The following is a 126,914-nucleotide window of genomic DNA, read 5'->3' as shown; positions in this document are numbered from 1 at the left end:
CGGTGGACAGCTGAAGCAGAGTCTGCATTCAGGGAACTCAAGTGCCGCTTCACCTCTGCCCCCGTCCTCATTCAGCCGGATCCAGAACTCCAGTTTGTGGTTGAGGTGTATGCATCTGACATCGGGGTAGGTGCTGTATTATCCCAACGTTCATCTCATGATGACAAGCTACACCCCTGTGCTTTCTTTTCCCGTAAGCTCTCCTCCACAGAAAGAAACTATGATGTCGGCAACCGGGAACTCCTAGCAGTCCTGCTGGCACTGGAAGAGTGGCGTCATTGGTTGGAGGGCTCCAAACTTCCATTCATAGTTTGGACAGACCATAAGAACCTGTCATACATCCAGACGGCCAAGCGCTTGAACTCTCGCCAAGCCAGGTGGGCCTTGTTTTTTGGAAGGTTTGATTTCACACTCACTTACCATCCTGGTTCTAAGAACACCAAGCCTGACGCACTCTCCCGCCAGTTTTCTGCTAACAGTCCCAGTTCAGATCCAGATCCCATCGTGCCACCCACCTGCATCGTTGCCAGTGTCTCCTGGGAGATAGAGTCCCGTGTTCGCCAAGCCCAGCAAGATCAGCCTGACCCACGGGATGATCCTGGAGGGACCTTGTTTGTTCCAGATTCAGTTCGTTCAGACGTTCTTCAGTGGGGCCACACTACTCACCTCACTTGCCACCCTGGTGTTAACCGGACCCTTGCCTTCCTGCGCCGACGGTTCTGGTGGGTCACCATGGAGAGGGATGTTCGGGAGTTTGTCTCTGCCTGCTCAGTCTGTGCCAGGAACAAGGCCTCCTCAAGACCCCTGTCTGGGCTGCTGAATCCCCTACCCATTCCAAGTCGCCCGTGGTCACACATCGGCCTGGACTTTGTAACTGGTCTCCCTGTGTCTAATGGTAACTCAGTCATTTTAACTATTATTGATAGATTCTCTAAAATTGCTCACTTCATTCCTCTCCCTAAGCTCCCTACAGCCAAGGAGACTGCAGACCTGTTAGTGTCCCATGTGTTCCGTCTGCATGGAATCCCCATGGACATTGTTTCTGACAGAGGCCCCCAATTCACATCCCAGGTATGGAAGTCATTCTGTTCTGCTCTTGGTGTTAATGTCAGTCTGTCATCTGGATATCACCCCCAGTCCAACGGCCAGACCGAGCGGGCTAACCAGGAGATGGAGACAGCTCTCCGCTGCATAACTTCCACCCATCCCAGCTCCTGGAGTGAAGAGTTGCCATGGGTTGAGTATGCCCATAACACCCTCACAAATGCTTCGTCAGGTTTATCACCCTTTGAATGTGCCTTTGGTTACCAACCCCCCCTGTTCCCAGACCAGGAGGTAGACCTTGCAGTTCCCTCTGTACAGGCCCACCTAAGACGTTGTCGCCGCACCTGGAAGAAGGCCCATATGGCCCTGCTTCATGCCTCTACTAGAGCCCAGTCCCAGGCCAATCGCCGTCGGGTCCCAGCCCCAACCTACACCCCGGGTCAAAAGGTATGGCTCTCTTCAAGAGATCTACCATTAAAAGTGACGTCTAAGAAACTGCCACCCCGTTACATTGGCCCCTTTGAAATAGATCTGGTTGTGAATCCCACTGCTGTTCGCCTGAAACTCCCTGCCTCTCTCGGTCCACCCTACCTTCCATGTGTCCCAAATAAAGCCTGTCCACTCTAGTCCCCTGTCTCCTCCTGCAGCCGCTCCTCCACCCCCCCGTCTCATTGATGGCCATCCTGCTTACACCGTCCGGCGCCTTTTGGACGTGCGTCGTCGGGGTCGTGGCTGGCAGTATCTGGTGGACTGGGAGGGCTATGGGCCTGAGGAGCGCTGCTGGGTGCCCCGGTGTCTCATTCTGGACCGTGCCCTCATCAGAGAATTCTACACCCTGCATCCGGACAAGCCTGGTCGGGCGCCAGGTGGCGCCCGTAGAGGGGGGGGTACTGTTACATCTGCCCCCATGCCCTCCACTTCTCCCTATTTGGCTGATCAGAAACTGGTGTGTGAGGGCCAGTTTGTCTCCAGCCACACCAGCTGGACCTGTTTTGCCATTAGCCTAGTCTCTTTATAAGCTCAGCTTTGATCCTCAGTCTTTGTCAGATCCTTGTTGTAACCTGTGCTTTTTGTCTGCAGTTTCCATGCGTGGACCTTGCCCAGCCTTGCCAGCCCAGCCAGCTTATTCTGCGGCCCCCTGTTTTGGCCTGTTCCTTTGTTTATAGTTTTTGCTTTTCTGTTTTTGCCTGGCTGGTGATTAAACTTGTTTTTTGAAGCAATACTGCTTGTTGAAGTCTGCATTTGGGTTCACATTTGACTGTTAAACCTATCAGAAGCAACTTAGATAAATCAGATGTTGGGAATGTCTTTCTGCCCTGTCTGCACAAGGAGTCCTGTGGATCTAGACCAGAATCTGATTTCTAAGCCTGGACTGGGCTTTGACTCCTAAGAGTTTATATAAATACAGAAGGCTGTACAACAGGGGTGTCAAACTCGTGCCATGGAGGGCCGAGAGGCTGCAGGTTTTCATTCCAACCAGCAACTCCTCCAGGTGATTTCACTGATCACCCTACCTCCAAACAGAGAGGCGGGACTAATCAGTGAAATCACCTGGTGGAGTTGTTGGTTGGAATGAAAACCTGCAGCCTCTCGGCCCTCCATGGCACAAGTTTGACACCCCTGCTGTACAATATTCCTCTGACAAGGCAATACACGGCCTCTAACCTAAAAAGGTGTTGAGATATTTGAGGTGAACACAGCTAATGACTAATGTACTTCAGAGTTTGGAAATCAGCACCTTTTGGCATAATCTTAAATATCTTTTTTCATGAAACTCATAGGTCACAAGTACTTCAGGGCAGAGGTTTCCAATCAAGTGCTGTGGGGTGTAATGAGTATGCAGATTTTTGTTCCAACCAAAGACTGCTAAATGAAGTCACCAGGTGCAGCTTTTGGTTGGAATGAAAACATGCTCACTGTTGGCCCTGTGTGGCACATAGGTACTTGACTCTTGACTGTCTACCACCATGTGACTTGGGGCCCAATAAAACACTGTAATTAACAACGACAAGTTTACTGTGTCACTATCCGTGGTCCTGAAACACTGGCTCCCCTGGTATTGGGTGCTTAATGAGAATTTTGCAGACTTCACTGCATCCCCGTCCCCCCAAGGACTTTCAGCGGAGATGAGAAGTTCCAAGAATAACTGAGATATTATCCAAATGAATAATTAGATTTTTTGGATGCACAACAAATAGCCTAATTGCACTGTGCTTTCCATGGATCCACTGAATTTGAATTAAAAGCCTCCATGCTATTTCTACAGATCAATAGGGAAAAAAATCATTGGACATAGATGAAAGATGCAGACATTTGGTGGGTGCTCTTGGAGACATCATCAGGTTGAGTGAGCATGTAGAGAGTGAAATGATCCTCAACATAAAGTGAAGAATGTTACGTCCATTTTAGCACATGTATAGTATGCAGCCTCACATTTACATACTTTAGTAGTTCAGATTTTGTTTTTACATTAAATATTTTCAATGATAAATTGATGTTATATGTATGGTTCTATGTCATTTTAATCAGCACTCAGCTTTCATTCTAAAATTATGGGCTACTTTGAATCTATGTTTTCAGCATCTGCAAATCACATTCATGTATGCAATAACATTTACTTTGTGATAGGCTGTTAATATGATGCTGATGATGATAAAACTGAATTAAAATGTTTTGTATTATTCCACAATGAACAATCATTTTGATGTATGTGTGTGCATGTGCGCAAGTATTTCTTTTGAAAATATTTGAAATAATTATTAAGTTGACGTCCCATTTTGTTTATATGTCACATGTGGAAAATGCTGTGTTGAAATGAAACTAACAAACAAATAAAACAATTAAATTAAAATAGAGTAGTTGCTTTTGTAGAATAATGAAGTAGCCTTTATTTTGTAGGGGAAACATAAGCACTATTACATTACACATAGTGTTGCATGGCTGCGGAGTTAGATGAAAGGCTAAGTCAGTGTTCAGTTTTACTTTGAGTTGCAGATAGACTAGAGAAGTTCTATAGAAATGCAGTTAATTTTACCATTTATTGTTAATATGCTATGAAAATCAAAAAGTCCCTGTAAAGACCTGCCTCAGCCTTTCAGTAGTGTAATGTTTGGATGATGATAAATCAGCTAAATAATCTCTGTGGTGGATCTTCATCAGTAGACCCACCCAGGATGAGATCAGAGGAGCAGTTTCACATTCAGAACACGAGGTGCTGTAAAGGCGTAACGCTCATGACTTTGCCTTCAGCCGTGTCCCCTGATCCCTGGTACAATGTCATCATGCTACAGGACATACTCCTACATACTTAGAGCTGGATACAACAAGAAAACTACTGTAGTGCCAGTTTCTCAAATATTCTCATTCTCCCCTATCTACAATTTTCATTCATGGTGAATGATGCGTGTAACATTACTATAGGTGTTGAAAAAGTTTATCAGTGTTGCACAAAGTAATCTATGATATCCTATCAGGACTCTCTGTCATGTATGCTCTTATCTTTTGAAAATCAAATTGGCTTTTTGCCTAAATTCAGCTGACAACATATTGCTGTACATACACCAACATAATTTGCAGTGCCTGATAAGTATTGTGAGACATGCTGCTTGTGTGTCACTCTGCTAAAACTCAGCAGTGTTTACTGTATGTTTAATATAAACAGGTTTAGTGGGTTTCTGTCCTCTCAGTCTCTACACAGAGACTTTTTTTTTATTTGGCTGGTAGGCATAACTACTCAAGCTCACAGTGATAATTAAACAAACATTCACAGGACATAAAAGGGAATGTGGAAAGTTCCTTGGCAAAAGTGAGAGAAGAGCCACAGTTAATGAACTGTACTGCAGCTAAATGGTCCATGTTTTGCACTTTTGCCAGATATTAGTGACAGATAGGAGGCTGGAATGGTGCTTAGTTTCCACTGTTAAAGAATATGGGCTTGGGTGGTATTGGAATTAGTATAGGAAAAAGAGAGAGATCCAAGGCAATGCACATTCCAAAAATCCTTAAAAAAAGCTGTTATTGTACTTACAGTCATAACTGACAGGTTGTCAGGTCAAGGAGATTATCTGTATCACTGGCACTATAATAACATTGTTGTAGTAGCTGTCCATCACGGCACAGCTGTAAAGTCCCAGGAAGTGGTGAATTTGTTGAGTTGAGTTGACATAGTTGGATGTGTATACTAAGTTTCATGTCAATCAGAATTAAACTGTAGCAGTTATGGCTTCTCAAAGTCGATCTGTATTTTTTGTTATTACAGCATCAGCCTTTGGACAATGTAGCTGAAATTTGATGTGTGGGTTCCACAGAGCCTTTGAAAAGTTGTTAAATAAATATAGACATTTCCTAAGGGACTGTGTGAATGTAGTTTGAGGAACAAATAATGTTATACGATAGTTCATGACAACATGAAGCAATCACAGCCAAAGTTAATATGATGATTGTGCCTTATACATATAAGATTTAATAGCATCTTGTCACCAGTACTAGGTACCAACCAGTTTTTTTTTAATATCAAGATGTGACATTTTTGGAGTGCCTGAACATTGGGGGGGACTTGTACCTCTCAATGTATATGGGTGTTTGGGCCTTGCTATTATAACACTCTGCTTCTAATCCCCCACATGGCATCAGTTAACCAACCATGGTGCTGAGGTGAATAACACAAATAGAGTTCTCCCATTCTCCATATACATCCATGAGTTCTCAAAGTCACTGGTACAGCAAAGTGAGCTGAAGATGTAACAGCTCCATGGACCCAAATCTGATTGTGACTCTGATCCGTCTTACATTTTTCATGATATCAATTTCAAACCATCCTTAGGTTTTCTATCTTCATGAAATGTGGCTGAATGTGAACCCCCGGCCGCTGTGGTAAGGACTCAGCCTTGATATGTGGTATGCACTCTACCAGGTGAGCCAGCAGGGCACTCCCCTCATTTAGATCATTGAGGAAGACATCTAAGTTTTGTGTGTGTGAGCATGCTCAGGAGCAGGGCCGCCCCTCCCTACACGCAGAACACGCAGCTGCGTAGGGCCTTACAATCCATGGGGGGCCTCATTTTGCCCGCAGTACACGCACGATGCCCACGAGGCTAGAGCACCAAGTCAGCCCAAGCCGGGAGGAGAGAAAAAAGAGACCTGTAATCTGACACCCCACAGCATGTGTAGCTGCAATGATTGACAGCAATCTGCATCTGACCAATCAGTGGTCAGATGCACCGACACTGCTGCAGGTGAGGAGAGAGATGGCTTCTAAGAGGCATTTTGAATCTGGAGCAACTAAGAGGAAAAAAAATCAAAACAAAAGAAAGAGTGGGTATGTTGTTGAAATAAATGTAAAACTTTGTGGCGCCGCATAAACCCCTTAGCTGCTACTCATAATGAGATAGAAGAGAGACTACTGTAAGTCTCTGTCTAAAATGTGGCCTGGAGATGACATTTTCCAGCAGCCCTCTTACCATTTCTTGAATGTCTTGTTAATGCATTTGTCTGCATATACATTCACCTCTGTGAAAAAGGACTGATAAATTGACCAGTTGGTGGTTGTATATTAGCCAAATAAAATGCCGCTCAGGGCCCCAATTTGGCCAGGGGCAGCCCTGCTCAGGAGGGAATCTGTTGGGTTGTTGGGTCATGAGATAACTTCTGTTGTGATTTGACGCTATATATATATATAAAGATTGATTGACTGAGATTGATTGAGTGTGTGTGTGCGCGTGTGTGTGTGTGTGTGTATGTGTGTGTGCGCGCGCGCACGTATGTGCGTGTGTGGCTAGGTATTGAAATAGGATGTAGTCACACATACTGGATGGGCCTTACAGCTGTACTGCAGTCAAATTCCCACTTGAAGGCAGTATTTGGCAATTTAACAGTGCATTGGCAATGTTATGGGCAACTACATGATGGGGGGACTTTTCTAGAAAGCTTGTGTGAGCACAAATGCACACTACCAGAAACCATGTGTCATTACATCATGTAATGAGGCAAAGCAGCTGAAAAGCTTTGAACAAAATGAATGGCAAGACACATTATCATAATACTCGGACACGATGTATGATTTTTCCATTATATGATTTACAAGAGTCTCCATTGTTCTCAGTTGTTCTCAGTGGTGCCATTAATTTGAAATATTCAACATGTGGCTAGCAGGTTTTTATATGATTTCTTTAAAGGCATTGCATCCTGGAATCACTGAAGAATGCAAAAAAGTAAACTTTATTGGTGGAACAGTCACTGAACAAAAATGGAATTATAAACACTCAAAGTACACATAAATTGATTGTTCACTGGATTCATAATTGTATGTTCAACAATGTAAATTCAGTGATGGCATAGTGTATACAATATACTGTTTAACATGCACATTCCTGCTCACTTTATTCAACATTATATTTGTCAGTGATTCACCAATATTTCACATCTCCCTAAACCAAATTAAATATAAAATATAAAGGGCTGAATACAGAGACAGATTATACCCTGTTCATCTTTGGGTGTCAGATATTTGTCACTGTATTCATAATCCCATGACTCAGAGACTTAAGAATTCATGTATATGATATTTTCAAGTCATAGCTTGAAGCAGCCGAAGAAAAAAAGTTGGAAAAAATTTTGAAAAAAAAAAAAAAATGAAAAAAGCTCAGCTTTTCCCTCTAGCACTCTTATGGCAGAATCATAATACAATATTTAGGTCTTACTGAAGTAAGCTATAAGCAAATGGATGCAAATAGTCCTTACTGAAGCTTTTGGCCCCAAGTAAAGTACATAGGTGGTTTGAAATAGTACCTGACTGTATCCGACTGTATCCGATTCTAACCTTGACACAACCTATTTGAGTTAATAAATATTCACCGTACACATCACTTCTGAAGTTTGAATATTACTAATCTTGCAGTGCTGTCACATGAATCAGGTGGTGAGACAGCAACTAATTTCCAACCTGCTCTGCAAAAGGTTCAAGGAATATTACAGTAACTGAAGCACTTGAGCTGACCTAGATCCTTGGGTATGTTTAATGAACCCAGTTGTATTACAGTTTTAATAACTGAAAATAGACAGAATTAAATCATTTATACATCAGAAGATAGAATCTGTGAATTATAGTGATTTTTGTACCTGAATGTGAACAGTCACAAAGAAAAAAAAAATTAGTCACTGAGACTAATTTATCACTTCAGGGTGGCAAAGAAAGGCAAAGGATTGGGAACAGATGTAGGCTAACAAAGTCCTGCCATTGATAGCACCATCCTAAGACTTTGCTTTATTATCCAGTACTCGGTACGGTGTTTACTTTGTAGAGGAAGATGTGTTAGATGAAGCATATGGTAGGGAGACGCCAAGACACATAAAAGCAACTGAGCCTGAACGGTGAAGTAGGGAAGTCAGGATATTCCCTGTGGACATTTGGTGCAGTGGATTTGTAGCCACAACTAGTCTAAAGTTTATTCAAGGAGTCGGGGTTATATTGGGTCGTGAAGACTGTTTCAGAGGCAGTATAAAAGATTGGACAGTGAAATAAAAGAGAAAAGTTGTGGCTCAAAGAATAAAAGTCCATCTCATTGCTGAGACAGGAACTTTAATTTATTGGATGATGATATAGCATGATGTGGTATGGTTGTGCAGTTGTGCTTCTGCAGAGGAACTATGCCACTTTTTGGCATATTGTAGCCAGTTTACCACACTGTATATATACTGTACATTATGATCAAATTATGCCATACTTATATATTTACTCAATTTCCTTTTGTCAAGGAAAATCAAATGCTGAGGTGATACACATCTCTGGCTAACGTTTTTGCTTGTGCTTAATGTTGTTTTGAATTTAGTTCATAATATAGTCTTTTTCTCAGGGACCATTTTCAGGTGTAGACGCATGTTCTATTGCGTAAATGCTTCTGCATGGAAAGCATTTCCAATTTCTGCAGAGTTCAATGTTTCACACTGGCACGGTCAGCTGATCTTTTATCCAGTGATGATGATGTACATCTGTGAACTGCAACACTGTTAATCTGGCAATGTGGCCACTGTGTACATTTTTCTTAGTTGTATTATCTTAAGTGTCTGTTTTGTTGTAAATATTTGTTGTATTACCTTGTATGTATAATCTAGATCATATTCTGTGCCTCAGCAATAACCAAATGACGCCATGGGGTCCATTAAAGTTTACTGTAATCTAAATATAATGGAATGATTATTAGTTCAATGTGGTTTTGAAAAACTTGATGAGGTTGCTTGATGCAAGAGGGGTTAGCCATCTTATTAATCACTAAACTTTGGCACAGCGTGGTTTCTGAGCTGCTGAGTAGCCTGTCTCATTCAGAATCACTTTGCCCTGAAAGAACTATAAATATGCTCGCTATGTTTTAAACATTTTCGCACTTTTGTAAGTAAGACATGAATCCAGACCCTACAATCACAGTTTTTGGGGGATCCTCTGATGAGGTAACACTTTTATCTGGCTCAGGCAGATGCTGTAGCTTTCTCATTGCCTCTGGCTCAGTGCCAAATTCTTGTAAAATGGAAATCAGGCAAGTCACCGTCACTCTCTCAGTGGGTGGTATAAGATATAATGGCACATCTCAGTCTTGAGAAATGTCTACCTGTGATTCAGCAAAGACTTTTTTTAAGCATGGTAGTCTTTTCTCTTCTAATTTGAGCACAGATCTCTTTCTTAAAATGTGTACTGAAAATTACAATAAAAATATCTGAATAATAAAACTAAAAATGTTCATATTTTTTCGCTGATAACTTTGTGCAGAGCTGTGACATGAAAGCCTATAGAACATACAGTCATACAGCACTCTACGTTTTCATGGCCTGAATGTAAAACTAAAAGGATTTCACATCCAGATCAATGGTGAATTGCAAGAAATAGTTCAACCTATTCTCTAAAATATATTATTAACCAAGCAGGATTTTTTTCCCTTCTGTTTCTACAACTTCTGCCTGATCTTGTGAGGCAAGATCAAGTGAAGCACATGATATTTTTCAGCCATATTTAATTCTTCAATGAATCTTACATCAGTTTTGTTCAGTGTATCTTTTCAGTTTCCATTCGGTGTATCCAGTGTGTATATATTTTCTGCATGTATAGAATACAGGGGGAATTCTATGTGTAGCCACTTTAATGAGGATGATAGTTCTTTGGCGAGGGCTGTTGAGATGAGAGATGAGAGTCTCACTGGTGGTAATGGTATAGTAGTGTTATTAACGAGTACCATGTCCCAGAGGAAAAATGTTGGTTGGGGTTGCCAGGGTGGGCAAAGTCAGAATTAATCCTCATGCCCTTTACTTCACCCTGGTGTCAGGCAGCTCCTGGATGGATGGCAGCTGACAGCCAGTGGCATGCTCAGCAGTGCAGGCAACATGCTGGAGCTTGTATCTTGAACAGGAGGGGGTGAAGTTGTACCAGATTGTTCTGCAGACATGAAGCCATACTTTCAATCACTGTTTCAGTGAAAATACTGTTCTTTGGCCCGCTGGGCTCATTTGATCAGGCAGGAATTATTCATATCCCATTTGTGAGTCCTGGAGGCAGGCAGGTTCCTCATTTCCCGAGCTGCAGGTGGTTAGTGGTATGAGAGGTGGGTCTTTTCTGTATTGTACATGGACTCACTGTTATTGATGATGAGGTGATGAGTCAGAGGAGCTGTCCCATTAGCTTATTGTTGTTAAATACATTTTTAATGTGGATATTATTGTGTGAGACAATGCACGGTTGTTGTAAGCCTACGCACAGGTGCTTTTCTAGTGTAAGTGTTGGGTAAGTGAGTACAGGTCAGTGCTGAAAGCCAGTATGGAGGGTACAGGCTATAGGAAACCAGAATTTACTACACAATTTCTACAGTTGTTTTGAGTCTAATTAATTGAAATATTTGTAACAGGAGGTGTTCACTAGATCATTTCAATAACTTTCGCTCATCTACTCCCTTTTTTCAAAACCAAGCTAGAATTCTAAAAAAATCAGGAACACTGGTGAGCTGTAATGGCACCTGCTATAGCTGTATGTTGAAAATTCAGGGATGTTGTTAACAGTTGACCTGAAAGTAACACAGTGCTGTTGTTGGGGGAAGAGCACTTTGAATACTCAGGAAGATGACAGGCAGGTTGTCAGAGCAGCTGCTGTTGCCTCTGAGGTAACAGGCCAATGTCATGGCCGGTCAGAGGATCAGCAGCCTCTCTCCAGTGAAGGACAGCATGAAATATTCAAACTGCTGAAACTGCATTTTTTTCCACTGCTGTTTAAATGAGAAGCTGCCCATCACCCCCACAAATTGCTCAAACGGCCGGGACTCACTGGCAGCTAATTAGCAGAGCTACAGTAGATGGTGGGGTGATTAATGGGAATGGGATGTTAATGAACACTGAACGCAAGCCCGCATTTCCAAAGACTAAGACTGAATGATTGCTCTAAGACACCTGACGTTAGTTTCCAATCATGACTTAAAATTGTTTGGTTTAGAGTCAGGAAAATAATCATGTTTTAAAATATGGTCTGGAGGTACTGTAATTAAGGTCACACCACAGTGGTCTGCATTTGCCAGTTTTACACCAGAAAATGAGAAAATAATTTACTCTCCAGAGAAGCAATGTTCAAACTGTAATCTCAGTATTTACCACTGTGTTGGTAACTACCTGGAAATGAGTACCAGCTATTTAGAATGCAGGGGCACAGTGGTGGGTGCAAATATCATTTGTGAAAATAATCAAATTACCCATGACCTTAAATATTCTACATTTCAAAATGTGTTACCATTATTTTTTTAATCACAAAAGAAGTGTTTATATGGGCAAAAAGATATTAACCCTCCTTTTGTAATTGGGGTCATTTTGACCAAATTCAATGTTTATCATCTCTAAATACATCATTAATATCACTGTTTTGCTTCATATTTCATGACTTTTTCTAATTTAATGCGTAAAACTGTGTAAACATGAAATTAACATGATGTTATGGACACATTTTGTACCCATCAGTGTTTCAGTGGATTCTATTTTCAAAGGATTTCTATTTATCCTTATTTGAATAAGGTGTCTGTGTGGGGAGGTTATGTTTTATTTAAAGGGCTATTTAGGTGGTCAGCAAGAAACATGAAGTGCCTGACTCATAAACTTGGGTAACATTTTTTTTATTAGAATAATTTTCTGGAGGTTGAAATTGCTGGGGTCAAACTGACCCCAAGGGTAATAAAAAAAAATGTTAGTAAATTTGAATATAACAGCAGGGTTAAGCCTATGAGGACCTGTTCGTATCGGGAAAACTCATTTTTGAATAAACAAACAAACAAACAACCAAACATCAAACTATTATGAGGTGTATTGGAAATCTGAGGTCACAATTTGTCAAGCAGAGTTCTAGTACACTGAAACTGCATCCAGTTACCACTGGAACTGCACTGGGATTCTACCGCTGGAATCTGTCTGGTTCCATTCTGCTGCAACATGTGTGCACACAAAATGTGACACATTTAAAATACTCTATGAAGTGTTTTTTTGATAAACATTAATGCTCATAAGCAGGGGCGGACTGGGACAAAAAAACGGCCCGGGCATTTTGGACCAGACCGGCCCACCACATTCGATCACGCACACCTTTCCGGTCTTTTTGCTCTCTTAAATGTGTATACCAACTGTACAACTCTTTAAAGCCATAATGCCATGTAATTAGTTAGCTGTCATCAGCAGTGTTGGGAACGTTACTTTGAAAAAGTAATTAATTATAGTTACTAGTTACTTCTACTAAAAAGTAACTGAGTTACATCGTTGTCAAAGTAATTAATTACCAGGAAAATCAACTATTACGTTATTTTTTAAAAAATTGTTCAAATATGTCAAATTACTTGGCTGCCCCAGTCATACTGGCCTATAGTACTATAGTGGAACAATAAAATACAATAAATGAATTGGAATTTAACTTTTTTATTTTATTGAACAGGCCACAACTGGCCAACGCCTTTTTGGCATCTACTTCAGATTAGTAAGTACAGGTGCCTATCAGCATGAATGGAGAATGAGCCCAGACTGCACATAGGAAGGTCTTGGTGACAAAGTATACCACACAAATCCTTGTTTAAATCTGAATCTGATTCGATTGGTATATATATCTACCCATAAAGTTAGAACAAGGCATTAAAAAAGGCAAAAAAAAAAAAAAAAAGGCAAAATAATAATAACAATAATAATAATGATAATAATAATTTAGCACCTGGGTTACAAAACAAATTCACAAAGAGTACAGAAATGAAAATTACAGAAACCCTAAATGCCACTGTGTGTGTCATCTAGCCAATTACAGGCAGAATAATAAGAATCACTTCACTGTCATGGTTAACAACAAAGTGAGGTAATAAAGTAAAAGTGCACTCTTGTCTTGGGGAATTGAACCCCTGAACTCCAGCATGGCAGACGGAGACACTATCTGCTCTGCGATCGGGGATTATGTCTGTTTTGCAGAGTTTGGGCTCACATTTTTGGGCTCACACTGGTCCGATCGGTTTGAAAATTGACAGCCGCTTTTTTTCTCTCGCAGTTTCTCTGCACCACCTTTGCGTTTTCTCTCCATCTCAGTAGATCCTATGAGATAACGTTTGACCCACGTTGCACTCCACACTGGCGCACCGAGCCAAAGGCTCGTGATATGATTGGGCCAGCCCCGTGTCAGTGAAGAAAAATAACCTATGGGCCGCAGAGCAGCGTGTCTCAAGGCCCGGTGGTTAGTAAACAAACTCTTGCAATGACTTTATTTGCCAAAATCATTATGCAGGCGGGACCAAACTACGCAAAAGGGGTTGTTTAGCAATGTGATTGGGCCAGCCCAGTGTCAATCGGGCCGCTGATCTACTGGTTGTATGGGCAGGTCAGCTATTTAAATAATAATTAAAAAAAAAAAAAAAAAAAAGTGTCGGGGGACTGTCGGCCCACGTAGCACATCGGCCCACTGAGCAAATGCCCGGTGTGCCCGATGGCCAGTCCACCCATGCTCATAAGCAAAAATCAGCCAAAGATAGACGTGTAAATACTGAGCACATAAACATATGATGTATGACAAATGACAATGTAAATAACGTCCAATGGTGCTGTACTGCTATATGATAAAAGTGCACTATGCAGAGTTTGCCAGGGTCGACCCTTTAGACTCAACAGACAAAAAAAGCAAGCAAAAGAAATAAGCATGATGACTGAGTCTACATGGCTCTCACCACAATTCACTGATAGATTAGATGCTTATTCCACATTCCAAGATTAAAGTTATGAATGTATGAGGAAAAAACTCACAAATTTATGAAAAAACAGAAAAACTCAAGTCACAGCAATGTCTCTTCGAAATCTGGATGCTTGTGATTATATTGTGATTCTCGGCTAAAATCACTATTTTTTCTCATAAACTTTAATCCCAGAATGAGTTTTTTTCTTGTAAATTTACAAATTTAATCTATACCCCTCCCACAACCTCTCTGGCTATGTAATTGTTTTTTTCTCCTTACAATGGCCCTAATACACTGTCACATATAGAACTCAATGGTATGTGTTTGAAATTAATCCATATTTACTCAAAAAAATCACAATGAGTAAAATGATAGCTGGGAGGTAGATACAATTATATATGTACAATTGTCACCACAAAAGCATTGTCACTGTACTGTCCTTTGAACAAATATGTCCTATAGCGTAATGACATTGTGATGTCATTAGGAATGTACTGCTGAGGGGAAAGTCATGATGTTGGTTAGAGAGCTCAGATATCCCTTAAACAGAGGACCATGTGTCATCTGTTCTTCAAGTGTAATTGGCTCCTATTAGCCACTGAGGTTTGGTGGTGTGTGATGACTCTTGGCCCCATGTGCTCTTACAGTGCTGTCCAGTTTCAGCTTGTGGTGGATGAGGTCTGCACTGCAGGTAGTAGTAGACTCTGGATGGAGTATTCCTTTGGCCTCTGCTTCCCTGGTGTTTCTCTGTAGTCTGGTGGCCAGTGCTGTCAACCTTTATGTAGCTGAGTCCACATATACACACATATATATATATGGTCTTCAGTCAGCCTGACTGAAGACCATCCTTGGCACTGTGCTGAGGCAGAAACTTGTTGTGATAAACTTGTCATAGGCAAGTATTGCAAGTGCATAAAATCTGAATAACACAGAAGCATAGGAGAAAAACATTTATACCCAATGAAAATTGAATGGCACAATGTTATCTTTAATAAGAAATGCCTTCATGCCTTCATGCTGGGTATAGTGCAGGTGTTTTAGGATCAAATCAATCACTCCATGGTTGGCAACAGACACAAAATTAGAGCGTGTAAATGGTGGTTATAGGCAGTTGCCTTGATCAGATGAAGTACATGTTGATGAAGCGTAGCATTTCAAATCTAATAAGCATGGGGGACGCATGAGAAATGAGCCATTAACAACAAACCTGAAAAAAGACATAGCTGAACTCCACAGCCTGTGTCCGACCCACCGTGAGTAAAATCTATTAAAGAAACAACACAATTTTGAGTGGAAACACAAAGCTGGAAAACTGTTTCAAAGAATGCACAGCAGCCCATGTTTTTCTTGGTTTCACTTTGAAAACTCTTTTCCACCCCCTGGTTTCCAAAATGGCGGAAGTAGTTTCTGCCGTAGCACTACTACTGTGCTTATGCATCATTGAAAACATTTTTTCAGCTTTGTATTGCTGCTCAAAATCATGTTGTTTTCTGGTCTATTTCTTCTTCTTTCATTTTGAAACAGTGCACTCCTGGTGAAGCTATAAGTTAATGGACCAAACTTGGCACATGTATTACACTTACACTCACATTGGGGAGTAAATACCACTATATTGGTAAGAATCTGAACTATCAGATTAAATGTAAAGAGGAGAGAAAGCAGCTTAAATGTCATAGTGATGCTTTTCTATGTTCTATGAACATCTTACATATAACAGGCCACAGGACTTTCTAGATGAGTACTGAGACAAAAATTTCAACAGTTAAAGCATCTTAATGGAAAGTGAATTTTGCTCACCTTTTGCTATGTTTAGAACTAAGTTGTTCTCTGAGTGTGATTTAATATGATTCCATCTCCAAGCATCCAAAGATGCCCACCTGCATCTATAGCCAATTTCCACTGAAGCATGCAGGTTTCTAATCCAGGCTTCTAATTAAGATAAATAAATATTTGGATAGTACATGATTCAAATTCATGGCAGAAACTGGCAGAATTAGTCTCTGTTAAGTGTGCACCCAAGGCGTCTAATAATTCTGTCAAATAATGATGAAGTGATTGTTGGAACATCTTCTACTTGTCCTTGACAGTACAGCACAGCTTGGAAAAGACTCAAATTCCTCTCATTAAGTGAGGCATTTAGGGCCATGGACAGCAACTCAGAACCTGCTGTGAAGTGTTGGTGAAGGTGTCATTATAAGCTGGTGGACAACTTTGAGATGCAGAGAGGCAGGCATACGCAGTCAGTCTTAGCAAGGCCTGCACCACCTGTGATTTCTGAGCTCTGAGAGAATCACATTTTGTCATATTATGGGGCCTCGGTTTCATGATGAGCATTAGTGTAACCTAGCCTTTTCAGTCTACCCCTCCCACCCCACCACCTTGGTATAGAAAGGATGTTTATGATTCTTGTCATTCCAATTTAGCTTATCCAAAATAAGCACCTGTGCTCTCACTGCAAAAACCTGATTGAAATTAGCGTGTGAAATTGGAGGAATTAATGTTTGACCTCCAGTCAGAGGCAAGGGTCAGTATTCTCTCTCTCTCTCTCGCTCGCTCTCTCTCTCGCTCTCTCTCTCTCTCTCTCTCTCTCAACACACACACACACACACACACACACACACACACTTCTCATTAGCTCATTGCATCCATCTTTCACTGTCTCTCCTTAGGATTTGACTTATAAGTCAGCAAGCTTAATTAGAGTGTAAATCTGAGACACCTGAGCAGCTTGTTAGGAAAGAGTTTCTTCACCTGGTCAAAGGCCGATCGACCAGCCACTTGTGTTCATCCACAGTTCTGAATAAATCAAATCCATGTCAGGGGTTGCAGTTGTTCTCTCGGGAACCAGACTTGATCCATGTCGAGACCCACATGACTTTAGTGATTAGAGGGCAGTTGAAGGTTCACAGTGTCAGACTTAAACACATTGGTTCCCAAGGTTCATCAGTAGGACCATACATGATGGAAATATTGATTGACTTGATTGTTGCATTCAAGCTTGGTAGCAGGAACATCACAGATATTGATACAAAGCAATTATTCCATCGTGCCTGAAATGTATATAACAGTGACACTTTCACAAGACTCTGTAGAAGTTTAAAAAATGTTTTTTTGTAAACTTTGGATGCATAAAGTCACTGAACAGCATAATACAGGGCTGTGCCTAATGCATAATAATCCCTGCGGGTGCATTTATGATCAAACAGGGCGTGGGGACAGCAGACAAAAGGATTCTCCCCTGGTTCTTTGACACTTGGGAGCCTTTCTAATCAGCGGCCTTTGTGATGTCATCACCAGGGGATGCTTGTTAATAACCTTGCAACAAACAAACATTTACTGTTTGAACTTCAGCCTAATTAATCTCATCTGCCTCTATTAAGAAGCCCTGTGCTCTGACACCTAAAACTGGAGGGAAATGGGCCAGAGTGCTGACTGATAATAATGAGCCATTAGCACTGCTCTTGAGAAGCTTCCATTAAATTCAAAGCGAACCTCCTCACTGTTAAATAATGAACTTCCTCTCAAACATAAAAAATGTGTGGGAAAAGCCTGTAGTCTTGGCCCATATACACCACTAAATGTCCAACACTGACCCCCTTTTTTCACACCACTGGTTACCATTTCTGAAATAATTAGTCCCTTTTCTGTGATTAGAGAGAGAAACAAGTATCAATAAATGTACAGCATTTTTATAGTGCTTTTCTAGTCTACCAACCACTCAAAGTGCTTTACAATGTTTACCTCATATTTACCCATTCGCACACAGATGGCAGAGGCTACCATGCAATATGCCAAGCTGTGCATCAGGCACTGTTAGGGGTTCAGTGTCTTGCTTAAAGACACTTCAGCACACTCTCTGGAGGAGCTGGGGATCAAACTAGAAACCCTCTGATTATCAGACAACTGTTCTACTTCCTGAGTCATGCCGCCTCACTGTAGAGCTCGTGACACCAGTAGTGCATAGCGTTTAATAGTAATAAGGCTGATCATAACAGAGTGATCCTAACTTTACCAGTCATGATCAGTCTGCAGGTAGTGTCTCCTTTTCAGAAGACTTCGGACCCAAATCAGTACTTTGTTACCTCTCAACAAAAGCAAGAATTTTCACAGTGACTCTGTTGGCATTCACTCATGCCTTTGTTGAAATTCTGAATGCTGGGACAATTAAAGGGAGTGTTAATTTAAAATGAAATCTTTTAAACTGAAAGAGGGTCTTTAAGAAACAGGAAAAACATTAAGTAAGAGAGAAAGATGACATTAAGGGTAAAGGGGAGGGACATCTTTTAGCACTTAAGAGTTCTTAGTGGCTTCACTACACATGGAGACTGATGACAATGCATGCCTCCAGGTAATCATATCACAAAATCATTGATTCATGGGCCATGATGCTATGTATTGCCAAACATTAGGCACTAACAAAGAAAGGAGCACTTGATACTGAAACTGTTCCCACTGATAGAAATGGGTAACTCCGCAGCTATCTAGATGAAGCATTTATAAAAAAAAAAACAAATAAATAAATAAAAAAGTTGCCTACAGTTAAGTTTCTCTGATAAAACTACATTTTGTAACATCAGCAGCAATGTTGCGAAAAACTCTAAAACAATATTTTGAAGTCATGATATATTATACTTTGACTGTACAGTCAGGCTGTGGCCTGCTAGACATGCATATAGAGAAGAAGACGATGAGTCAGAGCTTTGCATAAGGCAAGGACATTTGGTGCCTGGACTAAAGAACACTAATGAATCTTTTCTCTGTCTCTCCTTTCTTTATCTTCTTTTTTTCTTTCTTCCTTTTTGCTGGGCTCAGCTTAAACCCCGTCCCTACGTCCTTAGAAAGTCACTCAACTGGATAAAGTCATTTACCTGGATGAAGCAGAGGGGGGTGAGAAAGAGAGAGGTGTGAGGGGATGTAGGGCAGAAAAGAGGTCTTTGAGAAATATTTGTGAGGAGGAAGAAGCAAAATGAAAGAGGAACAAGGAAATGTATTAGAAAAGGCAAATAAGCAACATGTAGCTGGGGGACTGGAGATGAAGTTTGAAATACATGAAAAAAGACAATGAATGAATTCTTATCAGTACATGACCAACACCAAGTATGTGTAGCCTATATCTTAGGAAGAAATGAGTTTTGGGCAGATTACTCTTTTTTTCCAAGCAGGGTTTTTCCAAGCAAGACATACAGTCCAAACTCACCATAATCACGACTCAAGATTAAATCAGTCAGCTCTAAAAGAACACAAAAGGTTTAAATGGGAAATGTGCATTCATCCTGTTTTCATCTCCCTTCTTGTGTAAAGTGATACACAATATCACCGGTGTCTTTTTGACACAATTTCTTGATATTTTCTTTAGAACACACACACACACACACATGCACGCGCGAGTGCACACGTACACACACATAAGATCCATATCACTGACAGGCTTTGAGATGCTTTTCGGCTAGCACAGTGTCTACAGTGGCCCATTATATACAGTACATTACTGCTCATCGCAACCTTTTATGGCCATTATCACACATTGTTATCCACTTATTACCATAATTGTAATGGTGTTCGCATCTTAAGCCATTTTTACAATCCAGTCCTGACATCTTAGTTTTTATTCTTACTTGCCTCTTGTGATTACTGTAGGCCTTTCCCCTCCCTCACACATCAGCTGCATACATGCACTATGTGTGTATGTGTTCATTTGTATGTTTGTGTCTTTGCATTAGATATCTTCGCTCCATATCTCTCCAAACCTCTGGGGAAAAAAAGCAATGGAACATTGTTGAAAATGAATACTTAAGAATCCCTCCTGAACATACATTAAATGTTCATCATATACAAATGTCAGGGTGAATCATCAAACATACTGTGATGCTTGAACACTGCTGTCCCGCTGATTAATCCTGTTTGCCCATCCTCTATATACAACATGGCAGTGTACAGTCACCTGACATAAGAAGTGACATTGTTTCACATTTTGTTCATCAATGTTATGTAAAGGCAGCTGTTAAACTGCTGACATAATGAAATACTGAAAAAGGCACACACTGCTATTCTTTTCTTATACAACCAAATATCTACCTATCTATCTATCTATCTATCTATCTAACTAACCTATGTCTTTATGTATGTATAAATTAATTGATAAATTTGCAGGTTATTTGTTTTGTTTTGTTTGTTTGTTTGCTTGTTGTGTTGACAGCTCTGCGATTACATTATAGTAAATGGTAACATGTTAAATTACCAGAGCAGATGCTTTGAAATTCCCATGCATCTGTGCACATTATTTCTTTCAGTCTGCAGACTGCCCTCTGGGTTTTCATATCTGATCTCCCCTCATGGTTGGAATGGAAGCAATGTCTTTGGTGCTAATCATCCAAATACATTCAGACTTCTCTAAGCAACTGCAATTAAAATCCAGATGTCACACGAATACCGACGTGTTGAATGACCCACTGAATTGTCATTACCACTTTGATTGCTCCATTTTAACACGATTTGCAGTAAAGTGAAAAAGAGGTGACATCACACTGATTCCAGCTGTTTGCTGTTGCCATGTTTACTCCTGCCACTTGCTTTCATGAATCCATGATCTCTCACCAGAGATGTTGCAGTAAATTAAAAGGTGGGTAAACTATGACCTCCAGTCGGTGATCATTATAATGCAAACATTCACCAATGTAGACAAACATAAATTGTATTTTCCATAGGACTCTGTCCTCTTTTAACCTAACGTGCATCAATGTGACTCTGTGATAGCCTAGACCTATTTACTATGATTTAGATCAGAAAGATTTATGTCACCCCAGAGAGGTGACTGAGCTGTATTCTGCACATAAAAAAGTGGGTAATTTGAGTTTAGATGGGTTTACCCTTCAACGCCTCCCTGCCCTTCACTCTCCCTCCTCCTCTTTGCTCTTTGCAGCTCTGCCTGTTTGACCTTGGCTCCAAAATTCCTGTGATCATTATGTAGACCTTTAATTAAGAGGGTCGATGGGCTCTGGGCCATAGAGAGATGCCGACTTCATAGGTCGATCACCATTCTCTATGGCTTATTAGACACAGTTTTGATGAGATTAGTACTTCCATGCTGTGCTGCCATAATCTCCGAGCAGTCCTCTGCCACCCTAAGAGTCACCAGTGCCCTTTCTTTTCTTTTCTTTTCTTTTTTCTTTTCTCTTCTCTCTTCTTTTTTCTTTGATACATTGATACTGACCATATTGAGACCATATGCATTGGCAAGGTGATGGCATAACATTTTATAAAATAGTTGAGAACTTAACTTCATTCTCGACGTGCTGTAGCCTATACCTGAAAATGACACTGTTTCCCAGAATGCCAGACACTACAACCAGCCCACAGGATTTTAAGGAGCAGAGGAGCAACAGACTACAGACCAGTCTATTCATACCTGCCTCCAACATTTAAGTTGATGTTAATTTTATTTAAAAAAAAAAAAAAAAAAAGCAGAAAATTCACATTTACTTGCTTAAATAGCTCACAGGCTACTACATGAAGTCAACATTTCCTGACAGTGATGAAAAAAGGTATGACAGAAAGAACACTGCTAACTCGCCGTTTTCGTTTGACCTTTATTGTTCTTTTGCATTGTTTTCTATGCCTACAACAATTACATGCATGGTTAGATTAGGCCTATTCCTTTTCTGCCTCTTTCCGATCCACCTAGCTGATGTCAAATGGCAAGCAAATAGACTCACAAGATAAAGATTATTTTCAGAGGTCGGAGGCTATCGATAACCAGACAAGCTTGGCTGCTTGTCCCTTCAGTTTGATGAAATATGACAGTTCAGAGACACAGGCTTGCACAAACATGGCACTCCAGTGAACATGTCGGCCTCCCTGCCTCATCTTAAGATCTCTCTCTCTATCTGTCTCACTCGCTCACTCACTCACTCATTCACTCACTCACTCACTGTAATATGAACTCCTTCAACAGATTTTTTTTTAAAGAAATGCTCTTTAGATGTACACCTTGTTCTCTCCCCAGGGTTTTCTCAATGATGTTGCTTGTTTTGGACTGCAGTTTTCAACTCTCTGCCACACATTATCTCATTTCTGCATTTCACATCAGAAATGTCATATGTCCTTTATCTTCTACAGTCATTTGCTGGATTTGGTAAATGATACTAAACTAGGTGGGCAGGCCGATATATTATTGCGATCAAAATGCATGAAAAGCATTTGTCTTGTGAGAAGATATTTACATACAATAGCCTACAATACGTTATGAAATACTTGAAATATTCATCTGGCAATCAGGTGAATACTGAAATACTAATAAAGTCAGCTTTCTGTCTTTGGCTCTATGCATATCCCACCATGGGAGGGTTACCAGCTGCAGTTCATAGGCCAACTGACATACTGAACAGAATGAAAACTGTTAAAAAATAAATATTGGTTGATGATGGTGATGGCCAGGGACTCTGCTAGGAATTCTGCCTAGCCTTCCTGACATTATGACAGTAGTTTTCCAGCTTGCCATCCCAACTGGAAAAAAAAAAAACAAACAAACAAACAAAACAAAAAAAAAAAACTTTTACTGTACTTCTGCTTTTCCTCCCACTGTATAAGGACTGCTGGCTTCAGTGACTTAAACAGCCACGTTGGCCAGTCTCGGGTCTGAGTCCTGCTCGTAGCGGTAGTGATAGACCTCCATCTGGTCTCGGCATGCCTCTCGGATGTTGTTTAGCCACCTTTTGATGCCCTCCCGATTGAGATAAAGCACCATTAGAAACACCACCCCGATCAGAGCTAACACTATGCCGAGGAACACGTAGGAAACCGCCTCAAGGTTCTCATTCATACAATCCACGTCCTCGCCTCGGAGCTTCTCCAAAGGGAACCCTCTCTTGGCCTCCGGTTCGCTGCACAGGAGACGCCCTGCATCCGGGCACTGGGACGAGTTCTTCAGCCAGTAGTAAAACGCCTCCAGATCACAATTGCACCGAAACGGGTTCATGTATAAGTAAACGCGTATGCGCCTTTGCTGGTACAAACTGGACACGTTTTCTCTCCCGATGGTTTCTATAGAGTTATTTATCAGCACTAAAGTGTGAAGATTGTAGATGTCTAATCTTATCAGTGGTATCGACTTGAGCTGATTCCCTGCCAGCTCAAGTATGTGAAGGTTGCGCAAACTTTGGGTGCCGAGCGCACTTGAAAGTTGCACAGCGGCTGTAGACATCAGCGAGTTGTTCATGTAAAGAGAGCGCAGCTCCAGTAAACCGTGGAAAGCCCTCGCTGAGATAGACACCAGTCGATTGTGGCTCAGATCCAGCAAATGCAAACGGGGGAGTCCCACGAACGCATACGGTTCAATAGCTTGTATCCCGTTATAGGACAGCGAGAGAGTCGTCATTTCCAACTCCGTGCCGTTGGTCGTGAACGCACCCCTCTGTAAAGTTGAGATGTTGTTTCCCCTGAGTATCAAGGTGGACGTCCACTCTGGTATGCCTGCTGGTACCTCGGTATCCTCCCCATCACGGCAAGTTACTGTTCCCGAGTCTCTGGCACAGATGCAGGATGATGGGCACGCATCATCCGCTGTGACAGGCGAAAACAACAAACACACCACCGCTGTAAAATATAAGCACCACTGATTCCAAAGAGCAAAAAGACACTTTGAATTGTCGGCACTGTGAAATATCCACATCTTCCCCCTGATTTCAGTTTCAAAGCAAGTATATGTCGGTGTGTCTTCCGATCACAATCCTCCGAGGCATATAAAGTCGAATGAGTCCGGCGTCGGTCACTTTAGATTGACGGCCAGAATAGAAAAGCTATTTTTATTCCTCCTCATCGTGGACCTCTGTGTGTCTGTCTGGTGAAAAGTGAATTTGTCTTCACAGTATCTTCGCATGGGATCGTTGGAGGGGAGCCGATTGTGGCTGTGTGGAGAGCTGCTGATCCGCGCTCCCTTGGTGGTATTTTTGACGCCTGTCACGGGAGGGAGGGAGAGAGGGAGGGAGAGAGAGAGAGAGAGAGAGAGAGAGAGAGAGAGAGAGAAAGAGGGGTGGGGGGCACACACGGTTATACTAATAGATGTTTATGTAGGCCCACTCGTTTGCTTTTTTTTTTTTTTTTTTTTTTTTTTTTAACTATTTTTATCCAACTGGATTTAGACGCTCTGACAAAATTGCTTTTAACATTCATTTCAGTCAGCGTGTTGAATTGCACTGTGTGAACTGAGAGAAAGAGGCAAAAAGCCACAGAGAGCGAGAGAGTGAGGAGAGGAATTCAACAGCTGAGCGACAGCTATATCCTTACACACCAATTCTTATGAATGAAAAGCACAAATAGCCATTTCCCTTCATGTTCCAGCTTCAGAGATAGAACAGCAAAATGTAATTTCAAAGGTTGAGGAGAGTGGAGACTCTGGCCGAACATTTTAATTTGATGTAGAGTTAGATTAGGTTGTTTAAGTGCCCTAAGGGTCTAGCTTTTTGTGCTGCCACTTGACTTTGATACAAGGAGCCAACATTCTGCGGCAAACTGTATTCATTTTTAATTTAGTTTTGGGTCTGGAGGGCGAAACCCATAGGCTACTTTGAATAAATTTTAATTTTCACGTGGGGTGAGGGTTTGCCTGTACGCTTGGCTAAATTGGTAGATCACGATTCACGAGGCTGAAACATTCATCTTATCCCTTGCAGATGGAGAAACCTAAATGATTGTTCCTTTAACCTTAGTTAAAAGTGTTCACTGTTGTGTGAAATTTAATTACTTACATGAGACCCACTGTCTTCATGAGCAATGTCCCGAGTTTTCACGGTAAAAGAGCACAATTTATCAGGACTAGATGCAACAAGGGGAATTTACCGCCCGGAGAGGCAGGCGTTTCCTTTCCAAATCATGCTTCGATTATTGCAGCATGGATTTACGGCATCTTTTGTTTGTTGCAAATCAGCTGCTGTAATTACATTGGGCAGTGGAGCCTGTTTAATGGGCCTTGGTAGGAGCTCTCAGATTGATCCCCTCTCCAGAGAGAGTAAACTCGCTTTCGGAGAGTTGGTCATGCATCTCCACGTCTCCAGTATGGAGTTGGCAAACAAATCAGTGAGCTTGTATAAATAAGCCAGTTCGAGCTCAGCGACTTGCCTCGGCGGGTGGTGTACGTCGATGGGACCGGTCTGTCCCTGTCTCCATATTTGTTGCCCTCCCGAGATTTAAAAGGTACAAGACAGGCGCAATTTCCAAGAAATAAAGTCTGGGCATAATGAAAGTGATGTGGATTGCATTTCAGTTAAGCAAGCAGGTCGGTGCCTTATCTGTCTATCTATCTATCTATCTATCTATCTATCTATCTATCTATCTATCTATCTATCTATCTATCTATCTATGTGTTTGTTTCGTCTCAAAGGTGTTGTTAGGTAGGAAGGTGGAGGGCCATGGTATGGTGTTACAATCACAATAACTTAAAAGTGCCATAAGTCTTTTACTTAAAGTTGATAATAAATAAACAAATGCTGAAACATATTTCATCCGGCAAGCAATATAGCTGTTGAGCCGTACCGACGCAAAGTGGGTGCTCAGCGACACATAAGCTGCTTACCTATAGGCTTTAGGCCAATGAAAGGTGATTTTCGGTCATATGTGCCTTCACTCGGTATTTTGGATTTGAGCTCGGCACAGCCAGTAGGAACTGATGAGCTATCCATTTTTATGAAATTGTTAAAAGTGCTGAGATTGTTAGAGACTGGCTTAGCTACAAAATAGAGCAGAGCCAGAGGGGGCGAGCGATTCAGCACCACGGACAGCGCCGAGACAGAGGCGCACTGTGCACTCTGCTATGCCAGACCTGCTGCTGATAGCGCTTTACCTTGAGGAGGAAAGAAAGAAAGAAAGAAAGAAAGAGAAAGGAAGGGAGGAAGAAGGAACCCCTCAGAAGGAAAGCCCACCCCCTCTCCTTCCTCTGTGTTTGTGTGATAAACACCTACATGCACTCTTTGAGCGTGTGTGTACTTAGGGGTAATACCTGATACTGATAGTGAAAGATAGCTATTCCCTATAGTGCTACTGTTACTCAGTTCCTGACCCACATGCTTTGAATGTGTCTGTGTGTTTGTATGCGCTTGTGTGCATGTGTGTGTTCATCAAGATTGTTAACTAGGTTAAAATGAAATAAAAAAAAGAAAAAAAGAAAGAACTTTAAAGTGCAGGGGGAAAAAAAAACTAAGGGAAAACTGAGACCCAGAGCTAATAAAAGGAATTAAAGGTTCATTGTCGATTTTAGTTCAGGGGTAAAAGATAAAATGATTGAGGAGAATGGGACAGAGAAATTTAAAAATGAATTATATCCAACCAGACGGGTGTAATGATTGGATTATATTCTACTGTGATCAATAAAATAAAGGAATGAATTAATAAACAAACAAACAAATAAACAAACAAACAAATAGAAATTTACTGTTCTTTTAGCATGTACTGCATGTAGGTTTTAAAATTTGGTCTTAAACATCAAATTAATCAAACATAAACTAATAACAGTACATATAACATAAAAGTGTATTAATAATGCTGTGCCTAAAATACAGTCACACAGTCACACACACACAAACACACACACACACACATACACACAGTGCTGGGGATCTGTGTGTCTTGTGGCTAAACTGTTTTTGTCACCACAGGCATGGAAGATAACACAAAACATAGGACTGTTTGCATGTGTGTGGGAGGGGTGTGAGTTTAGGGTGTTTTTGTATGCACAAATTTGTTTGTGTGACAAAATGCACACGGTGGTGACAGATAGTCACATGTAAACTGGATAAAAACAACTCATTCAGTTCAAGTGTGGACATACTGTAGCACCCACGCCAGCACGCGTGTGCACACACACACACACACACACACACACTGCTTGTATAGCTTATCTGCTGTGACGCCTCTTGTAGTTTGAGAGTAAATCGAGATGTTTTTATGTATATGTCACCCAAACTGATAACACAGCACACTCACAAAACTCGGGATGCTAGCTCACTTCAGCTGTCCCGGACAATGTTAGTGTTATTGTGCAGTGGGTCAGTTGGGTATTAGTCAGTAGCAGAAAGAGAGAGTCAAGGTTCTATATATCCATTGTCCAATTGCAAATCAGTAAATTTAAGATGCTAATTTAAAGCCATAGTTGCAAAATTGCTTTTACCTGTCTTGAAATAAATACTGCCTAATAGTATCCTTCCTGGCAAGTGTGAGCCCATTCTTTTTAATAGACATTTGATACAAGGATAACATACTGACTGGTCTGAGCTCAGTGGCCCATGTACAAACCAAGGGCAAACCAATCCATTTGGTATTTACTTAATTGGGGCAGCTGCACAGCAACAATACGCTCTCATTACTCAGTGACACCCAGACTCAGTCACAGAGGGTGCAAACAAAAGGACTGTTTTCTTTTTCACTCTTCCTGTCTCTCTCTCTCTCTCTCTCTCTCTCTCTCTCTCTCTCTCTCTGTGTGTGTGTGTGTGTGTGTGTGTGTGTGTGTGAGTGTGTGTGTTTACTGAGTGACTGAGAGGATCCATGTAAACAAAGACCAGCAGAGCAAGGCCTCTGTGTCCTGATGAAGAGGGCAGGTAATCAGAAAAGCAAAATGTGTTTCCCCTTTCACATCTACTGGCCCATGATGAACTTTTCTTTCAACTGCAGAGGAAAGAATAAATATTCAGCCTTTAAATCATGCTATTCTTCAAACAGGATGGGGTAATTCCATGTTTCCAGTGCTAATTAATGTGCTTCCTGAATTTTCTTGAATCAGATGTCATTGTCTCAACACTAGTGGGCTCATCTGCTATATTTTCCCTTATTTCAACATATTTACACTTAGCTTTAGCAATATTCGTGGAGCAAGTGCAAAAATATCAGAAAGTAGTGGGATTATCTCATCCTACGGGATTTTTTTCCCGCTTGTTTAAAGAAAAACAAAATGTTAAGATTTCAATATGAGACTAAACGAGTTGATGGATCTGTTTTTGCTGTGTAGTGAAAAATTTTTAGTTTTGTCAAACATGCTAGCCTCTTGTTTATTAAAACCTTTTGCTATTGCTATTATGTTTTTCAATTTGTTGGATCTGGCACTAAAAAGAGGGATCAGGTTGTATCAAGAAGGATTATAGGATCCATGGGTGGCATTCAAAGCAGCCAAAATTTGATACTTCTATAATTTAAAGCTCTAACTCTTCAGTGTATATCTCATATTATGCCCATACACCTCCATATAACTCTAACACAGCACTGTCAGGGCAACCAAGAATCACACTCCTAGATCTCATAGAGGTTCACTGTCATGCCCAAGGGCACTCTGCCTGGAACGGATGGATTCTGGCTGCGCTGCGTATCTAAAGACAGATGAGGGCAGAGGAAGGGAGAGAGAGAGAGAGAGAGAGAGAGAGAGACAGAGAGACAGAGAGACAGAGAGAGACAGAGACAGAGAGACAGAGAATGATGGAGAGCGGCCTTGCTGCTGGTCCTCCTGATAAGCACAAAGGGCCAAATTAACATCAGGTTGTTTTCCCCGGTAAGTCATGAGGGATTGTGTTTCTTCCTTCAAACGCACAAGGACATCTGCTCAGCCCCCCTCCCAGGACCCCTGTGCCTGTTCCATGGGTGTCTGCTCTATCTGCCCGTCCAGTGGGCTGAATTAGGGGTGGCTGCTATTCACAGCTTGTTGCTGGGATATTGTTATGGTACCCTCCTCGTGGCCTTCAGTTTGACACTGAACCTTGTAATTGATTTACTCAACATTGCCCATCCTCATCGTCTGAGTACACTGGGTGTGTGTGTGTGTGTGTGTGTGTGTGTGTGTGTGAGAGAGAGAGAGAGAGAGAGAGAGAGAGAGAGAGCGTGCACACAGGTGGGTGAGTGGCCAGTTACCCATTACTTTGGCAGTGGATTTTTCCTCCTATCCTCATGTGTTTTGTTATTGCTGAGAGCTGTTGTGCACATGTGTTTATTGGCAGCGGTTTTTGTGTGTGTGTGTGATTACAATGTACAATGTAATTTTTCGCTCACTGTAAAATCCTGGAAGCCATGGTATTGCAGTCCCATCTCTTATTTCAGTTTCATTTTCACTGCCTCGTCACTGCTGCCAGAAATGCGTCTCCTTTTGTCACTCATTACCCTTGTTTTAACAGCCAGCCTGGTCTTTCCTTCATCTCTCCCACCAGCTGCCACATGGCTGATACACACGGGACTGAGTCACAATCTAATACTATGACCCAAGAAACACACACACCCACAGACGTACACAAACTCACACACCTGCACACAAAGACTGTAGACACAACAGCCTCCAATGGCACAGTTAGTGTAGGTAGGAGGGAGGTTAGATTTCCCAGTATGACTCAACACAACCAGCACATCAGAGGCATTTTCAGCACCTTGGACAACGCACTGGCACTTTATTTTTTAATACAGCAATCATGTCTAGAGCAAAGGCGCTAGACAAATACTGTAGCCCAGAAATCATGCAGTATCTACTCGATATTGACAGAACTTGCACTTTAAGATAGAGTGTGTGTCATGGTGTTAGACTGACCTACAGTGCTGCACATTTTCATTTTTAGCACTGATGCCTCTTAAAGTGAATGCAGCAGTTAGAATTTCAAAGACTCTTTATCCAACCACATCCCTCTCAGTGGATACGTTTTGGCTGTTGTGGGGATGAAAACAATGATGTTTACTGTTGCCATATTGTGCAAATCAGTTTTTTTTTCTCCTTGCACTTCCATATGTAAATGTATTGTGATTGTGTCTAACAGTGGATGAATTGTGAGAACTGAAATCTCTGCTACAGTTTCCTTTTTTAAAAAGTCATGTCATTCCACAAGCTCAGGGCTGACAATCTGCATTTATCTGACCCAAGGTGAATAATCACTCTCACTCTCATTTTCTGTCTTTTCTTCTCAGAGCTGAAAGCCAGATCCCTTGGTGAGTCAGCCAATCATAGCGGTGGTTCATTTGCATGAAAAAAAAAAAAAAAAAAAAAAAAAAAAAACACCCACAGAAAACAGTCTGTTTTTAAAATGGACACATAATGGGAGGCTGGAACACACAGTACACAAACTGGATTTAGGATTTTTTGGCAGCTGCACCTTCACAAACATTTTTAACAACCAAGAAACTGTGTTAAATTGCTGAAAAGGAGAAATATAATAAAATGTGGGGCCTTTAAATTACAGGCGGGTCTCTGGCACTTTTTGGCCAAACAGCCATGTCACTCCCACAAACCTCCTGTCTCACATCTCTCTTGGATCCTGTCCCTTTTCCTACCACTGGTCAAAGTTGTTGCAAGACATAGATATCAGGTTGAGTAATAAAAATTAAATTTTCGTTCCTTTTCCATAGAGACCCAGAGGCATAAATCTGTCACTATGACAGAGATGTGAAGAGCACACAGACACAAATACACTCACACACACTGCTGTCCCATTAGAGGATGCCAGGGGACTTACTGTGCTACACAGGGGTGCTCATGGGTAAAAGCAGCTCCATCTGAATCATTCCCTCATCTTTCTCCGTTCGCTGTGTGCATGCCAGTTTGTGTGTGTGTGTGTGTGTGTGTGTGTGTTAGTCTGTGTCCATTACTAAAAAGAGGAAATGGGGTGAAGAGTTGAAGGACTCTGTAACAGCTATGAGTAATGCAGTTTACACACACACACACACACACACACACGGGGTCCAACACTATCTTTCTGACCCAGCAGGTTTGCATAAAACCCTTCAGAGAGGAGGGTGGGTGTGATGTGTTTGTGGTGGAGATCAGGGTGATATCCGTCTTCTCCAAAGTCCTCCACATCAAAGACAAACTACTGCAAAACAGCTCAGAGTTGAAAAGAGCAGTAAAGACAGGAGCACATCCCCAGTAGTTCAACTCCCCTTCACTCTCTCTCTCTCTCTCTCTCTCTCTCTCTCCCATCCGTTCCACCCACAGTCTGTCTCTATTTGTCCACTCCACCTGTCTCTCAATCTGCCCATTCATCTATCCGGAGACGTGCTCCTTAAACAGTACTCCACCACCGGATGAATAAGAGATGAGGAGATGGGGAAGGAGAGGAGAGGAGAGGATGGAGATGAGGGGAGAAGTGAAGAGGTGAGGCGGTCGGTCCAGCGCAGTGCAGTCAGATACCTGTAGGGATGAGGGTGTAAGTGGATCCTGAGGAGCTGGTGTCACCTGTCTTGGGACCATTAATTAGTCATTTAGAGTTGTAATGGAGTGAGCCACGGCCAGACAGACACAGCCAGCTAAACAAAGCTGAGTCGCAGGGGCTAGATGTAGCTGCTGATCACCCTGTGTGCCCAGTGTGGAAAGCTAGAGAGCGGTCAGTGGAAATGACTGAACCCATGTCGTATCAGACACTCATTCACACACACATACAGGTGCACCAGAGCATAAGATATTCTCTCTTCTGGCTTTGAGACACAATGGGCGAAGAGCCAGTCTGATATTCAAAGGCAACAACATTCATCATCTATATTACCTGCCACTAAATATCCTTTTGATACACCTCAAATGTCAATTATAAGGTTTCAACTGAGGCATGCTGTCACACCTTACAGTTGGAGTTATGTTCAAATTCTTCAATATTCACATTATGCTTTTTACAGAGGGTTAGAGGAGTATACCAGTGATTCTACATAATCACTCACATATTATCACTAATATCTGCAAAATGTATATATTTCATATTTCTGCCCATCTTTTCCCAAAACAGTAATATTTTACAATGTCAAGATCAATTTTTTCTACCTTTTATACAGCCATTTATTTCTACTCATTCCACCACAGTGTGAAAATTAACACTCAAGTAATCCACATAAGTTTTCCTGATAACAGCCACACTGTTTTGTTTTAATGACTTGGAGTGAAACAGGAGTGGAGTGAAACAGTCTTTCTGCCTGAAAGTAGTCCCCAGGGAAACATCTGCGTGACAAAGTGAATTACCTGTTCTGTAGTTTATGAATAGTGATGACTTTGTTAGCCAGAGAAGCAGAGCATTATAAAGAAAAATTCAAATTTGAACATTGTAGGATTGATTTGATTTCATGGTGTCGTGAAATCTTTAGTACCTCCACGTGATTTGCAACATGGTTTGTTGCAAAGTAAGATGCAAGCAAATTGTAGTAAATCAGACAAATGTTGAAAATCACTGGTGTGGTCCTTTAAACACTTTTATGTGACATATTGCATTTCCATGTCAAATATAAATATTTTAATTTATTACACAAGTACAGTTGAAGTTTGCAGTCATAACCTCGTAGTCATACACACTCTTGATATTTTGATGCGTCTGAAAGCAATATGATCTGGGGTTTGACAGGATTCAGGTAAGGGATTCAAATGTATTTTATTTCTGTGGAAATCAACATAACATTAATTACTCATGTAGAGGGTTAAATTCCTAACACAGTCCATTAACTTATTGCACCTGTACAGTGTGTTCAACACTGTCTTCTCCAAGTGCTCTATGGTTTACTGAGATCTCGACAAAGCTTGTAAGGACCATTGAGTTTCTAACGATCATGTAACAATCAATTGATATGGATACTTGACCTGCTATGAGGATATTTAGATTGAATTACAAAGTGCACAAGGTATCCTCTTGTATTTCTCAGATGCACTGCTGGCAAAGAACTTAATTATATGTGATTTAGGGTTATGGCGTTGCACTGATGTGTGTTTTTTGTTGATGTTATTACTTTTCATCGCTCTTTTCCTAGTGCTATTATATCTAATGCTTTACTTATTTTTCCAACTTGCAGGACTAGTATTCTTACTATCTGAAGTTCAGTATGAATAGTGTGATATTACATGAGAACATATATTCTAAACTACTGTGCACCAGATTCATTTATTCTGTAAAAGTTTAACTCCCAGAAGGCCTCATGGATTAAGTTGAGCACTACACAGTAATGACTCCTCAGCACTTCAGTAATGGATTGATCTTCTAAGATCTCTTCAGGGTCTGTAAGGAACATTAAGTTTCTAACGATCACGTAACAATCACATGATATGGATACTTGACCTGCTATGCCGGTATTTAGATTGAATTACAAAACGGTTGATATCTGATGTTCAGGTGACCGCTATTTGTCCTTCTGGCCATTATTGACGGATGATACTGAAACCCTTGTGGCAGTTAGACACTCACTCCAAAGGGTGAAACATATCAGTGACACCTCGGAAAGTGAACCAACTAGCTGAGTGCGGGTTAGAAACTTGCAGAGTAGCTGTGAGTGGCTGGCTGCCAGCCCCGTTAGGAGGGGTTAATCAGTCCCAGTAGTAGAAGATCCTCTTTCATTGCCACAAAATGGTGGAAACTGCTTTGTAAAAAGAGGCTGTGCTTCCATTTGACTCCCAGATAATTACGCTAAGAATACTATAATGTAAATTTTCTGTTACAAATTGTGGCCAGTCATTCATTTAAACTACAGTAATGAAACCCTATATTATAACACCAGCTAAAATGAGCTCACATTTTTGGGAAAACAGAGTATTATGGAAATTTGCAGTGCACAGTGATCACTGTCTAGCCATCCTGACAGAACTCCCTCAACATCTCTCAATTAACCTTTACACTGTCATATCCTACCAGGCTGTCCTGATGGGGCCAAGAAAGAGGCAATATTTATGTTTGACAGGGACTTTGGAGCAGTATTACCCATCCATCAGCTATCAGGCTGTTCATCACTTCTGCCCACACTCAGGGTGAACTTTTCTGGGCAAGTGGCCTCTGTTCAGCTCTGCAGGCAGCAGGACATTGTGGAGATAGAAGACCAGCTGAGTCCAGTGCTCTCACCTCTCATCTATTCAATAATTGATGTGTGTGTAGTTGCTGAGAGATATGCGATCTGAGATCTCCAAAACGATGCTTGGTGAAAGGAGCTAGTTAGCAATAGTTGGCATCTGCAAGATAACTGCCTGAGCAGTGCTCATTAGCATTACCTTGGAGGACTCGTGCCATCCATTTAGAAGTTATCATTACAGTGCAAAGAGATGCATCTGACTTTGGGCTTGAGCTTAAAATAACCTTAACAGATGCTGAGAGTGTTAGCTGGCGTCGGCGTGTGAGTTCATGGGAATATGCCTCAAAGTGATAAAGGGTAACACGGCAGCAGGGTGGTGCCGTGAGCTGGGACAACACCCTTCAAACAGGGGGACCAGGGTGCCTGCCCCTGTGGCTGCAAGCATCTGCCCTGTTGAAGTGCCCTTCAGCAACACACTAAATCGCTACTTCTTCTACATTTGATTATGCATTGTTCCCTGTGGAAGGAAAAAAAGAGAAAAACTTCCATATAGGCAGCAATAAAGGATCACATTACATTACAGAGAGGGAGAACTGATGATTGAGGAGTATGAGTAGGGGTAAATGTCTTCATCATCCATCCACATTTCACCATGGTGCTGAAAATACTCTGCCATTATGGCTGAGAACAGAGCGGGACATTTGCAGAGAAAAGGAGGCATGGATGGACAGGGAGGAGGGAGAGATTATCTTCCATTTATTATGGTAGAGCAAATTAAAAAGGGGAGGTCATTATTTTTTATCTGGAGAGGAGAGAGAGAGGAAGAGAAACCTATTCTTAGCTTTCACCCTATGGCTGGTTGACAAGATAGATCTACAGTTTTATGTGCGCCTGTTTTAGAAGCCCAAGCCTGACTCTGCTAGATTACAGCCTCATCAACTACACACAAAAAAGAACAGAGATTCACGACATACACTTTTGCTGGAAATATCTCCCAGCTCTTATATTATTATTGGTTTGTCGGGATTATACACTTTTATAGCAGTCATCCCCTACAAAAAAGAGAAAAGAGGTGCAGGCCTTTTGTTCTTCAGTTTACATATTTAGTACCCCAGGCTGCAGAAAGAGTGCTGACACCATAGAATATAAACTAAGTAAATAAATAAAAAATTTCCCAAGGGCAACTTTCTCCTCAATATTGTTTATTTGCTGTGTGAGTTTCAGAAGTATGTCGCCTGGGTTGTTGCTCCCTGGAGTGGGATGAATAATGCCAGCAATATTCAGCATTCATATCTTGGAACATCATAAAAAGAGACTGTACAGTAGTCAGGGGACATTAGAAAGCATACCCTCCAAGCATTTGCCATCAATAACATTAGACATTGTCTAGCAATATCTGATGCAATTGAAACCAATATTACCTTCTATGAAAACACAATTCATGCAATCTTACAAAATTGTTTAAATCTGATAATCAAGAGTTAAACAATATGCCAGTTGCGACATCCCGCCTTGCTTACGAATCTCAACAAAATGCCTTAAACTGTAGTGTTAATCCAAACGCCACACACATAGTTAAAGTCGGTTAGTCATAAGTGTGTGACTGTACTCCAGCAAGGTGAACAGACCGTTTCAGGAGAGCGATTGCCGGTGGCTCTGTTGGCGCAGCTGACCCTCACCTTGTCCAACAGTGTACACACCTTTTATCCACACATGCCAAATTTAGTAAGCCCCTCTCCGCAGCTGAAATTACATCAGCTCTCAAAGACGGAGAACGTGATTCCCATTTAACCCACTAGCCTTTTTTCAGTACCCTAATGATTTGGATGTTGATTTTTTTTAGCTCATGAGCACAAGCAAAAATGAGGAACATAAAGCAAATTTTTATGTCCACTCCCTACAGAAATCAAGAACTCGAAAGTCTTTCCAAAGTGTCGCCAGTATTTATTGCTTCCTTGTATTAAATATTCAGTTCTGAGTGACTATGATTTACTGTTAGATACTGCCATAATAGTCAGTAATAACCTTGCCTGTGCGAGAGACTGATGGGAATTTTATTTTTACACGAGCACCAGCCACATTACCATCGTCTGCATCATGTATCAGATGTCCTCTGCTGTGGAGAGAGGAGGGTGAAAGATGGAGCAATAGAGGAGAATAACGAAGCAAACACATCCACTTAAAGGTGGGTGCAGACACTGGAGAGCCTGTGGGGGTCAGAGCTTTAAGAGAAAAGGCCCATATAATTATCATGGTCGGGGAGAGCTGCGAGAGGGATCTTTTGTCCTGTAAAGGTGAACACAAGATCCTTCAAAGGGTCATGAGGGAATGTTAGCACGTTGATGGATAAGTGGTGAAAGGCAGGACCTCTCTTTGGTTTTCCCCCCTCTCAAGGCTGTTCATACTTTCTTTCTTAGTACAGCAGCCAATTATAACACCCAGTAGCTCTCATGGACTTGTCCCAAAGAAGGTGACTTTGGCCACATTAAAGAAAGACCACATAGCGGCCTTCCATCACAAGTTTTCCCACCAGAAAATATGACTCTGCAGCATAGGTCACCCATGGCTGTCAACTACCTGAGATGAAGTCAGGGCATTATCCCTCATTATAAGGGGACAACATTCATACTGTTGACGGGATAGGTGTTCAAAACCTTGAGTCTGATTGCAGCTTTATTGTTTACTATCAAAACTGTATGAAAATAGCCACTGTGCTTTATCTTTACAGCTACACAACCAGAATAATACTCAGAGTTCACTATTGTGATTAAAACTGTATAATCTGTATAAGTAGGGTCAGTTACCATTACCTTGAAGGGCCTGTACCATTCTAAAAGCAAACATGACCACTGATTTACAGGAGGCGTTTTGCCTCGATGGTGCCACAAGTCTTGTTATAGAATACACACAGGATGGCTTCTTGTTGTTTGCGGTCTGGCCAGTTTTGATTGCATTATGTATAGCAAGACATTTGATAAGCCTGAGATCACAGTCTCTGAAAATGACCTCAAATGACAATAGACAGTCAAAGAGAAAACTGTGATCTGATACTTGAGTGCCTTAGATATGTCTGCAGGCTCTTTAATGTCATCTCACTCTGTCTCTTATCCTCTATTCCATTATGACTTCCATTTCTTCCTTCTGCTGCCTTTTACCCTCCATATCTCACAATCTTCTATTTACCAGTGTTATTCCATTCTAATATGGACTTCCATTTTCTCATTTCCAGACCAGGCAACATATGCACATTTGGCCTAACCTGTAGCAGAGAAGAAGAAAAAAAAACTTCCATAAAACATGGGCACTATGTGCTAGTTGGATCTTTACAGCACATACTGTAATTTCCCACTATGATGGGAAGGTTACACAGAAACACAGCTGACAGAACAAGAGCTGACTGGTATTGTACCATCAGGCTAAAGGGGACAAATTTTGCCTTTTCATATCTACAGTACAGTACAGTCGTGACTCATCCATCAGAGCGTTTAAAAGGGGAATGCCACTGAATTTTAAAAATCAGTGTCATGTCTTGCACTATGTCACTTTATGTCGATGTCAGTTATGTTATCTCAAGTTCTCCCCTTGGACGTTTCAAATCGAATCAGTGAATGCCTCTAACTGTCTTCTGCTGTAACAGGAAATATCTGAGATGTCATTTTAATGCAGCCTATAGCTCACTACAGCAAATTACAACAAGTGCGATTTCCTGAGAAGAAGGATTGTGGATTTGAGCTGGGAGCAGAGCTACTGTGTCAGACTCATTTGAATTTTAAAAATTCATTGCCAGTGGAGCAAATCCAGACCGTACATCAAACATGACTTCAGCCAGGGTCTTGATTCTCTGATTTCTAGCAAGGAAGGAATATTCCTGATAATCAGAAATACTGATTCAGCATTTTTTTCTATTTAGTCTCATCAGTGTCTTGCATTGGCTTTGTTTACCTATTTTCATTTTCATTACTGATTTTTTTTATTTTTTTTTCATTTGGCATGTGCATAACATGGTTTAATATTGACACTGAAGATTTAGTATTAAATATAAAAAAAGCACAGGAGGTAAAATCAACCCTATGTTATTTCTATTTTTATTTCATATGAAGTTGACTTAGAGGACACAAAGTTACTCTAAAACAGTGAGCATATACTAGGTGACTGACTTCAATATCATATGTGCTTTAAAATGGCCACGTTAACCTTTTGGCAAATCTCTATATCTTCTGAATACATTGAGTTCCAGCCAAGCCTTTTAATATCGGAGAAAGGTCCAACCAGAAAAATTTATACGACATTTCCATATCCTTATGACTTTAAAGTTGACCTCCTGTACTTCCTGACTGGTGGTGATATATTGTCATGGTCCTGCAGTAACCTTGTGAGCGCCATAATCAGAGAACATGCCCTGTGGTGCCTTTTCCTCCTTATGACTCTCACACTACTCCTTGAATTTACTACACTCCTCCTCATCTGGTTTCACCAGATGCCTCTGCAACTGCCCCAAGTTTGTCTCTGACCTTGACTTTCTGAGTGTATCCTCTACGTCTGTCTGATTGGCAGGCCTCCAGCTGATGGTGACGTCTAATTGGCAGATGCCTTCGGAGTTCCAGCTGTGATTGAGAATTCGTTATTTGTGCTCGACAAAACAGCTTCTCTTGTTCTCGGACAAACCGTGAACCTTTACAGAAGCACAGACAGAAATCTTGACAGTGCCCCTTATCTAGCTGTGAATCTGTTACATTTACATTTATTCCATGTCCATATATAACAATTACTTGGGATAGTTACTGCGTGGGGAGATAGGAGACAGAGAAAAACAAGAACAAACTATTAAAAATAAAACATGACTCACATTTTAACAGGGACTGCAGAGATTACTATACCTTGTACAGACCCTTAAAGACATGAAAGTTGAAGATAGACAGGCTCAAGATTCAGTGCTGCATCTTCTGCCTGTCATCCAAGCATGAAATTGAATTTGCCAGTGGATACCTGCTGCCACCTAAAGGTCAGAAAGCTATCTTACGTGTATGTACACATGGCTACTTGCAGATTCTATAGACTTGACTGTTGTCTTCCTGCAGCATAAACCAATTCCTTACAGACAGAGCAAACAAAAAGGTTCACGATCATGACAAATGCACATATTTTATTCAATAACATTTAGAGAAGTAATTTGGAAGTAGAGGGCGGCGAAGCTGCACAATGGCCTCACTTGGTGCAGCAATAACATTCAAGCATGAAATTGAATTTATTGATGGATAAATTCTGACACCAAGAGGTCAGGGAGCTTTGATATATGTATACCTGTGGCCGTTTGCTGGCAGTATGGAACTGACTGTTAACTCTACAACAGTAAATGTACACTGCACATCAGTGTACAAATTGTTGTATATAAACACAGGTATACATACAATAATACACACATGGGAAGCAAAAACATATTCAAAAGTCCAGGGTCCACAGTCTTTACAAATGGTTAGATTTAACTTAATTTATGTAACTACTACAAACCTTTACACACATTATCAAAACTATAATTCACCCTCGTAGGCAGTCCTCCATGGCTTGTAGCTCATTTAGCTCAGGGCAGTCTGAGCCACAGTGAAGAGAGAGGAGTCGTCTGACCTTGGGAATGACACAAAGAGCCGGTCCTACCGCTCCACTGGGAGAAAAGAGGACAGACGAGTGGGAAGAAAGATACAAAACGGTTATATCAAATTGTAATATAAATAGACATTATAATATAGCGGAAACTATGAGAGGGACTGTCAGTTCTGGACTTATACGGGACAATTCATCCAACTTTATGTGCTAAATCACGACAGCTATCCTATGATTGTATTACATATTTCCTGTATAGACAATATGAGCCATTCAAGAAAGTACGCCCTGAAATATTTTCTTAGGCCATCATTGAGCTGCCTCTCCGTTTGCTTAACTTACTCACCCATTGAAGTGTAGCTGTGCCAATTTAAAGAGCTGTCGGCCCAGTTCAATACTGTCTTCTCCGTACTGGGACCCAATGGCAACAGCACTACGCTCCAGCTCGGAGGCTGCACTGTTCCAGTCACCTGTGCAAAGAGCAGAAAGGAAATAAGGCAGTAAGAACAGTGTGAAGATCCTGCATGTCCTTAAGTTTAATACCTCAACTGGCTTAGACCAAGTTTTGTCAGAGGTTTGTAACCCAAATGAATCAATCAGCATTCAGTTATTGGTTTGTTTGCTCTTTCTTGATTGTTTTTAAGAGATGCTGAAATAGCTTGGTAGATGGACACAAGCGTGACACAAGTGCAAATGAGGGTGCACTAATCACAGTCACTTTTCTCACCCATTGCTGCGTATGCTCTGGCCATGGCATCTGCCAGTTCCCCCTGTAGTGGATGAATCTCTGAGAGGATGAGTCCAGATTGAGACATTGCTCTTTGCAACAGCAGCAGAGCCTTGTCTGAAGGGGAAGGAGAGCAAGACAACATGAGGATGTCCTAAAGAATGTCCAAAGACATACAAATGATTTATTACTATATATGCAGAACTGTGGATAGTAAAATTAATGTTACGGCCTGATAAAAAAGCTATAATTTCTCACTGCTACCTGGCTTGTCTCTCTCCATGAGCTCCACGGCCCTCTGAAGGTGGTCGCTGACCTCCTGTAATCTGCGGCTCACATCTGTGTAAGATATACGCTGACCGCAAGATGACTGAGGGCATATAAATCCTGTTCCTGTGTCCTTACTGCATTTCTGAAACCCAGAGATTCATTGCCAAGTGTACAATTATTTGAAATCATATGGCCTATAGCAAATCATACAGCATATCATACAGCTTTCGCAATTAATATTAGCATTTCATAAAAACTGAAGCATTGATTTATTTATCGTGTCTACCATAGCTGCAAATAATCAAGATAGTGACATAAAAATTATGTTCCTGAAATTATCAGTACTAATGATGATTAATAATGATGATATCCAGCAAAATAATCAAGATTCTCATTTACACCACAATCTTGTAGTCTCTCGGAAAAGTAATCATTTCAGCCAAGCAATGCTTAAGACTGTAAATTACTGCAAATTGTAAAGTTAATTAAAGAAAGTCAAAGTTACATGAAAAAAATAATGCTGAACACCCACTTTGAGAGGGCCATTGCACTTCCCACACTGGAGTCCAGAGTGATTTTGACTTGCTCCTATTACTGGCACCTGCCAACTGCCCTCTGTCCCCTCCTCCTCCTCCTCCTCCTCCTCCTCCTCCTCCTGCAGCTGCAGACAGCAGGCCTCACACTCACACAGGAAATAGTACTGCTGCTGCAGGAGACATTGGCGTTTACGGATCGCCATTCTACTGCTGTGGGGACCTGGAGGATGGTGGACAAAGATTGGTATGGAAGGATCAATGTTGTCCTGTACATAAGGTGCCAGTTCTTTATGTGTAACTGTCTTGACAAGCGTCTGAACCCTGAGCAGGCGAATTTCCTTGTGCACCCAAGCAAATCTAAGGAAAGATCACAGATAGTGGGAAGCCCCTTCCAGGTAGGGCTGGAGTGCAAGTGGTGCTGAGCAGGCAATTATTAGATCGAATCAAATACAGTCAATCAGTTAAATGAAAACAAAATGAAAGGAATCTTCTTTTTTGTCCTTAAAGATAGCTCCATTGTCTGACTGTTGTATATGGCACTTAAAAGTAATTCTGATCCTTTTCTTACCATAACAATGCAGGACCTCTTGTCCATGAGTGATATCTTTGGCTGCTCTGACTGTAACCACGACACCACGGGCTACATCCTCATCAAAGTCAGACTGATCAGGTTCAGATGGATCAGTATTGGCTCCAGTGCTGAACACCAGACTGGTGTTGGGACAACAGGAGTGATTCAGAAGACTAAGGGTTGGGAATATTGCTGTGGCGATGCGTATTTCCCGGTTGGACTGCACTGCTGAGTCTGTCACTCCTGTGGGATGGAGGAAAGGGTCAGACCGTCATTATGGGGTGCAGGAACTTTCATAACCTTTGACACAAGAATTAAACATGCTGCCACCGATTCTTTCCCAGGGGACAGTTTGACCACTGTGGTTACAGTTATAGACGGATTTAAAATTATCCACTTAGGGAAAGTCAAGGATGACAAGAGCATTGACCAGGAGGGACTGCTCAGCCCATTTCAAGTTAACCAAATGTGGAATGATGGCTTGTTCAGCTCAAGGATGTCAAATGAGAAACCCAATACCAGTGCATAGAAGAGAGAGAAGAGAGTTTTGTTGGAGAAAAAAATACCATGTACATACAGAATGTAGTCTTTGCACATACATAGTGTGGCTTTTAGCTTCATCTTATGCATCTTTCACTTATATCTAACTCTGGTGCAATGTTATGGTGCATGCTCTGTTTTTACAAAAGCAGTAGTTAAGTAACTAAGTAAATGAATGAATGAATGAATGGAATACTACTCATTTTAATAGCTTTCATTATTCTAATGGCCAAGGACGGGTCAGTCTACATCTATGAGTGTGTACAAATATTGCAAAGCTGCAAAAAAATATAGCTAAAATTTGGAATCTAACACCAAAATACAACATCTCTTACTTGATGGGCACACTAAGTATTTGTTTGAGGTTTTGTACATGAGCTTCATGGCCTGGTGGCACTATCAGATGTTGACCACAAAATGTAGTTTCATGTCTGGTGAATCATCTTGGATTCTGTCAGTAAATTTTTACATCTTTTCCAACTGATTTACTGTAACATCTGCTGTAACATCACAGATTAAGAGGGAGAACAAAGTCTTTTCTTGTTTTTGACTATGAGACACACTTGTGATGGTTCACACATAACATTAGCAAAAGCTGATGTATACTCTCTTGTTACCTGTATCTTGGAACATGGTGACTGCCTGGGCGTTACATCTCAGCTGCAGCATGTGCCTCAGAACTACACTTCCCAGCAGCCAATGCCCTGGGCTCCAATCTGCAGTTTCACTCTCGTCATCTGAGCTCTGTGATTGGCTGTCTACCCCCGAGGATCCCCTGAGGTCCCAAGAGGCAGGTGGAAGCCCTGCCCTGCTAAGCTTCAGGTAGAGTGTTGCTACGGTAACTGCACACAGGAAACGCAGACTAGGGCTGTGGCGACTCAAGTGGTGCAGTAAGTGGTAGACGCTGAGGTATGAGTCACCGTAGTACAAGGCGCAAGGCTCGGCTGCGTTTGTATGTAATGAAAAGGAATTATTGGACTCAGAGTCATTGTTTAAAATGGTTGGCCTGGGCTCAGTGATTGGTTTAGAAGCACTATCCTTGTCTCTAATGGCCCCCCTTGCCATTTGGACATTTTTAAATCCTGCCTTTAGTGTCACCCTCAGAGCCAGCTGTGACATGACACCCATCTGCACCAGATCTGCTCCGAGCGGACACTCCCAGCGGTGATGCTCTTCCCAGGCCGCTTGCTGACACTCATTTGAACAGTAACAGCTGTAACTGCATCCCTCACATGGTACGGGACAAACAGTTTCACTCAAACATCTATGACAATGCCTGTCTTCTGTCCCAAACAAGGTGTCTTGCCCTCTTTCTTTCCCTTTTGCTTCCTCCTTCCCTGGTATAAGGATACAGCTGTATGGCCTATCTTTCAGGATCACCTCCCCAGCTGCTATTCTGTCTGTAACCACCAAGTGTCGTCCTTTCTCTAGGCTGTAGCCTACAGCAACTTGAGGAGAAATGCAGTCAATGGGACCGGTGCCATTATAAACACACTTCTTGATAGGTTTTACAGTTGGCCTTTCTACTCTGTCGAGCCCTTTGTGATTCCTCGTGGCGGGTTGGTGACGATCTAGTTTTCCCTTTTGACACATGGAGAGGTGGTGGAGGCATTGTGCAGAGCGGTCCTGTAATTTGTGTTGCAGATGAGGGGGGTAGCCATGTTTCAGGGCCCTGTCAATGTCATCAAGGCACTCCTGAGGATAAGAGAATTATTAGTGTCAATCACTAAGAAAGCAAACTTTCAGCAGGGACACTGACGCTGAGCGTTTAGACCCCCTCAACTTATGGAATACTCTCCCTATCCCAATTAGAGATGCAACCTCAATTTGTGCTTTCACGTCTAAACTCAAAACATAATCTTTTTCCTCAAAATCTTACGGTGGTCCCTAAATAGTCTAGCTAATCCAAAACCATGTAATCTTCCATTCTTTATGCACTGTTTTATATCCTTTGTATTATTCAATACTATGTGTTTTGTATTACAGTATTGGATAATATTCTCTGAGATATGAATTGTTTTTATTGTTTTTTAAATGTTTCTTTTGTGAATTGTGTTGGGACTTGTGATACTGCACTTTAAGAGCAAACATAACAGACAAATATAGGCTGTCTTGTTGAGTCCAGGTTCAAGTTTTAACCCTAACCCTTTGTTTAAAGTCCTTTCAGTGTTTGACTAAAGGTTTATGTCTGCATTCTTTAAAAACAAGATCAGTTTTTACATGTTTTTTAAGCTGTTTAGGCTACCGATAAAGACATGAGGCAAACTACTCGACGGTTCTAAGGGGCTGATAAGTGTATAAGGAAATGTTTGGAAAATAAAATAAATTTGAAAATAAGTAACCACAGGATTATAATGATTTTATCCTGACTTGTCTCCGTGTGGATTGAGTGAAGATGGGGAAAGTGGTATACAAGCTGCTGCTGTTCTGGGGTTGTGGGCAAATTCCTGTTCTATAACAGACATAGATTACCTTGGCCATGTAGATTAGGCAGGTGCCTGTCCTCCACTCAGATTAGGGTTATATACTATGGGATACTGAGTGAGCCAGTGCCTACTCTATTATAGGGACAGTGGGGTGGGTGGACACACAATAGCAAGTCTGTTATAATACTGGATTCTAGTGGGTGAAAACCTACATTTTGGCTTGTGAAACAAAAGAGAGATTGACATTGTATCTTATTCAGTGGCATGAGCTCAAGCTCCATCACTGGCAGGCTGGTGAAGAGATCACTCTCTGACACATTTCTCTTCATTGTTATAAAACACAGTTGAAAAAACAATACATGATAGACTACTACGTGTCTAAGTCACTTTCACTCTAAGGCTGGTCGGCTTCAGGTAATAGGAACTTAGAGACGAGGAGTCCAGCAGAGGTCTACAGTTTCAGGAGTCCCTGGACAGCTACAATTATAGGGAACTACCTGTCCACTTCACTGACAACCTGTCTCACAAGGGTCAGGTTCTGTCCAGGCTGTAGAATTGGACAGCCAAGAGAAAGAGAGATTAGGGGTCTGGCTAAATGGGGTGAAAAGACTGCCTGTCCTCCTCACAGATAAGGGTTATTTACACTCCAGTGCTCAACGCATTGGGACAGCCCCCTTAATGGTAAGTGTGCATGTGAAGTAGTGGATGTGTTTGGGGGGAAAAAAATCAAATGCTTGAATTTACAGCTTCATTTTAAATCTAAATGATTAAATTGTTTTCAGTGCATGACAAGGCATTAACTTGTATGGTAACACAAAAACTTGTATCTACACCATGTCAAGCATATGTTTGCATGTACATTGTATGTTTCGATTAGTACAGCATTGTTTTTATTCCTGCAGGATTGCTACAATCAAGTGCTGCACAAAACCTACATGAAACGAAAGGCTAAACATCTATTTAGTCATTTCAGTCAAGAGATACAGAGAAGAAGCAACAGTTTAAATGACTTTTCATGAAGCTACAAGTACTAACTCATTACTTATCTGCTGAAGTGTGGCTATGAAAGCATGTCTACTGGTGTCTCACCTGGTAGCGCTGCAGATGGTAGAGGGCGGCAGAACGGTTGGCATAGCAGAGAGACAGCTGCTCTGAACTTTGGGGAGCAAAACAAACACCCTGTGGTATAGAGGAAAGATGGCACAGAGAGCAGTGAGTGTTGATGCATACGAAGTAGGACTAAGAGGCCAGCCAAATAAAAATTTTACAGAGACACACACGCATCCTTTTTTACACTCCTGTTGTCAACTACATAATCCATTTCAATACACAGTAGCTTTTGAGCCTGCTCGTGGCTTTATTTATGTGTCAGTTATCGGGTTATGACTACAACGCAATACAATTTCCAGTTCTCTGATGGAAACTGTACTGTTGCAGTTTATTGCTACATTACTGTTCTTCAATATATGTCTTATAATGAAACTGTCAACACTTAAACATAAAGTGGGCAGAATGGAGTCAAGTCAGAGGCTTTGAGTTACATGTGTTGGACTGGAGCTGCCAAGAGTCGAAGAGGTATGAGGAACAAACACCAGTCACCTCACCTGTGAGTAGTGCAGGGCAGCTGCAGTGTATTTTCTGCTCTTGAAGCTGGAGTTTCCCCTCTCTCTACATCTAGCGGCTTCCTCTGCATCCTTCTGTCTTTTGCATCCCTCTGATATGCTCTGCAGAAAGTCCAGGTCCTCTTGGCTGGAAAACAGACACATTCACTGCTGAAGATACACACATGCAGTGAAACCAGTGTCTTTAGATACACAGGGAAATCAGTGCAATGCTCCACATCATTCTTTAGCAGCCTTGTCAACTTAGTTATTCATTGAAGACTTTGGAATGGCTTCTTAAACTTCTTACACAGATATGAGCTAAAATGTAGGGCCAAGTAATCCAGAAGCAAAAGCAAAAGGCAGTTTCTTTTCACGTGGCTTACAAGATATAGTTAGTTTAAATCCATCCACCAGACTATTACCACTCACGTTGTGTGACTTAGGGCACACTTGAAAACATCATCTACTCCAAGCAGGGAAGTAAAATACTGTTTGAGCTCAGGGTCGAGCAGCGTCCATTTCTGTGCGACGTGATGTTGCCACTGCAGGCACGGCAGATCCATCACGACACACCCCAAACACCACCAGAGATGTGGAGCAGCTCACTCTGACATGCAGGGGAAGTAAGCCACCTCGCAGTTTGAGCCAGCGTGTCTCCACTTTCGCCACAAGGATAGAAACAAAAATCTCTTCCGGCTATCACCTTCAAAATAAAAACCTCAACAACGAATGTGTTGAAGTTTTTTGTGGGTCGTTAATTTGACTTTGACTTATTTTGAAGACAAAATCTCTGGATTTCCCGTCTTGTTTTCAGACCATCCGGAAGTATCGCTGAGGCTTCTCTCGCGATAAGTGCTCTCAGCTGTCCACGCATTAGAAACATAAACACTACAAATCGACTCGCCGTCTTGCTGAACTTTCTCCAGGAGAACATGAGTGTAAAACTCACCGAGGGGGCAGTTGAGGTGGGTATCGACAACAGAATGATTGAATTAATATATTTATTAAAACTTGTCTTATTTCTTGAGGTTGCTATGCAGCTTTAGCTGTAATTGCTAACGTTGTAAACTAGTATTATCTAGATCAGTTAGCTGGTCTGCCATACTGGCAGTATTTGACAAAAAAAAGTGTTACTTTCTGTGACAATGGCAGCTTTCTTTCTTTAAATTTTCTTGGAAATGTACTTGGAATAAGCCTTTGTAAGATTTTTTTTTTTTTTTTTTTTTTTTTTTTGGTCATTGCAACTGAATTCTTCCTAAATATTTGGCGTCGGGTGATTGATGGAGACAGCAGTTAGCTAATTGAGCCTCTAAGGCTATTTAACTGAGGTTGTGCTGTCCTGTTATGATCTATTCTTATCTACACCTGTTATTGGTCATCCACTAATGTTTATTTGTGGTGTTAAATAACCCTCCTGTCCACTTGATGTTTTGACTATGACTTGACATTGGTATCATGATAGTTGAAGCGACAGGATGAGGCCAAGCTGGAGGTGCTAACTAGACCGGTGTGTTGTTCTGTCTAGGCCCTGTTCAAAGGCTCGGAGGTGACCAGGCCTGTGCTCCAGCTGCTGGTGAGTGCTCTAAGGGGGTTTAACCATGCCACAACTAGTGAAACATAGCAGAAAATTGGTCTCCTAGTAGTAGACAGACCAGCAATTACAGTTCTCACCTTCCCTGTCACAGTGGAGTATGTCAGCACCACCACACATGAGAGGAGGCAATGGGAAGGAGGTTGGAAAGACTAGTTCACTTGACATGCAAGATCATTGGTGGTGATCTTCCCTCTGTTTCCTCTATATACTGTGTGCTAACAGTGTCTAACGTAAAGCACAGAAAGTGATTGCCGACCCCTCTCGCCCCACCAATTCTTAATTTAATCCCTTCCCCTGTGGAAGGCAATTCCGCAGTCTGACCTGCAGATCCAGCCATCTCAGGACCAGCAGATATCCTCAGGCAGGTTAGGCTTTTAAACTCAGACACACCTGCAGTTTCCAGGTCTGTTGCAGGCATTACACAACAAGCAGTTTCATAATTAGTTTTGCAATTGGCACTTTGATTTCTGAGGGACAAATGTGTTAGTGTGTGCATGTGTTTGTTTTTAAATTGCTGCTATTACTGTTTTTATGTTTCTTGTTTGTCTCATGTGAGTGGCACTGAGACAATTCCAGCTGTGTTGGCAAGGCAATAAAGTACTGAACTTGAATAATGTGGTTAACAAATATATTTATATTGTAATTTTTCAGACAGATACTTATGTTGCAATATGGAATACAATTTGAATTTAAATCTGTACTAAACAAACATGTTTTCTTACATCTGGAGAATATGATTTGCAGGCCAGGGCATTTCTGTAGCACCGAAATACTTCGTACATAATGATGTTTTGTCTGTATGTTTAGCCTTTTATCAAAAATAGTTGCTCCTGTGATGAATGTTGCACTTGGCTGTTTTACAATTTCAATAATATGTTATTGTTCAACCCTAATGATTAATAATTCCTCTTCACGAACTTAATTATCCACTAGCTGGTTTGATGATTTTAGTGCTCTCAACTTGTATTGTTTTACCCACACATGTCTCTCTGCTGTGTTTGTCAGAACATCCGTCAAATCAGTAGTGACCTAGGCCCACCCAGGTTCCGGCTCATGATGAGTGATGGCCTGCACTCACTGGCCTGTGAGTATTTAACCAAAAAAAAAAAAAAAAAACATGCATACTTTGGGTTCGGCTTGTATGGATATGCATAGGCCATCTGGTCTCCTGCAGGGCACAACCAACTCATTAGTAAAGCTCCCAGTCACTCATACTTCTTAATTCTCATAATTTTACAGTAGGTTGACAGGCTAGACAGACAAATATGCAAAAGCCGACAAAACTAATATCATGAAAAACTCATTTACATTCAGTGTCAATGTCAAGAGTGATTGGATGGTAATGAAGTACCAGAGGATGAATGAGTGCCCAGCTGTTTGTTTGTTCTTGCCTTGGTTCTGTGTATCATTACTGAGCTAATTAGTCAGATGTGTGTGGATGTATGTATTTCTGTAGCCTTCCTGCTGGCTACCCAGTTGAACAGACTGCCAGAGGAGAATCTTCTGGAACCTCACTGTGTTTGTATGCTGAAGAGGACCGTCACCAACACACTGTCAGATGGCAGGTAGACTTTCTGTCTTTCTTTCTTCCTTTCTGTCTTTCTTTCTTAAGTTTGCAGTCCACTTTGGCCTCATTTCATTCTCTTCTACCTGCGTTCTAGACGTGTGGTGATTGTGATGGACATGGAGGTAATGAAGTCTGCCAAGGAAACTGGGGGCAAGATTGGAACTCCCACTCCATATAATTCTGATGGTAAGAGTCTGTGAAAAGATAGGCATGCACAAAGCTGGAAGTAATAATGCACAGGCTTTGCAGGTCCCTTGTGCTGTTTGTGTAACTTATAGGTAAGACGTCATCTCCCCAGAAGCCGGCTCCAAGTACCTCGGTCTCAGCCTCCCCTCCATCTGCTGCAGAGCCCGGACCCTCACAGAGCTACAGCAGAGGTGAGGGTCATGTGGTGGACGGTGTTTGTTCATTTTTTAATTTTTATTTTGTAACAATTTTCTTCAATACAGCCAAATGCACCACAGTCAGTGAGCCAAGTGGCAGAAGTATACTTACGCATTATTGATCAGCCATTCATGTGGCACAAATAGCTTTGTGTGCTGCTGACATGCACACCCATTCTGAGCAACAGTAACCAGCATGGGATGTAACCATATTTGAACGCTGTTGCATTTTGCATTGAACAGGTGATGCTTCCTGAACATATTTTGAATGCATTATTATTAGGGATGCACTAATACAGATACTGACTGGGCATCGGCGGTGATACCTGTTAAAATGGAGCATCAGTGTCAGAAAATTCAGAAATTAAAGCAAACTGTCTAGGCTTTCTCATTTTTAGTCCATGGACACCTGTACTTCTCAAATAGTAAGAAACGGGGGATTTTAAATTAATTGTCTTGTCCAGTGACCCCCATACTGTTGGTTCAAGCCTGCATTATAAACTGAAAATAATGAATTAGATCAGCACGCAGTTGATACTTAAAGTTTCATATCTCGTTATCAGTATCAGTGTTAATCAATGAAAAAGTGGCATCTGTACATCCTTAGTTTAAATGTAATTTATGAATCTAAACTATGCAGATCCACAATTTGTATATATATAAGGAAACAACATGACAAAAGCAACAGAGAAAACAATGAGATGTAGTTGGTGTGCATCAGCATACCTTCTCTTTTCTCCCCACTCCCTTGTGCAGAGTGAGCGGAACAGCTAAACCCTGCCTCATTTCATAGACAGTGAAACAGGCCAGACTTTTCTCTAGCCACCACACTGCGGAAGTTTAGTTTAAATCTCTTAGAAGGCTTTTACTGAGCACTGTAGTGGCATTTTAAGTATTTCAGTAACATACAATCAACAGAACTGCTTCATGTTCGGGTGAGCAGGGTGAAGATGAAGCAGATTAAAAACAACCTAGAGTGTGTCTTGTGCAGCTATCAGAGCCAGTGAGGTATAAAATACCATGGGCTGTATTTTTCAAACCAGCAGCACTCATAGAGGACTAGTAGACACTTATGTGCATATTGTCCCAAGCTACTAATTAGTGCTTTTCAAACACAATGTACCCAGAGGCCCTCGAGCCTTGTGCGTGAATATTAAATGCTCATAGCCTAATGCTACTTATTTGCTGAGGTGATTGCTGTGATGAAATAACTGAGTAATATAAAGGAGTCTTCATTTCTCTATACTGCAAAGTTAACTATGCTGACAGTAGTCTGCTGTCCCATACAGTAATTAATGGCAAAAGCGTATCATTTTCTCTTTAAAATTAGAATGCATAACTTTTTGATTGTCTGGTTGTCTGTCAGGTGCTGTTTTGTTTTGAATTCAGTATGATTTTGGACCATTTTTCTACTATGCGGTTGGATAAAAAATATTATTTTATGCACTTAAAGCTGTGACAGACCCTCTGGTTTGATTCAGTCCTAAGAGAGTCACTGTCCTCAAAAAATGAATATATTTTAATTTAATTTGTATTGTGGGGATGTTTTTATGAATCAGTATCAAAACAGAGAGAAAAAACACCCTCAAACAACCAAAAACATATAACAATGTTTTTTTTTTTGTTTTTTTTTTAACATATCATATGCAGTTGTGTTGCACAGAGGTAGTAGTGGAATGGTGATTTTAGAATAATAGGGAATTATTGGCATCAGCTAAATTATGTAGAGTACTGGCCCAGTTATTTTAGAGGGAATCTGTTGTTGTTGTTGAATAATCTTGCAAGACAGATGTCTCTGTTGACAAAATATGGTCTCACCAACAGAGGGAGCCAAGCACCCTTTTAGAGGAAGGGGTACTACAGAATAATTTGCAGTCCTCTCACTGGTTTTCCTCCTTAATACCATTCAGCTGTAGCAGTAGCCCTGGACCCACACAGTCTTTGTTTCTCAGTTTTCGCTCTCATTCATCACACCACGCGTTAACTGATCCTGTGGGCTAAATAATAAATATTTTTGTTTGATTCCTCTTAACATTCACAGTAGGTAGCATTCTGTGCTCTGAGAGTGGATCCAGGTGAAACTGAAACATTTAGTTTTGTTATTGATAGGTCAAAAATGTAGCCTCAGAAAAAAACTAAATGAATAGGAGTCATAGGAATAATTATTTATGCAGATTGCACAGTCTCAGCTGTAACAAATGCCATTTGTTTGCATATAACTTTGTGCTCGTCTGTCATATTTACTGCTCAGCTATCAGGGCAGGAAACTATCTTTTTTGCCCACTGGTCTCAGGGGTAGATGGAGTCCATAACTCACTACTAACCCCTTGTACTTTTTTACCACCCAACCACATTTTTATAACAGAATCGGACCTCCAAATGATGGTTGGTTTCCTGCCACAGTGGCTGGTACCATGTATCACGCCTAAAGTAGCTGGTGTTTTATTGGATCTTCTTTTATTAGCTCAGCCTTTGTTTCAGTCAGTTGTTTTATACACTCACCTGCTTTTAAGATAGACATTGATTTTGTTATGTGGTAGAAACATGCCCAATAGTCCTCAGTGGACAATGGAGGCATGACGTGGGTGGATAATGACTGCTGAGTGTATGGTGTGTATATATTTTGTGTTTGCATGTATGCGTGTGTGTTTTGAATGAGGGAGCATATGTGTGGGCTGATGGTTCCTCCAGTTCATGGCTTCATGAATATTGTGTTGTGAGCTGAGTCCCCTTGTAGCGATTCAGAGATTGAGAGAGAGTGAGAGAGAGAGAGAGAGTCACTAATTTGACTCAGCAAAGATGAAGCTCTGTATTAAGTAGTTCATCAGACTCTTTTCTCGTTATATCCTTTGATCCATGCTACCTCAGAGATCCCTCCAGATACCCGAGAACCTGCTGCTCTATTTAATTGTTCTGTTGATTAAATGGTCCTGTGCTCATTTTTATAACCAAAAACAAGCCTTATGTGAAAGGCACAAAGTCTCTTCTCCTTCTAAGCATGGATATGTTTTCAAGAACTTTCCAATACCTTTGTAAATGTCATTTTCAATGAGTCAATAAATTTGTGTGCAGTCTTTTAAAAACTTTAATGCTGCAAATACTATATTTTACGTGTGCAGTGAGTGTTGTAACCTCCTGACCTCCTTGCGGAGGAGTTAAGCAGTAGAAGAAAATATTCCCTCTGGGATCAATAGAGTATTACAAAAACAAGAAGAAACATTATGTGAAACGTAAGGAGCAGAGAAATTTACTTGAACATTACTTGAATTTTGATATGCTACCACGAAATGAATATAAGCTGAAAGTTAATCACAGGAGACATTATGAGCTGTCAGTATAGTTAAAAAAAAATCAAAATTTGAGTGAAAATGTTGTATTACCTCAGCATAGCATTTTGAAATCTTTTTCCCCACTAGGTGTTTAGTCAAAGGTTATGACACAGTAGGCACCGAGGGATCTACATTCACATTTAAATATTCATCAACAGCTATCATTGAAATACACTACCCTCGAAATGCTTTGCAGAATATTTAACAAGATCTGCATTTGCTGAAGTGCAGTTAAAAACTATTCATTATTCATGACCATTCATTCTCGGCAGGTCAGCTCTCCTACTCTGTGTCCTCCCACTACTCCTCTTCTTCTGTTCCTTCTTCTTTTCCCCACTGTTTTTCTCTATACCTGCCTGTCTATCTGTCTGTCTGCCTGCCTGTCTCTCTTGCAATGCAATGAATGGCTTCATCTCAAAACAGAATCCATCAAATCTTGAACTAAAGGAGCTACCAGCCTACAAGTGCTCCTACACACAAATACACACTCTTGCTTTTTATTCCCATTGTCTTTCTATCTGTCCTACTGTTCTTGCTCTCTCTTGCTCTCATTCTCTCTCTCTCTCTCCCTCTCTCTCTCTCTCTCTCTCTCTCTCTCTCTCACTTATTATCTTGCTGTCTTCACCATCAAGCAGTCCTCACAAACAGGGGCTGTTGAGTATGTTATTGCCGTAGACAATAATAACCTGTACTGATTTTAATCACAGAAAATTAGCTGTCTTGATAATCCTCTATCCTATCTTCTTTCTTCTTGTTCTCATCTTCAACAGACCCCCCCCCCCCCAACACACTCACACACACACACACACACACACACACACACACACACACACACACACTCACAAACACAATTTTTGTCATCTTCCCCGTCTGTCTCTCTTTACCCATCTCCTTCCCTCTCACACTCTATCCAGATAGCGTGTGTATGAATATTGATGTTAATTACCCCTCGACTGAAAATAGCTGTTCAATCTGTGATTTCCCCCAGGACTTGGCTCATGGCGTGCGAACACACGCGCACACACACACACACACACACACACACAGAGAGACAGAGAGAAAGACAGAGAGAGAGAGGGAGAGAAGAGAAAAAAAGTGTGCTCACACACAAGAGGGTATCATAGAGGTGAGTATTTGTTGTGCTCCACAATAGGAGCTTAAAACAGGGGAGTGCTCTCTGTGGAACTGCCTATCTTTTTATCCCTTGCAATTCTTTCCCCTGAAATGCTGTTGCTGTGTATGGTGGATCATCCATGCTAAAATGGGGAATTGTGTGAAATACATTCCATTTACACGCTATTGAAGTAGCTAGCCTGACTCACTGCTGCTGTGCCTGATGCTGCTCAACTGTGGGAGGGTGAGTTGACACCTTGTGACTCTGTAGGCCGCTCTCTTCTGTTCATAAATTCTGGCATTGTTAGCTGTAAACAACATTAAAGCTCATCTGTGTAATTTTGTGGTAGGAACAAAGGAATCATGCCCTTAACTTGGTAGTTGTTGTCTTTGCTTGATAAGGTTGATGTTGGACTAAGTGATTTGATTTCATATCATGTGCATTTGTGAATGCAAAAGTACACGGTGCCACTTAAACTGACAAATAATAATAATAATACCAATGGCGTAGTCAAAGTATACAGAGGAAAGGATGCTACATAATCCAGATTTTCTCTGCTCATTTGTTTTCCACTATAGCAGGCCAAATAAATAGACATAAAGGTTGGAATGTTTATCTTATAATATTTTAGAAATTCAATATTTATAGGCTTAAGTCCAAAATGTCCTTTCTTTGTAAGTATTATATAATGTTGGCTGTTTCATAAGTTGGCCTACACTTTTATGCAAATCATGAATCCTCACTTTATTATTAAATATATCTCGTCTTTCCAGGTCCAATGATTAGTGTCAGACTGTTAACTTATTTTGTTATAACAACTAAATATGTTCATAATACTTAAGTTATATAGCTTTGTTTTTCTTTGCTATATCACAATCATTGTAAAAACTGTAGGCTGTACTTTGAAAAATACTGCAAAATAATGATGGATTTAATGAATCAATGAATTTCATTGTCTGGCTATAGGCTTCCTAATTCATAAACTCTTTTATACAGAGTCATGTCTGTTTTACAGTAATTGTAATAAATCCATCTTGACTCATAGTACATATAACATGTTTAACATGCATAAATGTGGTTAAGGCTTTGGGATTTATAGATTTGTATCTTAAGCTGGTGTTCTGAGCTAAGAGATCGACATTACGATAATGGGATGTACTACAATATTAATCTGCCTCGTATGGCTTAGGCATCCTAGTCTATCCTAGTTACACTCCAGGAAAGAGTGGTTTTGGTTATTGGCACAAACTCTGATGTAAAGAAGGAATTACATTACTCTAATGCATTTTTTCATTGTGCAAGTTACTGTGGAATGATTGGAGGAAAGTAAACTTCGGCTTTTCCTCCTAATTTAATTTGATATTTTGATATTTTGATTTTAATATTTCATTACCAATCAGTGTATTGATTATTTTATTCATATATTTATTTTTTCCAGAAATTGAATAATCATTTAGTTTGTAAAATGTCTTAACAGCTTAGTGATGTTTCCGAAACTGGAATTGGCAAATTTTTGGCGTTTTTATTTGATAAATGACTAAAACAATTAATTGACTGCCGAAATTTGGGTTGATTAATTTTCTTCCAATCGACTTATTGATGAACTGAAAAATATCCATATCCAGATTTGTATTACAGCATCTGGCTTATGTGGCTAAATAGCCATCTCTTTGCTGGTTTGTAATCATCCTTTAAGCATCTCCGCTCTGTTTCCCAGCTGCCCGTTCCTCTGGCCAAGGCGCTGGAAGAGGTTTTATGAAGAAGACACCCATGATGGCTCCCAGCACCTCTCAAGCCTCTTCAACAAAAGTGGTCCCTATCTCTAGTCTTAACCCCTACCAAAGCAAGTGAGTTGAGATGTGTGTGTTTGTGACATGTCTGCATGTGCGTGCATTCATGCTCGTATCAGAAAGAAAATGTGATTGGGATTCAGTGATGGACAGTTACAGAGTTTACAGTGTTTTTTCTCGGCATGTGTATGATCTCACTTTTTTTTTTTTTTTGTGACCAGCCCTGTTCCTTGCCATTCATTTGTCAGCCAAACTGTTTCTGCCCACTCTGTGATACTAGTTCCCCGTTTACCGCCTCTCCTGAGTGGTGCTTTGGGGCATGTTTGGGGAGCTGTGTGTGCGCACACATGCATGTGCATGCATGTGTGAGCATTCGTTTTTCTATAGCAATGCGTGTGAGTATGTGGATTTATGTGTGTGCATGTTAGTCAGTCGATTTGCATGGAAATGAAGTGAAATGGCCGCACTTGCCTCAGAAATGGACGCTTTAACGGCAGGTACCACTGGGTTTTTATGGTCTGCTGCTGAGGTTTTGATTCTGTTATTTGGCCCGGTGGGGATTTGGCCCAAAACGTTCTTTCCAAGTTTCCTCTCAAAATTTTTTTGCCTCCTTGAGAGTTCTGTTTTACTGCATTTTTTTTCTTCCTTCTTATCGTTTCATTAGGCTCAAGTCCTTTTCTCTGACCTTAAACCTGGTCACAAAATGTGAAAGCTACAGTATAGCAAGATGTAGGTGTCTAGATTGGAGTACAGGTATCCTGTCACCGCACTCTCCATGTTTGGGCCTCTGATAATGTGTCCAAGTTTGAAATTGCAAGCAGTAAAGATAACTGTGCCTCTGGGTGTAGTAATAAACTGATGACTGCTCCATCTTTGAAGTCAGGGAGTACCTACAGTAAGTGAAATAGTTGACTTCAGCAGCTGTGGTTCCTTTACACATTTGCATGAAATGAAGAGTGTGCGTATGTATATGACACAAAAACTTTGTGTGGGGAGGCACTGCATGCAAACATGCGATCTTTTGTGTGCACTTACATGGCTTCCTCTTTCCATTCTCCTGGTGTTAAGTAATAGCATCAAGCGCAAACTGTAATTGGCTTTTAGCTGCCATAAACCTCGGTGTAGCAGCCTTATCCATACTGAGCAGGGAATGGGGTTCACTCTGGGCCAGCAGCTGCTCTCATGATAGGGGATTTAATTGCTGGCAAAGTTATGGTATGAATATCCTCCGCTGCACAATTATCAACGCAGTCAAAAAGCTCAGAGCTGCATAAACTATAAACTGTGGTGCTTGGCTGGCTGTTGTTAAAAACAGAACAAGGAGTGCATTTTGAATGCATCCAGGAGTTGGCAGTTGTACAACACCTAGCTCAGTCTTTGAAAAGAAAAGTTGCAGGATGCTTTTTTTCTTCCCTGGAACTTTAAAAACACTGAAAAGACACTCATCCAATTTCCTTGGGAATTTGTGCAGTTGTGTCTCACTTTGGCGAGTGACGTGAGCCGAGTTGGGATGCTCATTAACAAAAAGGGTGCTTTCTTTTGAAAATATGACTGTGCAGCACTGTGTGCTATTTCTTTGTGCTACTCTTTAGACTGTAACCTCTTCAATTTAATTGCTCATAACCTTCTCAGTGGTCAGAGAAAGCAATTTTAAATAGAGGAGGCAGATTAAGAGGTTCTGTAGGCAGTCACATGAAAGGAAGTTGTTTTTGGAAACAAAAAATGAAAAACATGTCAACTCTTTCAAGTAAAAAAAAAAAATACAGAGGTACAATTTATAGTTCATTTAAGAGTCCAACATGTTAGCCCACGTTGTCCTAATCAGGGACTCAGTTCCCAGGGCACTGTCCTTAAACATGCAAATGTCACAGTAAGAACTTAATCCAAGATGTTTTCATTTTCCAATTAAAAGTTTTGCTTTGCTGTTTTCTGCCTTTTTCTTGACATGTGGTTTTTAGACACTGAATCATCATTACATAATATTAAACATGAGCAGAATAATAAACCACCAACAAAAGAAGTCTTCACATGAAGTGAATCATCCCACCCTTGTTTTTGTATCCCCAGATGGACTATCAGAGCCCGTGTCACCAACAAGTCCAATATCCGCACCTGGAGTAACTCTAAAGGAGAGGGCAAGCTCTTCTCCTTTGAGGTTGTGGATGAGAGTGTGAGTACAGGACACCCTTCACAAAACCTGCATGGCTGTCTGTGTTTGTCATGTGTACACATATCAGCGTGTGTCAAGCATGGCTGCATCACAATTTTGTTTAATCGAAATGTGCTGGTCAACAGGGGGAGATAAGGATCACAGCCTTCAACAAGGAGGTGGACAAGTTTTCCTCCCTAATAGAGCAAGGCAAGGTGAGTGGTTTCCATTCACAAACTTCTAATCCACGTTTGAAGCAGTATGACTTTATGGAAACTGTAGAAACCCCTGCATTTAGAGTAACTGCAATAAATAACACTTCAGCACCTATACTTGTGTATCTTTTTGCCAAACTGGTCAGCTTAGCGGGGCCTTGGGGGCAGCAGTGGGACCTCGTTAAGAATACAGTCCTTCAACTCAAGGTCTTCTAGTGAAGCCCCTGTGTCAGCAAGCATCTGTCTTGCTGTCCTTTAACAAAACAGTGAATCCCCACCAGCTCCAGTGCTGCTATTCTGTAGCTGACCCCAACCTCTGACCTCTCTGAAGAGGGAAGCACAAGAAAATATGTCTCGAGGCAGCAATAAAGTATCACTTCATCATAACATTACAATCAATATCATTTGGTTGAGAGATAGATGAAGAGTGTTTATCATGTTTCCACTGCACCCCAAGAACTGCTAACTTTATGCAAACGGGTGTCCAATCATTCTGTGTGTGACTGACAACTGCAAAACGAAAAAACATGAAAGAGGTTGAAGCCATTGTTATATTCATTATTACTTACTTCTGTGCAACTGTTGCATTTGGTTTTGGAAAAGAGTCGCATGGAGGTCAAAAATGACATTGAAGATGCTAGAAAAGCATCTGTCAAACTGAAATTGTCTTCATATAATGGTGTAATGGAGATGACTAGAAGTGACTTGCTTGCAAATGGAGACCAATAGTGCATTTTTATTTCAGTAAATAGCTAAAGGAACTCTTGATAGAATGATCTTCTGATCATTTGTGTTTGTAGTTGCTCGCTCTAATTTTTTAAAATGGCGGAGTGATACTTTCGTGCTGCTTTTGTCATGTGTTTAACAAGCCAAGGGTATTCGGTGCTAAAACTCCACCCCGATAAGAGTTTCTGGTTGCTCAAAAGAATTCCTCTGTCATAGGGACAGTTCTTGTGGTGGTAAAGGCATATGAGTGATTTAAAAGTCTGTTATTCAGTGAGTATCAACTCTGCTAAAGAGTGGCTTTTTTACAGGGGAGAACATGTGTTGTCCCACAGACCCAAGTGGTTGCCAGTGAGGACCCATGTGCCATGTGCTTGTTGCAGTGTGGAACTTAGGCATTTGAGTGTGTTCGTTAAAATGGGCAACGCTCACTCTGCCAGAACATGCCCCGTACATGTTCCTGTATACCTATGTGATTACAGACAGAAAGGACACATGTTGAGGTTCTTGCTTAACTCAGTCAAGCCCACAGAGCTTAATAACTCAATTAACCCTGGCCATCACTTTGCTCGCCCCTTTGGCTTAGGTATCAGCCACTAGCAGTGACTCCCAACACAGCCCCAGATCCAATTTGTGCCCCCTGCCCTCCAAAGATAAATAAAGGAATGAATCCGTCTTCCCTTCGTGGTCTGAGTATTGACAGAACATTGTGTAGGTGTGACTGGCTCTAAGCAGCCAGAATACTTATCACATTAGCTTCATGCTCCTATCTCTGTGTGGGGTAAATCAGAGAGAGGAGGAGGGAAAGAGAGAAGGATGTAGGGAGAGAGAGAGAGAGACAGAGAGACACAGAAGAGACACAGGCAGACAGACAGACAGACAGACAGAGACAGGAAGGTGGGGGTGGTGGGTATGGAGATTTTGAGAGTAAATGAAGAAGTGTGCCTGCAGATTGAGTTTAAATTGTGCTGTTTAGCAGACCCATTTTCAGCCACATCCATTTTATGGTGAATTATGGTGATGCTGCTGATATGACACCACATTTTAGTTGGACCTGAAGTCTTATTATGTGTTTTGGATGGAACAAAAGCTAGCCCCAAAATAGTTTGTATAACAGGATCAATAAAGTTGTCAACCAAATCCATTCAGTAATAGCTACTTCATATTCACAGGCACTGACCAGTTTGATTAAGTCTAAAATTGTAACAGTAACAAACCTTGTCTCCCCATTCTCTGCAGGTGTACTATATCTCTAAAGCCTCACTGAAGATCGCCAATAAACAGTACTCAACACTGAAGAACGATTACGAGATGACCCTCCATGCTAATACCTCCATTGTGCCCTGCACTGATAGCCAGGATGTCCCCACAATGCAGTTTGACTTTGTTCCCATCGGCGAGCTGGAGAACAGAGACAAGGACACCATCGTGGGTAAGGGGAGGAGGGCGGCGAGGGAACTGTGGCAACATGATTCAAAAGACTGTTTTTACATTTACATTTTTGCCATTTAGCTTAAGACTCAGTGTGAGCGAGCAGAAAGGGTTTCATCGTCAAGGACACTTGCTCAAGGACATTTCAGCACAAGACACAGCCATTGATGGACTTTTCAGCTGTTGCTGAGATTTGCACCTGTAGTATTTCAGTCCCTGGGTGATCTTTCCAACCACTTAGCCAACCCTGCCATCCCAGACAATTAACGGATATAGATATAGATAGTAGATAATTGAGGCGTATAGATAGGACTATGCCAGTCAATAGTACAGCAGATGGCCTGGAATAATACAATATAACAGGGTCGGGGGTAATTTAATTCAGGTATATAATATAGAGGAGAGATAAAAAAAAGAGGATAATGCTCATTCCACTGTTTTTATGAAGGTTAGTTGCAGCGCCTGCCCTCTGTTCCTCACATCAATGTCTTATCTCTGTGACAGGTAAATTGGGATGGTCACAGTATAGATTGGGGTTGAAATTGGCTATTTAGGTGCATTGGCAGCCAGTCTCTGCTCAGTGCTTATTAAGGAGATAATGCACTTGTGTGACAGTGCTGCCCTGCTAATGTTTCTGAAGTTGGGGGAATGAGGTTGTAATTGTTAGTGTAATTGCACTTGGAGTGTACTGCTGCGACTGGCTGTAAATTTAACTGGAAAAAGGCAGAGAAAGTAACATTGCATGCCACAAGATTTGTCCTATACACTGAGGATTTGGAAACTACTGTTTTCTTAATTGATGTAGTCAACTTTTTCAGACTTTGATGTAATATAGGATTCCAAATCAAGGGATAACATAGCACAACATTCGAGAAACCTGTGGGCAATGCAAGCCGGCACAGCAAAGCTATATCTTTTGTGCAGACCAGTGCAGCCAGTTCAGAGACTTGCTAAAGGGTTTAGTGGGGTGAGTGTGTTTGTGACGGTCGCAGACGAGGAGCATTATATGTCATGCGTGTCGTCTGTTTTCTCTCTCCAGTTCCTCTCTCCATCCGTCTCTCTCGCCTCTCCTTTGTTAAATAGGGGATTATAACATGGTAATGAGAACTGTCAGCCTGTTCCTGTGGTGATAATGGAGTTCAGAGGTGGATGACATCGTCTCAATCATAATGGAATTAAGGAGGGCTGAGAGAGCACAGACAGAGCAAGGGAGGAAGAGACGAGGAGGGGGTTTGAGGGAGAGTTTAGAAAAAGGTTAGCAGAGGCAGTAGACAGGGAGATGAAGTTTAAGGAATGACTATTTTGCATAATTGATATATTTTTTTTTCCATTTGTTTTTTTGACACTCACACACCCAAAACATCTCTTGGGATTGTGATGTATTTTTAGCCCCACTAATGATAGCCTAGGGCAATGTCAGTTGAACAGTTGGTCCGTTAGCCTGTTAGCCATTTAGGTCATGTGATCTTGGTCATGTTGTTAGATATCACTCTTGGTTGAGAGAGTTTTTTTTGTTTCGCTTCTGTCAGGGAGTAGTCTTCACAAGGGTAGTCTAGTCTGTTCCCCTATGGTGGTGACGCACCATCAGATGACCAGTTTTCCAGTGATCAAACTGAAATGTCAGTTTTCAGATTAATAAAACTACTTCTGCTGAGACACACCTTCATCATCAAAACAACAAGCAGTGTGTGGTAGTGGAAAGAGCAAAAGAAGCACACAGAAACACTGCCATCTTTAGTATTCCTATAGTACTCCTACAGTACTGCTAAAGTGATTTTAATAGCATCACTGCTGCCAAAAATAAACACCCCAGATCATGCTGTCACTGTAAGAAAAAATTCTTGTGGAAATACTGTTTAGTCAATAGCAGATCAGTGAATCACCAGCCATGGTGTTTCTTCTAGTAAAACCATGGTAGGGATACTTTAGTTATACTGTAGAGTAATATTTAAGTGGCATAACATGTAAAATAATTAAAAAAACACTCATTCATGCAGTCATTCATTCATTGCAGATAAATAGTAGTTAAACTGTCATATATATATATATATGCTGCCAAAGCACATACTTACTACCGGTGATCGAATGCAGTTTTGACAGGGACATTTCTTTTGATGCTGCTGAGCCTGCATTTAGTTTACAAAACATAATTACTACACATTTTGCTGAAGAGCTACAACAGCCTTGAATTGTGTGAAGGCCACAATCCCAAGCAGGAAAAGCAAAGGAGGGTTTAAATAACAAGATCATTTTTCTAAAGAGTTAACTGCAGAGTTAAATTGCACTATTGTAAAGCTGGTTCTCTATGTCATATCATATGTTCACTGTAATATAAGACCAGCACAGAGTTTGCATAATTTAGTTGCTGTGGGAAGAATTGACTCTGGTGTGAAGTTCTTTCCACCTCTTCAAACTTAATATTTAGTCCCATTACCAACAATACAGACCTCCACTAACTCACTCATTTCTTCATGTGGCCCCACCAAAAGGAAGATTAGGGTTATGGTTAGATTAAGATGAACCTTGATGATGTTGTAGCCCTACTAGTTGCTGACCACAACCTGAAAATGTCGCTGGCTGTTTTAGTTGTTTCGATAAAACTAATCAAGTGCAACCCTTCGCCAGGGCAGAGCTGCGTCTTGTGCCTGTAAACATGCACAAGACACAGCTACTGTGGAAGATAATGTCGCCTGGATGCTAGAAGCAGGTGTTCAGTGACGCGAGGCGGCTTTTGAGTGTTTGTATTCCCCTTATCAGCGGCACCTCGTCCTTAACACACACAAACAAAACTTGCAGTATCAAGATCTATCTGAACTTACATCTTGCCAGCATACAGTTAAATCTGTTTGTTGCTTGAGTTCTACCATTCTCAGCCGCACCAGGAGCCCTGTTTATCTTCCACCATGAGGGGAAGATGACACGTTAATAACACAACTGCGACAAATAAGTCCATTTGTAAAGTTTTCTCCAAAATACATCTTCACTCGTCCATACCAGTGTCAGAATCGCATATGAGATCGCATACGTTAGGAAGTCCATGCTGATTTCTGGAAGGGAGTTAGAGGGTTGAACAAAGTGTGGTAGAAGTAGAAGGGTTTTTTTGTTTTGTTAGAGAGACTTTTTGGACAATATGGCTCAGTGGTGTAGTGCTGTTTCCTCACAGCAAGAAGGTCCTTGGTTTGAATCCCAGCCAGGGCAGGACCTTGCTGTGCAGAGTTTGCATGTTCTCCCCATGTTCATGTAGGTTTCCTCCATTTCTGCTTGCTTCCCTCACCATCAAAAACATATATGTCAGGTTGCTTGCCAATGTACATGTGTATTAATTAACTTCCATTAAAACAACAATTAACAAACTTTACAAAAAATCAAATCACATAGCAAACACTTGCACACAAAATGTACATAACACAATGTACCCCAGTAACAAGGCATTTCGTCTGTGATCACATAGATGAGGCTCCGGCTGTGGCTCAGAACTGGAGTTGGTCCCTGGGCGATGCACAGTGGCTGCCCACTGCTCCTAATACTTAGGATTGGTGAAAAGTAGAGAATGAATTTCCCTACGGGGATTAAAGGATAACTTAACTTAAAGTACCCAAATAATGAAAACTATGATATGATGTAAATTATATGACTGTACATGAATTACACACTGTCTGTCTAGTGAAATGTCCTGCATTTCTTCATATCTCAATGTGTATTAGAGAAAAAAATAGTAATGTCTTATCATTATTATTATTATTATTTGTAATAGTAGTTGTGGTAGTGGTAGTATTAGTTTATTTGGCAGAGACTATGCACGCATAGTTGAGTCATAGTTAGTTAAGTAGCTAATTTACATCTGTAGTCCCTAGGCAGGAAAACAACAATTAACAAATTCTACAAAAAGCATACTGCATATAAGACGCTTTCATGCAAAATATACATAACCCTATGTACTCCATCTTGGTAACAGGAACAAGGCATTTCATTAGTGATAACGTGAATGATTTGACTGTAGCCATGTTTTAAGAGCTGCTTTAAAGATGCATTCTCTGGTGTGTGTGGGCACTGAGTTCCTTCTACCTGCAGCTCTGACTGAAAAGGCTGACCTCCACAGCATCGTCTCTACAGACATGCATTGTTTTAGTGGAGGTGATGCAAGGTTGTGAATTAATTTATACATCAGATATGACTCTGCAAAAAATCATTATCATTGTTTTATTTGTATTTGTGTCATTTGATTCTCCTAAACACCTAGGAACACACCTTGTTGTTACAAGTGCTGTGTAAATTAATTTGACTTGACTTGTTTTGCTTTATTTTTAAATGTTAGTTGTGGAAGGCCAGACTCTTCACCTACTCCAAGCTCAGCACTGACTGCTCTGTAGTGCAGTAATCCTGAATGAAGTGTTTAGGCCTTGAGCATGACAGGGAACATGAATGAGGAATGAGTATGTTTGTTGAGATTTGGAATGTGGGTTAGGGTGTTAGCCAGCCTGTTATGACATTTGTGTCACTCTGGCTCTAATGACTTGGCAGTATCCAAGGAGTGTCAACTCTCTGCCTTTCTGGAGCTTTAGTGCCTATGATCTGATACCAATTCACACCAAGTAAAGCTTCACCCAGGTGGCTTTTTTTTTTTTTTTTTTTTTTTTTACAGTTAACACCATGAAAATACAGTTTTAAAAGCAGTATGAACACTGTATTGTTAAAGACTCCTCTCCTCTCCTCTTAAAGGAACAGTTTACCAGATATATTCCCACTTACCCTTAATGCAGTCTGTCTGTCCAGATAGATGGGTTAGCAGTAGATTAGATTACTAAATAAGTAGATTTGGTTCTGTGTGACTTAGCGATGTTTCTAGTCTGCCACGATGACCCCTGTGTCCCGGCACAAAAATTTACATATGAAAAGTTCAGCAGCAGCAGTCCTTCCTAAACACAATGGCACAGATAATAATCCATAATAATCATAATCCACAGTCCTCTGGGGCAAAATGTTTCATTGGGAACTATTTTCTGCCAAAGAACGCAGGCAAGCTGTGTCTGTCCACCCAAAAATCATACTTATTAATAGAGATGCACCAATCTGGGGGTGCCCCAGTAACTCACCAAATAAGTGTGTGCATTACTTGTTAAGACTTAGTCCTAATCGTGGTGTCCTGGGTTCAAATCCAGCCTCAGACCTTTTGCTTCATGTCATCCCTTCTCTATCAAATAAAACAGAAATGTCCAAAAAAATAATCTTTAAAAGAAAAGAGAGATGCACCAATCCACTTTTAATCAGTTCTGATCCGATTCCACTACCTGAATTTGGATATCTACCGATACCAGAGCTCTTTTTTTCTTGAGTGTTGTTATTACTATTAGTAGTAGTAGTAGTAGTGGTATTGGTAGTGGTGGTGGTATTATGTGCAAAGTTACATGAGGCTGTAGTAAACCACCAAGCACTTCTTAGCCATCTTAGTGAGTCAGCTGCAGACTAAAGGGCTTTTTTACATGAGCGATGAAAATTGCCTAGCCTTAATTCATTTCCTATTAGAGGTGAGTGCAGGAGCAAGTGATGTGGGCAGGTGGAGTGGAACACGGATTTATCCTCGTTTTAAGAAAAAAAAAAAAGTCTAAAGTCATGCATGTTCGTTTGTGCACACACCCACCTACCCACCTCCTGTGGTATGTTTTGTGTAGGTCTACACATCATTTCAAATGATGAACTTCACCAAACTCAGCTCTGGCAGCCAGCACAGGATGTATCCCTGAACTCCTGCTGTTCTTGCTCCTGTACCAAAACTAAGCTGATGATCTCCCACTCCTGTTTCACAACTCTTCTCCCCACAACCAGCTACTGTGTTTACTTTGCTACTAGGCGAATGTGTATGCTTGTAACATGTTTTAGACAATTTTTAGAGTGCATAACATTTGTATGGCTTTTCTGCTGAAACGCTGCGGTTGTTGTTATGGTTATAACATGCGGATCTGCAGGGCAGCCCGATGTAATTTATCTATTCACACTGAGTAGCAGAGCGGCAGTATGGAGCCACATGCGATTTTCGTTGCCCATCTAAAAAGGCTTTAATGGTCCAACACAAACTCTGCCAACACATTTGACTCATGTAATTCCGGGAGACAAAAATGTTATAATTATGTGCTACAGCACTTTGGCTCTGGGCCTGAAATTGCAGTATTTCATATTTGTATTTCATAAAAACATCAGACTATGGAATCTGGATCAGTACATGGATCATGATGCGATATTGGATGAGTCAATTACATCAGTATCGGCACTTGATACCAATATTGAATCAGGTCATTCCCAAATCTACCCATTGGGTGCAGAGGGAAGTAGTTTGTCAGTGTTCTTTGGCAAGAAATAGTTCTCAATGAAGTCCTTTGCATGGTTTGACACAAATGAACACCCATCTAGCCCCATGGTATATGGGTGAAGAGAGACTGTAAAGATGGTAACAGATTGGAAAATAAATCACACAGTTTGACTTGATTATAGGCGTAAGTGAAAAAATAGTTTTCGTTTTAGTTTGGATGAACTGTTTCTTTAAGAGTGTGTTCTTCTTCCTTCTTTTTCCTTACGTCAATGTAAGTATGCTTTTCTGTATGTGCTGTAAGAACTATCTATAGACTGAGATATAAGCAGTCCCTCTCTGTCTCTAGATGTGATTGGAGTGTGTAAGAGTGCAGAGGATGTATCTCGTATCACCACTAAGAACAGCAGAGAAGTCTCCAAGAGAGCCCTCAACTTAATGGACACCACCGGCAAAGTGGTGACAGTCACACTGTGGGGAGATGAGGTAATAACTATATTTTCTCTCTCTTTCTTTCTTTCTCTCTCTCTCTCTCTCTCACTGACATAAACAGAGACCAGCACCATATGCCTTGCTCTCACTGTATCCACAGAACGTAAAGATTTCTCAAGCATGGTGTAATTAATGTGTATGTTTGTGTAGGTGCCCATGCTGCTCGTGTGTGGATGCATCTGTGTCTGTGTGTGTGTGTAGGCATGTGCACACATTCGTGTGTGCTCTTGCGTACAGGGATGTTTGATTGGGTTTTCTGGGCTGTAAAATTTGAATCGGTCAATTCGGCCTTCTGACCTTCAGGAATGTTATGGACCAGAGTCCCAGATTTCAGACAGAAGGCTAAATAAAACTGGAATGTGCATGAAATGGCACTATTCTTCTTGAAGCTCATTCAATCATCAAGGGCTAATCCCTCTTCTTTCCCAAAATCCAAAAATAGGTTTCGTATTAACTTGGTAGGTTGTCCAATTATAAAAACACCCTGCGCCACATATCGCTTTCTGATAATTCCAACCTACCAAGCTGCAGACATAGAGTGGACACAAAAATGACAATAATACGTTGTTGTTTTTTTTTTCCATTTCGATTTCTTCCTCTCCTTGTTATTCCCTTTCATATTTTTTCCTCTCTCTATAGGCAGAGAAGTTTGATGGCTCTGAGCAGCCTGTGGTTGCCATCAAAGGAGCTCGCCTGTCTGATTTTGGAGGCAGATCTCTCTCTGCTTTGTTCAGCTCAACAGTCATGGTCAACCCAGACATACCTGCGGCCTTTAGACTGAGGGCCTGGTGAGTCACACTCGCCATGCACACGCAAGCACACTCACACACGCTGACACACTCACATACACATAGATAAACACACACCCAGTCATCCACACATTGTTCACATTTAAATGACCCACAGCACACAATGCATCCAAACACTGTTCACAAGCAACACCGAGACCCAATATGCCCAAACACGCACTTACACGCACTTACACACACTGTAGCGCGACACACAGATAGATGGTACCTCCGCTGTTTACTTTTTGGTATGGACAAAAACTGTCAAAGTCTGATAGATTAGAATCTGGCTGGTCATAATGTCCACCAGAAAATCCAACCTAAATACACGTATATTCTCATTTTACTCTCATTTATTGGCTTGGTTTCTCAGGCAGCAGCAGCTTATAGAACAGGAACAGAACTAGCCAGCTTCTGTGCAAGTTGCCAATCAACAAAATTCCAGCCAAATTATTTTCCCATAAAAGAAAAAAAAGAAAAAAATCAGAGACATAGTGCAATATATCTCTATCTCTAACATTTATTTTTCCACGGTCATGCTTACCTTGTTCACCAGTGCACAATCTTAAAGTTAGCTCATGGGGTGGGAATCACTGGATAACTTGCAAAACAATACTGTCAAGATGTTTTACCCACAATAACAAAAGTATAATGATATAGGCGATTCTGCGGGATGCGATATATTGTAGGATAAGCAGCTATTATCCATCACGATATCTGTAACTGAAGTGAAGAAAATACCCTGTAAAAGGCAAAATGATTTCCCAATAAGCAGGAATCTGTTTTTTAGTGTTTTGATCTGCAGAGTGACTGCATCATGTACATGACAGAACAGTTCCAGTTAAAATAGCTAAAGGCAGGGAACAAAACACATCATAGTAACTCAAATATGCCGTGTCTGCAAAATAAATTGGCAACTCAGATATCGGTATTTGGCATGAGTGTATTGATAATGTATCATAAGAGGAAGTATTGTGATATTTTGCCTTATTGATGAAGTGTTCTATCCCCACTCATCCATACCATACTAAAAATTTATTTTTCTTTCCGGCTTTAATTGTGAAACAATGATTAAACGTACCTTAAAGAAATGCTAACAATAACACTGATGTTGTATGAAAATATAAAATGTATGAGCGGTGTACACAATTTAAAATGGTGATTAATGCAGTACATGCAGTTCTTTTGCCACCTGCACACTGCTGTTAAAAAAAAAAAAAATAGGCAAACACACACATATAGTACATACATAAATACATGCATTCCTACACACACATGCCTGCACATATGTACAGTAAGCATAAAACTCTAGTGATCCTGTGTCGGCAGACTGGTTTTGCATGCCACCTCGATTCCAGTGGAGAATACTGTCGACAGGATGTGGAGAGGACGGGATGGAGGGAATAATAGAATAAAGGGAACAGGGATATTTCTGGATTCAAGCACCGAACTGCTACTGTGTATGCACAAAGATGGGGACACAGTGAACCAATTGAAGCTGGTTTCTTATTAGTAGTTCCTGTGGAGGGATTTTGAGTTATGACTCATTCACTCATTAAGCCCACTCCCAAGTCTGGCCACTGCTGAAATAAAAATGCATGTTGTTTCTAGTGCTGCATTAGTTTGCGTGTGATATGTGTTACATGGTGGCACAGTTAGAAAATGCTATTCTTAGGTGAAAGATTGCGTCAAACAGTTTGCTCACAGCTTCCAGGTGTGGATATGGTAAATAAAGACGGATGTTTTCTTGTATCTGTAGGCATTACTCAGAACAATGGCTATTATTCAGTTCCCCATTTTAGTCATTAGTGTCTGATTTATAAATTTGCTAATTACTTTATGAACAATAGCTTTGGACATTTTATGTGTGCATTGCATTAGTTACACCAGTTACTCTGTGTGTGTGTGCGTGTGTGTGTGTGTGTGTGTGTGTGTGTGAGACAGTGTGTAAGAGACAGGGTGAGAGAGTGAAGGAACGGGGATAGAGAGAGGCAGGCTCCATTGCGCCAGCTTTAATCTCAGTCTTATTAGTCTCTGGTCAATACACCATCTCATCCTGACGTTCAAAGGACTAAATAACTACAAAACGGCACCCCTCCTTCTTTTCATTCCTTTTTCCATTCCTCTCTAATCCGTGTTTTTTTTCCACTGATCTCTGCCGCTGTCCTGAGTTTACATGCTGACAGCGGTGAATGAATGACAACAAATCTTATTCAAGGAGCAAAGACAGAAAATAGCGCAGAACATTTCCCCTCCTTTTTTTTTTTTTTTTTTTTTAACATTTTAGCTCTGCGTTTTACAAAGACAGAGAATAACTGTGTGACTCTTGGTCCTGTGGCGATGAGGTGCAATTTGGGATTGTTTTGACCAGGCTTACTTGCATAATTGAAAAAAAAAACAAAAAAAAAAACTAATGAATGCGGATGATGCCTTGATTAGATTGCGCTCTGCCTGGCTAGAATACCGAGCAGAAGTCACACTGATGCATTAAGATGTTAGAAGGAATACTGAATAGATAGATAGGTAGATTGATAGGTCGATAGATAGGTTGGTAGCTATTTTTTTTTATTATCGTTGAGACATGTATGGATATAAATATAGAAGGCTGATTAGCAGTTTCATGTATGGATGCACTGTCAATGATGAACAGCTGGATATCGGATCAAATAGATCACAGGATATAGATGCAGAGCTGAAGATCAATAAAAGGGATTAAGGGAATAGTTGTAGTTGTTATTTCCTTAGATTATAGCAGATGTAATGCAGTTCTTCACTGCACAACTTGTTCCTACCACACAAATACAGTTAGTCTTTTTGTAAGTTTTTTTTCACCCACACAAATCCGTGTATAAATGTATGCAAACTGGCACACATGCTCTTGTACTCTCATACTCACAAAGACCTACAAAGACATACATACTTCACAAAGACCTACATACACACTCAGACATATTCACTGATGACTAATACTGATGGTGGATGTTGTGCAATATAATTACCTGAGCACCCAGGGATCATTAGTTGCGTTCTGGAGCATGTTCTGTTTGTGTATCTCATTTGCTTCAACAAGCCCTCTTGCCTCTTTCACTCTTGCTCTCTGTCTCCCTACATTCTCCACAATGTATTTCGTGTTTTATATTGTGTGTTGTTTGTGTGCACAGGTATGACCGGGAGGGCTACGCATTAAACAGCCAGTCCCTGACAGGGACGAAGTCAATGGGCAGCAGTGGAAAGATCAACTGGAAAACACTGAGTGATGTTAAGGATCAGCAGCTGGGACAAGGAGAGAAGGTATACACGCAAACATGCTTGCACATGTAAACACATAGACACACACACACACACACAACATATGCATACACACACTACCATGCAGCAGCAAGTCTAACTAAAATAAAAGTCAATGTTCAGACTAAACATGTTGGCATTCAAAAGAAACAAAAAGTTTTGCGTGTATCTTAGAGGTCCACCCTCCAACACTTTGACAGTGTTGGAGGCTGTACTTTCTTATTCCTGTGAATAAATGGATAAACATAAATGATGTGGCATCATATTGAAATGTTTTCAATACAGCTACAATGGAGTTTGATTCATCTATGTAAAATGCCATTTCATCAGAGCTATATTTAAGTTTGTCTTCTTTTTAACTTAAAAATTCAGTGTCGAATACAATTGACAAACCTAAAGATCATCCAAGGCACACTGTTCTGTTGTAAAAATATTTTAAAAGCCTTTATTAGACACTATGCACCCCGATGAAGGCTCTTGGAGCTGAATTGCATTGGTCAGCAGCCAGATTTTTAAATGATACTTAGCCATGTAATAATAAGGGCTTAGTAAAAGGCTAAGTATTTTTTCAACAGAACAGTGTGCCTTGGATGTTCTTTTTTTTGGCGCTTGTATTATACACAGACTGTTTATCTGAAAAAGAACTTAAATATATTTTCCATTGATGTAACCTTGTCCAAAGAGCGCCTGATTCTTGTTTGCCTGATGGAGGGCTCATGCAGCACTCCTATAGCCCCTTTTTTGGCATTGCTTCTGAAGACCAAGGACTTATTTCTAGATTCACCCCCTTGCACTGACTTTCAACAATCATAAAGGGAAAAATTCATTGTAGAAGTCCAGTCCTTTATAGTCCATAATGCCATGCTGCCAGGTGTGGGTAGAGTACAGAATAATTCTACTTGAGTAAGAGTATCAGTTACTCATCCAAACATGTACTGTGATGAACTGAGTGAGAAGAGAGTATTCTGCCAAAAAAAAAGAAAAAAAAAAAAAAACTATGAGTACTAGATTCATTTGTAGTTTGGTCTATTGTCATGTCATTTGATAAAATAAAGAACTGTGATGCAAAAAGAGGCAGTGTAACAGCATTTTTATTTGGTGTACAGACTATTTATCGACTGTCAACAGTCTGGTCTAAGGATCAAGGGTTGCTCTTCGCAGCCTCTCATTCAGTTGTTTGACATTCCACTGCTGCTAGCTAGCTGACCAGTTTGAGTTGAAGCTGAAAAGGTCACTGACCGCAGCGCAGCCTATTTCTTTAATCACTTGATCTGTTGTGCTGACTGCGCAGCTGCAGAACAATGTGTCTCTGTCTCATCATCAGCTCTCTCGAGGCATAGATGTCAGAGACACAGCCCATGGGCCAAATCTGGCCCCCAAGATGTTTTGGAGGAAAAGGGGAAAAAACAAACAAACAAGCATATTTTTAAAGCTTTTTTTAAAATTATCATAAATAATGATAAAGTAATTGGACCTAGCGCTGCAAATTATCCATCGGCAAGCAGAAGAATTTGTCAGAAGTGAAAGAAAAACCACCAGGCTATCTGCTGCACTGACCGTTGCTGCGTTATGTTAGTTTGGTGAACATGCTATCAAAAATGGTAAATGGCAAACCTGTATGTTATATATTTGTTGTATTTCTCTCTTCTGCTTTATGTAATTCTACATTGTGTTATTTTCATGTGCCAGCATGCAGTTTCTCATTGATTGGTAGGCTCCAAATTGATTGATGTAAAATAATAAATCAGAAAGTAGCCTAAAATATCCATGTGTCGACTCAGGTCATATTGACATTAGCAAAAAGTAATCCGGCCCCCGTGAGGTCTCGTTTGAACGAATGTGGCCCACTACCTGATGTGAGCCTGACACCCATCTTAATGCGAGTTTACGCCAAAGATTCACGATGAGACAAGTTGAAACTTGAAGTTCAGCTGCTTGCAAAAGAATGTGGTCTGCCACATTCTAAAACCTGCCAGTTTACACCAGTGACATTAGATGAGACGGTGTATTGTTTCCATGGCAACAACTCTCTTTACCTCAGTGTTTCTGTCAGCTTTCTGTGTCTGGATAGTTTGTAGCTTAGCTCCATGCTGCCCTCACAAAAATGGCACGTCAGAGTAGCATCTATAAAATTTCACCAACATGCCGTTAACTATTTCGACTCAGGAAAATAGACGCTGTCTTCATTGGTGTTCCCCAGTGGAGAAAATTGAGAGTTTCTTCTTCTTCTTGAAAACATTCATTTCTTCCAAGGATTCACCATGAATGTCATGTTATTGCTGTGATGACAAATTTACTAGAGCGATATTCCACTGTTGGACTTCCTGTGAGGGCAACGCAGCATCTAACATCCAGACACACACTATAACAGTTTTGTAAAACCAAACACCTGCCACCTGACAAGCTGTGTCACAGCAGCGCCATCAGCTGGCTTGATTCCACCTGAGATGCTGCAACTTTTGTCATCAGCAAAGGGTTTTGTCTCATCGTGAATCTTTGCATTAAACTTGCCTTAACCATCACAAAGGGAGAAACAATTATAACGCAGCCTGCTCAGTCAAATGTAAAAAGGAAAAGAATAGGTTAAAAGTCATAAAATTGACTTGAGTAAGAGAAATTAGTACAGCCCACAGAAAATAACATAAAGAGTACTTGTGCCTCAAATTTTTTTCCTCATTTTCTTATTTGCATTACTTGTATTGTGTTTGCGGTATGGGGCATGACTTGTGCTTTCTGTTGGCTCCAAAAGACCTAAATCTGCTTGCTCTTTTGGTCTTGTCAGTTCCACTATTTTACTCTCTTGCTTTCTGGTCTGACATATACCTAAAGTGGGAGTAGACAAGGCAGGTTGAGAAGTGGGTACAACAAAAAGTAAATTAAAACATCAATCAATAACTCGTGAAATACAACAGCACAGAGTGATGACATCTAACAACATTAGAGTATCTGAGGGTCGTTTTTTTTTTTTTTTCCTTTAATACATGTTTTCATAAGAATGTGCAGCTACAGTACATTGAGATTAAACTGGAAAAGGTCATCTACGTGATACTATCAGGGATGATTTTCTGCAAATAAGTGTGGATTTTCTGAGTCAGAGCTGACTGCTACTCAGTCTCATTTAAATGTAAGCATTTAGACAAACACATAAATCCTCAGTCAGTCTCCCATTCATTGTAAATAGAGCAGCTCCGGGCTGTGCCTTGGTATGACTTCACAGATTAGAGTCATGGTTCTCTTGTTTTGGCTTTGCGGGAGAGCTGGTCATGCTCACAGTACAGATTGAACCGTCGTGTTCCAGTGGAGCAGCATGGAGGAACTTTCAAATCGAACAACATGCTGATTTAAGACATGTCATAACCCTTTTATCAGCATGGCTTGGAAGGTGCAGTGCTTGTAGCTGGTATGTGCAATGTGACAATCAAAACTTTCCGTCTACTGAAGTAGTTTTATCTCTGTCCAATCTCCGTCATCCTTCAAGTTTGATTTTCAAGGGACCCTTAAGCGGTTTCTAATTAATGCAGTTTCTAATAAAAAAAAAAAATTCTAATTATGTGACAGAGACAGAGGAAGCCTATGGGGCGTAACATTACCAGAAGGGAAGTAGGGTGGACAGAGAATGACGGAGAGGGAGAGAGACAGGGGGGAGTGGCCAGACACAGCCACTCAAACAGCATGTCACTTATAAACCTGCGTTGAAGGAGAGACAGAAATGAGGCCATGCAAAAACAGAAGAAAAGAATGAGAGGAAAGAGGAGAGCATGGCGACTTAGTGAAAGGAGTAGCACAGGGGTATTGAGAAAAAGGCGATCAGATAAGAGGGAAATATGGGGAAAGGAGTTAAAAGGTTAAAATTGTGTAAATTATTGAAGCAGAGTCTTTTCTGCCTTGTTTTTTTTTCCTCTGCCCCCATTCTCTTTTGTCTTGTCACATTCCCCTTTTTCTCAGTGCGCCCCCATCCCCCTTTCTGTAATTGAACGGCTTTAAGGAGGTTGTCTATCACATACACTGCAGCTTAGGTAATAATGGAATTGTGATCATTGGGTTTTTTGCATGAAGGAATCTCATTTAGCATTCTACCTGCTTTCCTGCATGCATGTGCATGACTGTGACTGTGTGTGTGCGTGTTCATGTGCATGTGGGTGTGCTTGCATCTGTGTGTATCGAGTGTGCATATGTGTGGGTAAGTCATTTCTAATTAATGTGGTGTGTGTGTGTGTGTGTTGAGGTTCTGGGACAAGTATTTAAGTTGGCATGTGCAACCACGTCAATTATGTGAAGGAGATTTTCACTTCGTTGCCCTGCCACATACAAATTTTAATTGCATTTGGGTGCCAGAAGGTGACACAGGGATTTAGTGTGATAGGAATGAAAACTATTTTCAAACTGCTGTGCGTGTTACTTTGTGTGTGTGTGTGTGTGTGTGTGTGTGTGTGCGTGTGCGCACGTGCGCGCGTGTTTGTTCCTGTGTTGTAAATGTCTTTAGGTGAGACCGCGCTCATATATTTGTGTATGTGTGTGCATCTGTTTTTGTCTGTGATATTAGTCATGCTGTTCTTCTAGGTTCTCTTCAGTGTGCTTAAGGTTAAGACTTTGCCCAGGGCTTCTGTGTACACACTGGAATACAGAGGGAGCGAAAAAAAAGCTGAGCGAGTAGGGGAGAGACGATGACAAATGCAGCGGGATTTATTTAGAGTAGTATAGTCGTGAAGGAATTTCTCTGGTCCAGATCGGCTGACCTCCATCCTTACATTCTCTCTAGCATCTGTCAACATCACAGAGCCCCTACAAGCCTCCAAATCTGGGGGCTTTCTTTTCTTTCCGCCACATCCACCCTGCTGCCACCTTTCCTACTCATCGCCTTCCCACCTCTACAGCCTTCCAGCGTCCCAATCTGCCCAAGTCTGCAAAATCTGATGAGGCAGGCACGTAGGCAAAAACGTGGGAGAGAAGTGTTGGTCGGGGGAGAGGGCTGTTGCTAACAGGGTAAAATCTAATTTGAAAAAAAAAAAAAAATCCTTGTTAGTTAGTGTTTAAGAGGGCTTCTCGCTGTGTGGCATGGATAGATGGATGGGTGGACAGATTATGAGGCTGTGACAGTGATAGCTGGGGGAAAGAAAGTGTCAGAGGGCTCTAAGTCTGACTGACAGTATCTGTAGAGGTCGCAGGGACACAGGGCCGCATCAGCCATCTCAAAAGGCGTGCACAGAACTTAATGGCCTTCGTACATTCACTGCAAATGCTCAACACTTTACAGAAAATATGTGGGTTGTATAACGAAGGCACAGCATTGCTCAGTCAGTGTGTGAGAATTTGGCCAGCATCCTAGAGAGAGTCTTTGATAGACTCATTTAGGCCAACATTAGTAATGAGTCTGGCCCAGCTCTGGCTTGTAGTTGTTGTTTAGGATGCATTTTAAAGGATTTCATTTTAAATTCTGGCTCGGATTCCAACATCTTCTTTAAGACCTGCTCTCCTGGTATAAGAAGTGCCCTCTGGTGAGGCGAGGAAAAATTATGTAGAGGCTGATTGATCCAAACCGATTTGTTTTTGTAAGGCTTATCTGTGTTTACTTACACGTATATGTATACATGTGTGTGTCTGTCTGTTTGCACCCGCATGTGTGCTAGTGTTTGTGTGTATGTGTGCCAGTGTGCATGCATGTGTGCACACGTGTATGTCTCTCCCGTAGGAAACAGAGTTCATCTGTTGTGTGCATTCTTTATATTTATATTTATGGAAATGGAATGCTGTGCCTCTCCACAGGATGAGAGAATAGCCTTTTTCTCTCAGAATTAGCATTTCTTTCCTCTTTAGCTGTTGATTCTACCAGTGTGAGTTCTGCCGCCTAAGGTGCTAATATCCGTTTAAATTACCGCAACGCCGCTGCATTTTAATTTGATTCTGTTTGACTGTGTACTCTTTAATTTAAATTCATAACTGAAAAAGTTTAACTCATTGTATCTGTATTGCAAATGTGTAAGTTTGATGTGGGTCTTTGCATATAACCTTGCATGTTTTTGTGTGTATGTGTGAGCGCGTGCACACAATTTATGTATTAGAGAGGAAGAGAGATTAGGCCCATCTTGCATCTATTATGCATAGAATTCTCGTACTCCCTCTGCTCTCTCTTTAAACTGTTCCAAGATTGTTTGGAAGTCAAATAGAGATGTGTAAACAGCATGCATCTACCAGCTGGACCAACTTGTTGGCAACAGTTTTATTGTTGATGCCAAGTTTCATCTGATTTTGATGTGAATTTTTTATTTATTTGTTATTTATTTTTCTTGTTTTTTTTTTGTTTGTTTTTTTTTTATTCGTGCTGGTAAGACATAGGATGCTGCACTGTCTGGACTAGGTTTTGCTCCTCCCTATTCCTTTCCCTCTATCTCTTTTTCATTCAATGGGCTTTACAATTTGATGTGTTTAGTCAAATTATCATTTAAAAATGTCAGTCTAATCTATCAGTCAGTAATAATTAAGAAAATAATGCTGAGGAAATGCTAAACCTCTGTCTCTGACCTTCTCATCCTCTCCTCTGTCAGCTTAACTTTTCCTGCATGGACCTGCATGAGATGAAATATGAAATGTGATCATTGTGATCATTATGAAAAGGAATATGCAGTCTAAATATCCTCCACAGTAAACATTGTTTAGGGGGCACTAGAAGCGCTACAGTTTCTTACGTGTTAGAAATTGCAGTAGTCAATAGTGATTTTGCTCTCTTTTTTTTTTTTTTTTTTTTGATTACTTGCCTAGCTCTTTCTCCATTTTTTGGTCTCTTTATTTTCTCACACTTTTATCATGTTTTCCCAGGCGGAGTACTTCAGCTGTGTGGCCACGGTGCTGTACAGTCGTAAGGAAAACTGTCTGTACCAGGCATGTCCCTCTGCAGACTGCAACAAGAAGGTCATAGATCAACACAATGGACTGTACCGCTGTGAAAAGTGCAACAGAGAGTTCCCCAACTTTAAATACAGGCTCTTACTTTCTGTAAGTGCAGAGCAAACACACTGAGAGAGTACGTTTGCCAACACAAATTCATGGTCCCAGTAGCGTCTGTAGTCACTCATCAACACACACACTCACACATACACAAAAACAGACTCCCCTTTATCATCTGTCTTTGTCTCCTCTCCCAGGCTAACATTGCAGACTTCGGGGATAACCAGTGGGTGACGTGCTTCCAGGAGACAGCTGAGGTCCTGTTAGGTCACAGTGCAGAAACACTGGGACAGCTCAGAGACACAGTGAGACATCCAGACACACACACACACACACACACACACATACACACACACACTTCCATACATAGGTCTGCCTAAACAAGGCTGTCCACATTCTGACAAGAAAATTGCCCTTTCAATTTTTCCAGAAGGTCTAACTTCAACAGACTTCTTCCTGTAAACTGCTGTGCTGTCCTCATGCATGCTTCCCTTGACTTTGTGTTTACCTGTGTTTCTCTCTGTGTGTGTTTGTGTGTGTGTGTGTGTGTGTGTGTGTGTGTGCGCGCGTGCTTGCTTATTTGCTCCTGAGGATGAGGCTGCGTTCGATGAAGTCTTCCAGAAAGCCAACTTCACAACTCACATCTTTAAAAACAGAATGAAGCTGGAGACCTACAACGTAAGTAGCTATATATAAACGGGAGCACAATAGAATTTGATACAATACAATTTAGTTTTCGAGGAATAAAAGAGCAGAATTGAATGACATACAGTGGAGCTCATCATTGTCCTCCAAGCAATGAGAGTTCTTTCAGTGATTTGTGCCTCGCAGGAATACTCGACTCTGATTGGTTGGTGGATGTCTGTTACAAACAACCATCTTATCGCTGTTCCAAATTAATACTCTAACATTCTATTTCAGCCATACAGTGGCATAATGGTTTGAATAAATTGGCTTTCAAAATGCTCAAGATAGCAATAAAGAAGTTCCATTGTCGTGAAGACAGCAAATGCCCTTGTTTAGTCTTGATTTCATAATATAACCAAGCAAAAAGTAGGAAAAGGCTACATAGACTTACTGGCTTTAAAGAGGGAATATAAAGGCAAGCACAATGAACTCCTGGCTAACATTAGTTAGCAAACATGACCCTGATTCTCTCTCAATTACCAGTCACAACATTTCAACTACAAAGCCTTATGAAATGCAGCAGTTTTATATGTGGAAAATAAAGGTGTTTTTTCTGGTATGTCATACTTCCTTAACAGAGGTAGCCAAGGTAATGGTGGTTGTAGATTTGGTATTTTCCTGGCCAGCAGGAACTTTTTTAAGATGAGTTGGCCGCAGGCTGAAGTGGCAGGTATGTTTTACAAACAGAGAAAGTTGCTTGTTATAAAAGAGTGATCATCCAAAAATATTAATGGTGAATAAAACTTAACATTCACAGTTTTATTATTTATGGCAAGTGGTCGTGGTATATCACAGACAGTACACTGCATTGTGTTATTTTGATTAATGGACTCCATGTCAACCATGAATTTCTAACAAGCAGACACGCTGACAGTCATTATGAATTCCATTTCCAAACAAGTGCAGCTCCAAGACAAGATGCACACAATGCAGTGTAATCACAAAACAATATCAATCACACAACATGAATCTGAAAACATTTCAATCAACATCACAGGGACCAGGGACTTGTTATGTAGCCAGCGCACTTGGGATGCTAGACAACAAATACGCTGTGGGTTCATTTCTCTTAATTAGGCACTAATTAGCATTTAGCTATTGTCTGTCTAAGCCTAATTAGCTTAATTATTGAAAGGCCAATTTGCTACTGGGGGCACATACCGGAGAGTCTGAGTGGAATGACTGAGATGTGGCACAGGCTCTGCGCTGTCCTGTGTGTGACCTCAACAAAACTAACTCAGGAATGCAATGTGGAGTTCATAGCAAACATTATCTGTAAAAGTATGCGAGTTGATTTGATGAATTAATTCAGAATAACACAGAAAAAAAACTGATTGTTCAGTCCTGATAGACATGAATACACAAGATTTGTATTCATGAGTATGTTTTTATGTTGGTGACAAATGTGATGCTGCAGTGAAGAGTTATCCTCAGCTGTGGGATGATATGGCCAGGTGACAGTCAGTTTTCCTATGCCACTGTAGATATACACATATTATTCGCCAAACCACAATCCAGTCCAAAAATTAAGGTTCTCAAAGTAGGTTTTAGTTCTTAATGTGATGTTTACATATTTTCTTATTTAGCATCAAAGTTAGTTTTTATTGTTTTAGAATATTGTTGGCAAGAATGTTATGCAAAGTTTTAGTTTGAAAATAGTAAGCTGTGAACATGTGCTGAGCAGATTTTATGTCGACAGCACAACTGTAAAGGTAATGATACACCTGTGGTGTTAAGGGAAAATTTGAGACACATTTTGCTGGCAGCCTTTGATGGAGACAGTACCACTGAAAACAATACAAGTTTGAAGTCTTGCCAAACTTGAAGCGAGAGCAAGCTTTGCTGGCAAGGTTTCAACATCAACCAATCAGACACCGGAAAATCCATTTCTATGCCGTTACATGCATGAGTACAAATACTGGACGACTCTAGCAATCATGCACTGCAACAGAAACAACAATATGAATCACAACAGTTATTACAGACCAAGGATAGAAAGAAAGACAGACAGACAGAAAGAAAGAACCTTTTATCTGACCTAGCAAGCTGTCCTAGATGTCGGATGCCAGTGGAATGGATTACATAAGACTATAACACAAGTTATGAAATTGCAGTGGATAACTTGATAAAATCATTAAATTATTACCTTTTCAGTAGAAATCAGGAGGCCATGATGATGGTGATGGCAGCAGTAGATGTTATTACATCCATTTTCACTCCAATTGTCACATCTCTCACTTATCATTGCCCATAACCCTCTTTGCCCATTGCCAGATGACTCATACTCACTGCCCATAGCTGGCGAATTTGTCCCAAATTTTCCCTAAAAGTTTGCCTGTGTATCATGTCAACTTAAGTACACTGTGTATACGGAATGTGGACCATGTCGACTCAGACATTTTGTGATAGCTGCGGTGTCAAATTGCAGAGTCACCACAATTTGACACTGAGCCTCTATGGTCTGCAAAGGCTCTATTTCACAACCACCCTCTGTAAGACGTGGCTCTATTTGGGTTTTAAGCAGTGATGTAACTCAATCCTGATATTCAGCAATGAACAGATAATGATCTCTGAACAAATACACATTCTAAACAAACTTTATCAATGATATTCAGGTTTCCCCATCCAGCACAGACCCTGTCTAACTCTGTTGGACGGGGATTGTTTTCGCCCTATTCCATTTGTCTCTTTGTTTGTTTGTTGGCAGGATATTTCTAAAAGTTATGAACAGATTTGCCTGAAACTTGGTGGAAGGGTTGGTCTTGGGCCAAGGAAGAGCTGGTTATTTTTTGCACATAGATTGGCCAAAATGGAGCCTGGCAATGGGTGTGGCTTTACATAAAAACAAATTTAATTTTCAAATGGATTTACTTTTCACACCAATTGGCCAAATGGGTGTGTGGCAGTAGGTGTGATTATCTTTTGGTGGATATCCAACATGTGAAACTGGCATATCTAGAACTGCATAGTGCTGACACTCTACTGAGTGCTTTCAAGTTGTATATAGGTTCTAGTTTGTAGTTGTTTTTATTTTAAAGCATATGACTTGATAAGACAGACACAGAAAGAGATTGCAAATCATTCGGCAGCTGGCCTCTCTCTCTCCTTCAGTTGTCTCCCGCAGACTTGTAAACACCTCACAGAGACAGAGTTAGTTGGCACAAGACAAACAAATCAGACTTCTATCACACTGTCTTCATGGAAGTAGAGCGATGTAATGAAATGTCACAGCTCAACAAGATTAATGAACTCAAGATATGTGCTGTACCACTTTTCATAACAAGCACAGAGTGAAAGAGAGCTGTGGCTTACACTTCTTTTGCAAACACATGTATCTCAAGCTGGTATTATAACATGTAGGGCAGAGCAGAGATGATAAAGTACCACTTTCCAAACTTAACAAGCACTGTGCACTCAAAACCCCTCAAGATTTCTCTGTGTTTGATGATAAATATTAGACCACACAGGCATGTAGCTTAATGTTATGTTAATGTATTTGCTGATTGCAGTGGTGCAGTTTGAGTCATTGTTTTTATTTTTGAAGAAGTTTGGCTCATGTCCTAGATTTTATGATGACGTAAGCAGGTAAATCTTGATAAGCTGTGACCAGCTCAGTGTTTACAGAGGTACCAGGCCAGCCAGGACATTTGGAAAGGAAGTTGAGATCAGGCAGCAGGCGGTGTGCTCATGAAAGGAATTCCTATTCAGTTTTGGCCAGCAAGCATGGTGCTTGATATTTGCTAACAGTAGGCTACACACGCACACACACGCACACACATGCACTCTTTCTTTTTCTCGCTCAGACACATACACACACCCACACACAGGCGTTCTCATGATACACAAACACAGCAAGATGCAGAGAATTCAGTGTTTTCTGTTAGTTTTGATGAGTATTCATTTTCATGAAAATGAATGCCCAACAATGAGTGCTCTTTTTTTTTTTTTTTTTTTTTTTTTTAAATGGCATGCCTTTCCTGCACCTCACCACCACCAACGTGCACATTGAAATTCATGGGGGAAACCAGCATGCATGAAAAAATGACTCACTGAGGAGTAGAGCCTGTAAAGTCTCCATGATGGCAAACATATGCTGTGTTATTTTAGCCAAACTCAAATAATAGACAATAATTAGGAAAAAGTTGCAGACTCCTCAAATCATTTGGTAACGCTAAAGGGCATTAAAGGTACACTACGCAAGATTGAAGGTCCACTGAAATAAGGACTGTTTAGACTGAGTTGGCAAAAACTGCAAGAGGCACGTAATTTAACACTGATTCAGGCCGACAAGAACCATGAGCACCATGTAGGAACAATCATCAATTTCCCTGCTTATTCCATGTTTTTTGTCAAATGTGTGTAAAGGGTCCTCGCCTCAGTTGACCTGACAAAGTGTGCCTTTAATTACATATGGGTTGAAGCAATGATTTGTAATCTAATAACAACAAACAAACATAAATTAAAAATAAAATATCAGCATAGATAGAAGGCAGACTCTTTATTTTTAACTACATATTAATTTGCCAAGCATTTTGGAAGAGGCAAAAAAAAATATATAAATAGATCGAGGAAATGACAAGAATGGCAAGCATTCTCTAAAATGCCTTGTTGTGTGATTCCAGCAGTGAATCTGACTCTGACGCTTCAGGGTTTAACGTGGCAGATGCCTGGTCCTCCACAGGTGGAGTTAATAGAATTCAGACCATCCTGAAGATCAGATTTACCCCGCACAGTACGCCAGCTCAGACAGGTGTATTATCTGCATAAACTTAGCATTTGCATTTGTTAAAAGACAACCCGATATTATTTATACACCTGGTATGTGGATTAAAGTCTAACCCATACCCGGGGAAAAAAAAAAAAAAAAAAAAAAAAAAATCAGTTCTTGTAACCATTAGAGGAATTGATTGATGTGGGCTTTGATACAAATTGGGGTCCAAAGTCTGAATCCACCAAGACCTTTTTTTTTTATTTATTCATCAAATAATAATCAGAGTTTTTACTCAGTTACTCACAGTTACTCAACATTTTGCTAAGATCCCTGTTCTCGTACTATATGTCTATATTCAAATATTTCCACATGCATTCTTGTGTGCCCACAGTGTGACTCGTTTAGATCTTTTAACAAAATATGCCACATATTGACAATATTAGTGTGGTGCTCTGCATTTTTGTTTCAGCTGCTAATTCCTTACCTTTGAAGAAGGACTTCCATTTAAACAAAAAAAACCTTCCAGTTCATAACAATATCAGAACAGCTTAGTGACGCTGTTTGGGGCCAGATTGTTTTCTTCAGTGCTGAAAAACTATTCCAGTGCTAAACTGGATGTTTCTAAGACGGTAGGACAATGCACAAAAATCATGTTCATCCAAAGTGAGACCAGGCAGACCTGATCAACTGGGGGGTCTGGAAGCAATTTATGTGGTGGCCTATGTAGGTGTGTGTGTGTGTGTGTGTGTGTGTGTGTGTGTTTTATGGGTGTAAATTACAAGTTTCATCACAATAAGATATTACATCCATATTTTTGGATATCGCAAAGTCTATAGCGATACCAGCTCGATTCGATTCAGTCCAGGAGCCTACAAGTGATATCAGATGACATCGTTCCCATTTCAGATAATCAGTGATACATTTCTGTCAGCTCACATAAAGCAACTAATTGATTTGATTAGATTTTTTTTTTTTTTAGCTTATCCAGACATTTTAAATGAAAAACAATCAATTCTTTTTAATAAAGATTAAAAAATGGACCTTTTGAAAAACAAGTTATTCTTTTTTAATAGAAAGAATAAAAATAAACCTTCTGTTGTTCACTATAAAGTACTACGTATCTCATGTTTAAGTGCAAATATTCAGTTCATATTCACACATTGATGACTTTTCATTTATGAACAGAAGGGCACATCTACACTTCACCACCTTGGATTTACAACATAGAAAAAAATATTTTAGCAGGCACTTATATGGAAATGATCACACTGATGTGGTAAGGGAAATTCAAAATAAAGGCATAACGGAAACTTGACAAATTAAATGGTTTGTCTCCACTTTGCATTAGTGATATTGGTTATCATTGATGATTAATCGATACATAGATCCAAACTGATGGATCAGTACACATAAGGTGTGTGTGGGTGGGTGTGTGTGGGTGGGTGTGTGTGTGTGTGTGTGTGTGTGTGTGTGTGTGTGTGTGTGTGTGTGTGTGTATCTGTTACTAACTGGAACGTTTCGACTTGTAAAAGGATGTTTGTGGGCCTGCTTTTGTCTGTATGAGCCTTTAACGTGTGTATGTGTGCGTACATGCACATCTGCGTGTGTGTGTGCTAACTGTCTGAAGTGAATGAATAGATTTTGTCTCAATGAATACATTAATGTGAGAGAGGAGCTCTTTTTCCTCCTCCATGCTAAGAGACAGGCCATCGAGAGTCCCACACATACATTTAACATTCACTTTGCATTATCAACAGTCCACACTGTGGGGAGGCCTTGTCAACATCACATGAGGGACCTTCACTGTCCCTGCTCATTTTAAAAAGATTTGAGAAAATTATCATATGGCTGAAAGGGAACACTTTTGTGTGGTTGCTACTCATAGAAAGAACTCTTCAATCAAAGCCATATGAATGTCATATAAGTGTGTACTATATTTACACTCAAAGGCAAACATATATATATATCGTATGCACATTTGGCACCTCCACCTGGAAATTTAATGATGATTAACAAATTCTTGTTCTGTAAATATACACATACTTTGTACATCTGTGAATTTCATGTATATGATAATGCGAATAGCTTTTGAAAAAGTTCATCCAGGCATATGTTTTATACATGTTTGACTTAATGAATCCCTGTCTGTTTGACTAAACCGCAATGCACACTTGCACATCTACTTCATCTACATCCCTTATGAACAATGTATATTTTGCACAACTTACATTTATGTTACAAATTTCTACATTTTCATTTTCATATCCTTTTAATCAGTATATTATATTTTAGCCCCTGTGTGCCCTGCTGTGAAGTGGCAGCCTGTACATCACCATGTTGGGCGGTTGGTCAGCAGTTTATATCTCCAGAGCATTATATCTCTAAATTTGGTGTATATATTTGGATCGCCATCAAAATTGGTGACAACGTTCATGTTCTTAAAGGATGTAAATGTTCTTGACCCCATGATCTTCCCACTGGCTGCACCAGCAGGCCAGAATGTAAGCATTGCAGTGGAGCATCTCAAAATTTATTCAGCCAATTGCCATGACACTTTGGGACAACATTCCTGTTGCCTGGGGCATCAGACCCCATGACCAAATTTTTAATCTTGCACACTAATGTCTCAAAAAGCTTTTCTTTGCATTGCCATGAAATTTGGTTACAGCATTCATGTTAGCAAAATGATACTTGTTACCTTTAGTGACTCTGTGACCCTCCCTCTAGCGCCACCATCAGGCCCAGTGGGGCATCTCAGTTAGAAATAACACTTGTTTACAGTGCATTCTGTTTGCTCTATTCTCATCCATATCACAGCCATTATTAAATAATATTCTTTACAACTATGACAACCCCCTTTTTTTTTAAGAGATCCTGAAATTTTTTATGTAATTTCACCTTTGGTACATTCTAATCTTGCCAGACACCCAGAGAGTTTTGATAGGAGTTTACCTCTAAGTGTTGTGTCTGGCTGCATGTGTTAAGGTGTCCTCGTACCTGTTCGTCTCTGTGCAGGTGTATCGTAGTTGTGCAGCTTGATTAATGGGTACAAGTGTGCCTCCATCTGTAATTGCGCAATAAGGGTGAATATAAAGCCACTGGGTAATCGTTTTCTCTAGATGTGATATTAGTGGGGATTCATCAAATTAAAAAGCTCTCTTTCTCTCAGTATGCTGTCCTTTGGAAAGCCATTGTTTTTAAATAAGCTGTCATCTTCTGTGAAGTGGAACTGTTGTCTTGACAACCCCCTGTATTGTTTAATTTAACTTCCCTCAGGTAGATGCAAATTGAAAAAATATTAATAGAGTCATTGAATTGTATATGAGATAATGGGCAAATATGAAACCATTGTTGCTGGTTGTCCATGGAGTGTTGGATGAATTGTTAATTGTGTGATAATGAATTGTCCTGGGGTTAAACCTCGTTTTGAATTGAGAGCACTTTTCACCTTTTACAGATCTATGAGAAATCATGACACTTTTTTTTTTAAATGTGCAATGTGGTGTCAAATGTTGTTATGATAAATTAAATCTTTAGGAGGCTTTATAACACTGACTTGAAGAGCCAGAGCTTTCCTAAATAAGAAACTCGCATACATACATTTAAAAAAAAAAGATACATTTTGCCATTTTATCTGTCCTATCAGCTTTGAAATGTCAACAATTATGTGCAGTAAGGAAAATTATAATACATATTTCCCATGGTTACATAGCAAATCAGAGCTGTGAGGTTCAGTTAAATGTATTCCAGCAGTACTTTACAGTGCTACACTTACATGAACACATTTTTTCCCCCCTTTTTTTCAGGATGAGACGCGTGTGAAGGCAACAGTAATCGACATCCAGCCAGTAGACCACAGGGAATACAGCAGACGACTCCTCAATAATATCCACAAAATGGCCAGCTGAACTTGATCCCAGTCATCAGAACGGCTGCGTGGTGATAAAACAGCTTTTTGACTGGTCTCTGACTTTTTCCGCTAGTGTGATAACAGCATATCTGACTGAGGCAGCAGAGGGGCAACCAAAGATTTATCGGATTAAATGGCAGCCAAACAAAAGACTGATATTTAGCTGTCCTCTTGTTCCAGCAAGTGCGCAATGTCTGGCCGGTTATGACACATTAGAAATTTCATGGAAATGACTTTTACCTTTACTTAAATGACAGTTTTAGTTAATGACATTTTGGGTTTAAACCTAATAACATTTTATTTTTTTTTCTCATCATGAGTGAAGAAAAATGAAAACTTTTTATTGCATGGTACATGACGAGATCATTATTTTATGTAGGTCATTGTAGCTCACCGGTTTGAGGACACTTTGTTACAGCTCTGTGTCATCTGTGGTCACCAGCTCCATGTTTGTTTTGATTAGGATTTAAAGAGGTGAATTACAGTTTCACAAGTTTGATTGTTTTATTTTGATTTTATGAAGATGGTGACAAAAGCATGTGCCTGTGTGAATTTTCAGTGTTGAGTGCTTGTTAGATTGATTCTTTACGAAAACGTCTTAAACCCCCTCACTGTCACTTTGTGTTCATGCATATTTTTTTCTGAGTGGGTGTTTCCCATCTGGGCCTCTAGTGATGTTAGACAAGAGAAAAGAGTGATTAAAAAGATTCAGTGTGAAAAATAGCATTTGTTTTCATCACCCATTGCCCTTCTTTCTTTTCCTATGTGTGTATTTATTTCCATGCAAAAATCAATAATACAAAAAAGAATGAAAAGAAGAAAAAACAGATTATTCTTGTTTTCTCATTTCTCATAAAGCATTAATTGTTTTGTTGTATTGTGCTGAAAGACATCCAAAAATATATGTTTGGTCAGGTTTTTAGGGACTCCTAAGCATCAGTTCAGGGTTCAAAATGAAGTTGCCGGTGACCAGTTTTGTGTTAAATGAAGCTGGTTTGACCTCACCACCATACACCAGGAGGCTTACTGGTTTCACTGGGTTAGCTGTTATAACTTATAAATTGTAGCAGATCCACAAAATACACACAAAACATATATTAAGCATTTAGTAAGCAAAAAACAAAAAAGATATTTTCCCACTTATCCCAGGAGTAATGTCATCGAGATAGTTTCTGCGTGATTTGGCAAGGTTTCCAGTCTGCTGCAGTTTTCTCAGCAGCAATAGTCCTTTCCAAAAACAATGACACCCAGCATGATCCCCCAACTGTTGCACACATGTCTGGCCAGGAAGGGCTCTCCTCTCTCTGTGGTCCTTCTCAAGATTTCTTCTGTTTTTCCCCATTACAGCTGGCGTTTTGGGGCGAGTTTTTTCTTGCCCGCTATGAGGATTAAGTCTGTGGATGTCATCCTGTTTGCTGTAAACATGTGGACATGTAAGGCCCTTTGAGACTGTAAACAGTGATATTGGGCTTTAAATAAACTTGAACTTGAATCCACCATCCGTTAGAGAAAAAGTTTCAATTGCAGCTATTTCCTGCCAAAGAACACCAGCAAATTGTTTCTACCCACCCACAAGTCAAACTCCTTGGAGGTTAGAAAGGTACTGTTTACTGGTGTTTGTTGTTGCCCTGTTGGACTTGCGTGCCAGAAGACATGGAAGATGAATTCAGCAGCTGACTGGAAACTTTGCAAAATAGCACAGACTATCTTGATGGACAGTTTTCACTAGGGAGAATATATTTTGTATTTTGGATGACTCCTTTATATGCCTTCCTTTATACTGTGAGGAAAAAGCTATGAGGAACTGGTTTTGAGAGGAAAACATTTACTACACAGGACATGTTGCTTTAAGACTCATAAAACTTTCACTGGCATCATATCACAGACATTTTGGATACTCTGTAGATTCACCGTGCATAGCTGTGGTACATTGTTCACTTAAATGTCTGCAGCTGAGTGTCTCAAACTACCTGGCCTGTGTTCAGTTTGAGTAAACATTCAGACAGTGGAAAGCAAGGACAGTGTTTAAGTGACATGCTCCTCTAGTAAGGTGTGGCCCAAGGGCATGACACTGATTTATGTTGGCAGCAAGCCGCCTGCTCCCCTCACTCCTTGTACCATCAGTACCATCTCCTGCCTGCTGCCTGGGGGCCATGCTGTGTGTGGAGGTTTTGGAGATTAAACACACACACACATACACACACTGATCTTTTCATCCCAGTGTCACCTTTCCCTCAACTTTTTCCATTATCCCTTGCTTTCTTTGCAGAGACTTTTCCACTGAGTTGGTGACTTTAGGAAGGTCGGGGTTTCTGTTCCTCTTTTTTTTCCACAGCAACAGATTAGGAGTTAATGCATCTTCCTGGTTTTCAATAGTCCTCTATATGCTATTCACTAATCCGATTGGATATTTGAAAACTGAACAGAAAATAATCAACGAGGGATGAAATTTAATGGTACAAGGTTGCTCTTGATTTGTGATTTCATAAATCCGTGCAAAGAAATGTGTTCACTTTAAATTCCACAAAAGACAAAGGCCCTAAACCACTCTAACCTAACTCTTAGCTCTGTTTGAGTTTTGCTGTATTTCTGATAGCTTGACAGGTTAAAGCTCAAAAGCCTTGACAGAAAAAAATAAGTATCCGGATGTGGAGGAATTTTTTTAATTTGCTAGCATAAGCAGGGTGCAGAGAGTGTATCTCCATATTTCATACAGGAAATTTAAAAAGGCCTCCATGAGATCAGAAAGTCATTTCTAACTTAAAGCCCTGTTGGTGATTGAGACTTAAGATGGAAAAGCGTCAGTCTGCAGCCCTAGCCAGCCCGAGGCATTATGGGACAGAGGAGGACACCGTGAAGAGATTAAGAGAAATACATTTTTTGTGTGTTATCCATAGAGAACTTTATCTGACTGTGACGTTCAAACTGAACTGAGTTGGTGGTAAGGTTGTCATATCTTCCTTTTGGGGATGTGCGGTTGGGTGTGATTTTCTGTTTGGACCTTCAGTGGGATGAACTTGTAGTTCCTCTCTCTCTCTCTCTCTCTCTCTCTCTCTCTCTCTCTCTCTCTCTCTCTCTCTCTCTCTCTCTGTGTGTGTGCGCGCGCGCGCATGTGTGTGCACTACAAGGACAGCAAATGGAAATGAGCTGGAAAAGCGGTTATCACAGAGGTCACATCCGTGATCACGGCCTATCTCTCTGTATTCTTATCTAAAAACATGGTTCATTCAAACATGCCTGTGTGTATGCATGTGCGTATGACACTGCAAGACCAACTTTATTTTAAAGACATATTACCTTCAATACCTCTTTTTTGTCACTCAAGACCTGGAGCCATTAATTCACAAAAGAGACACAGGTCTTTGACACGTGGCGTAGGTGTAACTGTGGCATAATGGCTTTCATTTAGATGTAGGGTCCATGCACGGTTCATGTAGCTTTGCCTTAAAGCATAATCATGCCTATGCTGTACCTTTGCAATTCCTGCTGTATGCATTCAGGATTTTAAGTATGAGAAGATACTGACACACTGATAGGTGTATCTTTAGAAATGTCTACACATTTACATATGTAAATGTATTCTTTGGAAAAATAGTTTAAAAATGGTGAAATTCTAAATCAGCTTTTGGGAAAACCAAGTATATGGAGACCACATCTCACAGTGTGCTCATTATATTTGTTTGAACTCAGTGCAGAGCCATTTTGGATTGCTCTGATTCTCATGGCAATTTCATTTGTTCTGCTGGATAAGAGCAAGCCCGCTCAGTTGACATTTTCTGGGTAATAAAGGTGATATACATATATATACTGGGAATTGATAGTGATAGAGATGCTGATGATGCAGCACTATTTAGATGACACAGACCAGAATGTGAGTGGTAATAAATGGCTGTAAGGATTCCCCTCATGTCTTTGTGTAATATAAATCCAGCCTAGGCTACCTTATGCATCAGCTAATGCAATCATTGAAGAGAGAAATTATCTCTTGGGTCTTAGCACTGATGTGACTGTGAGGCATGACCCAATGTTGGCTACTTTTAGATAGTTTTCATTTGGGGACTGGCACCTGCAACATTGTATTGCTGCTCTAACGGTTTTCTAGAAAAGGCCATTTAGTTTCATTAAAGAAGCCATATGCATTCTACAAATCTGTATGCTACCCAGGCCTCTTTTGGCCAACACAGCTAATGAAAAAGTTTTCTTTCTTTTGAAGGCCAAGGTCAAGGTAATCTTTATTATCTCTCAAAGAGAAAATTGTTGTGTAGTCGGCCAGAAACACTCTAAACAGTGCATACATACTGTAAGTAAATCTGCAAAGCATTTAAAAAAGGTGCAAGTAAATAAGTAAAAATGCTATCATCAATAAAGACTGAAAACAAGCCCAGGATTCAGTGCAAATATTATAATGGATGTGAACTGATTGTTAAATCTATTGGATAAATGAGGCTGAGGAGTGATGCTTTGCTTGCCAGGTATCAATAAAGGTGCTCTGCGGTATCAAGGTTTACACATCAGCCGGAAAAAATGGGAACAAAGCTCATTGTTAGTCATCGATGGGTCTGATACCCCCAAAAGAATAGTCCAACATACACTTCATTGCTCCAGTAATTGAAAAGCCTTTAATATGGACCATGCCTGCACATTTGTACTTACAATCTCTCCATCAAGCCATATAAAAGCAAACAAAAGCACCACAAATTCTTATTCAAAGTACAGATATGGAGCACAATCAAGCTATTTTAAGCCTGGGTTTCTGATGGCTTTTAGGTTGAATATTACATATATCCTTTCATCTGCTATTTTCAGTCATTATCAATAATCTGTTTGATTTAATTTGCTCTGGTGCAGTATTGTGTCACAAAATAGCGTTTTTAGCGTTCATTTGGTTCTTTGGTTTCTGTCTCTCCTTGTTGTTGTTGTGGACTTTACTGCTGTGTTTATATCCTCCCAACGTTTAACACACGGTACATAACAAATGCTATCAAAAACTACATTTTTTCACATGGTACAGCTCCACAGCAATGGAAATCACCCAGCATACTTTTGTGTGCATACTGTGTCTTACAAGGTCTCGTTATATCCAGTAAATGCATCCAACCACATGATGCCAGCAGAGGAAACTTTTGTTTTCCCCAAATCTCAATAAGGCCTGTGTGAATTGGTTTGCCAGCTTCATTGCTGCTGGTCCTAGAGAGCATTTTAATAGACAGTTTGACTGCCTGTGTCAGCTCAAGGATTTCACAGCGTTATCAAGGACACTTCACTCCTAGAAAGGCATTTATGGGGTTCTGCATGTTTTTTCTCTCTCTCTCTCTCTCTCTCTCTCTGTTTGTGTGTGTGTGTGTGTGTGTGTGTGGTTGGTGCATGAATGTATGTGTGATCTCAGTTAGCTGAGTTAAAAAGAGCTCCAGAGTCAGCACTATTGGTATTCTACAGCCCTCCTTCTTCTGTCATCTTGGGTGCTCATTGAAGGGACCCTTAGGTGCAGCTTCCTCGCTGTAACTCTCCACTTCTTTCTCCAAATTTCTTTTATTGGAGGTCATTTGTTTTTTTGTTCACTTCTCCCTTCTCTCCTCGTTCCGCTCTTTGCTTAATTTACCCAACTTCCCCTGCTCACTCCATTATTCTCCTCATCTGTCATTTCTCCCGTCTTTCTCTCCACTGATAGCATCTGTCTTTTTTTCTTATTTTTTTTCCACAGTCATCCTCTTCATAGCTCTTCATTGATTTCTTTCTCCGCACCACTCCATAGTCCCTCTCATCTTCTCTTGTCTTTGTTTCTCTCCTACCAACCTCCAGTTAAATAAACCTTCCCTATTGCCTTCTCTCTCCTTCTCTTTCTCGCTCTCTCTACCATAAACAGATTTGGCCAGAGGGCATTTATGTATGTTTCTTCTGCTCCACTTGGAGAGCCAGAGGCCATGCCAAAACCAAGGCCAGCATACACAGTGTGAGCTGTGTGCCTATATGTATGCAAGATACCTCAGGAGAGAAAAAGACAGATGGTTAGACAGATAAATTCAAAATTTACACTGTTAGCTAGTTTATAAACCAATATGAATTGAGGCAAATGCTGAATTGTAATTAAAAGGATGAGACTGCTGGATTCAATCCTGAAATAATTGTTTTTGGCACATGCTGTACTCCGCCCGGGTGGATATAGTATACTTGGCAGATGAAGCTGACATCGCTCCATATTTCATGATTATATGACATGCATCCCTAATCAATGGATTATTAGTTTAGGCAACACTACCAGCAAGGTTTTGAGTGGCAGAGATGGAGGTGGAGGGATTAAATGTCCCACTGGATCAGACTTCACTAGATATTATATATTACACAGATACAGTTCTTGTGCAAACATATATGTTATTAGCTAATTAGAGAAGGTTCAGTCTTATTCCCTCCAGCTTTATTTCGAAATAGATTAAGGCAAAAATATTTATCTTAATTCATTTTTAAAAGGCAAAATCTACCTTCAGATACTGTTTCCAAGTGACAGCCACCATGGGGTATGTTTTGAAGCCTAAGTGGAGTGTGTTCAGATAAACTTAAGCAAGAGGTTGGCTGCAAACAGAACCCAAACCTGGCTCAACTGCATGTTCAGTGAGTCAATGGGAACTGTCACTAAAAGTATAAACTCAAAACTTTTTTTTTTTTTTTTTTTTTACACAAGACATTATTGTCGCAGTAGCTCATGTTATTTCCCCTAATGGGTGTCCTTATTATGGTTTTGATAATAATTGTGCCATTAATTAACAGGATATAATAGACAGACATGTTTCAGGGTGTGTTTGCCTTCAATAACAGGTTAACTGTGCAGTTAACAAAGGGCTGTTTTTTTGTTTGCAAAAAATTACTGAAAGTCATCAGACACGAGTTCAATGTTTCAATTTTGAGTTGTAGATTTAAATATTAATTAATGAGGAGGAAGTGTGAATGCTCTCCCAACCTTGGTTTCATCCTTTTTTTTCTTATCCAGTATCCAAAAATGACAAAATGGTGTAAAACCAAACTCCAGGCTTCAAAGCATCCTTTCAGCAGTGCCTGGTCATTATGTCCATCTGTCACAGACTATGACTGTTACACTCTTACATATCATCAATCTGTCATTTTGTGATGAAGTTTTGATAAACTTTTTTTGCTGGACCCACTTTTCCTAAACCTAACTGGTCAATTTCCACATTTAATGTTTGCCTACTTTTCCCAGAATGCCTGTTGACAATGGTAAACATGTTGCATTCAGCGCTGGGTCATATGTATCACCCCTTCTCCAGACTGTAAACTGCCCAGCTACCCTGTGTGCTGACCACAACTCAGGACAGACTCAGCAGCTAATTATATTGTCAAACACTTTTCACATTACAAATTAAATGACTGTATAATCCTAATATAATTCAGTACAGTATAGAAATAAGCCATAAAGCTCCCAAAGCCTCTCAAGTGTAGATTTTTGTTATTCTCTCTTGTAGTGGTGTGGCAGGGTCTAAGTTGCAGACCAGGTCACATACTTGTTTGGGTGCCAGGAAAAGTACAGTACAGGAAAGGTGTGATCGCCAAGCCATTGTGATCAGTACTGACACCAAAACAAGGCAAGTATAGGCTAAGAACATGAGTAGGAAACATTTGGAGATTCTGGGAAATAGGCAAGCACACCACACACACACACTCATGATGTGGAGTAATCAGAGAAAGCTGGTTGGAGTCCAAGTTAAGCGAGGTCAAGAGATGTTCCCACATTAATGCCAAAATGTTATGAGATACTGTCCAAAATAACACATAACCAATACACACCCAGGGTATAAAAAGTGATGGCATGATCTGTAATGTGGGCTTTTTGGAAGAATTGCCTCTGATCTACGTTGTTAACTTGTTAGTAGGGCCGCTGTGAATAAAGAGAATCCCCATCTGACACCTGTGTCTCGACCATCTGATTCCTTTGTTGAACCACCACTTTCTGCCACGACACTCTGTATCTGTTCCACTTTATCACACACATTATACCAGTGGTCCACCAGAGGAACCTGTGGCTCCCAAGCCATTTGTGACTCTTTGCCAGAGGTCATCTAGCAACAGAAACCATGTTTCAAAAACAGCTCAAATTAAAATAGCAAAATTCAAAATTACTCTCCCTCTATCTCTCTCATGCTCTCTCTCTCACACACATGCACAGCCACACACATACCGTTGCCCTGCACCACCTCTCCCTGCCTCTGTACTGATAAGTGGTTTTACACCCACATTACCCGGTACTTTTACTCCCAGGGACTACTTTCCAAGGAACTGAAAGGTTTCTTCAGTCATTTTCACCATTGAAATATACACTATATTACCAAAAGTATTCGCTCACCCATTCAAATGATCAGAATCAGGTGTCCTAATCACTTGGCCTGGCCACAGGTGTATAAAATCAAGCACTCAGGCATGTGAAACAAGACATTTGTGAAAGAATGGGCCGCTCTCAGGAGCTCAGTGAATTCCAGCGTGGAACTGTCATAGGATGCCACCTGTGCAACAAATCCAGTCGTGAAATTTCCTCGCTCCTAAATATTCCACAGTCCACTGTCAGCTCTATTATAACAAAATGGAAGCGTTTGGGAACAACAGCAACTCAGCCACGAAGTGGTAGGCCACGTAAAGTGACGGAGAGGGGTCAGCGGATGCTGAAGCGCATAGTGCAAAGAGGTCGCCGACTTTCTGCACAGTCAATTGCTACAGAGCTACAAACTTCATGTGACCTTCAGATTAGCCCAAGTACAGTACGCAGAGAGCTTCATGGAATGGGTTTCCATGGCCGAGCAGCTGCAGCCAAGCCACACATCACCAAGTGCAATGCAAAGCGTCGGATGCAATGGTGTAAAGCACGCCGCCACTGGCCTCTAGAGCAGTGGAGACGCGTTCTCTGGAGTGATGAATCACGCTTTTCCATCTGGCAATCTGATGGACGAGTCTGGGTTTGGAGGTTGCCAGGAGAACGGTACATTTCAGACTGCATTGTGCCGACTGTGAAATTTGGTGGAGGAGGAATTATGGTGTGGGGTTGTTTTTCAGGAGCTGGGCTTGGCCCCTTAGTTCCAGTGAAAGGAACTTTGAATGCTTCAGGATACCAAAACATTTTGGACAATTCCATGCTCCCAACCTTGTGGGAACAGTTTGGAGCGGGCCCCTTCCTCTTCCAACATGACTGCGCACCAGTGCACAAAGCAAGGTCCATAAAGACATGGATGACAGAGTCTGGTGTGGATGAACTTGACTGGCCTGCACAGAGTCCTGACCTGAACCCGATAGAACACCTTTGGGATGAATTAGAGCAGAGACTGAGAGCCAGGCCTTCTCGACCAACATCAGTGTGTGACCTCACCAATGCGCTTTTGGAAGAATGGTCAAAAATTCCTATAAACACTCTCCTCAACCTTGTGGACAGTCTTCCCAGAAGAGTTGAAGCTGTAATAGCTGCAAAAGGTGGACCGACATCATATTGAACTCTATGGGTTAGGAATGGGATGGCACTTCAGTTCATAGTATGAGTAAAGGCAGGTGAGCGAATACTTTTGGTAATATAGTGTATAATGCTGATAGGCTTAGTATTATGCAAAGACAGAGCGAGAGAGAAAGAGAGAGCAGCAGTGGTCGAGCAAGCTAGACAGTGAATGAAGATGACAAGCTGGAGTGACAATAGCAAACATTTTTCAAAGATTTTGAATCACTACAACCACGAGAGGTGCTTCATCACACAGTCATAAATGTGCACAAGAAATATTTGATTCATAGAACCATTAGTATATGAGAATAACTCCAGACAGACCGACACACACAACCAAATGCATGAGCCCCTCCAGGCTAACACCTTGTGGAGACAATAATAAAAAATACAGATTTTTAATTGTGCCCCTTGATAAAAAAAAAAAAAAAAAAAAAAACGTAACATTTTGTGTCTTGAGGCTGCATTGTATTCTGGTCTATTGAATCAACTTTCAGAGGAGAAATTGCTATCTCTGCCTTCGCGTAAGGGGCTCTTCCTTCATGTTGACTGTTGGTGTGAAATGGATCGAGAAATACAAGGTGCATCACCAACAGCTGATTTTTAGCAGTGTTCAACAGTTTGAATGTGGATTTCTTTCTTTAAGAGTAAGCATTCGGTAACAGAGCCGGCTTAAGTTTGAAACTTGTTGGATAAAAGTCCTTGTTGAGCTGTTTTTGGTCTTTCTTGTTCTCTTTTTACTGCAGTGACAATATGAATAAAGTAACATTCCCAGTAAAAAAGGTAAAAAGTTGATGTTGTGAATATGAGAAACTTGAGAGAAGTGAAGTTATTCTTCTCCTGATGATCCAATTGTCTGGAAGATTTCCCTCAGTACATAAGCACTCTAGTCTTTCTCCCCTCTTCACTTTTTTTTTTTTTTTTTTTTTACATGCGCACATATATTATCTCTCTCTCTCTCTCTCTCTTGCTCTCTCTTTATCTCACACACACACATACACACATACGCACTCACTTTCAGAGCAGCATTACTTTCTCTATGACTTCATTTTTCATTTCCCTTGTCTTGTCATTTTATGCATCTTGTTGTTACAATGTTCTACCATGTTTTTTCAAGTATTACGCTTTATGACCTTTTGTTTGTTCGTTTGTTAGAAAGATGTTTTTTCATATCATATGTTTGTTGTAGATATTTGTTGCTATAGCATGCTCTGTGTGGATAGTGTAAGGGGCTGGAAATATAGGAGCCAGATCTGAGATTAAGCTTGTTTCCCTTGAGAGGCTCTTATTTTGCTCTAGATTCACTGGCCTTTGGCTTGAACCTTTTATTTTGACATTTGCCACAGGTCACCTGATCAAGATTACATCTTCCATGTGCCAGACATAGACTGTATAAAAGTCATGCAGTTATACAGTCTATGTGTGCCACAGAGTCTGATAGTTTAGACAATGGAAGACGCTAGGTGATGGGGGTGTAACGGTTCACAAAATTCACGGTTCGCTTCGACATGACACAGAGATGTCACAATTTGGTACGATTTCAATACAGCAAAAAAATATCAATTACCTTGATTTTTTTTTTGAGTATTCATCAAAACATAATTAAATGTGAGCTTTTTTTTTTTTTTTTTAGCTTGAACATTAATTGAGCTATAGCTACGTGACACATCTTCTGAGGTGTCCTCTTAGCAGCATAATACAAAAACACTAACAGCTCCTTATTAAAACTAACATCATAAAGTTTTTATCTATTTGATGATGATGATGATGACAACCATGACAGTGATTCACCCTTCAGTGGTAAGATAATGTGGCGTTGCAGTTAGCTGGCTTTGTGGAGCCCTTGACGTCCAGCCGTCTGTGGTCTGAACAACAGCGGCTGCTTTCCACTATTCATTCTCTATTTGGGCTTTTGTTTTTTTGTACAAAGCAGGAATTATGGTCTGGCTGAAATGGGCTGGTGAAGGAACAGTGACACTAAGCATGTTGTGAAAGCTGCATTTTCCACTACAGAGTCAGCTCTCATATCCCCAGCTATAAATGTGCCAGTCGCCCTGGTGATTTCTTTTGCCCTGTTTGAACCAGCTGGGAGCAGCTGTGCCTGCTGAAAGGCTGTGGTGATAGTTTGTAGTATGTGTGTTGCTCCTTGTTTTCATCTAGTTCCACACGCTGGGGTGACGTCGGCATGAGTAAGTTGTCATATTTGAAGTATTCCCACAGGTGGAACCTACTCTTGTGGAGCAGATGCAACATACCAGCAGTTTTTTATCCACCACACTCTTGCCATCACCCTCACAGGGAAACCAAAGTGGCTCCAAAGGCCAGACCTGCTGGTTATGAAAGATCTTCTATCTCCAGTATGGTAATGGCATTGCAAGCCATGAGTTGGCTTAGCTTAATGCCTCCCAACGTGCCTCAGTGGAGCTGTACTGTGTTTTTCTCTGGGGATGGGAGGAGCAGACAGCACGCTGCCTGCTGCGTCGTGTTGGCTGCCTGGTTGGGCGCATTGGCTCCATTCTCTTTATGCATCCATGACTGGCACAGAAAACATATTTTTTTTTGAAAAAGTGGCACTGACAACATTATCTTGGTTTGTGATATGTTCAAGCATTTTTGATTTAAATCACTGTGTGTTGCCTGTCTGCTTTCCTGGCTGCTTGCCTCTCTCCCACCATCACTGAACACAGGTGTTCCATATACAGTGCATGTAATAACTAAACAGCATTGAAATATGTGTTATTTGTTTTAGTTCACCACCACAAAATATTGTTCTCTTATTTCTATATTTTTACATGTATTTGATCACTGTTTTGTTTCTGTGCTTCTGTGTATCACTGTACAAATAAAATTTAAATAAAACTGAACTGAACTGAACCACATGCATGACTCACCCCAAAATCTGCACTGGCTGTAACTTTATTATTGAAGTGATGTAGATAGGCATAAAGCCACCTAAATTCTGTTTATCCATGTTTGTGTTTGCAGAACCGAGTTTGCCCACATTTGTAGGTTCGGGGGACTCTTATTGAGATAAATGTATAGCACACATCAACCTCATATTTTAATATAACCATACAATCATAGCTGATTTTTGTTTATGCTGATCATGATCACTGTCTGGAAGTTGGAACGCTTGCAGAAACAGTTCACTGCCATCACAGTGGTCGGTGCAGACCCTTACACAAAATCTTTCTTTAAAATAATAGGATTTCTATTCAATTTCATGCTGCACCTCTGTAGCCCTCCTAACTGTCTCCATGTTTCAGTCAATACACAGTGGGGTTTACTATGCAGCCCACAAAGGTAAACATGCCACGCGAGTTAATCATGGTGATGCCATCCCTGTGTGCACCTGTTCCAGCTTCACAATGAGCCAGTGGATAGCTGCCTTAAGCCTCTGCTTTCATAACCTCTAATCTGATCACTGACAGATATGACTCTGATAATTCCCCCTTGTTTGCTTTGCTTATCTTCATCAGGATTAGCTACACCTAGTGGGATGGCTTATTCTACTTTTCCATTAACAGGGAGAGAGAGGAAGAGATGTGTGTGCTAATATAATGACGCCCTTATATACAGCTGTAATCCTTAACTATGTAGTTGGTGCTACTTGTAAGTTTACAAGCGGACTGGATTGTTTTTCCCCCTTAAATATTCCCTTGCATGTCGACTTATAAATTCACTTTGAGCTCATTTCATAGTTGAACACATATTGAAAGTCACAGTCAATTAGGAACCATACACACTCCATGTTCACACACCGTGAAAACATGCAAGCATTGCTTATTTTCTTCCCATGCACTCTTCATTTTCACACCTGCATGCATACATGTGCAAATGCACAAATTGTCTCCATACAATGCATTTATTTTCTCATAATAGATGTTTATGGAAAGGAGGGAAAAACATAAAAGGGTTATCACTGCTAATGTATACGAATCAGCAGATACACTGCTGTTTCCTATTGCCCTGTTCTCTCTCCTTCCTGTTTCCAGCTGAGAATTAAGTGGAGACATGGGTAATTACCCAGCTTATACCACAATGATAATTATACCTATATAGGGAGTTACCCATTGACTGAGCAATATGTAAGAAAGTGTGAGGGAGTGGAAGATGGGCCAAATGATGGTGTAAGTGTGTAGGTGTTAAAAGCTTAACAGGCATGACATTGGAAGTTTTATTGAAGTTTTGAACCTTAAGGTGCATTTTAATATTTAATTACAGTATAAAACATTCCTTAAATGTTACTGATCATCAAGAGCCACTTGTAAATGAGGCTTGTCTTTGATAAAGACCAACATCATAGAACAAACCTCTGACTTGCTATGGAGCTTTCATTGCCTGCTATCTGACATAAGATGAAACAGTGCAGTTTGAAGCCTGTAAATCTGTCTCTCAGAGGGGTGTGACAAATCACAGTCACGCCATGTAGCTCATTTATGTAGCCAGAAGTTATCAGTGAAGGAGGTAGGCAGCAACAGTGCTGGAAATCACACTCCCAAACACATACCAATCATAAGTGGTGATTTCTGAAATTTTGGCAAACTGTATCTTTAATCTAATTTCAAAGAAAAAAAAGGAGAGAGAGAGAGAGAGAGAGAGAGAGAGAGAGCTTATATTATAGAATGGAGTGAAGAGTACAGGGACCAGCTGTCAGAGTGGGGTTAAAGTGAAAAAAATATTGCCTCTTTGTGCCTTTCTCTGTGCATGGGAGCACAGACTATAGAATGAAGACAGCACCTACCCAATCAATGATGCTTCCAAAATGCTATAATTATCTCAGTGCTGTTACTCTCCTCCATTACCACCATTGCCTCAAGTCCCCTTTCCCAATCATGTCTTGCCTGATGCTGGCATCCATCATTTTGCAAACACAGGAAGAGATGAAAAACACTGCCACAAACACAACAGTAATAGCCCTAATCAAAAGCCGTTGCTATTGCACATAAGGCATAAAATCAGTCCTTTGAATGAGTAAGCATTTGATGTAACAGCTTATCGAGACAGAGGGAAAAATGAGGTGGCTGATAGTTTAAATATTCAGCCCAGTTTGGCTGTCTTACTGGACTGTGCTCACGGCAAGTTTAATTCCTATTTAAATTCTTCTTAGTGCTTTTTTATCAAATGCTAGGCTTGGTGAGAGTTAAAAGGGTGAGTAAAATGAGCAAAGCAGAAACACCTGGTGAATCAGAGTCATTACTTACCATTTTTGTGTTACAGTAGGATGACATGACAAAAGAAAGTTCGCCGCACGCCTATGCAAATCAGATTCTTACAACACAAAACAGGAAGATGTCTCTGCAAATCATGCAAATATTATAATCTATCATAATTAGTAGCGACACAAATATAAATAGAAAACACAAATATGGTTTGACATAACAAATATCAGTATCTAGGAGTATGTGTCAAAATACTATATATTAACATTGTTATTACTTTTTGTGACACACCTCGCCTGACATGCAGACCATCTTAACTTATTGCAGCAGAAACCACTACAATACACTAACATATTTTGACTGACATTTTGGAGGTGTGCACATGAGCTCCTCTGTTAGCCTTTGTGAGCCATCCCTGATAGCATTGACTTTTGAGCCACATGTGGCGTCTAGCTGGCACCTCTGGCTGAGATGTGTGTGTGTGTGTGTCTGTCTGCCCTGTGATGGACTGGCCAAGGTGTTTCCCTCCCTTCCGCCCAATGAGCGGTGGGATAGGCCCCAGCAGTCCCCATCATTCACTTCTGAAAGTAAAAGATTTGGTGTAAATTAGTTTAGCTTATGGATAAAATCTGGATTTTGGTCTGTCAGCCACATAAGGGCCATATTTAGTTTACTCCTGGTAGAAGTCTGGTTTTGTTGTGATTCAGTTAAAGCTTATATACCCTCGGGCCAGGTGTGGCCCATCATTCACTTCCGAAAGTGGGCCAGGTAAAAGGTTTGGTGTACATTAGTTTAGCTTCTGGGTAAAATCTGGATTTTCGGCTGTCAGCCACATGTGGGCCACATAAGAGCCATTAGGCTTTACCAGAACTCAGCCATACAGGCATGCTGTATGAGGCCCAGCCATGAGCCATATGATCTTCTTTGCAGTTGGTACAGCTGCGGTAGAGGTCTGGCTATATTATGGTTCAAACAGCTTGCATATACTTGGGCCAGATATGGGCTGTTATTCACTTCTGTAAATGGGCCACATCTTTGCTGTTAATTTGGGCCACATCCAAGCCAAAGGAAATTTGCTATTGGGGTATGTTTACCCAGAAACCCCCTCTCTGCATCGCTATTCAAAGACACTGTGATGGACTTACATGTTAGCCCTCTGCCTAAACCTTGGCCTAAACTTCATCCTTACCCTCTGTATTGCTCTGCGCCCAGCTGGAACAGCAAGACAAACACAAGAGGAACTTTGAGTGACGGAAGTGTGCGTTGACTGGTCGAAGGAACAAGCCAATACACCACCAACAACCACCATTTTTAAAAGCAAGCGTAAACAACAACTCTGTTAAGGCTGAATTATGCTTCAGCGTTGGAAGAGCGTACGGGGGTTGTGCGAAGCACGCATTTCCTACGCAGCGCGTGTGTGTCCAACATACCTCTGCAAACACACAGAGCAATTCTCCTCCCACCAACGTAGACCCTGTGACGTATGGTCGCTGCTCTTCTGTGGCGAGTGGACGAGTCGTATAGGTGCAGGCACTCTCCAAAGTTTTCAAACACAACCGATGAGTCGAGACACAACAGTTTAAAAAAAAAAAAAAAAAAAAAAAAAAACGGCGCTGACGGCACAACAACAGGAATGTGATGCCGGTTGCAACGAAATGCCGGAAATAGTGTACTTCGGCGGACCAATCACAGCTCTTGTGGGGCTGCGGAGGGTCCGCGTAGTTACAATTCTTGGGAGGCGCGCGGCAAGGCTCTGCGGCGGTCACACAACCCCCGTAAGCTCCGCACAACCTCCGTACGCTCTTCCTACGCGGAAGCATAATTCAGCCTTTAATGTTAGTCTTTTGCTTGTGCAATGGCGCAAAACCCACAGACAAATGAACATGGGCACAAAACATGTCCACTCCATGTCTGTTGTTGTTGCTAAAGTTGTGTCTCACATAAAAAGGACATTGGTAGATTAATTGTCAGCTTACATCACTGCGGTGTTTGTACTGGCGGAGCGAATGCAAACAGAAAAAAGCCCTTGATGGTTTGTAGCTCTCGGGGGAGCTTCCTGGTGGGTAGCTCCTCTCAGGGAATCCCCAGAAGTGTTTGGTCTGACAGCACCTGAAGGGTTCTTGCATGAGACATTTTCAATTGCACCTCCTGGGCTGCAGCAGTAAGAGTTTTGTGATGGTAGATACTGTGGAGCAATACATTTTAAACATTCCTGTTGCAAAGACAATGCATTAAAACACAGAATAAATATTGTTTACATTTTTCTAAATTAACTTTTTGGTGAAAGCTGAGGTAGGGCACTGTGGCGCCTTCCTGACCAGTCACCACTACTTCACCTTCAGAAGTGCTTGAGTCCTACTTGGAGCACCATCATACAAGTCCTGAACTGTGTGTAGTAAAAAAAAACAAAACAAAACAAAAAAAAAGCGTTCAGTTCTTTGATGGATCAAGTAGCTGAACTCCCATACTCACAACCTAACTTGTAAGGTTCAATGATCAGTAGATCTTGTGACTGTGGCGGCTGAGGAGGACATTTGATTTGATCCTGCTGTTTATTAACCTCCTTCCGGTGTGTCTACAGTCATTATCATCTTGCAATATAGGACATCACAAGGGAACAATATTTGTGCCATTTGCCCTGCCTTGACTATTATATAACAATTCAGAGCAATCATCCAACTTAATGACTCCAGCAAGATGGCTGTCCATACTGTTACAGATCCAGCACCATATTTAACAGCTGGCAACAGAGATTGTTGGATTAAGGCCGCCTTCTAAACATAAACCCACCTAGATGCAGGAAAAGGGGTGAAAGAGGACTCAGCAGACTGTATTACTTTTTTTCTTTGCTCAGTGCTCTAAGTTTTGCGCCCCTAACATCGATCAGGCTATGCATCTTTGTGTATTACAGGTGTCTGAATGGCATCCCTGCTGTAAGTACCAGCTTTGTTATGCTCATGACATATATTTTTTTGCAACTATTTAGCAACTATTATTTAGCGACTATCCTGTGTCCTGTGTTGACTTGTGTCTGTGCGTTTTGACTTGCAAGCACAGCTCTTCTTTTCCAGTGCAGTTTGTTCATGCTGCACTGATTGATTAATTGACTGATTTTATTTGACAATTTCATTTAAAAACGAACACCAGCACTGCCGGGGCCGTGAGTGCATACATAAATAGAAAAGTCAAGATAACATAATAAGCTCCAAGGCTTATTTCCATTGTGGCCGCTTTGGGAATGGGAAGTGTGCAGGGGAGGGGTCAAGATGGCAGATCGGACATGGACACAAAAACATTAATCAAAACAGTAATACAATGCAATGCAATGCAATGCAATCATCACCTGTGCCTACAGTGTCACTTAGTAAGTTAGTCACTGTATTAATATCATCCATCACTATCTCTGTGCTTTGCTGGACAATGCCCGGCCCTTCTCGCCATTCAGTTAATAAAACTAATTCAAACTCTGTACATCAGAAATAATTACATCAATATATCAACATTACAGCACAGCCCTCTCTACAGATCATATACTGGTCCAGGTCTGTACATGTGACGTCGTGAGTTTAGAGATAGTTCCTTTTGTCAGACTACATACTTTTCATCTGTCTTAACCAATGCATCCTTAATTCAGAGCCGACTGTTTGGCCTCATTGGACCCCTGATCACTGCATCATGTTGTTTTCATTTTAAAATGTTTCTCAGAGGTGTTCTAGTTGGTCACTATTTTAAGATGATTGTCTGAACTCATTTAAGGTTAGCACATTCAACTTAATGTGACTCACTGGTGAAGATGCCTTTGTAATTGTGATTTAGCCACTTCAGAGTTGAAGTCTTTTTCCCTGTAATGCCTCTGCTGTTTTGTCCAAAGCTGTTATTTGCAAGAATCAGGTGAACTTAAATTACCCAACAATGAAGCCTGATGGCAGCCTACAAGACTTAATAAACGGTGAAGAGCAGGATTTTCTTAAGGGGAAGTAAATTTTCACATCTCTTTTATTCTGCTTGTGGTTGACAGGTGTCACTGCATCATTCTGTTTTGACAGTCCTCTGCTCATCTTTGGCATTCACCACTGCAGAATCTGGGACTGCCTTCCTCTGCTGCCTCATTTCGTGACAGTCACACAATCCAGTTAAGCAAAGCAATATTTTAAGGCTGATTCCTTTGCTGTTATCATTTTTCTGGTTGCATGTATTTTTCATCTCTTATTGTATGACATCGTTTGATGTGCCTGTTTTCATAAATGTTGAGAAGGAAATGTTTGTGCTACATTAAAACAAACACACCAACAAAAATTCAGGGATGGACCAGAGCAACTTGTAATATAAGCATAGGCTGAATGTATTAAACTTCTACCCAGAGTGAGAGGCTGATAGCACTTTTACTATGGATGCAACCAGAGCTGTGGTTTCCAAGGTCTTGTTCAGACTGCCAGCCCGAATCTAGATTGGAGTCAAAGAGTTTTGGAGTTTTTGCAAATTGGATTTAAGCCATACTTGTGTGTGGACTGAAATGCAGGCCTACAAATTGCATTGGTTAAATTTTTTTTCAGTGTGAATCAAACAACCTCACATACACCTCACACAAGTATCTCTATCTCAGTGCCAGTCACATCTTGTGCACGCACACTGTGCATGCTGCTGCTGTGTACACTTGTTTGCCCTCTCCCAAAAATAACAATAATAATAAAAAAAAAAAAAAAATACAAAAATTCTGCCTAACCTACATAGCTGCTGTACTTTAGCTCAGTGTGGCTACAGAGTGGCAGAAACAGGAGTCAGCTCAGGAAATTTCTGTTCCCCCTCTGCATCGACACACGCATGAGCCTGCACGTGGATGGGAGGGATTTGGAGGAGGTGCTGAATCTCAGGTGGGTGCTGTTTGAACAGTTTGAGTTAAATTTTTTCTTTAATGTCAACAATGTGACAAAACATTTCTGAAAAAAAAAAAAAAAAAAAAAAAAAAAAAAAAAACGGCAAACCAGTCTTAACCACAGACAGAAACATCGCTGCATATATTCATGTCCTCTGCTGGTGATGTCTGCTGTGATGCAAGAATTTGACCAACAGTTGGTGTGAAGGCAACGATGCTGCATGTGGATTCTGTTTCTTCAGCTTTTTGTTCCGCTTCCACATTTGAAAAACGGGCCCTCAGGTACTGTACGTACATATACCTACGTTGTTACCATGGCAACCAGTGCAGATAGTTTAACGGTGACTGATGACAAGTGTGGACAGTCAGTCCTAATGTAACAAGTCAGATTTCCTTGTTTATATATTTCAGCTGTTGGTTGAGGGGTGTGTCTCAACCCTAAACCATTGTAAGCTAAATTATTACAGTGGTATAGCATGCTGTAAATGCTAATAGTATACCTTACTAGAAATAACATAGTAAGTTTATTATTATATTATATTAGGAGGAGGAACCAGACCTGCTTCCTAACTCCCTACACTTTGGATGTGAAAGAGCGACTGTTCTGGAGGGACAGATTCTGGCTGACAATCTGCAGCATCTACCAAAAACTGTATTTCTCTTATTTGGCTTGACCTATGCTCTGAACTTTGACTGTTCAAAGGCCATTCAGATCACATTTGAATTTATTCAGAGGGTGTTTTTCTTAACAGGAGGCAAGTCCAAATCCAAACTCCAAACACTGGCACCACTATTTGTATTTGTATTTGTATTTGTATTTGTATTCTGGGGGGGGGCAAAATAAATTGGATTGGATTTGGGAAAAAGTGGGTGTGGCTCACACAGGAAGAGGAACTGGATTTCAACCACAAAGAAATATAAAATGATTAAAATTCCTGTTTATTAAAACTATAGCTTTAGGAAACCCACTCTAACCCATGAGGAAACCCACGAGTCTGTATTCTGTAAATCAAAAGAAATCTAGCTGTGAAATAATATGGTGGACTCGGTGACCAACGTCTGAGTGAACTCCAGGCAGTGGAGTTTCCCAGCATGCTTTTGGGCATCGGACATTACTAATTAAGTTTAAGGAAGGTTTTACATTGTTTATGCACTGAGTCTGTTGTTGTCTATTCTTTTGGTGTAGCTCCATTGTAGCTGGTGTAGTCATTATTATTATTTTTATTTTCATATTGTCTTGAATATTGTTATCACATATTATCCTGAATTATCATCTTATCACTTTAAGGCTATATCGCCCACCCCTACTTTTGTCCACGCAAAACTAGACATTTAATAATTTCTTGAAAATTTCTTGAAAAGTGCATCCATTTTAAATTGAATAATTTTTGAGACATCATCAGTCATATCAGTATCAATTGTCTCTTGTGTACAGTCTGTGCTGCCAGCACAATATGCCTGGTTTTCCAGGTCTATTCATGTAATGGCTGCTGGCTGTAACAGATAACAGGCAGATAACTGGCACTGCAAGATATGAGAGAGCAGATTTCAACAGAATATTTAAATTGAACTTGTCTTTACAAATGTTTTGGAGTTTTTAATCAACAAATCTGAGAGGAGGCTTATTTTGAACACACTTGAAGATAAGCTTGAAGATGCTGGTTTTCAGAAAACAGTTATAAAAGGCTTGGAAGCCCTCAGCTAAACAGCTCGCTGTGTATGTAAACAAGCTGTGTGACCATGATATCCCCTTGCAAGAGAAAAAATTACTTAGCTCTCTTGGTGTCTTAGCTAAAACTTTTGATTTTGAGAAGTACTTCAAGTGCAGTGGTAATGAGCTTTTCACAGGCAGCATCGTCTATGGATCCGTGCTAATTAGCGATAAGATTTCTGCAATATTTTAATGCCTGAAATTTTAAGTACTCGAGTGTGACAGCATACATCCATATCCATTAAACCAATGACTAAAGCTCGAATTAAAAAGCAGTAACATCATACATATATTAAAGTTAAAACAATCTATTAATATCTCTTTTTTGTGATTGTGACTCCACGAGGTGACACATTAAATTGAGTGTAGGTGTGCTTTAATGGGGGCATTTATCCTTTAACTGCACCGGCCTCATCAATCTCCTACCAGTGAGCATTGCTTAAAAATAAGTAAATAAATAAATAACATGAAGAATTGCTTTCTTTGTAATATGATAACAAAGATCCTCTCTGGTCGTTTTGTCTTCAGTCTAATTAGAATCCCTCTCCTCTCAGTCCTTGCTTTTCAGATTAGCCTGCACCTTCTGCTAATGAGCTTCGCTTAATCAGGCATTCCATTTCACTTAGAAACTAATGAAATGTTGAGATCATGCAGGAGAATTTTTTTTCATTTGATAAAAATTATTTTTCGTGTCTCTCTCTCTCTCTCTCTTTTGCGTTTTTTCACCAGTTGAAGAGTTAGAGTAGATTACTCAAACACAAAGCTCTGCTCTCACAGCATGTGTCTGGAGCGCTAACATAATTGGAGGGAGGGTTATGACACTCGGAAGGCAAGTTGAAGGATGTGCTTCGCAGAGGAATAATAACATATTTCATTACTGATAGTCTTGTAGTCGGAGAAATAGTGAATTATTGTGCAGCCTTAAGACTGTGGGAGGATAGTCTTCAAAAGTGATTTTGTTCTCTCCGCCAATCCCTCTGACTTCAATTCAGAGGACAAGAGAGAGCGACAAAGACAGAGAGAGCCAGAGAAACAGAAAAATATATTATGTCTATCTTATATGCATTCATAAGAAATTATAATGAAGAGGTCCCTTCATAAGCTAATTAGTAATCAGTGTGGCTGATAACTGATGGGCTAATTTATGATTCCTGTTATGTTTCCAAAGGCACTGACTCAGAGAGCAACATGTTGTGAGTAGGCTGGTAAGATCAATGACACACCTCCTTCTGCTCTGTGTGTGTGTGTGTGTGTGTGTGTGTGTGTGTGTGTGTGTGTGTGTTTGTAAGATACAGAGCGGATGGGAATGAGGAAGAGACAACATTTGAGTATGCTGTTTGTGCAGTCAGATGCAAAAATACTATACTGTACGATCGGCTGAAATTAGTCCTTAATGCTATGATCATCGTATTTGTACACAAGGCAGGTGCGCAGTTACTGAATTTTGCCATGCGACTGTTTACAGCGGGGGTGAGGAGCATTTCTGATAGCAAGGGCCATAATGAAATTCATCAAAATGCTTAAAGTAAAGAAAAAACAAAAGATGTCAGAGAGACAAAACACTGAATAATTCATTGAATGTCAGTATAGGAGCACTCGTCAGCAGGCATCACAACATTTAATTTAGCATTGTTTCACTCTAAGAATGCGTGCGCCTTCTTCAGAGCAAAAATGAAACATTCATTTCTACGAAGAGACAAAATCTGACCTTAATTTCATTGAACCCTGCCTACAGTACACTGCACATGCAATACAGAACATGAATCCAAATGGATGATTTTCAGTTTTGATATTAATATTTGAAATAAACTAATAGATATTCAGTTCTGTATGTTTTCTGGGTAACTGCAGTGGACTGTAGTAAAGGTAAAGTTATATCTATCTATATCTATATTTATTTATCTATATCTATATATAAAACAAAAGCATGTGCATATGTGAATACAGCCACAATTTACATGGTCAAATAATTACTGATTGGACCTTTAAAGTATGCTAGAAAAATGTCAGTTGCAGTGGCCAATTTCAGGTCAGTTGAATTTCTGAAACACAATACCTACAAGTGTATCAAAGTCATTCTGTATTAATTTTGGTCACACTTAATGACTGTGGAAATTACCATTATTGATGTTGCCCTGTGAGATTCTACGGCTTGGCAAGAATACCGCTTCTTGCATCTCAAGCTATAATTTAATAAGGAATTCAGCTGTGAAACACTTAACGTTATGTTGTACAGTATACAATAGTTTGGTCCAGTGTTATATCATATAATATTTTATGAATTTGTGCCTGAATCACCCTCCCCCACCACACCATGTCCCTATTTTTCCCTTGTAAGAAACTGCCATGATTTCTGGAACTCAAACCGGAGAGGGAAAAAAAATGATTTAAAAAAAATTAAACAAAGCTTAGATGATTCATAGAGTTGGCCTCTATAACCAAAGAGCAATACCTCAGAGATATGTGTGTGCGAGAGATGTACGTATGCATATGTGTATGTGTGTGTGTGTGTGTGTGTGTGTGCGTGTTTTCAAGTGTGTGTTCATATCCATGAGAGAGGGGTTGGAGGTTGAGGGTTATGCAGACCACCAGGCAGAACTAGGACACACACAATCTGGGTTAGCATTTATGAGGGAGTAGGGCTGTCTGTCTGGGACATCTCATCAGGGACTCTGTGTGTGTGTGTGTGTGTGTGTGTGTGTGTGTGTGTGTGAGAGAGAGAGAGAGAGAGAGAGAGAGAGAGAGTATATATATATATATATATATGTATAGCCTGGGAAATAATACCTGGATGCTTGTATGTATTTATATATATTTGTATATGTGTGTGTGTATGTGTGTGTGTGCGTTCTTGCGTGCTAGCGTGTTGGAGGATATATATAGCCTGAGAAATAATACCTGAATGCTTGTATGTATTTATTTAGTTTTGTGTGTGTGTGTGTGTGTGTGTGTGTGTGTGTATCCCAGCCAAATATCCTGAGAGAAAACATGAGCAAAAGTTCCCAGTCCTGTAGTGGAGAGCCAGGAGTAGTTAGTTGTCATCAGTAAATAGCTGCCTGTGTGGTACTGGGCCACTGGGCAGAGAGAAATAATGAGGAGTGAAGATGGGGCCAGATGGAGCTCACTTCACACAGCATGCTTCTGCTTGACTTTCTAATAGTCAGAGTTTTGCTATGCGAAAGATGCACTGAGGGTTTGGGTCAGTTTTCTGTCAATTATCCAAAAAAGAAGAAGTTTTATTATTGTTGTAAACGCTGCTCTGGATATAGTCTTGCCCAAGAGGAGCATTCTTGACAAAATACACACTTGCCTCAGCAGTCAGCATTTGCGGACAGTTTGGGGACCTTAAAAAAAAAAAAAATCTAAATCAGCACTCTCTGAACCTCAAACAACAATAAAAGCAAGGCTGCCTTTACTTTACTTCCAAGACTGAAATGATTGTGATGGAAAAGGCTCTGTAAATGTCAGCACAACGCGACTGGAACGGATGACAGAAGTGAGTGCTGAGTGTGAACATGTTTATGCGTATGTAATCCGTGGATGTGCATGTTTGTTTTTGTGTCTTGAGCATGGGCATTTGTGCTTGTAGAACAAATGTTTTAGTGGAGTATGCAAGCATGGCCAGCTGTATTTGTCTGCTGTAACCCACCCCCCCTCCCCACCCACCCACCCACCCCAACACACACACACACACCCACACACACACACACACACACACACACACACACACACACACCCAACCCCAATCTGGTATCACCAGAACACATTGTCTGAGTCACCCAAGTGTGTATATGTGTATGTGTGTGTGTGTACATTTGACTGACTTAAGCTTTAACTCATTGTGAATTGTAGGAAATTATGTGAAAATCAATGCACTGCTTCTTTGATCCCTCTTTCAGAATTTGAACAGCGGCCACATAGCAGCCACAGAGTGTGAAGTGTTTGGGAGGAAGTTGGATGGAGTTGCTGGATGCTGTCATGCACTGCCTGTAATGAAGCCAAACATTACATCAGGCTGAGCTGCTTAAACAATGCAATTCTTAGGTAAAGTTATTACCTTACCTGAACCAACATCAGCCACTCTTGTAGTCTAACCTTTATAGTCAGTGATTTTAGCTGCTTAAGGATAAACGGCAACAGAAAACAGTGCCATTGAACCAACCAGCTGTCAAGTGTAATCTTCAGTTTCTTATAAAACGGACTCACCTGACTGTACTGAAGTCTGAAGCTTGCACTGTGTCTCATTGTCAAAGTTTTGCAGAGAAAATTAACCCTTACCTTTAGCTGGCATATACAAGCTGTCAGCTGCAACAATGCCGATAGCAGGTATGTTTTCGTTATGTTTATTTCCTAATTTAACACAGCCAACTAGAAGCAGTGTCAGTGACCTGAAAATGGGCGAGAGGTCATGTAGATTTTTTTTTTTTTTTTTTTTTGCCCCAAGTATGACTTTTGTAACTCCTTTTATAAACAAACTGTACCTATAACCATAGTTTATAGAGCTGTGTCCCACCTCAGGGCCCGCCTCCTTCCAAGGACGAAGGGTGTGATCTCCAGAGGACTGACGGTTACACCTTTTATCTAGTTAATGGTGGCTAATGGAGACTGTGCACAGAGGATTCTCCCCATGTCACTGGGGGCTCATCCCAGCGTCGCCTCACAAGACCAAACAGCTGTTACTCATTACTCTTTAAATGTTACTCCACAAGTCCAGTGACATTCAAAAAATGGATGCAACCAAAATAGCAAAGCTTGTGCTTTACTCATGGGTTATGTTAGTTAATTTAAGTGGCTAATGAAAATATGAGATGAGGCTATGATTATTTTTTAAAAAAAAATATTGCATTTATTCTCAGTTAAATTGGATAACATTATAAACAGCTAGCACTTTGCATCACATTTGTGTGTTAAGTCTTCACTTTCCCTTTCCTTTGCTGCCACTGTAGCTTCCCAAAATGATAACTGCTCGAAGTGGACTTGGGGGTGCAAGGGACAGCAAAGGATCACCAGTTGTGGCCAAAGGCTGCATATCTGGGCAGCATTTGGAGGACACTGTGGATACTCTGGAAATGCAACCTTTGGAGGGAGCGGCCCCTGACTTGGGACACAGTTAATAGATCAGGATTTTCAAATCAAATCAATGTATTTACTTATATAGCACGTTTAAAAACAAGCAAAGTTGAGCAAAGTGATTTGCAACAATTAAAATAAAAAGCATAATAAAGACAAAATAAAATCAACTGCAGAACGCATGAATGGTAGCAAAAAGGCCAGAGTCCAGCAATAATAGGCAAAGATAAAATACAAAACATCAAAACATCAATACATCAAAAAAGTTGTACAAATACAAAAACAGAACAGAAAAAAAACTTGTATGAACCAAATTATAAATTTATAAAATATATAAGCCACAAAGAGCAACCAAAGGTCGTTGAACATGTGTGTTTGGAGTTTTTTTTCTTTAAGATGTCAGGGGCAGCTTTGGATTGAGAGCGTTTTAGGGCATTTTAGTGTCTTATTTTGACGTATTTCCTGTTGAAATGGGGCATTGGGTTGGGACTTAACATGCAAATTTCAGTGTGTTTTGTGTCAAGTAGTAAGTATACTGTATCCCTAAATACATCACTTCTATTAGGTTCTGGTCATTGTCATCTGTGTCTCACAGAGCAAAACAGCAAAGGAGCATCATTTCACTCCAGAAACCAGGTAGGTGAAATTGTTTGAGTAGGTAAAACCTTTTTTAAGAATGATGAAGCTCATAAAAATTAAACAAAATATGGTTAAAAATATAGTTAGATGATGTAAAATAATTGAAGAAAGTTTAATTGAATTTGTTTCACCTGGAATTTCACTTAACACTTAAATAAATAATTTTTCATTATTTATATGCTGTATTTTTAAACATATAATTTGTTTGAGTTGCACCCTTCATATATTTTGTCCTCAGAGTAACTGCCTTCTTCAAAGAGCTAACAGCGACTTCTGAGCAAGCACTGAATTTTATTAAAGCTCTGGGAGAAAATAAGGATCTTTTACAGGGCCAAAACATTCAACAGCAGAGCGATAAAAGTAATTGCTCTAACATTTCTTTATACTGTTCAGTGTTTTTGTGTGACATCATCAAAATTCGCAAATGCCCCTGTCATTTTGTTGTCATCAGTGCACTCTGGATGAAAGCCTGAGTGCTTCTTGATCATCGCAGAAACAAGTGTGGAAGTGCTCAAGTGTGGTGAACTGGAATTGGGCAAAAGTGAAAAAGCACTTTGAAAGCATCTTGCCTCCATTTTTGCTTTATTTCTTGTTAAAAGAGGATATTAAAGTTGACCATAACATGGAGGGAGTTTTGTTAACATTTCAAGTCGGATGCCCGTGAAAGGCATGCAGTGTTAGAGATCATTCAAAGCCAACGGGACATCAGCTGAGGAGAAAGAGGCAATTATTTTGTTTTCCGGAATGGGCATGGTATTGGGATTGTTAAAAAAATCTGAAATGTTATCATTGATTGGAATTTGTATTTACACCCCCTGGTCCACAATGAAATCACCACTAAATACACACTGATTTCCAGGAAGTAAAGGTGATGAAATTTTAAGATAGAATGCATAAAATAAAAAAAAGCTGCAATTTTACTGCCATTTATTGTTAAAGGTGCACTACATACAATAGCCAAGGGTTGATTGAAATGAAGACTATTTAGATTCAATTGACAAAAAACTGTTTAATATATAATTCACTCTATCAGTGAATCAGGCTGGCGATGGGCACCAAATAGACTCAAATTAAGTCATCAAATTCAGGGCTTATTCCATGACTTTTTTGTAAATTAATACTGAATGTTCCCCACTTCATCTGACCCTCTGTAATTCCACATGTTGTAACTTTAAATAGGTGTTTAATATTGCATATGTAATAATTTCACTGCAATTCCTCCACAGTTTAAATAAATCACTGGAAGTAAGAAAACAATACAGCAAAATTATAATACTGTCTTGTAAAAACATCAGCTTTGCACAGTGTAGTCCTTGAAATCTACGCATTGTGTCTGTTTTTCTAGCAGATGGAAGGTGTGAATAAACATTTCATTGTTTTTTAACTGCTGTCAGTTTTTAAACATATTTCAAACATGTTTTAAAGTTGAACCTTAAACCTCCAGCGTGATGGACGGATCGGGTGTCTTGTTCATTTGGGCTACAGCTGAATCATGTGCAGAGCTCTTTGAAAGCCCTCTACATGGCCGTCGTGACAGCATCGTGCAGCATTATTTGTCACAGCGAAACTTAGAAAACTCCCTCTGAGTGACACAGAATGGAGGAGGTGATTTAGTTGACAAAGATGGAGGAAGTGATGGATCTTGGAGAAGCGAGCAGAAGAAAGGATGGGAGGAACTCACACGGAGGGATGAAGAGGGAGTGACAGAGTGACATGGATGGGAGTTGCACTCCTCCCCCGTTTCTGTTGCTCTTTTAGAGATGAAAGTGTCAGCGCTGAAGACAGTAATCTAAGAGGCGCAGGAGGAGGGAGAAGGAAAGTGGGGGAGAAGAAGACAGGGGAGGAATTGAATGAGGGAGAGAGAGGAACAGAGCAGAAAGAGAGGCAGAATCCACAAGGATGAGGTAAGACAGAGAGGGTGGGAGGAAAGAGAGAGATGAACAGCAGGAGGTATAAACACTTCTCGAATGTGAATCACAGGCATCTGGCAGCGAGAGAGAAGGAGGGGGGTGGCATAGCGAAGGAGATGTGAGACATTAGGAGAGGTGACAGAGTTAGAGAGTGGGTGAGTGGAACAAAAGTAGACAGAATGATGGAAGAAATGAGAGTGGAGAGGGGATGATGGAGAGAACAAAAGGCAGTGAGTAAGGCAGGGATGATGACAACAGAGAGAGACAGGCAGAGGGAGGCAAATAGAGTGTAATACATGTAAATCAGCGTGTTTATCCTTGTGTCCCTCTTCATGCCTTTCTTATTTATTTGGTTAGAGCTTGCCAAGGCTTTCCCCTCCCATGTGTGTGTGTGTGTGTGTATATATGTGTGTGTGTGTGTTTTTAGAGAAAGAGAGGGAGACAGAAAGAGAAAGATAGAGAGTGAAAACTGACAAATCTTGTCAAGCCGCTGTCCTCCCACATAATCTGCTGACAGCTTTTCTGTCCAGTGGAAAAAAAAAAAAAAAAAAGATTTGTGTTCCATCTCTTTTTCTCAGATATTCATGGGCTCTCAGATGGGAGCTGGAAACAGCTTCAGAGAGAAACAGTGAGTCCAGAATAGCTTTTTGGGTGTTTTAGCGAAGAGTAAGCAATTTACAGCTCACTAGTGTTTATCAGAACCCAGCAAGTTATAGCTAGTTTTTGTTTTTGGTGTGGCAGAGGACAGGGTGTTCTGTAGAATTTGATCAGGCTTTTGCACAACAAAGACAAAGCAGGAACATGTAATGACGAGGGTAGCATGAGTCAAATTCAAACTAGTGCAAACCAAGCTGATTATATTTTAAGAGCACCAGCACAGCAATGTTCAACCACAAGGGTTCCCTGGCAGGTTTGGTGTTTTCTTTTCACTAGCCTGTTTGGATAGCGGCATCCAGCTTCATTGCAAGAATTTGAAATATTTCTTAAAAGTCTGCCTCTGTAATGCCCCGGACTTTGTTTAGCCCAGTGATTGCTCGAAGCTCCTAAAACTTTGTTAGTGACCGCAGATGTTGCATATCTGGTTAAATGTGCACTCTAACAGAACAAAGTCGAGTTGTGTCTCTCCTGCAGTGAGGAATATAAATGAGTTAGAGTCATTGTTGATTGATTTCCAGATCTCTCTGCTATATTGATTAGTGTTGCGATACTTGCTTACATCCACCAGCCCCTATTTCTGACATTGATCCCTTTGCAAAAAAAAAAACACTTCCTGCTGGTCTAAGCTGCCCACCAAACAAAATGCTTATCTGTGATGATGATAAAAACCATAGCAACCATCCCTGCAAAGGATTTGTCAATAAATGCCATGGCAACATGTCTTCAATCATACTCCTGGCTAGAAGATTTACATGAATGGTTTATCATCCACACTACAATGGTTTTAATTGCCATTAATTACTTATATTTGTGTGTGTGTGTGTGTGTGTGTGTGTGTGTGTGTGTGTGTGTGTGTGTGTGTGTGTGTGTGTGTGTGTGTGTGTGTGTGTGTGTGTGTGTGTGTTTTTCTGGGAGGAGGGGGTGGGGGGGACTGATTAGACCTGTGACTCAAGTTTAGTCCACATTAAGCCAGATAAAATTGAAAATAGATTTTTTTTTCTTCACCATGTTGGCCTGTGATCCACACTAGCACATTCAGTCGTATAAAACACATACTTTCAGATAAACCCTCCAAAGTGAATTTTAATACACTTGTTAGCAGGGTGGTGTGGATGGTGAGAACAGAAAATGCTTACATGTGGTTGTCATGTGATCTCATATTGACGTCTTGCAGGTGTTGTGTAGATGTCACTGTGTTTGTGTCTTGCTGAGAATATGGGTGGCTGTAAAATTTTTGAGAATGGCCTAGTGTAAACTGACAGCGAAAAAAAAAAAAAAAACACAAAGAGGATGTTTCTAAAATTTACCTGACGTAGTATGGAGGAGACAAGAACAACTTTATAACTTCACTGAATAATTAATCAGTAATAAATGAATATCAACAAACCGTCAGGGTGTAAATACACACATCACAGGTGTCACTCATGTTGTAAAGGACAATCTGACATCTTGAAGTAGGTCTTCCTCTGGTCTCATGTTATACTCTGGCTCCCCTCTGATCTGAAGCCGTGGGCCAAGCATTTGATGTTGTCAGAAAATTGTAAAATCAGTTGTAGAAATTACAGACTGCCAGTGCAGCAGCTAAAACATTTGTGATATAACATCTCCTATATTTACTTAAAAAACATACAGCAACATTTTTCAAAAGCTGGAAAGAGAGGGCACTGTGTTTATTCAAGAACTGGAATAATAACTGGTATAATAAATGTAATAAATGGAATCTAGCCTAGTATGAATCCTTTAGAGACAGTGTAAGTGATTTGTGTAACGCACAATAAGATGCTGCAGAGAAGGTGTTATCAGGAAGATAGGAGCAGAACTATGTTAGAAACCTCTGCCCAGTTTTTTTAGGCAGCCAATCAAAATGTCGTGGTACAGTATTGAACCCTGCACTCAAGGCTAAGAGGATTATCACTGAACATTGCCCAGCGTCCTTGGTCAAAAGAATGCCATTCTTAACTTTGAGAAGGACAGTCTCAGTATTGTGGTGTGCTCTGGAACTGGATTGGCCCTATTGTGCACTGGCACTATGAAACACTCACTACAAACCCTCATGGACTGGCAACAGCTGCACCACTGCTGCAAGAGCAATTGGATGGCTCTAAATGCATCCTAGAATTGTTATTAGTTTTATTCTCCTGTCATATAGTACATTTTGTCCCCATTATACATGGAGCTCTGTTGTGATTTGTTGGGCATCTGCTGGAGCGCATTGATCCTGTATCACCGATGTGCCTTGTACTCTGTCAGCACCAATTAAAGTCAAATTGTGTGTGTGCCCATTTTATTGTGTCAAATAAAACAGAATTTGATTCATATTTTGAAGTGCAGTATCTTTAAGACCTGCATAAAAATGGTGTGATACAGCACTGAAGCCTGCTCTCAGGTCTAAGAGGATTAAAACTGAACATTGCCCAGCGTCTGCTCACAAAAGACTGTCAGTCATAACTTTGAGAAGGATGGGCTCAATCTTTTGGAGTGCCCTGAAACGTTGTTGACCTCATACTGGCCTATGGCAAGACTACACACCAGTGTTACGCCACTTTTGCAGCACTAAAACAATAATTTCAAATGTATTATTGTGTGTTGATCTTTAGGCTACAATCATACAGCATCTCCCATCTGCATTATTTATGAGCTCCCATTACTGTTTGTCCTGCATCCATGGCGTCAGGGCTGTAATTTAATCAGCATTTTGATTCTGATTACATCCCCCAAGAATGCATTTGACTCCTGTATAGCTGCCATATGGTCAGTCTTTGTAACAAGAACCTTGTCAAACTATTTGAGCTACATGGTCAAAAGCTGCTTTCTGATTAGTTTCTCTAAAACTTTTTATAAGGAGGGGAGTTTGAAAGGTAAGGCCATATGTAGTGGCAGGATCAAGGATCAAGTTTTTCAAGGTTTTTGAAGGTACGATTGAGCATCAGCATCCTCCTTAAATTGATCAGGTGTTTTTTGGCTTTTTATCCACTAAAGTCCGTTATTTTCAACCCACGGAGAAAGGGGCTTTTCGAAAATGTTGTCCAAAGTGATTAAATTTGAAACAGCCAGGGAAAATGGAGGGGGTTTTTTTAGATTGTTTTTTGGCATTTCTGCTTTATTGGACAGTCACAGTAGAGAGAGACAGGAAAGGCAGGGGAGAGAGGGGGGGGATGACATGCAGCAAAGGGCCAGAGGTCAGATTCAAACCCAGGACGCTGCGATCAGGACTCTTATCTGGTGAGCTTTTTAAAAAGGTTGATGTAGAGCTGTTGTGATAGTATTGAGCATGCACAGGCCATGTGTGCTGCACATTCTTGATACAGGACTTCAAGCATTGGACATTCACCAGAATCACTCTGCAAAGTGCTGCTGATAATTAATTAAAGTACAAGTAACCCCAAAACTAATCCGTGTGACCTCTAATGGTGAAGAGTAAGGTGCCTGGTCTTTAGTGGCAGGTGATGTCATGACCCATAGAGTACAAAAGATGATGACATCACCTGCCATCAAAGACCAGGCACTGTACTTTTCATTAATAGAGGTCAGACTTCACAAAGATTTGGGTTTGGGGCTTTAGTTAATGACATAGCAAGTCCTATTCATGCTATGTTGCTAGGTAACACGTATGCCACCATCTTGCTGCTTTTATCTTTCCACTTCCAGCACAACATCTGCCAAAGGATGTATGAGCCGTCCAAATCTGTCAGGACTGAATGAAAAAATTCAAGCCGCATTTTTTCCCACTAACCAGCTCATTCTATTACAAAAAAAAAAATAAATAAATAAATAAAAATGACCTAGATCCCCAGTTTTGTCTATATATGCATTGTTTATTTAGTTTTGGATTATCTAGGCTAGCTAGTGTCTTTGCTGTGAAATCCAGAAATCAGAAATCCAAACAAAACGAAGAAAATCAGTGGATCACATAAGGTCTGTATTGTAGATATTACAGTAAGTGGGGACTGTATGTAAATGGCAGGCAGATACCTAGAATTGGGATTCTGTCTCCTCCATATGATTTCAAACCACCAAGCACAGCAGGGCCCTCAGAAATAATAGATAGGACCCCATCAGCAGGAGAGCTTTGGAAGATGGTCTGAACTTTTTCCATTAAAAAAAAAAAAAAAAAAAAAAAAAAATGCAAGAACTTTTCTTCAGGGAGGAGCTTCAAGGCCACTGCATCACACCCAACGGGCTTCTTAAATTGACAATTCTTACATAACGCGCCACATATCCATCACCGACTGTGTTTAAAACTTTGTTGTGAGATTGAGTGAGAGAGAGCAGCTCATAGCCAAGGTAATGCATTTTTGTTTTGACCTTTTATACTTAAAAGGAACAGAGGCGTCAAGAATGGCAGCGCACGTACTGTTGAAAAGACTAACGCCTCAGAGATGCCTCAGGAGAACTAGCAGCAGTGGTTGTCATGAAAGCCTTTGAGAATTTATAAGCAGAAGCAGAGTTACAGGTGTGGGAGCAGACAGGTGTTCGGGTAAGGCAATGGTGCAGTAAAGACAATGAACATATGGCTGGAAACACAAAAGTCATTTGTCTCCATGTTGCATGGTGTAAGCCGCACATTCAACATTCATTAGTGTGTGTGCTCAGATGTAAAGGCAGCATGCATTAAAAAATTCATTCAGATCAATGAAACACTGTTTTCTGTACAGCATGACGTTCCTAATACCAGAGGTGGAAGTAATTAATTACATTTACTCACATTGCTGTAATTGAGTAGCTTTTTTGTGTACTTGTACTTTTTGAAGTAGTTTTTAAAGTGAGTAAGTTTACTTTAATTTAGTACATTTTTGCTAGAGTGTTGTACTTCACTACATTTAAAATCATAGTCAATACAGAGAGCAAATGATCAATGATAGATTGTGGAACCTTTCACAATAAAAGCTCAGTCAGCAAAGATCAGAAGAGGAACCTGGCTCTACTTCTACGTTTTGTCATTTCCAAATTTCCAATAAAAGGTGCTCGATGAAAAATTACAGCTGGTCGATGGAAGTGAGGAACAATTTAGACTCAACTGGCAAAAATGTGGAGTAAGTTTGGGGGAATGATATCAGTGAGTTGACCTGATGATGAGAACCATGTAGGTTCAACCACCATATTACGTGTGTATTCCACATTTTGTCAGTTGAGTCTACAGCGTCCTCACTTCAACCAGCCCTCAGCAATTTTGCAGAATGCACCATTAAAAGGATCTAGTTTGAGGTGTGTTCTCTCATCCTTTTCTAACTGCATGGAAAAGATCACAGCTAACATCATTACTGTTCTGAAATTCCCAAGTACATTTTAAAAGAGCTACTTTTGACTTTAACTTCAGTAGATTTTTACAGCAGTATTTCTATACTTAGGTAAAATATCAGAAAAACAGCAATACTTCTATTTGAGCAGCAATTTGTAGTACTCTTTCCACCATTGTCTGATACTAATGATATTTTATATAGTTTTATAGTTACATGGTTTCCATTAGGCTTATTCTTATATGTTCAACAATAACTGTATGCAATGTAATCCTTTACTTGGTATGAGAATGCTACCGACCTGCTATGTATGTCTGTTATGTAACTTCTGTTATAGACGAGATGGTGTGGGAGCAAATCGTGACATCACAGAGTGACTGAGGCATTGTTTTCAGCCGGTGATACCAGAATTGTGTTTACGCTGTCATTTAGCACACACTGAATTAGGTGCTTTGGCACTTAAACACCTATGTTTGTGCCAGCCCTGAAACAAATAAAGTATTTGTTTATTAAAATAGGGGCTTTTTTAGGGGCGTGCAAGGCCTCCTATTTTCTATTTTTGTGGTTTTCCTGGTCAATGAAGGCACGCCATTGGAATTTGCTGTGGTGCGCGGTGAAATATAGCCAAGTCGATCGTGATACCGATGACAAACATGCTGAATCTTGTATGATTCACAATGCCCAAGCAGCAGAAGACATCACCCACATATTTTAAAACAAATTTATGAGATATCCTGTCATGACTGGAGACATTTGCCGTTTTAGGAAGCTGACTGTTGCTGAATCATTCAAATGTCACTTTTCCACATTTCCTTCTGTATGAGAGTCAGAGGTAACAAAAAAAAAAAAAAACAGTTTCAATAAGTAACAGTTCTCACTTGCTAACAAGAGGTTAAAAATGTTTCCTGCTGGAACTTGACTGTCTCCTTTTTTTGCACTTTTGTTTCCCATTTGAACTGGAAAATTTGTGCTTGGCAAGTGACAGAAATTTGGAGGTATTTTCAGTACATTGACTTTGCAGCTTTGCTGGGTTATAGCACAATTTAAAAGATGGAGGAGTGTGTTATAAAAGTGAAATCTACAGGAAGTATTTCATTTTTTGGACATATCGAATTTGGAATTGGTTTCATTGCTGCATATCCACACTGGCTCCATCACAGTCCTACATGCTGACCCTCTTCCTCATCAGACTCAGGTATCTGTTTATAATGAGTGTAATGTAGCCTGATGGAAAGCAGAGGAGAGGAGCAGTCCGGTGTTAAATGGCTTTTACAGGAAGGTAAGGGATGTGAGCCAGTGCATGATAACTACCAAATCACAGAGCGGGAGATGTTCAACTTCCATCCTACTGGGGAAAGAATAAAAACAGAGAAATAGCAAATACATCAGTTTGGCGAATACATTATAGCCACAAACGTTTCATTGAAGGTGTCTCAGTTTTTTCCTTCTGTTTTACCAGATCTCCTACTGTTCTTTCTGACTCTGCCGTGTTTCTTTCCTTTCACTCGCACTCCCTTGCTCTCTTCTGCTTTTCTTTTGCTGAGTCTAAACTCTTTAGGGACCCACACTGAGAAATCAATTTTGCTTGGCCTCTTTGCCTTTGGAAGGGAACATAGGCATATATAAATATTCACAGGCGGCTATTTCAGATCCTCAGCTTAGGGACTGAACTAGTGGATGAGCTGTTCTTCTGTTTGATCCTGCAGCCTGTATCCATGCATCTGTACGGATAATTTCTCTCTCTTCCCCTGTGCACTCCTCGTTTCACAAACTGTTCTTCCCTCCCTTTCGCCCTCCCTAAATCCCTTCCTTCCATCCTCCCTTCCTTCCTCTCTTCACATATCTATTAGGTTTTCCTTTCGCTGTTTCTTCCTATCAACATTCTTTCCTTTCCTCTGGTTTTTCCCTACTTTCTCTCTGCCTTTCCTCCTCCCTCCCTCCCTCCCTCCCTTGCCTCATTCTATCCATCCCTCATTCCATCCTTCATTACCTTCAATCCCTCTGTTCTTCCTTCCTGCATTCCTTTCTGTCTTTAGCCTTATCTTCACATGGCTATGACTTTTCTACTTCCCTTCATTCTTTCCTTCCTTCCTTCCTTCCTCCTTCTCTCCCTCCCTCCCTCCCTCCCTTCCTTCCTTTCTTCCTTCCTTCCTTCCTTAATTCCATCTCTCTTACTTTACTCCCTCAACTTCTTCAACCACCATCTATAATTCCCTATCTTTTGTATGTGAAGCTTAATTTTAAGTCCCTTCATATTTAATGCATCTTTACCCATGTGACTTCAGTTTTAGAAACAGATTCATATTTCATCACCCCTCTGCTGCATTTGTGGAGCTGAGAACTCAGCCAGTATGGAGACTACACACTGAGACAGAGGAACTGTACTCTATTAACGGGCTGCTCTTCATTAATGTGTAGTGTCTCTCAGAGGAGCACAAAGACGAACGTGTGTAGCGTAGCCCTTTTCTTCATTTTGACGCACACGCAATAACTGACCAGACAAATCTCATAACATTAAGCCCATTCAAAGAGACACTACTGTATGTCATATTATGCCCTCTCCCTCTCCCCTCGCTGCTGGTCTGTTTGGTACTGATAACTACTTCATGGATTTCTTTCATAGATACCCCCTCTTCCCTCCTATCCTTCTGGCTTTTAATCCCTGTGCCTTACTCATTCTCTCTCTCTCTCTCTCTCTCTCTCTCTCTCTCTCTCACTCTCTCTCTCACTCTCACTCTCTCTCTCTCGCTGTCTCTTGTCAGTTTTGTTTTACTAACAGTGCAGTGATATTGTCTCTCAGAGGCACACCTCTTCCACTGCCCTAACCTGCTGTCAGGCTGGATCTGGTGTGACAGTGGGTATACTAGGTACACCACTGGACATGCATATACACACAAACACAAACACACACATGCACCATGCACACAAATTGCAAATGCATCCGACTTGCACATGCAAACACCCACACATAAACATACCTATATTCAAATGCCCACACACACACACACACAGAGAGAGAGAGAGAGAGAGAGAGAGAGAATCAAACTGCATGCAACACAAGCTGGTGCTCTTTCTGACCTCACCTTGACCTAACACGAGACACCTTCCTCACATCCTAATAGCTAATACAGCTGGACAAGTGTGTGTGTGTGTGTGTGTGTGGGTGGGTGGGTGGGTGTGCACTTGTACACATGTATTCTGATGCATATTTTATATGAGGCTGCTGAGTGTAAGAGTGAAACTAGGACACGAAGGAGGCCAAAATATATCCTGGTTAAATGTGGGTGTGTTTCTCCCTGAACAGGAGATGAATGTGCATACTTATTCCATTACCTTTTACTTTTTAACCATTTTTCTTTCCTTTCATTGGCTTATCATTCTGCCTCAGGGCTCATTTTGGAACTCTGTCTATTAGCCACACACACATTTACGCGCACACAGACACACACACAGACAGATGTACGCACTGTCTGACAAAAGGGAGGCAAACAAACAGTCCACCTCAGCCGTTTGAGGACACTTTTCTGTTTAATGTTATTTATAAACAGCTTTTGAGTCTGGCATTGTTTGATAACCACATACAAAACATTTGGGTTGCACAAAGGAAGGGAAAGGAAGAGAATAAGGAGATAGAGGGAGAAGGGAGTGACGGCGTTGGGAGGGAAAGGAGAGGAGAAGGTGGAGTGGGAAGAAGAGAATAAGCAGATAGAGGAGAGCAAGGGATGAATAGGAGGATAGAAAAGGAAGGGGGAGAGGCATGGGGGGACAGAACAGTATACCATTTATCTGGAATGAGTCAGCAAAACAAAAGAAAAGACAGAACACAAAAAAAGAAATAATCATTTACAAAAAAAACAAACAAACAAAAAAAAAGTTGCAGCCCCTAGTTCCCTTTTTTTCAGGGAACTACCAAGACACAACAGGGAGTCAGTTTCTCTTTTTGTTACAAAAGTCACCCTCACAGAAACGAACAGACACAAAGTCAATTTACATCACCTCTGGGTTCACAGCAGCACAGACAAGGTCACCAGTAGGGGTCTCTAATCCTACATGTCAGGAGAATGACACCAGAGACAGGCTTTTGTTCAAACCCCTAACGATTACATAGATACACACGGAAAGGCGTTGTTCAGCAGGAAACACACACACAAGCTGGGCACGAGTGTGTTGTCCCACTGCTCTTGGATTCCAACCCAAACCTTATAATATTTAGATTGCCAGTGAACCAGGTCTGATCATCTAGTTTGTGCTTTTGTTTGCATGTCATGATTTTATGTTAAATATGTTGTCATTTGCATATCTGGCTGTCTGCCTGTGCTGCTCAAAGGCTTTGAAATTGTCGGAATTGATAACTTTATAATGCTATCAGACATGAACAGGGACTGGTGACATCACGGCCAGTTAGCGGTATGCTAAAGGTATCCAGATGGCCCGTGCGTATCTATACAGAGTTCACCTGTTGTGTTGTCTCGTGTACTTTTGAGACT

The 126,914-nt window shown here is 40.6% G+C and overlaps 4 protein-coding genes across 4 annotated transcripts in view; 1 reads left to right on the top strand and 3 right to left on the bottom strand.

Moving 5' to 3' along the window:
• Positions 1 to 22,854: 22,854 nt before the first annotated feature.
• tpbgl (trophoblast glycoprotein like) lies at positions 22,855 to 23,922 on the bottom strand. The gene has a single exon (XM_030068384.1). The coding sequence runs from the start codon at positions 23,914 to 23,916 to the stop codon at positions 22,855 to 22,857; it is 1,062 nt and encodes a 353-aa protein (XP_029924244.1). The 5' UTR covers positions 23,917 to 23,922.
• Positions 23,923 to 39,129: 15,207 nt separating this feature from the next.
• smyd4 (SET and MYND domain containing 4) lies at positions 39,130 to 47,099 on the bottom strand. The gene is made up of 10 exons (XM_030068380.1): positions 46,703 to 47,099; positions 46,274 to 46,418; positions 45,759 to 45,848; positions 42,861 to 43,938; positions 41,701 to 41,946; positions 41,129 to 41,352; positions 40,591 to 40,738; positions 40,327 to 40,443; positions 39,946 to 40,069; positions 39,130 to 39,660 (listed from the first exon to the last, which is right to left on the bottom strand). The coding sequence occupies exons 1-10, from the start codon at positions 46,834 to 46,836 to the stop codon at positions 39,537 to 39,539; spliced, it is 2,430 nt and encodes an 809-aa protein (XP_029924240.1). The 5' UTR covers positions 46,837 to 47,099; the 3' UTR covers positions 39,130 to 39,536.
• A 6-nt stretch (positions 47,100 to 47,105) lies between these two features.
• Positions 47,106 to 88,505, top strand: LOC115371192 (replication protein A 70 kDa DNA-binding subunit-like). The gene is made up of 17 exons (XM_030068381.1): positions 47,106 to 47,238; positions 47,799 to 47,846; positions 48,873 to 48,951; positions 49,324 to 49,432; positions 49,529 to 49,620; positions 49,713 to 49,811; positions 55,978 to 56,107; positions 58,118 to 58,220; positions 58,346 to 58,414; positions 60,377 to 60,569; positions 67,219 to 67,355; positions 68,001 to 68,149; positions 71,311 to 71,440; positions 78,251 to 78,427; positions 78,577 to 78,684; positions 78,971 to 79,057; positions 87,584 to 88,505. The coding sequence occupies exons 1-17, from the start codon at positions 47,206 to 47,208 to the stop codon at positions 87,683 to 87,685; spliced, it is 1,845 nt and encodes a 614-aa protein (XP_029924241.1). The 5' UTR covers positions 47,106 to 47,205; the 3' UTR covers positions 87,686 to 88,505.
• Positions 88,506 to 126,274: 37,769 nt separating this feature from the next.
• The window catches only part of rtn4rl1a (reticulon 4 receptor-like 1a), an 85,216-nt gene continuing 84,576 nt past the window's right edge, over positions 126,275 to 126,914 (bottom strand). Inside the window, exon 3 of the mRNA XM_030068383.1 lies at positions 126,275 to 126,914. This exon is cut by the window's right edge and continues 2,862 nt beyond it. The gene's annotated coding sequence lies outside the window, so the exon portion shown is untranslated.

This window comes from Myripristis murdjan, chromosome 14, assembly GCF_902150065.1.
Source record: "Myripristis murdjan chromosome 14, fMyrMur1.1, whole genome shotgun sequence".
In the NCBI taxonomy this organism is placed as follows: Eukaryota; Metazoa; Chordata; class Actinopteri; order Holocentriformes; family Holocentridae; genus Myripristis; species Myripristis murdjan.
The sequence above is the reverse complement of the archived record's forward strand: the minus strand, read 5'-3'. Positions and strand labels throughout refer to the sequence as shown.

Excerpts from the sequence above, each read along its gene's own strand:
- LOC115371192 (XM_030068381.1), top strand. The coding sequence starts at position 47,206 with ATGAGTGTAAAACTCACCGAGGGGGCAGTTGAG. Across the intron at positions 47,239-47,798 it reads TCACCGAGGGGGCAGTTGAG|GCCCTGTTCAAAGGCTCGGA; the intron begins GTGGGTATCGAC and ends TGTTCTGTCTAG. Across the intron at positions 49,812-55,977 it reads CTCACAGAGCTACAGCAGAG|CTGCCCGTTCCTCTGGCCAA; the intron begins GTGAGGGTCATG and ends TCTGTTTCCCAG.
- tpbgl (XM_030068384.1), bottom strand. The coding sequence starts at position 23,916 with ATGTGGATATTTCACAGTGCCGACAATTCAAAGTGTCTTTTTGCTCTT.
- smyd4 (XM_030068380.1), bottom strand. The coding sequence starts at position 46,836 with ATGGATCTGCCGTGCCTGCAGTGGCAACATCACGTCGCACAGAAATGG. Across the intron at positions 41,353-41,700 it reads AGAGGTCCTGCATTGTTATG|GTCCCCACAGCAGTAGAATG; the intron begins GTAAGAAAAGGA and ends ACCATCCTCCAG. Across the intron at positions 40,070-40,326 it reads CAGAGCATACGCAGCAATGG|GTGACTGGAACAGTGCAGCC; the intron begins GTGAGAAAAGTG and ends CTCTTTGCACAG.